This window comes from Lagopus leucura, unplaced genomic scaffold, assembly GCF_019238085.1.
Source record: "Lagopus leucura isolate 7727_CA_CO unplaced genomic scaffold, USGS_WTPT01 Super-Scaffold_100159, whole genome shotgun sequence".
Taxonomy (NCBI): Eukaryota; Metazoa; Chordata; class Aves; order Galliformes; family Phasianidae; genus Lagopus; species Lagopus leucura.
In genome coordinates, this window is record NW_024962335.1 from 29,473,797 (window position 1) to 29,598,468 (window position 124,672).

Sequence of the window (124,672 nt, forward strand, 5' to 3'; positions counted from 1 at the left end):
GTGCAGTGTGAAGGGGCAGATATTCCTCAGTGTGACTGGAGATTATTGCATGCACATTAAGGAGCACCTGACAAAGATTTTCAGAGTCAGATAGTTTCTCAATATGACTATACATATATCAAACACACACATATATAACTCATATATATATATTCCTTTCAGAGTGATTAAGGTTTTATGTAACAAGTCAGCAATAATGATAATAGATTAAAATATGCTACTTATTTCAGGCTATTTAAAGGCAGGCTGTGACAGTTCCAGTCCTGCAAATATTCAACCAGAAGAAACCTTGCTGAGGGCTGCATGACAAGCTGTCCCGTGGCACCTTCAGTGTGCCTTTCCCCCTCTACTGAGACACAGGCCTCAGAAGAGGGATCCTCTTGGGCACTGTTTTCCAAACTGGCCCAGCATCTCTTCCTGGTGGAAGCAGCAGTGGCTGAGTGCAACCAAGCTGGAGGAGGTTTCTCTCATACCCTGGCATTCCCTGCTCTCTTATTTTCCCTGCAGGCATAACTTAAATGCTCTCTGGAAGTTCCTACAGGTGGAGTCTTCTTGAAGCCAGGACTCCTCGTCTGAACATCGATGCAGAAATAACCACGTACTCTCAATCTCTGTGGCCAATGTGGGCAGATTTGTTGTTGGTTGCTAAAGGCAACTGATGCTGATTGATGGTTTCCATGAACTTTCCACCAGCAGGGTGGAGCCTGGGCTGTCCTGTTTCCAGGACAGGCAGTGAGAGAAAAACAGACACTGGAACACCACAGAGGTACCTGCCCTGTTCCTTCAAACTTGTACACATGAGTGGCTTGGAGCCACAGCAGCATAAGGTATAATACTGTAAGGCAAATACTGTATATGGGAGTTTGTAGCTGATGCTGGCACCCCATTTAAAAAATAGAAAGAGAACAAAATTTGTAAATCTCTAATGCAGGAATATGAAATCCCTGCTCTTTTCACTTTCTCACACTGCAGTCGTTAGGGTAAGACAAATCTCGTTTTAAATACTTATCGGAGGAAAAGCAAAGTATGAAAGAGATTTGCACAGAACTCCTTATCAGTGCTGGGTGTGTGTCTGTCTATCAGCCCTTCTGTGACTATCGGTGCAGTTTTCTCTGCCCAGTTCATGCATTTCAGATGGTATGAAAGGATTTCACTGTGTACTTGAAATATTTTTCTCCAGATTTATTTTACCAGCATTTTTCTTTAACGTGCTTATTTGTCTCCGTTAAGGTCTGCTTTACATTACATAGTCTGTTTGTATTCTGTGCAGATGAAAAGCACATGGGTTTCCACTCATCCTTCATTGTAATGCTACTTTTTGAAGAAAAGCATCTTTGTGTGTTCTTAAAAAAATGTTATTTTTACGGTTTTCAAAAACCTGTTGATGATTCATTGGAAAACAGTGAAAAACATCATTTTCCCAGCTTTGCTTATACCCATTCAATCTCAGATCCTTCTGCCAAGGAGGTGCAAACCGGTTCTTGTAGGTGGGACTGGCAGCTCCATTGTTAAGCACATTTACCAAACATTAGCTATTTTAGCCATAATTTCCACTCTGAATATCTACCTAAACTTGAATTGTATAACAAACTCTTTGTCAGAATTTTCTATTATCTCTAAGGTCAGAGCCAGGCCAATGTCCTGCCTTGCCAAAATATTCTGGTAATGTTTCTCAGAGAGGCTTTTATGTCCCTTCTCTTTGAAAAGGAACACAGAATTTACTTTTGTGAGAGCCTGCCCAGTTTGACCACATAGAAGGCTTTGAAAACATACAAGTGGCACCATCTGACAAGACCTGTGGCCATATCTCTGAACGGCTATTAGCTTCCTGGCTAACAGAACGAGGACAACAACTTGCCTTGATCCCCTCCCAGCCATGCTGTCTCAGTCCCCTCCAAGTGTCAATTTTAACACTCACCAGGCCCCTCCATGATTTCCTCAATTCAGCCCACTAATCCCACAGAAAGTGGCTGGATTAGTTTTCTGCCAGTGACCAGTGTTGGGTTCAAAGGATACAGGAATGAAGGAAAGGGGGATAGTGGAGGCAGGCCATTGGGAAGTGGAGGCAGGGACAGCTCGTGCTGCCTGGCAGTGAGCTTCACTGCTCATCTGCACTTGTAACTCTTGGCCTCAGTAAAGTTTCACAGCTTGATTTGCTGAAGATTTTGAAAAGCTCCCCTGCACCACACACCTGGCATCCTGGAGTCAAGCTGGACTTTGGTGTCAGTTGCAGTTCTGGCCCTTCTCGCCTGCGGATTAGGGCACCAAGGCAAAGAGCAGGTCCTTCTTCCATCATGCACTCTCGGAATTTCCCCTCCTCCTATATAGACACCATGAAGAGGGAAACTACCAGAACCGTATAGTGGTGTGAGAAGCAAGATGGGAGCAAGACAAGGAGATTATACTGTGGAACAGCACCTGAAGCAGAGAACAGAGACCTGAGGCTTACAGAAGTTGGACTGGGTAGCTGGGCGTGACAGGGATTCAGAGTATGGGAGCTGTAGCTGTCTGTCAAATTAGAGAAACCTAATTGCTAAACGTAGCTGGGGCCCCTAGGAATGAAGCTTGGGTTACAAAACCATCCAGGATGGTGGGTGAATAGGTAGGTAGCACTTTGCTAAGTAACATCCTGAGAAAGAAGAGGAAGAGCAGCAAATACCATGCTTCAAAGAGACAAGCAGAAGACCGTGTCCACTAAAGCATGGAGACTGCAAATCAGGAACCTCATACTCCACCATTTTCTTGCTGTCATCAAATGCCTGCAAAACCCACAACCAGAGTGTGTGTCATGCCTCCCCAGTGCAAGCTCTAAGTCATTCTTGGAACTCCACTTGCCCAAATGTCAGAAATGCTTGAGCAGAAGAGTGTCCCTATCTTGCTACTGGTCACTCCGGACAGCCACGTGTTAACAGGGTTCAGCGAGAAAGGGCAAACAGTAATACAGTATAAAAATATGCACTTGAAATTCAGAAGGCTTCAGTTCTCTATGATCCTGTTTCATGTTCTTCATACGTATCACAATATTCACTACAACAGTTTTTTTGTTGTTGTTCTTGTAACCCTTAGTATACAGAGTATAGATGTGCAATAAGGGCTGGTTTGGTCAGGTTTCTATAATGGCCTCATATATACAGAATGGCCACATATAGGTACAGAAAATGGTCTTATAATAATCTAATTGTGTATGTTCAGTCACACTGCTACACCACACTGCCCAAATGTTTAAAAGGAAATTTGGCTCCCAAACTGCTTTGTTACCTAAAGTTCTCAAGATTTCCCTTAACTTACCAAACATGGCAGGGTGTTTAAACTAAGCCTTGGGACTACCCACTGAAACAAATGCACAGGTGAAACAAGTGCTCATGTGACCTTTTCCAGCAATTCTGCTTATACTGCCTCATTGCAGATATGAATACTTCATCATTGTTGCAGATAGGATAAATCCAGTCATTGCAAAAGCTGACCAAATTGGTGCAAATCTAAGGGGAGTTATGATCTGAGGACGCTACATCAACTTCATGTAGGCTAACAAGTAGTTTTCAGGATGCAGAGACTTCTGATTATTCCTCATTTTAAGCTAGGTTTAATCTGAGATTCAGTATTTAAAGCCTATGTTTTGTAATATTCATAGCCTCAGATATTCAGCCTTGGAGTAATCTGTTTTTCCAGATTACAATAGGATGAATACAATTAACAATGGGATTGTCCTTCTGTCCTCCAAACCTGATAAGGATTATTGCAGCCACTTTAATGTTTAGTTAAGACTTTATTTAGAGGAAACAAACCACAACAAACAGAGCAATCCAAACTTTTAGAAGAACAGCCAAGTCAGGCTCTTCAGTTCAGGCATTACCAATCTTTAGTGAGTTTGGGCTGAGGGACAAAGCTGTCCCAGTGCACAGAACTTCCAGTTCTTTGGAGTATTCTCTCCAGGCTGTGTGTAGTTCAAACTAAACACCTAAATCATGTCTTCTGAGCCCCAAAGTGCATTCCTGTTTCAGAGAAGGCCTGGTTGCTTTCTCAGGTCCCTGAAATCACATTATCGTCTGGATATTCCTTGTTACTACAGTCTGTAGGGATGGCGACAGTAGCCCTGTTGTGGTCATGCTATTTGTGCTGCAGAGATAGATCTTGCGATTTTCAGATCCAGTTGTGGGAGATATTGCAATTCAAAGATTTTTTTTTTGTTTTTCTATTTCTTTGCATCAGTTGGATCATCACCCTTTTGTATTCTGCTGCTCTTTACGGTCCTACAAACATTAGTTCTCCTGGGCACCCATTTCCACCTTTCACCATTCCCATGCCAGACCTCCTTGGCCTCAGCAAAGCCTACACCTTGCCTTCAGCCTTTACCCTAGACCACATCCCTTCATCATATTTGTCCCCAAATCCTTCTTTCCCCTATCTCTGAGCAACCTGTTGACTGCTCAGTGTGCCATCAAAGTCTTTTGTGTGTGTGTGTGTTGTTTTTTATTAGCTAATACATCATGCTGTAGCTATAATATGCAGAGTAGCGTTTCACTGCATAATTTAAAGGCTGGATGCATTTGTCTTTTCTCCAGAAAGCTCCTCTGAAGGGTTCACTCGTGAGTCCAGAAGTTTATTATGAAGACGAACAATATACCAAGGTAAAATTTTTATAGTTTTTACAATGCAAATTGCTTATGGCCATTTTTCATTCTGGTACCAAGAGAAATACAACCCTTACAATTGTGTATGATTGTCTTTTTCTGGCTCTCTGTTGGTATCCTCAGCTTGTCATTCTTGCAGGTTTCTACAGAGAGTAAAGATAAGTTAAAATTTGCTAGAACTCTGTATGTCCCAGAAACAAACACAGATCTGCATCTAAAATTTGCATGTATCGCTACCTAGTTTTATTTGGTCCTGGACAGACTGCTTCCCAGGTGGTTCTAAGGTATGCAGCAGAAATCAGGGTAGGGGAGAATCAAACATATTTCAATATGGGGCTCAGGGAAGACCTTATCACTCTCAGCATCTACCTGAAACGTGGTTGCAGCAAGATGGGAGTAGGATGATAGGATGAGAGGTAATTGATTTAAGTTACGCCAGGGGAGGTTCAAGTTGGATATTAGGAAAAGATTACTCTCAGAAAGAGAAGTCGAGCTCGGGGAAGTGGTGGAGTCACTGTCTCAGGAGGTCTTCAAGAAATGTGTAGATGTGGCACTGAGAGACCAAGTTTAGTGGGCACGGTGGTGATACACCGATGGTTGGAGTAAATGATCCTAGAGGTCTTTCCCAACCTTAATTTTATAACTTTATGATTCTCTATATTCTTTTCTAATATTGAGTTTACGATGCATAGAGGACCAACGTACAATGCGTAGTATCAGCAGAAAGTCGGGAATGCTCTATTGCCAGTATAAAACATTCAAAAAAATTGTAATTTTGAGCTTAATAATAATGAAATTGGCTTTCAAATAACTAACTAAACATTTGAAGTTGTCTTCAGCTTTTTCTGAATACAAGGATTAGACACTGCCTGTTGTGTAGTGTTTGACCACTAGCACAAAGGACTGTAGAAAACAATAAATATTATACGTTGCACCAAAGTTACAGTTTTTAACCTGCAATCTGTGTGTTCAGTGTATATTTAAAGGGTCTGCAGAGGGTAACTAAGAAAAGCAAACCTATTTCCTGTAGCATTAAATCACTGTGCAGGAACTGTCACTTCCATTGGAGAATGTTTTAAAGTGCTGCAAATTGTAAAAGGTTGAAAAATATGTTTCGGGAGATTCTGAGTTGAACTTTCAACTACTTAAGCAATGTGAGGGCCCCAGTTCTACTGAGGTTAACTGGGATTTGTTCTAAATCCCATGGGTGCTTTGGAAAGTTCAAACCAGAATTTCTGGATGAGTGGTTTCAACTGCATATAATGTGCAGAGCTTGTTGGGTTTTGTTTGTTTAATTTTTTTTTCTTTTTTTCCAGTGGAGGTGTAAATCCCTGCATGTAGAAATTAAGCCTATGCATAGCAAGCTAGCATTTTTTTATTACCTTCTGCAGACCCCTTACTAATATTCCATGAGTCTTGGCATTTTCAATTATAGATGCTTCCTGAGCTTTTAGTGGCTTGCTCCTGTTCCTCAGCTAATATTTCTGAGAAGGGATTTTAGTGATCATTTTGGCTTGGGAGTAGTTAGTTAAACTGTCAAGTAAATGATGAATGGAATCTGCACCCATGTGTTACCACAAAGATGCCTTGCAGACATTTCCTCAGATTTTAAGGCATCTGGTGAGAACTTTCTTACGTCATGAAGTATAATAGAAGAATAGTAATGATTAGCAGTTGTATCACAGTATACTTTTCCAAGACCTTTTTGCTTGGATGTTTATAAACCTCTGCTGAAAGAAATACAATAACTCACAGATGGGAAAACTAGAGAAGAGGTGAAGTTGAAGTTGCTTGCTTTCGCCACAAATCCTTCTTCAAACCAGAGCCCAATTCAGATTCTGTGCTCAGATCAAAACTTCATAATGAAGACATTTTTTATAAACAAGGAAAAAAGAGATTTTAGCTCCAAAACTCTCATGATTTCTTGGCAGTAATACGAAAATCCATGCAGTTATTTTGAAATTATTTTACAAGTCAAAAACTATGAGAATTAATTTTTCTCATCTGTCTTTCTCAGGTTAAAAGTCACCGAATATCAGGAGATGAGCATGTGAAAAAATTAGGCTTGTAATTAAAGAACAAGCAAACAAAAATACTGTATTGTGCAAAATGAAAGCAAGCAGTTCCCAACTATAAATGATTTCTTGATGTTTCTCTTCAGCTCCTATGCCTAAGGCCAAATCAATCCTTTCAAGGAATCATCTACAGGAAGGATAATGTTGCTCAAGCTCTGAATCAAGGTCAGTCCCTGGGACACTACTTGCTAGCTGCCCAAATCCTGCCTTGCTCCGAGGCTGTGTTGCAAAGATTGTTACTCATGGTGTGGATTGATGGAACCTAGAGTCTCTTTTGCAGAAAAAAATTACATTTCCTACTTCATGTCATTCTGCATGCAGAGAAGGCTCCCCGTACATTCAGGAGAAGCAGATAACATCAGAGCTTCCCAAACCTCCACAGGGGATTAAGAAAAGAGAAGGTTTTGGGAAGAGGTTTGTGTTGGTGGTGCCTATTAGAAGCTAAATATCTGGAATGATTTGTGCTCTTGAAATGGTGGGTATAAAGTTGAACACTTAGTGCTGAACTTTGCAGGTGTTATTTTAATATTCTTAGGACTGGCTTAGAGCTGCAGTAACTAACTTATTTCAACATAAAGCAAGTTTTCTTCATATACCCTTTCCCTCTCACCTAGTTTGGCATTCACATGAGAGAAGTCACTGTACAGATTACCTGTCCGGAAGGGAAACCACAGCCTGGGTGGCACAGCTGTCAGGAGCAAGCCCCAGCCAGCTTCCAGACCGTGTCACACTGCTGCCTGCTATCAGCAGACATTGCTCTTTCCTCCTCACTCATAGCCATAGATTTTCTGTCATCGTTGTCTTTTTCCAGGCTCTTCACACCTTGCGCAGCAACCTCTGCAGTTCAGCATTGATTTGATCAGGGATTTATTCTTCTTCCTTCTTTCTACTTAAAAGGTCTGAGAACTGTGGGATAACTGCAGTGCTTTTACCTCCAACCCTTACAGCAATGGGGCTGAGGCAATCTTTCCTTCCTGGTGTTCCCACCTAGAGTCTCCTGGCTGAAGCAGTGGACCTGCAGGGACGACCCCAGGCAGCCATGTAAGCTAGAGCATCCTTCCTCCAGCCTGCCTCTAGCACCATGCTGCTTTGCTGACGTGGCTGCTTGCCAGCGTGTTGGTCCTCCAAGGCTCATTACACTGAAGCAGCTCACTCCCCAGCCAAGTTATTAGGGTCAGTGGCTAGTCTCCTTGCTGGTGCAGTTTGTGTAGCCTTCAGGTTTGACTGCTGAAAGTTCTGCTTGTGTTTTTCCTGTGCTGCTATCACACAGACTGGGGACACTGCAACTCTCCCTCCATCACTTGAATGAATTACTGTGATCTGGGCAAGATAGTCATTTCAACTGCAAAGATCTACTGAGAGATAACTTAGGAAAGGGTTATTTGCATTACAGGCCTTCCTCAGATCTCTGCTCTGCTAGTTGCTTGTTGGGGCATCCGCATTGGCTTTTTGCACATTGTGAAAGCTCTTCTGTGTAAGAGATTTCTATCTGCATGTGGCTGCGCAGTATCTTGTACACGCTTAGTGAAGTTAGCAGGCACCTCTGTGATGTGCTGCAATGCCAGCCGGTAAATAAGGTTTGATTTGTCCTGTTTTTCTGAGTAGTCTTCAGTGCTGCGTCTTCCCATGCTGCCTTCCCAAATGATTATTGCCACTGCACTGCACTCCTTGCCTTTGTGCATAGGCAGCTCTGATAATGCAGCTGTCTTACTGTATGTTACCAGCTTGACTCATCACAGCAAGACCTCCAAAGCCTCCCTGGAACTTCTGGCAGATATTATCTCTTCCAAGTATAATACATTACCTGTTAATAAATCAGTATGTGCCCAACCTTAATGACCCAGGAAAATGTAATGTTTAAAATTGATGGTATCCTTTTAAAAGAATTTAACCCGAGATATGTCTTATGCAAACTGTAGAGTGTGTAACAGTAATATCTTCCTTGAAATGACTGAATGATCTGCCTCCAGCTTATAGGAGATTTACTTTTTTAAAGATGCAGTATATAGAACAAGAGTTCCAACCTTCCCTTTTCATCGCCTCATACACCAGAAAGGGCACTCGGGTTCACGTATTCTCTCTGGGCTATTTTGCTGCTACATAGTTTAAAAAATGCAATTTTGGAGTTATGCACTCTACATTCGCATAGTTATTCTTACTGCTACACAAACAGTGCTCCCCATTTAAGGGCCATAAAACTGCCCTCGGTCATAGCGTGGGACTCACATGAGTCCCGCTTCTGGCAGAGTTTGGCCTTAGTGTGTTACGGGTTGCAGAAAAACTTGTAACAGATTCCATTACATATATCAATGTAAATTTGTCAACCAGTAACAGGTATAATGGCGTTCGAGGAACATACTGTTCATTTGTTAGGAGGTCTGTTTGGTTTACTGGAATCTATGAAAGAGTTTAATTTTTCATACCCTTCATTAAAAAGGACCACAGGGAGGAGAAATCATGAGTAAGCAGAGCCATAAATATATTACAGATGTGTAGAGGTTTCTTTGGGGACTGTAGTCAGAAATCATTTGCCCAGAGCTGTCTGACACTCATACAAGTTTCCTGTGTCGTATTCATTACACAGGGGGATTTCCCCAAGTTACTTGAAGGCAGGGTTGCAAAGGGTGCATGCACGAGGCAGATATGGAGGGTGGCAGATACACCAGCAGACTTTGCCATTATCAGAGGAAAAGATATGTTTTCTCAGAAAGGTTTTGAAAACTAATGCTGGTCTGTGAGATTTCTATGTCTATGTGATTTAGGAAGGGTGGAAAAAATTTACTCTGCAGAAAGTACAGGATTTTTCTTACACTCTAGGTGTTTCCAGTTTTCATGATACTCAGTAAAGAACATCTCCTTGACACCCCAGATGCCCAGTATTTACCCATCATATAACAAAACATACCACCGTGTACTCTGAAACTTCAGTCAATCCATAAAGAAATAGCAGAGAAGGTGAAATTTGCCCCTTTGTTTCACAAAGGCTGAATGTTGTAAGCTTGCACCATCTTAGCCCTCGGATAAAGATGACCATCAAGTCTCACTTGTCCACACGGGATTCATAGAACTATGAATCAACTGTCAACTACTTCCAGCCTCTTGGCTCATCTCCCACACACTTCCGCCATAGCTCCTGGCCTCCCTCCTGTTTTGGGACTCCCCAGGCCATGCCAGGCAAAGTTGTTCATTCCAGAGTGTGTGTGCCCTGGACGAGCTGCCCACAGTTGCTCAAGGGGCCACGACACAGAGGGAAGCCTGGGGTGCCTACCAAGGCCTCACAGGGCTGCCAGTGTTGCACTAAAGCTCCTCTGTCCCACAGGCTGCTCCCAGAGCATGATTGATAGCAGCACACTTTCACCCACTTGAAAAGCAAACACTGATCGTGAGAAAACAAATTAAAAAGGAATACTTGCTCAAATATGCAATCTGGCCTCTTTGTCAGAGAGGAACACATTACTGCACCATGAATCAAGGCTCTTCTGAGAGCTCTTTACTACACTCTTTTTCAAGGAAGAGATGCAAAGTGAGTCCCAAGAACACCAGGACTTTCCAGCACAAACTGTCTGTGCTAAGAAATAGATAGATAGATAGATAGATAGATAGATAGATAGATAGATAGATAAATAAATAAATAATCCAGTGAAAATAAGAATGAAAAGAAGGTAAAAAGCCAACTAACCAACCAACCAACCAAACAAACAAACAAAATACAACCCAAACCACTGCAGATGTTTCGTTGCGGCATTTCTGAAATAAAGCATTGATTTTTCAAAGCAATGCTTTCTAATTTCTTTCGAGGTGATTACTTCTTTGAAGTTTGCAACCACTGAACACTGGAAGAGAGAAAACTACCCATAATTTGTTCCTGAAGTATTCAGATCTTTGTTGTTTTCAGGATGAATCTCTTTGGCACTGCTTGTGAAAGGCGAAATATTCACACAGCGCTAAGCGTAACTAGGTGTATGACTTTGCCACTTTTTCCCAAAAACTCTGGTGTGAAACAGGCTTGGGAATATTGTTTTAGGAAGATTGCCTTTGGATGGGGAAAAAAAAAAAAAAGCCTTCAGAAAACAAAAATAGTTTCACAGCAGGATATAACAGGCAAATATCTGACAAGATCATCTTTGTAACCCTCTCGCTACTAAGAAACAAAACTGTCTAAACAAATTTCCTCATAGTCAAATTGTCCAGCTTTATGTGTTGGAAGTAACAAGGCCCAATTATTCTTGTTTCCTTTTACAGCCTACAAGAACTATTCCTTCTTGCCCAAAGTGCTTCCAGCCTGTGGAAGGGAAGCTGACGGAGGAGATGTTCTTCAAGGCCAGGTTGGATGAGGCAGCCTGGTCTGTTGTTAAATGTGGAAGTTGGTGGCCCTGCCTGTGGCTGGGGGCTTTGATGTTCATGATCCTTGAGGTCCCTTCCAACCCAGGCCATTCTGTGATTCTGTGTGGGGGTGAAATGTTAGCAAATGTCTATTGGTGAGTCTAAAAATTTGGACATAACTTTGGTCAGGAGTGCTTTTCAGAGAACTCTGAAAATTCCAAGATTCTGGAGGCTTCAGATGAAAGATGAACAGTCCTTTCTCATCAAAGCTCAGAAAAGGATCCCCTTTTCTAAGAGCCCCTTTCGAATCTTAGGAGATTTGTACAGCATCTGAGAGAGGTACTTGGATGAACTTCATCATCTAAGTGCAAAGGACTTTGCTACTTTGTGAGCAGTGTTTGAACAGCACAGATAAACAAAATGATTATCTTAAAACAGATTGACTCTTCGTTTCTTTTTTTCTTTGGCTAAAAGGGCAGCTAATTAGTTGGGAAACCCTTTTCTGCTATACCTAAAAGTAAGTCAGTCTTATTTAAGACCTTCTGTTTTTCCACCTTCCTTAGAATTATGGTCATTATAACTCTGCCATCTGTAACTACAGTTGTAGGAAACAAATTTAAAGCCACTAAGCACAAAAGATCATTCCATCTTTATATTTAAGCATGACACTAACTAACAGACATGAAAAAGCAAACAAACAGCAGAAGTCAGGAACAGGTCATAAAAACAGAATTTAGAGTTTACTTACAATTGCTTGAAAGAATAAAAATTGGCCAAAATCAATTTATTGTGTGTTTACTGCTTTCCTGCTTGGCACACAGTTCACCTTTATTTACTCACCAGATACTTGAAAGCAGCTTTGAGCTGTGATTTTATGGGAAAGGAGAATACATGCAGTATTGATTCAGTCAATTTCAGAGGGCTGTGCTTCATTACTTACATCTCCTGTGTTTATATTTCAGTAGAAAATTTCAGTGCACAAATGACATGATGTTTTTGTGACAGAAATTTCTACTTAGACTTTCTACCATGTCACATAACACATTCCTTTTACAGATGAGTTATTTAGGAAAACAGCATTAATTCAGCTAAACTATTTTCCCCTTTTTTGACCACCTATACTTAGTACCAATTTTCTTCCTTCCACTTAGCATTTCAGCTCTTTTTCTGCTTTTACGTGCCTTTCATTCTCTCTTGAACTAAACTGATGGGCTGTCTGACATAAAAGATATAATAAAGAAAGTACATCAATAATCAAGGAAATTCAGTTAATTAACAAACTTCCAGACTAATGTAAGTACTTAAAAATACAAACAGAGCCATTCCCTCTGAAGCTATTATTTCTTTCTATGCCTCTGCTTCCTTCAATAAGAAATTAAAATCCATCATGTTCAGGACATTGGAATATTCATCATTCTGTCCACTGGAGAGTTGTGCTTAAAGCTGTATGGAACAGTAGAAAAAAAATAAAAGAGCAGAAGCAGTGCTCATTTTTTCCTCAGTGCGGAATATTAGAGATTGGATCCTCATCCAGTCTCTAGTTAGATATTAGGAAGAAGATTTTTCTCACAGAGATTGGTGACGCAGTGGAACAGGTTTCCCAAGGAGGCTGTGGATGCCCCATCCCTGGAGGCATTCAAGGCCAGGCTGGATGTGGCTCTGGGCAGCCTGGTCTGGTGGTTGGCGAACCTCCACATAGCAGGGGGGTTGAAACTAGATGATCTTTGAGGTCCTTTTCAACCCAGGCCATTCTATGATTCCATGACTGATCCTGATATATACCTTCTGAGAATATTGCCTTGGACCCAAAATTAGAATTACCCTTCTCCAGGGATTGTAATTATATGCATTAACATTATTATCAGAGTTTTTGTAGCTACATTTTCATACAGAAGCATGACATTTTCTCTTGGGGGAAAAAAAAATATCAATCTGAGATATTTTAAGTGTTATTGCCAGAAGAGGGCACGTGCCCTCATGCTACATCACCAGCAGACTGTCTCAGGACAGAGACCCCTCCTGCCAAGACTCTGCTCTTCTTTACTCCAGGAAGTTCCCCAAAAGGTCTGCACAGACTGTAAAGATGGAGCCCTACTTTTTTCTGATACTGCAGACAGCAGGCTGGTGTTTTAGATAACTACCCCATAACAGAACATAAGTAGCAGCAATCCCCTTCTGAGTTGGTCTGTGCAGCTCCCAAGTCCTTCACAGTCAAGAAATGATGCGGCTTCATGGAGCCACAATAGAGGAACAGCTTAGGCCACATTGGGTTTCCTATTCAGAAACAAGAGTTCAGTTTCAAATAACTGCACTGAAACGCTTCCCTAATATAGAAGGTGGTACATTTTGTTCAGCTTATTTCCCAGAAAGGTGAAATGGCTTGCACTGATCAGCCCAGAGCTGACCTCACAACACTGTCATTATCAGCTATTCTGTAATGGTTTGGGTAGGTAGGTCTCGGCTGTGCTTCAGACACATAGGCAAGAACAGCACAGTCATACCTTACCTTTCAGCTAGCCTGGGTGAGGTTTTCTTTCTTGTATCAGGATGCCATAAGATGGATCTTTCTCATGCTCTCATGTGACTGAGTGTTGGCTGTGCAGAAAGTACCTTGAGGAAAGCAGCATCCACCTGCTTCCTGAGAGGCACCTTTTGCAGAGCACAGCTGTGTTGGACATTGGACTTAGGTTGTTTCTAGCACTGTAGCTTTGGTTGTAGTGTTCCTCTGGTTACTGAGCAGCTCAGACCTGCACAGTAGTGAAAACATGTTATTTCAAAGCCTCGATCTTGGCTTCCCAACTCTACTGCTGATGATTGGAATGGTTTTTAAACAGTGTCCAATGATGCTTTCAAACACTTGTTCCTTGAAAAACACAGACCTGTGCTCTTTTTCCATCCATTCATAAAACTATTAGGAACCTCAGAGCAGTATAAAGGCCTGATTTCATTTAAAGTCTTTGAGACCATTAGGCCTGCTCAAGCCAAAGTTGCTATAACTGATTCAGGCTTCCTTATCCCTGACAGCCCATTTGATAGCTTTCAGCAGAGTTGAAGGAACAAGGTGGCAGCTGGATCAGGACCCAGTCAGCCTCTAAAAGAGAGGCTCCCACAGGGAAACCTGCCATTGAAGCCTCTTGGGGACAGTGCAGGGAAGCACTGAGACCTGGCACAACCTCTCCTGTGCTGAGACTTCACAGGCAACCGAGTGTATAATCAGATCCATTGCTGTTCCCACAGTATGGTAGATATGAGGATAACAAGGAGTTATGAGGATAACAAGGAGTTACAGTACTTCACTACAAATCTGTGTGATTTATGTGTTGGAAAAGACAAGGTATGAACCCACAGTGTTCATACTTTCCCACCTTGGAAACAAAACAATTATTAAATGGGAGATAGATGTTACACCTGTATCATAGAATCATAGAATGGCCTGGGTTGAAAAGGCCCTCAAAGATCACCTAGTTTCAACCCCCCTGCCATGGTTATGGTCGCCAGTGACTACACCAGGCTGCTCAGAGCCACATGCAGCCTGGGATGTGGACCCAGTAAACTAGGTACTTTCAGTAAATGCAAGAAACCAAGATAGAAGCCCTTTGAAGTTCAACTTAGACAATCCTAACTCAGTGAGAATGTGCATAGGTCTGTAAATGCATATATGCTAGTGGATGGAGCATCACACAGGCACTCAACTCTTTTGAAGAATTTGGACTTGAAACGACACTGTAGAAAAAGGAGAGGAGAAAAGATGAGATAAGCAGCATGAAAGCAACCTTCATCCCAATAACAACAATTTATAATGCACATCTCTGACATTTTCTCACAAACCTGGCTTTTTTTTACTCTTTGCCTTTTTTTTTTTTTTTTTTTCTTTTTTTTTAATGCATGAAGTAGGAAAAAAATGAAACCTCTCAAAAACTAAGTGTTCAGTGAGAGGCAGCTACAGGTAAAGCTGGGAAAGGGCTTTTCACAGCTCTGATTCCCAGATACTTGTAAGGCATCAAGCTGCCCCATTATCCGAAAGGAATCATCCAATTTGTTTCTCTGAGGGGAAGGTTGGCAGGCTCAGGTCCAAAGGATTGGGAAATGGTTCTTTGTTGAAAGCAGGTATCTTGCCCTTTCATGTTTCCCAACTGATGGACCAGTAAGGAATGGGACTGAGAAAAGCCTTTAGAGAACAGCAGAGAAACTGTTTTCAACAAAAGTACTGACCTACTGAAATCCTGTTAAACACAGATTTTGCAAAGCAAACCTTTTTTTTTTTTCAGTGACAGGTTTTTAGAAGGACTTAGAACACCTATAGCATAATTCTGAATATCTGTTGCAGGTTGATGTTTCAGTGCTTAATTCCAAGCTTTTCAAAAAATCTACGAGAACTAAGAAATATATATTTTTTTCCATGCAAACTTCATATGGAAACCTCAGCAACATTTTTTATTTTTTTTTTAACCCCCTCTCCATTTTGATGTGTGTTTGAAAGCCCTCTGGGCATCTATTTGCATTTTCCAGAAACTTTGGAAATCTGGCCCCCAGCTTACTTATGAAAACAGGTCTTAAGCTCTGGAATTACTGCAGCGTTTTTGAAATTCTACACTCATTGTATTTTAAAACATATTAGACTCAATTCTGATGCTTGGGGGGACAGGTAATTCCCACCATCCCACCATTTTTAATGGAGATGAAGCACTATGTAGTAGGAAAAAATTGAGTTTTTAGAAGTTATGGACGAGGGCAAAATATGAAAGGGATGATAGAAATCTTTGGATAACAAAATAGTAGGTATGCCCTTTGGTGTACTTTTGTAAGTCATACATATGAATGAGAAACTGACATATAAACTGAAAGTGATTAAACATATTGCTCATGAAAACAGTATATTGCACTGGAAATGATGCTCATAATAAATCATGTGCAACAGTACCATGATAGGCCCTTCAAATATTGCTGGTTTATGAGCTTCGTGGAGGGACACCCTGATGTCTTAAAGCTTTGTATCACAACTTGAGAAAGGGGCTTCTGCTAAGGCAAAAGATATATTGCTGAAAAAGAGGGAAAAAGAAAAAAAAAAAAACCAACAAATGAAAGCATGGAAATACCGTTGGAATCACAAAGATTGCACAATGTTTCTGCATTCTATGAAAGAATATTCTTGTCTGAATCTTCCTGATAGAGAACGGCATAGACTTTCAGGCATCTGGCAAATGAACTCCTATGTTAAATATCAGACCTTCTGGAACTGTGTATTTACAAATTAAAATCTTTTGCTTGCCATTCACTTCTTCTTGAAAACAACAATTGTTTTTCTTGTCTTTTATTTTTTTCCTTTCAAGTGAGAGGTTTTTTCCTATCCTGAACCAGATCTTCAACAGAAAAGTAGTTTTAGGTAGCTTGATCTTCAGATGTTTCCTCAGCCCTTTAGTTGTGTCACTGCCACCATTTAGCTTCTCTAGGGAGGACTGATGGGAGTTCCTACAGGGATGTTTATTTGTTTAGCTGATAGCTGTCCGTACTTTATCACAGCTACAGTAATCCATTTTCAGCCTTCTACAGTGCTTGAGATTTATACTGACGCCTTCTTTCCAGGTGTTGGAAAAAAAGATAGTCAAAGTACTTGCATAAAACTTAATAGTCAAAGTGTTTCTTTGTGATTTGAATTGAAACTAAGCATCTAAAGGCTAATATAGATTACTTTCCCTCTGAATCACATGACACTTAGATTTCTTACTTACATTTTGGTTTTGGAAGTGTCAAGGTTCAGGCCTTTCTTGTGTTTATTTGTAACCATGACAACTACAAACTTTCTTTTTTTTTCCCTAAAGAAAGCTGAGATTCTTGTGTAGCCATCTACCAAAGACAGAACTTTAAGGAAAATGCTTTAAAATTTATGGTTTGCTGCTGACCATGCCAGATTGATTTAAGCAGGCCAGGGGAAAAAACCTGATTCCCAGGTATTCATCCAGCTCTTATAATCTTACGGCTAATGCACAGGGGTGGGGTTTGCTGTTTCCAATGTTTCACTCGCTCATATATGCACACCATAGATTTCAGCACTGTCCTCCAACTGGATTGAATGGAGCTTCATAAGCTTTCTCTGAAGGAGTAAAATGATTTTATATAAATCAAGGAAAAACAGAGAAAAAAAGTCATTCACTGATTAATGACTTGTAGAACGAGAACTACCTCTCGTGTGTGTTAACCAGAATAATGAATATTACAGAAACATGGAAGGGCCTGAGTTGAAAAGGACCGTAATGATCGTCTAGTTTCAATCCCCCTGCTATGTGCAGGGTTGCCAACCAGGCTGCCCAGAGCCACATCCAGCCTGGCCTTGAATGCCTCCAGGGGCAGGGCATATCTTGCCCAATAGGCCTTTAACTACTGAGGGTGAAGAAAGTGGTGTGATTCTCTTGCACCTCTCTGGAGGAGACACCAATGGCAAACACAGTGTGACGGCAGAGAAATTAGAAGGAATTGCACAAAGGTTTTACTTGGTTTTTCCAGGGTAGAAGAAGCAGGAGGCATATGTGCTTATGATGAAGGCAGAACGTTTTCATTGCTGATAAGATACACCAAAACATAACTTACACTGTCTATTCCAGGATAGACAGTAGGCTCCAAACCCTCATCTTTAACGTCTTTCTGTATGAATCTTTCCCGTTCAAGCATGCTTCTCCTCTTTCAGTGCCCATCTTTAAAAAGTTCCTTCTATATTTTTGCATAGGATATAATTGGTTGTCAAATACTCCTCAAGTACTCCATATTCTTTCACTGGATATCAACTTTTTAAGTCTATCCCCAAATATATTTATACTTGCTTAGATGAACCATTACTTGGGAGAGATACTAGATAGTTCATAGAAAGTTGCTGCTGCTACTGACAGCAAAAACAAGAATGTAAGATTGTTCTACACATTTACTCAAGGGTAGTTCTCCAATTCATGTCATATGTGGCCAGGTCAGGTGAGAGAAATTTAGTCTGGATTTTCTCTTTTCATTTGAACTAATTTGGATTTATTATATAGAATTGAGTCTTGAAGCTTGCAAGTCTGTCAGAGCATCCAAAATCTACCATATAAAATAAAAATTGAATACATTTTGCATCTTGGAATATCAGACCTTTGGATTTCAAGCTTTTTCATTTATATCTAACACAGTATGTCACTGATACTCTACAGACAGCCAATAACAGGATCCAGAAAACCTGGAGAAGAAACCAGGAAATACTGCTCTCCAGGCTCCAAGAAATAAGTACTAACTGAAGAGAATAACAGAAGAAACAAGAAAGAGTTTGAAGAATGCACTTAACCTAAATTCTAATTTGATGACTGTTTGCTTCCCCTGAATTTCAGACAGCAGATTTATCTTAAAAAAAAAAAAAAAAAAAAAAAAAAAAGCCTCTTGAAATGTTCATTTTAAAGTAAAGCAAAAGCAAATAGGTTGCAGGATATAAATTAACCCCACTCCCCCAAATTAGCTTGTTTTTCTGCTTGTTGAGTATCATTTCAGATTTATTTGCTATGGAACCAATTCAACAAAATACTTAAGTGCATGGATAGCTTTGATCATGCAAGCAGTCCCGTTGAGAGCATTCATATCCTTAAATATATGGACACAGTTAAATAGTTTGCTGAATCCAGACCTACTTTATTTCTTCTCAAGAAAGGATTTGTAGAGACGGAGTTGTTTTATTCTGACCACGAGGAGCTTACTGCAATTGCACGGTACTGAAGGCTGTGCTGATTGCTTGGAGCTGCTCACATAGAGCTGTTTCTGTTCTGAGCGAGCTTGATTTATATTCAGGATTAAATTTAAAGAGCCCAATGAGAAACTGGATTTCTCAAGGTGAAATGACAGTGGAAAGGGCAGTGCTAACAGAAGATCAGATCAAGAAGAGGAAGAAATTAAGGAACCTCAGGAACATTCTCTTCCTGGTTTTGGTCAAAAAGACATAATTCTTGGAAAGCTTACATAACCAAAAAGCATGTGGGCCTATTTTCTCCCTTTTGTCATCATTAAGAACACGTGTGCAAGACTCTGTGTGCATACCTGTGTAGTACAAGGAGTTTGGTGTGTGACACTCAATGCCAGCATTGACAGCACCTTTTACTACTTGCCCAGGATTCTTTAATTACTCTTAGATAAACAGGTAGTAGGATCTTTATGAGGAAACTGTCTCCAAATACACCAAGCAGTGATCTAGATCATAAAAAGAAATATCTCTGGCTAGGTCTGTGGCATTTGCACAAAAATGTAAGGACGTGCCTGAGTTTTTTACTGATTTAAGAGCCTGCACCTTTCTCAGCAACGTACAAAGGAAGGAGTGAATCAAGGTGAATAAAACACAGCTTACTGAGGAATATAGATAATGTAATTAAGTTAGGAAGTGATTGGGGTAGCATTGGGTCCCAGGAAGAGACATCCCACAACAGCACAAAGTCTTATCCTCAGATGGTTTAATTTAGCACCCCTCTACCATACCTTCCTCACACAATTTCTAGGGAAACAGGCACTTGTTCTTTCAGTATGGCTCAGAGAGCAACTAGGCTGCTATGTTATGTAGTGGAGGAATTTATACAATCCAGCCTTGTTTTATGGCTGGATTTGAGGCCGACTCCCGCTCCCTCTGTTGTCCCCGTCCCTCTGTCCCCCCCCTTTTTTTTCCTTCTTAATGGCCATTGTCATCTTCACTGTTGGAGCTGGCCTTGATCAAATGCCACATGATTACACAGTCCCAACGATACAACCAATTTTCTCTATTTTTACAACATCTCACCTTTCCAAGGAGTTCAATTTTTAATGTGAAGAATCACTCATGACATTGTATTTGATGCCCTTTCTGGACATACTGGTTTAAACAACCTGTGCAAAAAGTGTCCTGAAAATTTCATGTACACTATTTTGAAGAAGCAGAAATGTGTTATCTTTAGTGCCTTTAAAACCTAAATTACACGAGGGAAGGAGGGGAATGAAGACATTAGAGTATTTGAAATATCAGCGCTCTTTCTAGCTACAAAAACTGACACAACCAGCAAGTGAAACACCCAGCCAATACCAAGCATAAACATTTTTAATACCTTTTTATATATGCTCTGAACGTCTTCACCAAGAGCCTCTTAATTACTGCCATGAATTTCTCCTCTATAGCAGGGTGATTTTCTCCCCTAAATTCAAACTTTCTGACAGGAAATTAGATAGCAAGTGCATGAAAACTGTTTGATAGGCTGCGAAGCTAATCAGAAAGCTCCCTTTCAATATCAAATTGGGTGTTTGATGTTCTGGGAACACCTGGAGTGGTAAACAATACAATCCCAATGACTTATCAAGTACTTGTTTTCAGTAAACCATTAACTTGTTGAAAAAGGCTTTTTTCCTTCCAACCATAATCGGTTTCTTAGATCGCTATCCTTCCTTCCTAGGAGCTCCTGAGGAGGTTGGATTTTGAGAAAGGATCTTACAGGAGTTTTACAGCTTCTATTGTGTTTACTGGCTTAAAGAAAAAAAGGAAGTGGCAGTACTATGAGTGCAGCACTTCTCAGGAGCTTTACAAGAATATTTGGCTGAACATTTGCAACAAGCAGTCTGTCTGGAAAATGCAGCCCTTTTTTGTGCTAGTAAATTATCTGGCGACAATCTTTATTAATACCCTTGAAAGAAGAAATGCTTAGTGCAAACTAATCTCATCTTGCAGACTGCAGGAAAACTGGTCACCCAGTCCATTGCTGGAGGTATCCCTTTTCCTGTTTCATATGGTTGACGTATTCGCAGTGCTGCCCTCTTCTTTTGGGGGACAGCAACGGGGCTCCGGCATGGAGCTGTGTCAGGGGAGGGGCAGCTGGGGGTTAGGGACAGGATCTGCACCACACGGCGATGGACACGAACAGATGATGAACGAGCTGCCTAGGGCAGTGGGCACGGCCCCAAGTGCTGGAGTTCGAGGAGTTTTTGGACACTGCTTTCAGCCATAGGGTTTGATGTTTGTGTGATCCTGTGTCGAGCCAGCAGTTGGACTCAGGGGCCTTTGTGGATCCCTTCAAACTTGGGATATTCTACGATTCAAGGTGTATACACAGCTGACCATGCAGACCACCAGCTCCTGGACTGATTCACCTTATCTCTGCTATTTCTTCTTACTCATACCTCATTACATGTGCCTTTGGCTGTCTACAAAAACTAGCGGCCAGCTCCTCCTGTCTAAGCTAGCACAAGGCTCAGAGGCACATCAGGCATAGAAGTTACATCCTTCTGTGCCCCGAAAACTTTCTCAGCAGGAACTTTTCGTCTTGCCAGGTGTGCTTACAACAAATATGCTCAGTAGTAGGGTGTGTAGTTAGTAGTAGTAGTTAGGATGTGATCATAACCCAAGATCCAGATCCACTGGTGGACAACCATCATTAGATAGTGGTAACCAAAACAGTAGAAAGAGTTCTGAGAGACTCCATCACAAACCATCAACATGATGTGCCACAGGGGTGGGAGGGCAAAGGCCTGGCCCTGGGAAAAGCTGGGCAGCACTGCTGTGGGAGAGGCAGAAAACACCCGTGAATCATTTTGTTTCTTTTCATCTTAGGAACAGTCATCTTCCTATCCCAAGCTGTACAAACACACAACTGATTAAAAGTTCTTGCTCAAAACTTGGTGCCAAAAATAGCCTCTCGCATAAGATTCTTCGCTGCTCTGTGTTGTTATTTTATTTTTTATTTTTTATTTTTTTCCGGGGAATTTCCATCATCAAAAGCCCAGGGCAGAAACAATAGCAAGCATTGCCTGCCGGCTTCCAGTTAAAAATAAGCAACAAAGGCATTCCTGCTTCTTCCAGAAACAATAGGAAAATCTCGACGATTAAAGAAAAATAAGAGAAAGAGAGAGAGAGAGATTGGAGGGAGAGATCCGCGGCTCAGCCGGGGGCTCAGCTCGGCCAACCCCCCGAGCCGGAGCGCGCCGGGCGCCGGTGCCGTGCGTGCCGGGCCGCGCCGTTCGGCGGGGCTGCAGCGCCTCTCTTCCTGACAGGCTGCGGCTGCCTGCCCGCCCCCGGGCCGGGAGCGTCGGCGGCGGGGGGCAGCGGGCGGCAGCGGGCGGCTGCGGCTTTAAGAGCTCCCACAATGCCGTGCTGGCGTCCCAGTTCCGTTACATGTCTCTCCCGGTGAAGGGGAGCTAGGCAGAGGCAGGAAGGAGGCGGGGGCGGTCACCGCTCGGCGTGGGGGACAGCCGCGCGCCCACCTACCCGCTCGGCGGGCCCGGGGGAGGAGCGGCGCCGCCGTCGGCGCCCGGAGGGCAGAGCCGAGCCGAGCCCCCGGGCGCTGTGCTCCGGGCCGGCCGCGCCGCCCCCCGCGGGGCACAGGCGCGAGGCGGAGCCGGCGGCAGCCGGAGCCGTTGGCGCTGCCCGCAGCCGCCGCGGGACGGCCGCCGGAGCGGTAAGTCGAGTCCCGCCGCTCCTCGGGCTCCGCGTGCCGGGGTTCGGCGGGTCCTCAGCCCGCCGCCCTCTCCGCCCCTCTGCCGCCAACTTTCTCGCTGTCGTTGCCTGCTGCTCCCCGCTCCCCTCGCTTTTTCTCCGCTTTGGCTGTTCTCAGTCTGCCGTGCCTTCCCGTCACGCTCCCTCTGTGCCTTGGTTCTTTCCTTCGCTCCTCGTCCGTTCCCTGCCTGGCGCTGGGGCTTTGCTTTCCTTCGAGCGCCGCGTTGAGAAGTGCGGGCTGTTTTCTGCGTCCTTGGGAAGAGACTTGAGCACCGGCTTCTCCTCGCACCCTTCCCGCTGCGGGAGCTCTCATCCTTCCCCGTGCTGTCCCCAGCAAGAGGGTCTCGCTTTCCTGTCTGAATTTCTGCGACGTGGACCGTTTGGTTTCGGTCTCTTTCTCCCTTCCTCTCCAGGCAGTGACGACTCGTTCCGTGATTAATCGCTCATTCCCGTCCCGACCTCTCCCGCTTTCTTTCGCTCCCCACAGCGAGCAAAACTAAAAGAAAAGCTGCGGGAGCGCTTGAGGTTCTGTTTTATCTGTGGTGGGCGAGAGACGCTGAGAAAAGCTGGGGCAGGAGCAGTGCAGCAGGACGAGCAGGAGGCAGAACTTTGCAGGGCAGAAGATGGATCCCACGCTGTGGTTTGCACAGCCCTGAAGCGTGGCTGTGATGATCCAGGACCTGGCTGGGCTGGGGTGGCCTGTCCCTGCTCAACGATTGACTGCGTCCTTATGCCAGCAGCACAACACTGCTGGTGGGCTTTGTTGGTACGGGAGATGAGAGCAGAAGGAGCGCGATGGGTTCCAGTGTCCTCTCTGGAATTGCACCTGTCGCCCATCGTGTCCTGAAACTGTGGATGTGTTAGAACTTGGCAGATTAACACCTTAGCTGGGACTGTACAGAGCAGTGTTGGTGCTGTAGTGCGCCTTGGGAAGGCTGTGCCTGCTGAGACACCTGCTTGCAGGGGTTTGGTGCTTACAAGTAATGGGGTGGGTGGTGGTGTGGTTGTGTTGGGTGCTGTGGAAGTGAAGCCTGGCTGGTAGGTTCAGTAGAGAATGTGCAATTTAGGAAGATAAGGTCAGTTCCTTTGGTCTGAATGGAGAACTGTGGCTCACGGCTGTGCTGTTACTTCTTGATAGATTCTGCTCCTTAAGACTGCAGATTTACCTGGTTCAAGATGAAGCCCTGTTTGTCTCTCTCTTCTAAAGAAGGGAGAAGCTACGATTTCTTACTGAACTTTGTTTAATTACAGCTAATAATAAAACAGGCCGGGGATTGAAGCATTTATTTTTATGTTAGTGATTCCTTGTGTATCCAGTGACTCTTTGGCTTAGGGGAGCGGAAATGACTGCTTGTCACTGTGGTGTTCAGCTGTGTGCCCTGTACAACAACAGTGAGGCTCAGATTCATTTCTTACACTCGTGTAACTTCTGTCTTTCCCACCACCATAAACCTAACGGAACCTGACCACAGTTATGTGATTTTCTTCTTGATCTTTCCTAGGGGTGAAAAACTTTGTAATCAGGGGGAATAGATGAGGGTAAATTAACCAAGTATGGTTAGTGAGAATCTTGAAAAGTTGTGAGGAGAGCCAAGGACCACGGGTCCTGTTCCTGCCTCTGCCATGGAATGGCAGTGTGACCTTTATTGAAGCGGTTGTCTTAGCTGTGCCTTATAGGGCATGGAGACTTTCAGAATAGCTGAAGTACTCTTTCACATAATTTTTATGGATAATTCTGTGCAAATGCATTGCTCTGTTTGGTTGTGATTTGGAATGCTTGTCAGGTGGTGGTTATTCTTGTGCTAATATTTGTTCTTAGGAAGCTGTAAAGCGAAACTTCTGATAATAGGTATTTATTTTGAATGACAGTGCACCAGATTTTGTATTGCTGTCGCAGTTTTGAGACTGAAGTTCTTTTTACCCCCTTTATACTTTGAGAATATTGCGTGCTTCTTCTGTGATACCTTGTTGGGGTGTGAATTTGCTCATTACTTCTCGGAAGAGAAACCCCATGAGATTTAATTGCAGGCTGGAGAATGGGCCGGGACCCCCCTCAGTGGGATGCATGCACTCTTGGCTGTTTCTTGAGCTCTAATTAAGAGATTGGCTTAGTACGTGGGCTTTTTGTTTGCTTTCTAATTCTAGGTCTTTGCCGAGATTCTTAAGTCTTTAAGATCTCTATCTTGAAATTAAATGTAAATGCTGTGTGGTTTTCTGGGGCTTTCTTGAAATGTTGGATCTTACAGCTCTCAAGCCAGGACCTTACAGCATAGCATGATACACTGTGATCTCAGTGCTTGCCTTCCTGTGCCGTTTGAGGTTTGCAGCCTTTGTAAACAACAGGCTCGATCCTGCTGGAAGTGGTTCTCTGCTGTGAATGAGAGGCTTTTCTGTAGGAACTTGCTGTTTTGCAGCAGTGGGTACAAGTTGCTGTCTTCTTGCCTGTGTCTATGTGAACTCCTTGCTGTTGCCGTCTAGGCAGGCAGTCTGTCTTCATGTTCAGTTCTGCAATTATCTGATTTCCTTTCATCCTTCATAACCCCCTTCTAAGTGTGTACTGATCTCTCAGCTCCAACAAGCATAGTTTTGCTGGCCAATTACAGCATACTGACATTGTTTTCTGTGTTTACAATATTTTCTCTTTTTTTCATTGTTGAGATGTTTCTATGGCACCTTTATCTGTACTGATACAACATGGGGAGGGGGGAGAATTGCCTGTGTGTGCCAAGCTGAGCAATACTCCTACTTGCCCCAACTTCTTACTTATCAAGTTGAGATTGGAGCCATTACGCTGCCTCGGGAAGGAGGATGGTTTTGAGCTGTACCTTACAGTTCCTTGTCACAGGGATTGCGGGCTAGGCCCCTCTTGCTGTTACTTTTGCTCAGTCTCAATAAGCATCAAGTTATCTTTGTGATAATGTAAATATGGAGATGGGAGAATATATCTGAGAGGAGATGAGGAGATTTGTGCTGTAAGTCTTCGGAATGGGGAGGCTCTTAAGAAACCTGCTTCATTTACCTTTTTACTTGGAGTTACTACTTAAAGGGGGGAGGAATCTGTTTTCTTTCCTACTGTGCTTGGAGAAAGGGCTTACAGACAACAAAGAACATTGTAATGCTTTCCAATAGTCCAGGATTATTGAACAAAAGTGTCTTGCTGTGCAATATTGCTGCTGTGCTCAGTGTTGTATGATAACACATGTTTCTCAGCTGTTGTTGATTCCTCAGTGGTGCAGACTTCAAAAGAATGTGCTGAAAGAGAGCCGTGGCCAAGAGAGAAAAGAAGTTTTGTTCCAGTGACCTGTACCATCCATCCACTTAAATACTTTGTGGAGCTATTCCAGAGCGTTCAGGAATCCAGTGAAGGCCAGCGAGTGATTACAGCTGGAAATGGAATCTGCTACAAAGAGATCACCCAGCGAGCATTTAAATGCCACCTTCCCCTCTAACCCCCTGCCATCCTGGCTGGCAGGAGCGGATAAGGCTCATCGTTTAGGGTATCTTTCAGCATGACATTGTCTAACTCCTAATGCTGTTGGGATTTATTTATTTTTACTCTCTATGCTATCTTTAGCACAAGAATAGTAATGAGGACAGAAGGTCATCTCTGCGGTTTCCTTCTGAGTGTAACAAACTAAGTCTGTAATCTAAACGAGTAAATACAGGTTATTAGCAAGTTCTTTATTGTTGAAATACATGGGATATTTAACAGAATATGCAGGTGTTTGCAGAGTTAGCATAATTCATTGCTGAATTACTGGTGAAGTCACCTGTCTTAATATTGAAGTTAATTATATTGTACTGTGTCAGGTTGAGTTTGGGAAGCATTCCATAGTTCAACCTATGATAGCAGGTCATAATAATAAAAGTCAAATTGCGTACACAGGCGTGTGTATTATGATGCAGTAGTATGCTGCTAATGCCAAGTATTATAATTGATTTTCCTTAAATTCTTATGTTGGAGTCCACTGTGCAAGATGGATGTCAGTGCACAGATCTAACAGATCTTAAAATCATGCCATGTGTTTTCAGTGGTCTCAGATACTGGGAGTCAGGGAAATCTTACCAGAGGGGCTATTGGGGGCACGATGTAGTGGAGAGTTGTTAGAGTTAAGGTAGTATGGTTTGGTTGCTGTTGGACTTGATGATCCTTAAGGTCTTTTCTAACATCAACTGTTCTATGATCGTGAACTTCTGAATATCCTTGTCATTTTTCTTTGTGGGGCTAGCATGCATTTGAGGAGTGGGGCTATTACCTCATCAACAGTACTATACATTTCAGTTAAGAGTATTTTCCTTCATAATGGGTGGAAAGTGGTCATACAGATGCACTGAGAGGACACTTATGTTTTGAAAAAAAAAAAAAAAAAAAAAAAGAGGTACTTTAGTAGTTGGTTTTTCATCAGCAAGCAAACGGCGTAACTCTAAAGGTGAGCTCAAATGTCCTCTGCTATAGTGTTGCTCATTTGGACTGTGATGTAATACTTCTGTTTTTGAGAGGGGTAGTTCTTCCTCCCCCAGTGTTAGCAGCCATGATTTTTTGGTGCTTTGAGATGTCAGGTTTTAATGCCTTACTACCTCTTTGAGAGGAAAGGGCAGGGAAGTTTTAGACATGTGTAATGTAACTGACTTCCATCCAGCTTTTGCCCTTGCTCTAGGGCTGAGGCTGCAGTTTGAATTCATTTATTGCCTTTGAAGGCTGTACTAGGTGTAACCTTGTGTCTCATTCCCCTTACTGCAACAGTACCTGATGTATTTCAAGCGTGCACTTCACTGCATCTCTGGGTTTTAAAAGGGCGAGGCAGTGTTGGTGCTTGCTTCATTGCAAGTTTCTTTTTAGTCGTGGGATCTGTCACTTCCTCTTGTTTCAACTGAATGGAAAGCTTTTTGCTGGAAGACTTTTGGACTCCTGAAGTGTTTGACAACATTTTCAAGCTGTTGTTCAATGGAGGCTTGGAGCCTTTGGAGCAACCTTTTGAAACTTTTTGTTTTATCATTGGTCAGCAGTTCTGTGAGTGTGGGTAAGGAAAGGCTGTAACTCTGCTCTGCTGGGCAGCCAGATGTTATGTATCTTATGCCAAAGTGGGGAGACAGTGTGTCTTTGGCAGTTGGAGGGTCTGTCTGTTGTTCTTGTCACTAGCCTGTTTGGGAATTTTCAACAAATGGCACCAGCTTTCCCTTCTCCCCCTCATTCCTGCTGTGCCTACACTGATTGGGACCACCTCCTAAATAAACTGAGACTGGGAGGAAAGTGTTCTTTGTTGCTTTCTGAAAAGTAGATATTTCATTCAGTTTGTATTTCCTGTTTACATTAAAGCTATAGAAATGCCGCATGTAGTTTGGCAGTTAGTGAATGTATAGCTGTTCTCCAGTAGGTGAATACTGACTGACTAACACTGAGTGTGGTGCTGTGTTTGGGGAATCACAGAATGGCCAAGGTTGAAGAAGGGACCTCAAGGACCATGAATCTCCAACCCCCTGCCACATGCAGGGCCGCCAACCTCCCCATTTAATACCAGACCAGGCTGCCCAGTGCCCCATGCAACCTGGCCTTGAACGCCTCCAGGGATGGGGCATCCACAACCTCTCTGGGCAGCCTGTTCCAGCACCTCATCCCTCTCTGTATAGAAGGGGTGGAGGTAGAAATAAGGAAAGCAATTATCAATGAAAATAGAGGGCAGAATACTTGTAGTACCTCACATCTGTTTTATATTAAATTCACCTGGTCCGTAGATCAGTGCATCTTGAAGACTTGTGAGATCCTTAGAGATGCTTGTCCTGCTTATCCTGCTTCTCTCTGATATGTGAAAGAAAGGAAAATAATGAACTCGGATGTCCGTGCATGTTAAAGTCTTTATGGAGAATAAAATAGGAATATGCCAGAGCTCCTAATATATAAACGATGATACTGGGAACCGATGTACCAATTGCTTAAATGTGCCTTTGGAATGGAATGGCTAGCAATACTAATTAGCCTTTCTGCCTAGAATAACTGGCATGGAAAGGAAAACATATGGCAGTAGTGGAATGCCCTTGTCTTTGCCCATCAGAAAGTGAGTGTGTGTCTCTTTTAAACACATCCTCACTCATCAAAATTTTTCCCTCTCTATGGTGTGTGTGCTTGCATTGGGTTTCATCCAAGGCTCCATGTCAGTCAAAGCCTTTGCATTGGTTTCATTGGGAGTGAGGACAGAAACCTTTAATGAATAGCTGCGTGTTTATGCTACGTATTTCAAGTAGTGGAATTGGCGCAGATGAGCAGCAGGAATAATGAGCATCACTGAATACAACACAGTGCTTTCATGCCTTTAATGGGACTGGAATTGGTAACCTGATACTCCAAACTGGTAACAAAGGCTATTTTTCATACATGGCAACATTGATTCCGATGGAGCAGGGAAATAGCTTAGTAAAATCTTTCATCAGAACTTGTTCCAATGAGTGAGATCTGTCAGAAAATGACTGATCAAATTCTATTTTTTTTGTAAATTCTATAAAGAATTTACAAAATAATCTGAATAGGAGAGTAATGTTTTCGTATTTCTAATGTTGTTGCGTTGCAGCTCCTGTATTTATGTACCAGTTTCACTCATAGGCTATAAATGTAGCTTTTGTTTCAAAATGAGGTACAACATAAATTAAAAGAAACATATTTGGGCTTTGCTTCTTCCAAGTTTGGAGGACTTCAGAAGGCAACAAAATGAACTGATATGTGGAAGGTTTATCTGTGGTATGTGACCTTTCCTTGTTTCCTGGGAACAGACCAGAAAACAACCGACCTAATATAAAAGCCAGCAGCAGTCCTTGGGATTAAACTATGCTATATGAGATTCTTGGAGAATTTCCTTTAGAGGCCACTTAAATACAAGTAGGAAGGACATCTTCAAGGGTCATCTGGTGCAAGAAAACTCAGTCTATCCTTGTAACTCAAGAATGAAAATAGTCAGAGGCCTAGGGGAAAAACCAGTGGGGAAAAAAAACTGGCCACCTTACCTCTGACATATTTTTTTGAAGTAGTAAAGCTTGCTGTCTCTGCAGGCAAGGCTGGAAGATAAGAGTACCTTGAAGAGGTGGAATGTGCTGTAGAAGGAAGGCTTGACTGTGTCTGCTGTCAGTAACTGAAGCTCTGTGCAGGAGGGGTCATGTTCTGTATCAGAAGCTAAGGCAAGAAACTCATTCTTCCTAGATAAGATCACAGCGCTCTCAGCTAAGAACCATGCTTTATAAGGTATTCAAGTGGTGTTTTTGCTTTACTTAAGCTTTCAGCAAGACAAGCTTTTCTAGGTGTTTGGTTTCACAGGGCTTGCCAGCCTTCTGTTCTAGTGTACTGCAGAACAAATGGTCAGCAATAGTATATTGCAGTGGTATGTGGGGGCCTGGCATGAGATCCTAACCTGTGCAGGTGCTCAGTGAGAAATGAGCTCTTTGCTTCCATTGGGGTGGGAATGTGAGGGTGCTGAGCATTGATGTGTTCTATCCTCATGGCACAAGTCTCACAACTGCAGATGGAGGCATACCTCTAAGTCCTTCACTGCCAAACAGTTTAAGGCTTGGTGGGGGATGCTTGCTTTGCCATTCCCTTTCCCTAGAGCTGTGTTTGAGTTACACTAAGCACCTGTCCTCTTGTGATGCTGACATCCTGTCAGTATGCATTCTCCCTGTCCCTCAGGAGGTAGTGCTTGTTGCAGGCAGTGTTCTGCCTTATCCTTATAGAAAAGTCAAGCTAGGAATCTTCCAGAATTCCTCCCTTCCCTCTCCTTGTCTTTCAGTGACCTCTAGCCGTGTTGCTATCTTCCCTGACAAGATGCTTAGTTTCATCTCTGCTGCTTTTCCCTTTCACTCTTCACCTTTGATTACTTTTCCTGCAGTGAGCTGCTTAGAAACATTAACCATGACAGTTGTATACAGTAGTCAAATATAGCAGAGTTCCTTGAGGTTTTGTTTTTTTTTTTTTAGCTTGAAACTTATACTAAAATGCTTATGGCAGGTAGATGTCTTCTGTGTATGTGACTTGTCACAGCAAAAATACTTGTCCTCAGTGAAATGGGTAAGTTTCTGCAGCGATTCAATTTCTCTATCATAATTTTCCTGTATTATTTTTTATAAGAGCCCTCGTTGTCTCTCCCTGAGCAAAAAAAAAAACCCACCTCTATAGTAACAGTGTGTAAACTTTAAAATTTGTTTTGTGTAGAAATTAAGGGCTTAAACTGTTGTTTGTTTTTTTTAATGAATTAGAAGATAAAAATGTACTATAAATAGAAGGAAATATAAGAAAGCTTTCTTATGCTTACAGCTTCCTAATTGCTTGAGAAATTCTGTCACTTCTAAATATTTTTTTTTTGAAAGACCCAAGTTGTCTGAAAACGTTTACTTTTATTCTGTGGGTAGCAGAGAAGGTGACTGAGTTACCTTAAATATTTGCACAAAGGCTATATTTTTCCTATTTCTGTATTGCCTGCTACTCTCATCATTCTAGATACTACTTCAAAAACTTAAATTATTAGATTTATATGAGGGCTGTTCAAAAAGTAATGCCTCCTAGTTTATTACATTGGCCCACATCATCAAACGCAGATGGTGGTGATATGGCAATAGAGGCTGAACCTTTCCAACAGTGTCCCCTTACTGTTGTTGCTGTGTGACAGATGGCAGCAGAGGGCAGCCTGACAAAGTGGTGCCGGACATGGGGGTGTGTATGAAGCAAAGATTCATTGAATTCTTTGACAATGACAGGAGTCATTGAATTCTTCCATTTGGGGGGGAAAAAAATGGTGTCCATTGACATTCACGAACTCTTGGTGGATGCTTATGGAGACCAGCAGAAGACTGTAAGCGCAGTGAGGTGGTGGGTGGTGTGTTTTGGCACTGGTAACAGTGATATGAAAGGCAAGCTGTGTTCAAGACAGCCATGGAGATTTTTATGAGTGCGGCATGCAGCTCTTATTGATCTGTGGTGAAAATGCTTGGCTGATAGTGGTCATTATGTTGAAAAAAGGTGTTTCGTAATAAAATTTCCTCTACCAAATTGTGCTGTTATATCTGTTGTAGTTTCTGTGGAAGCAGTTAGGAGGCATTACTTTTGGAGTAACCTGTGTGTGTGCTTTCTGACCATGATTTATTTTAGTAGTCCGGAATGATCTCAAAGCAGACTGTATTTCTTTGGAAACCAACTTCAAATTAAACTCCATAATTTTTATCTTATAGATGAGGATAGTATTCAAGGTGTGTGCTGTTTTTTAAGTCAGGTGTACTTAAGCGTGGTAAGCAGAAGACAGTTCTGTTATAATGGAGTATGAAATTAAACTATGGAAGGCTGAACTGCATCAGCTGAAATGTCCTCCCTATATTCCAGAGAAGGTTTTGCACTTCTCTGATGTGGAGAGAGAAAAAAAAAAAAGTGAGTAATAGCTTTCCAGCTTGCCCTCAGATGCAGTATTTCTCATTATTCCCCAGTTCTTGAGAATGGTAGTTATTGCTCAACGTGGGCCACTTCTGTGAATAGGCTGTATTTTTCCAGCTATGGACTATGATACCTTGCTGAGGCCCAAGCCGAAAAAAACTTCTGTTTCAGGTCTGGTGCTTACAAGGAAACGTTGGCTTCCGAGCACCACAACTATAAAATGAAGCCAACATAAATTAAAATGGAGATCTAATTTAAAAACAAACACAAAAAAACCCCACTTTTTAGAAGCAAGGGATGACATTATTTGGATGTCTTGTGTGTGATGTTGCCATATTCAGCAGTATCACCAAGCCTTCTCTTACCTGCTGGAATAAGGGGTGTAGGCAGATTAGAATATCTGTGGTTAGGTTTCAATATCAAGGAGAGGTGATTCATTGATAAAGCAATCCTTAGTAGAGAACTGCAGGACAAGCCACCTTTGGATGTCTATCCACTACTTCTGAGTGGCTTTTTTTTCATGAAAATGTGGAAGAAGGTTGGTATAGCTACTAGATGACTAACTAGACCTTAGGCAAGTGGCTGATGTGTATGTCCCTTCCTGAGACAAGGGGAGCAGTAGACAATCCCTGCGAGATTTCACTGTAATGAAGTTTTGCTCTGCTAACAAGTGCTTAATTTGTAGGTCAACGCAACGGCACATCTGTCAGTATTCTGAAGTGCGTAACTTTAGGATGCTCTAAAGTTGTAAAGGTGTGGATGTGATGTTATAATGATTGAATGAGATGTTGTCAATGAGTTGAGCCTTGGTAGTGTAGTAATAGTGCCTATGTTACTATGTTTTGGGCCCCTCACTAAAAGAAAGACATTGAGGCCCTGGAATGTATCCAGAGAATGGCAGCGAAACTGGTAAGGGATCTGGAGCACGAATCTTATGAGGAGCGGCTGAGGGAGCTGGGATTGTTGAGTCTGGAGAAGGGGAGGCTCAGGGGAGACCTCATTGCACTCCACAACCTCCTGAAGGGAGGTTATGATGAGGAGGGGTTTGGCCTCTTCTCCCAGGCAACAAACAGGACCTGAGGAAATGGCCACAAGCTGTACCAGAGGAGATTTAATTTACACATAAGGGAGAACTCTTTTTTTCTTTTTTTTTTTTTCTCCTCAGAGAGTGGTGAGGCACTGGAATGGCTGCCCAGGGAGGCAGTGGAGTCACTGTCCCTGGCAGAGGCGCCTGGATGAGGAGCTACGAGATATGGGTTAGTGCTTGTGGTGGCAATGGTAATGGGAGGACGGTTGGACTGGATGATCTTGCAGGTCGTTTGTGATTCTGTGATTGCTGGATGATGCCAGGAGGTGCTTCTGTCAAAGACATTAAGCTAATGTGACTTACCTAGCACCTTGGCTGGGATTGCTGTGTGCACAGAGTTGAACTATAGCTTCTCTGCAGGTGAGAATCTCAAAGAGAAAGTAAAAGTTTAATGTTTTGACAATATATTTTACAACAGCACTTTGTGAATGGCCTTTTAAGGAACAGATGTTAAAGGTTTGTCTAGAGGTGGACACAGCTATGTCAGAACTGCTAACTAGAAGAGCATATTTACATTACAAGCTTGTTAATTGATTTCAGGTATTAGTGAATTGTTAGCTTTCCATGTCAATTCTAGCAGTTGCACTGTGTATTATAAAGCAGTCTTGGCACTTGTATGCTGCAGAGCAAATAATGTTTTGAGATATGTAAAGGTAGATGGCGAAGCTTTTCATAAGCTTCCACAAAATGAGTTGCTAGGAAGACTTTTGAGGAAGAAAAAACTCACCCATGGGAAGTGAACGAAACATTTTTCTCTGCCTAAACTGGATTTGTTTACTGATGTGTTCTTAGTACTAGTTGATGGGAGCATGAGGATGTCTTTGCAGTCTCCTGTGCTGCAGGAAGCCCTCAGGAAAGAAGCCTATCTTTCTGTGCTGACTTTCCATTTCTGACTGTCCATGCTGCTGTTGAGCTGTGTGGTACCAGCTTGCCTGCCTCCATGCCATCTCTTTTCTGGCTTGGCCTGAAGAGCAGGCTGGAAAAAGGACCTGCGATCTTGTCATGGCTTAACGTTCAAAGATGGGTTGATATTCAAAGATGAGGCTATTTCCTCATTCTTTTTTTTTTTTTTTTTTTAATTTGCTAGGTTTTGCTTAATGAGCATTGAAAATCCCGGAAATCTCAGGTTCATCTGTTTACTTTGTTTCCTAAATCTAGGACGTGTGTGTGTGTGTGTGTGTGTGTGTGTGTGTGTAGATATGAAATCATCTGCACTAAACAGATGCACTTAAAGCATAGTCTATTTAGGCACGTAAAATATGTTACTTTGTCAGCTTATTCTGTATATTATTTAAACAAACAAACAAACAAAACCGGGAATGGAAGTGTTGGTCTTCATGTGAGATACTCTTTGTTGTCAGCTTTTATTGACTTGGTGCATTTGCAGCATCAGAAATGCAGGTGTTAGAGAATGAGTTGAAAAGTGACTTGGTGTGGGTGTTCAAGCCATTATCCACAAGTAAATATTATGGCACAAATAACTTCTTGTGTAAGTTTGCTTTTGTGTTTGTTTGGTTTTCTTGGTGGTAACAGATTAGAATGCTCTCTCAAGCTGGGGAAAGCAATTTGTGACAATTCACACTTGGGGGGGAAAAAAGTGTAAACTTATTTGCATGTAATTCAGGTGAAATTCAAGTCAAATTTTTTTTCTACTTGCTGGCCCTGGCTGTAAGAAACCAGTAGCTTTATCAAGCTGAATCAGAACAATAGTTGTCATCTCGGCCTAGTTTTCAACTCTGCTTGTATAGGTTTACAAGTGACTCATTTTTAAGTGAATGTAACCTGATTAAAAATGCACAAAGCATTAATAATGGGGCATTTATTGTGCTTTAAGAAAATCCTTTAAAGGTTTTGAAAACTAAAGTAATTCAATGAATCTGAACTTCACTAGAAGTAGTGTAAATAAAAGTATTTCACGAAGAGAAAGATCAGGACTTGTCACTGGCTTAGCGCTAGGCTGAGTGAGCAATCTCTGGAAGACACAATTCTAAGGAACGCCATGTGGGTTTCTTTCTAGAGAAGCATCTTAATCTCTTGAGTCAGTTTTCAAGACCAAGCTGGTGAAAGCTATCTGTTCTGAATGGAGTGTTGGCATTGCTTGCAGAGTCTGAAGTAGAGCACGCAGTGTGTTCTTTCAACTTGACATATTCTGTCGCTAATTTTCTTTTTTTTAATAGGTAATTGTACTGTATACTACTACACATCCTTGCTCCTAAGTGGCCTTTAGTAACACTTTTTTCCCCTTCTTAGCATTTCTTCTGGTTTAATGAAGAGTAAATCATAGACATTCTTCATGTCTCTTCCTGGCCAGTGCAGAATGATTATTTACAAAGCTGGAGTGGGGCAAATTGATGAGACCTTTCTCTAAGTCTTAGGTGAATTCCTAGCTTTCCAGAAGCTGAGTTTTCTTAAAGAATCAAATGTTTCTGTGTGTCAATATAGCTTCAATGTTTAAAAAAAAAACAAAAAAAAAAAAAAAAAAACAAAAAAAAACACCCACTCTAGACTGCCCTTCAAATGAGTTTAGCAGAGGTGGTACAATATAGTAAAGCCCCATATGATTTATTTTAGTTTAAAAAAGGGCGATAAACTTAGTGAACATGAGGTCATAATTCAAGATGCATTAATTTTGAAGGGAAAGTACCTCATCCTGAACAAAAGATTTAGCAAAATTTGGCTTGTATATTTATATGATGAGAGGCATAACAAGGAATTGAATATAGATTTTTTTTTTTTTTTTTTTTTTTTCCTGTAAGAAGGGAACAAGGTCAGTCACAAATGCTGTGTGTGCCCATGTGTGCGTGCAAGGGGATGACAACACATACGTAGTAACACACCCAAATCATTCTAGTGTCTTTTTAGGGGGAGAATTTTCCTTTGATTCCGGTATTGATGCACAAATCTTACACAGCTCGTATAATACATGTAGAATAGGTGGATTGGTGTACCTTTCAGATGGGAAACTTCCTTTCAATTATCATTTTCTAGTAAATACAGTTCTAGGGAGGCAGGTATGGCGGTGAGTTAATTATTCACAATTTCATTACATTGGCTTACAGATTAAGTAAATGTGCAAGTTAAGAGTAGTAGATGGAATAGAGGGAAAAATAGCAGGAGTAAGGATGCAAAGGAACTTCACAAAGTGTTCTTGTACTTAAAAATTCTCAGCAGTTATAACATCAATCCTTAGTCCTGCAAATATGAGCATAACAGCTCATGTTTAATTATGTGCAGGCACCTGAATTTTAAAATCCTGTGTTTCTTAATCAAATAAGTGAATGAAAAATTAACTTATTAGAACCTATACTGAATATGGGAAACTTGAAGTGAACTTTTAGATTGTAGTGTATTCTGGCATCTACTGCTGATTGGTCACGTGCATTGGTGTTTCTCAATCCCAGTGATAACTTTTCTGTCACAAACTGGAATGAGATGGTGACTTGAAGTCACTGTGGAGTGTCAGATGGTCTCTTGAGGAATTTACCCAATTCATGCAGTGAGAAAGAATAAGAAGGTAAGACTTATTTAAGTGATAGCTTCTTGGTTTATTCACTGACCAACCTAAAGTGGCTAACAGTTGAAATCTGAGCATGGAACTCCTCAGTATGTACGCATTATGCTCATGCCAAAGTTAGGGATCAGTGCCAGCTGAGGTGTGCTGCAGTACAACTGTGTCACTACCAAGTTATTTTTTTCCCTAATACAGTAATCAGTGCTGTGGAAGCAGATGTGCAGCAGCATAGGTTATTGTGTACAGGAATGAGAGAACACATGAATTGTTCTATATCAGTGTATTGCCAAACTTGATTGAGATTTTCCTGTTGAAAATAAATGGGCAAAGAAGAATTAGTTGCAGTATGCCCAGGGACCGGACCATAAGGTCATGTTCCAGTACTTTCATTTGGGATTGAAGTAAGTACGCTGGTAGTACTTCAGTGCTACCAGCTTTAGAATAATACTCAGGCTCATCACCGAAGCTGTCGTACAAGGAGTTATGTAGGCTCTTGTAAGAAGATCTTTGGAGGTCAGGGTTAAATGTCTGGGACTGGTAAGCCCTTTTTAGTGGTCGTACTGTGGAAGGAGGTCAGACTAGTTCCTGGGGAGCCTACTGTAGTGACATCAGTTGCAAAACATAATGTTTTTATATTGGACACACTGTGCATGAAATATACTATTGGAGTAGCAGGTTTTAAGGGGAAAAGAATATTTAAGTATCTGGGAACTGTCAAATGTTCCTATAGCCTGCCCACTCTGGCAGTCTCTTAGCCACTCCTGTTGGTAGTCTGAAAGAAATAGCTTTTTGATGGAGCGTGCTTCTCTTAAAGGGGTCACTGTATTCAAGTGTTTGTTAAAGTTCACTAGTAAAGCAACACCTATAAATCCTGTTTGCTGCCTTTTGATGTAACTTGACACAACAGAGCGTTTGTGTTCTTCTGTATTTGAAGGGATACACTGGAGAAGAGGGCTTCCAGGCTATCACAGCAACTGTGCGCTGGAAGTATCTATCATTGTGTTTGAAGTGTTTTCTGTGCTTTTTCACTTAAGAGTTTGTCACTTCCTTTACAGTAACAATAAGCACGTGCCAGTGGAACAGCATGTGTTATTTTCTTTTATAATCTTCTTAGAAGGGGCTAGATTAAGATCTCTGAGTTACAGCTGCTGTAAATGGAACTCTGTTGTCATAAATCCTTTTCAAGTTCTTTCCTTTTAGGGTTAATTGATTAACATGTATACTGTGTTGGCTTGAGTCTCTTGCCAGTTGGATAAAATGAAACCATGCTATAGATACAAAGATCAACAATGTAAAATCCTCGTTGGTAAGGTTGCCTATTGCATTGGAATCTGTTTGCTTGTTCTTGGTGTATGTAGAAGTGTTTTATCCCTCAAGACCTGGAGATTGACATCCTACTTTACTAGGTCTGTGTGTCTCTGGATGTTGCAGAACAGATGGTTAATTCAAAAAACAAGAGTATTAAAGCTGAGTAGCTAAATCTGATCTCCTAAAAAATGAGGTGGCCAAAAAAAGCTGCTGTATTTGATGTAGTTGCTGAATTGGTCTTTTTTCCTTGTACAAAGACAAATCTAAGTTTAATGCCTCAGAGTAAAGAGGTTGGTGGTGGTTACAAGAATTTCTAGCTTTTTGATTCTCTCAGAACCTGCAACTTGAAACAATCAGTTGCCTACATATTGTAGGGCTGTGAGAAGAAAAAGGCTTGTTTCAAATCCATTGCTTTTCTTAATTTGTCACTGTGGTCCTGAATTAAAAAAAAAATAAATAAAAAAAATAAGAAGCATAAATTGCAGGAGTAGGGTGAGGCTGGCAGCTGATTTTTCTGCCATGATTTGCTTTTTTCTTCATTTAGGTAGTCAATGAAATGAGAAGGAAAAAAAAGGAACTGTTAGAAGAAATAGTTATGTTTACAGGCAAATTCTTTTCATACAAAATAGGTCTTGTTGTCAACAAATAGGATAAGTAATCTGAGACGAGCATTAAGCCAAAGAAGCCTTTAGATCATCTAATCCAACCTGCATACCACAAATGCAAGTTATCTCTGGGCAGAGCCAAACAGTAAATAAATCCACATACATCTGTACTGATATGAAAGGGATTAAAGCATTTATTTTCTGCATCTGTTGGGATTATTTGTTGGGAGCACCGTTTCACACTAACCTACTTGCCTACTTTCAAATGAAACACTGAGGTGAGCAGACCAATGCTGCTTATCTCAACCCTGGGGGGTTTGAATATTTACAATTCTTCCATGAGCTGCTAGGAGGTATGCTTACTTAGCAATGCTTAGGAACCTCTGAACTTGCAATCCACTTCTTCTATGGTGGATTGAGTATAAAATCTTCAAAGTTTTGAATGTTAATTTTTTGAGATTATTTTTTTCAGTTGTGTGATGTTATAAGATGAACTGTCATTTCTGTCTAAATATAATACTATAAATTCCTATGAGTGACATGAAGATAGCTTGATTATTGTATAAAAGCTGAGCAAAGCAGTAGAACTGTTTGTGTGAGCTTCTGGCTTGGTAAATGCCTTTAAAGTAAAGATTTGACGAGTTGAAATTTTTTACTTTTGCTAACTCTTTTCATGTTTAATCCTGTATATTTAAGGTGTTAGGCAAACAAGTGGAAACTGAGTTCTTCAGTCTGTTTGGTTTACTCTGCAAGTTTTGCTGGTGAGTTGAGCTTGCTGGGTGAGAATACAGGATACATAGAAGGCCATCTGAGAGGAATCTACTATTTTCTAAATGCTATTTTTTTGGCTTTTCTTAGAGTTAGTTATTGGCTCTTTTTTTAATTCTGCACCTCCTCATTGGCCTCAAACTCCTTTCTTGTTCAGGAATCAATGTCTCTGAAGCTATTATCCATACCCTCAAACTTGTGGATGTGATCTTAAAGGGAGGTGTCATTTGAAATAGCTACCTACTTGTCTGCTGATCCCTATGATTTTGACATGGGGTTAGATGTTCACACCGCAGGTTCTCATTCACAGCCTGAAATAGCCCCTTCAAACCTGGTAAAAGAACAAAAATCCGAACTAGAGCAACCTTGGGGAAGTCTGGAGAAGGCAATATGTTAGGGAATAAATTGGCAGAGGCACCAGAGTGTCTGAGAGCAGATGGAGTGTTGTCATCAGTTGCAAAATCAGTGTCAATATTGCACACATGCAAAAATGGCTCTTCATATGCTCTTGCCAAACACAGGGAACAGGAGCTATAAGTATCATTGGTAAATTGCATTAGCTGCCACTGAGCGTCTTGCAACTGTAATGAACAAGTTGGAATTATCCCTTGCAGTGCTGGGCAGTGGTTGTTGCAGAAGTACTTAATTAGTGGTGATAAAATAACCCCTTTTTAGTTCTTATTTAATGACAAGGGATCCTTACACTTTAAAAATAAATAAATAAAACAACCAATGTCCCACTTGTGTTGCTGTGCTCTTCTGTTCTCTGTTGGGGCATTTTAACAATAAAAATGAATTTTTCAGTGATTCTCTTGTGGTTATATTGTTTCATATTTTAGTGTGGTTCAGAGTTGGACTGTAAAGCTGTTGTTTTGTACTTATTAATACCATGTAACTATTGACCTGTCTATCCTTCAAAATGGAGTTCTGAAATATTGTCATGTGTATATAGTGTATCTGGATAGCTGCAATGAAGTTGACCGCTGGGGTGAATGGCTTGTAAGGGGACAACCCAGAAATGAGAAGTAGTGATCATAAGGCAGGATGCCTTAGTTCATGACTATGGTGTATGGCAGATGTTCTCCCACTGAATTAATTAGAAAGACAAATGTTGAAGCAGAGCCTGTAAGATGGAGAGTGGTTTGGTTTTAAGTTCTGAAATCTGTTTGTACTGATCCGAGCTCCATTTCCATGGAAACAGGAAGTCTAGCGCTCTCATTTGTCAACTTCAGCTGCCTCCTGGCTTTGGGGAGAGTAAATTGTTCCCTTATGCTAACCCTTTCCAAATCAAGAGTTGTGCTAGCGTATTAACAATACTTTTTTATGGGGACAGATAATGATGAGAGTTCTTTCACGCGTTTCATTTCTAGAAGATGTTTAACATGAACTGCTTATAGGTCAGATATCTGAGTGTTCAGAATTTGTGCCAGATTACCTAACTTTGGATTTATGATGTACACAGCGTTAATGTAATATATAGGATCATATTTTCTTTCCTGTTATTGGAGGATAGGATGAGTGGTCTTTGTTGTGGTGTGGTTTTTACAGGTTGTGAAGCAAATCCAGCATTTTGCATATCTATAAGGATCAAATCTTACCTCTGCTTCTCTTCCCTTTGGTTCTTCTGTCTGCAGTAACACAGGTTTCTTCCCATGCTTTGCACCAGTCCTGAGTATATTGGCTCCAGCAGTAGCTAATCCCTGAAGACATCAGGAATCTGCAGCCTAAGTGAGCCTGGGAATTAACTGCAGCAACACTGTGGTCTGCATTGCCTCTGTACAGTAGAGATCTGAGTTTGGGTTATGCTTTTGCCAGCAACGTGGCACTTCCAGGCCTGAACTGCGTGGGGTTCGTATCAGCAGAATGACTGTGTCAGCCCCAGAGGAAAGCAGGTGAAGGCCTGACTTTCTGGAAGAAACCTTGAAGAAACTGATGGCTCTCCAGGTTTTGATGTGGAGTGGAGGTTATTGAGAAGATCATGGAGAACATAGAGTATGTATTGCTATTCTGTGTTGAAGACAAGAGTTGATAGGAGAAGCTTGCAGTTCCTTGACTGAGTGTTCTCTGTTTTGAGGAGGTAGCTCTTCTCATCTGGAAGGTTTTACTGATTAAATGACTTTTTTTTTCCCCCACAATGATTTACATGTACTTGATCAGTGTTCCACTTGGAGCTGCTTTTGACAGCAATAAAACTGCTGGAATTACTCTTCAAATACTATTCTAAGTATTGTGTATTTCTGTAATTTTTACCACTCACTTTATTGCACAAGAGCTCAACACGATAGAAGTATATTGAGTGCATGTAGAAGCAGCATTATACTGGATACTTATAGCCAGAAGTCTGTTGGCTTATTCTTTCTCTTGTAGAACAGCAGTGTTAAAACAAACCCACAAACATGAGACACAAGCAAAATAATCCCTGCTTCTGTTAACTCTTTGGCTGTTTAGATCATGTGGGCAGTTAATTCAGGCTTAAATATTCAGCCACCAGTTTTCAAGATAGGTGACCTTCTGTGCAGGTGATGTCTTCATTGAGCACAGCTGCAAGGCAGGCTGTGCTGGATAGGTGTGACTAAAAGCAAGGTTTTGGAAAGAGCTCCTCTCAGATTGTTGTGCAGTAATGTGGAGGCTTGAAAGAAGATTGTTTTGGCTTGACTGAAGAAACTGTTTTCATTGGTAAATAGCCCGACTGTAAACATATATATATTTTGTTGTCCTCTTTAGCATGATGCCATCTTCATCTCAAAAAAAAAAAAAAAAAAAAAAAAGCAAAAACCCACACAAAGTGGTTCTGAAACACCTGACATCTTAACTTAGCAGAGGTGTTTGAGTATTTAAGACTAAGTTGTTTGCAGCCTATAGCATAGATCAGCTTTGTACACTTCAAGATTTTTCTCATCTGACAGTATGTATCAGTTCATTACTTCTTCTTCTCAATAAGCATGAGGTCGATGAACTGAATCTTACCAGCAGTGAAAACAGAATCAGTTGATCTGGAGATAATTCTCTTGTGACCTGAAATCTCCTGGAAAGGTGTCTCCCTGCCTTGATCCCTCTTTGATTCTAGTTTTCAGGGTGTTTATTTAGGTGCAGTATAGTGGGCTTAAAGGGAGCTGTCTTGGGAATGTGGAATTTCAAATCTGTGAGGATCTTGTCTGTTGTTGCAGCAGGTAGGGTTATAGGAGGGTCCAGAATTGTTCTGGAATATTGAGATCTCTCTCTGCACTGGCTGAAATTCAGTTGGAATTCGCCAGGGTAGAACTAAGGGCTGAAAAGGAGCTGGTAGCAGAACTGCTGCACGTTTATCTTAAAAGTGAGATAAAGGGTTGGGGAAGAAAAAGCCAAAAGTAACTGTAAATGAAAAATTCTGTCACTAATGTAGCCAGGAAATCTTGTTTGTAATAAGAAGAAACATATCAGTGTCTTCAGTAACTTTCAGACAGGAGACAAAATAATTTAGTGATGATTTTTCTTCTGTTCTGGCAGTCAGTATGTCTAAAAGCTAATGACAAACTTTTTAAGGAGGGACACATACAAGGTACATTTTCTTTTGACAAATATGCTCCCTAATAACTTGCAATTAAATGCCAAAACAGTAGATAATCCATTAATCCTTAAAATGCTGTAGAATACAGTTCCTGCTCTTGCTGTGAGTAAATTCAAGTGAATCTTGAAGTGTAAAGACTTAAGAAAGCTTAAACATAACTTCTCTTCAGGCCTAGCAGCTATTTAATGGGACAAGTCAGAATGTGTGTGCTATGTCAGACAATTGCTCAGCTACAAATGGTTGTTCAGCTGCTTATTTTATCCCTGTGGCATTTAGTTCTTCTGCATTTACTTGAATATTCTCACTTCCAGACTGAAGAACAAAGAAATGAATTCAGTAACAATGGAAGAGTGCAATTGCATAGAAGCTGTCTGTGATGCAGATGTATTGAAACTGATCTTGTGATCCTTCTCTCACAAGTAGGAATAATCTTACCGGTCCATTTTCAGTGGGAGGAATGTAAACGATGATCACTCAGTGTGAGTGGAGCAGGTAGTGTGAATGTGAGATTGTTAGTTGTTTTCAGTGTTTGTAAACAGCAGGTGTGTTTGGAAAAGATGCAGGTGAACAACTTCTGAAATACAGAAATGCTGAACCTCATCTTTTTTCCACACCTGTGTATTATGTCTTAGGCACAGTAATAAGGTTTCTGATGCTGTTAGTCACTTCTTGGTGCCTGCAAATAGCTGTCTTTTCCACTGAGAATCTAAGAGCTAGGATTCTCATCCACGTCATTCTTGGATGTAATTTGCTTACCAATAGTCACATTACTTGCATTATGCTACTTATTTTTAGAAGGCCTAAGAAGTTCTATTCTAATTGCATTACTGTGAAGAGTGGTCTGATGCATTATCCAGTATGTACTCAGTCCTGGTCAAATGGCTTTTAACTGCATTAGAAGATAACCTAATTGGTACTTGGAATATATGTATTTTCCCCAGATTTAGTATTTGTCAAGAACTACAAGTGCAGAAACAAATAGCAGCTGAATGCAAAGGAAAGCACTCAAGCTGCTCTGGGCCTTTCCTATTTGGCCATCTTATCTTTAACATAGATGTGACGTTGACGAGAACTGATGCTGCTTTGTATAGAGACCTCATATGCTATGCTATCAGTGAAAGTGGATGAAATTAAAAAGCTCTTTCATGTCTTGTTTCTCTTGGATGCATGAAAATGTTAGTAATAGCAGGCATGCAGTTCTGTTTGCTTTCAGAAGACTGTTTCTAACTCCTTCTGAAGACATAAGGTTCCCTTCCTTGATGAAGATGATAACACTAATTTATCCATGCCTTGGTTTTAAAAAAAAAAAAAAAAAAAAAAAAACTTTCTGTTTTGGTGACTTAATTCTAAGTCTTATGTTTTAGATGTAAGCAAATGATAAAACCATAAAGTGGAAATACCTTTTGGCCATTTTTTCTATTTATATGTGTAAGTTGCCAATTCTGAAGGCCTTAGAACCAGTAATTGTGGTTGGTTTACAGGAGCCATAACCTGATGGGTTTCCCACCCCTCCCTTGCAAAGTATTACTTCTGTTTGTGGCAGATATGTTTTAGGTAACATGTATGTAGTTCATGTGGCTGGCTAAGGTTATCAACCTGTACAATCCAAGTTATGTTTGAGATTTTCTCTTTTGTATCTGTATTGCAGCTGGCCTTGTGGGATGATCTATATTCACTTTCATATGTTGCAGTAGAACAAGGACCAGCAGGCATTGATTCTGTACTTCCAAGGGAAAACTCATCTTATGTGTATCTAATGTACGCAGTCAACTGTGTAGATTACTTCTTTCTGCTGCAAATGGAAGTAAAGGATTTCATCTCTCCTCACATCCTAAAACAAAAATAAGACTTTAAACCTGAATAAATGACAATGACTTGGCTTTGTAATAAAATGTAAAGTTGCCTTTAAATTTTCATTTCACCATGCTGTGCTCCTAATTTGTAGTTTATCCAATAAGTCATTTTGGCTACAGGGTACCAGTTGGTGCACCTTTAATATTTTTGAGATGGCCAGTATTTTACAAATATGTTGGGGTGACAAACTGTACATCTACCTACAGCACAGCTTTTTGAATGCTGCTTGGGTTTAATAATTAGTTTCCTAAAAGGAATGGAGTATCTATGGGGAGGGATATATATGCATGTCAAAGACAGCTCTTTTGATGAATCTCTGTGTATTGCTGTTCTGTGAAAGTAACTCTGAGTTAAGAATGAAATGCTCTGCAGTTCTGGTGCTCACGAGGGTCTGTGTCAAGACATTTGAAGGCACTAGAACTAAAACATATTGATGACAAACACTTAAGTTGTATTCTCCAAATTGGTCCATATTCACCTCTCCAGTTATAGCAGCCCTTCCCTGTATTTTCCAATTTCTAGGACTTCCTCTAGAACATTGCTGGGTTCTCAGATTATTTTCCAGTGATGCTTTGTAGATATGTATTATTGCTGCGTTTTTAAATGAGATTAAATGCTCATCTCTACTTGTGAGGAACTTTTAGAACTGTGTTCATTCTAATTTTGGGTTTGTTGTTATATAAAATATGCTCATGAGATTTCCCTTTTGAATATACTGTTTTATTTTGATGAATTAACTCAATTCTAGATGATGATATGAAAGCGAGTATTTGCAAGTGGGAGTGATAGTGCGGCTATGCCTCATCTTTGAGGTTTTCCTGTGAGGCTGCTGTCTACGCTTTGTATTTAATCTATGCAAACTTGCTGCTGTGATGAAGAGCTCTTGTATTGTAGCATCTATATTCTACTAAATGTTGCAGAGTGCTTGTGCATACGTACAAATTGGATGTATAGTTCAGTTATGCAGTAACATCCAATGGATGACGTACTCTTACAGTCAAGCAATTGCAGACATACTTTATTGTGTTAAAGTCAAGTAATGTAAACCAATTTCAGTAAATGTTAGACGAGAATCAAATTTGAAAGAGTAAACTTCTGGCTGGATTGTTATGAGCTGACTAGTGGTGCAGTAATGAAAAAATTGTTGATACATTGAAGGCAAACTGCCAGGAGAATGCTGATTCTGATTTCAGTGCATTTAAATTAATATATTAGCAGTTATGTAGCATTAACAATTATGAAGGCTGCAGTTTTGATTGCTTGGGAGACTTCACTCGAAAAATGTATTTGTGAGGTTTTTATTCCCAGAATCAAGCAGTAAGAATATATGTGTTGGTTTTGTATGTTCACTAATGTATGTACACACACACACACACCCTATAATGGATTAATAGTATGAAGAGTTATTCTGGGAGTGATTGAACCAGTGTTTTTGTCTTTCATCCCAAAAATGTTGTGTCATTAAATAATTGCTTGAGTAATCCTTAAATTTACAAAATGTAATGATCACACTTGCATAGGGAATTAAGTTCAATGCAGGGTATGTGCTTTCCTATGCTTTTTCCAGGTTAATCTCAGGTGGATTTCTTGCAAGAAGAATGGATAATAAGATTTATAAATAAATTAAAAAAAACTACTGAAGGATCATCTGATTAAAACACAAGTGAGAAAAATTAGAGTGAATAATAAGAGTGTGATGTTAGATGTTTCTTTCTGAGTTGCACATGTGTAGATAACTCTTGTGGCTCCTTGTCTTTGTTAGTTTAGCTGCCTCCTTTAAAGAAGTGAGCTACTTAAACTTTGCTCCTCTGAAAATGTTTCCATTTAAACCAAGATATTTCATGGTGCCATTGGCTGGGCTGGTTGCACACAGCCCCTTTTGCCTTCTAATGCATAAGGCATGGCAAGTGTGAGCATGCATCCAGCGCTTAGGGAGATCAGGCTCTTGATGCCTTTTTGCTGAAGACCTACATTTCAGAAGCAGCTCTTCTTTCTACTGGGAAAACTCTTCCAAATTTGTAATGATTTGCTGTTTCAGTTACCTTTCCTGCTCTAGCCAGGACTGCATGTCACAGGCAGTGCCTGATGGCACTCAGCTCTTGCACCTGCCTGCTGAGCACCAGTCTGAAGAGAAGCTGGCTTCCATCATCTGCACTTTGCACCAGCATCAGCTGTGTGAGGAGATACCTCAGCTGTTAAAGTGCAGTTTTGCAAAAGCTGAATCTCAGCTATTAAACTTCCTCATCAAAATGCTGCTAAGAGACTGCACTTTAAGCAGTGAATGCAGTAGCATTTAATTTCTGTGGCATGTGTTAAAGGCCACTGGCTTTCAAACTTTGATTGTTGTTCCCCCTCTCCACCCCATTTTAATTCTGAATATTTCTCATGAAAACTTCTCTTACTGAATGCTTTGAATCCATTTTCTATGGATTTTCTAAGTACTTGCTTTCCTTTGACTGTTACACAAATACAGAATTGCATGAGAACTGCTTACATGTGCCTGTCTTGTAGTAATGCCTGCCTCACAGATCTAGACTAATACTAAGAACTATTACATAGTGATCCTGAAATAATTTGGCAAAGGAAGCTAGTACTAACCTAGACTGTTAGATTTTTGGAAGCAAAATGGCCTTTATGTCAAACGATACATTGGCAAGTTAGAAGTGCCTTTGCCTAATGGTATTGCCCATGCTTCCTTTAGCACGGGGCATTTGCTTAGGAATTATGATTACTGAGTAGCTGTTGCTGCCCTTGGAGCTGATCAATGGGACGTGGCTCCAAATCAGCAATAGTTTCACTTGAACTCTGATGCTAGAAATAGGAAGTTTTAACACAGGCTGTTGGTGCCATTGCAGAAACCCACCTTTCATTTTACATTGTAGAATTATTTAGCTTAATTTAAAACTAAGTCAAATGTTTATTTGTCACATAATAGTTAATGATATAACTGTAGTTCTGTTTTTTCACGGAACATGTATTTCAAAAGGAAGTGGTATCAATTTTCACTCAATGTTCTTCCTGCATGTAGCATCTCATGTAACATCTCCTTAAGGACCTTGTATGTGAACTGTTGCAACTTACAAGGGTGTTATTGAGGTTCCTTGTGGGAGTTTCTTGCTTGATTTGGAAGAGAATGCTATAAAAGGGATAATTAGTGCTTTGTGCTGGTCTCATTTTTGAGGGTGGAATTCTCTTATGTCACAGTGGGAATTGGTGGGAGACAAAGGAAGAAGGAACTGGACAAGCTGATGTCCAGTGTCTGAGTAAATGTAAAAACCTTCTTTCTTTTCATCACAGCCACTGGAGATCCTTAATCTTAAATCATGGAGAATGTGAAAGTACAGCAAAACATTATGATTAATTAATTAGTGTAAATGATGATGAAAATAAGTGTGGATGTGAAATAAAAGCAATTTCTAGTTAGACTGTTATGTCAGTAATGCGGGGCAACTATAGGTCATCTTGGAAATGCTGTCAGTACTGCTTCTTCTATCTTCTACAGCAATAGAAAGTGCTTTCACCTTGGAGAAAGGGAATCTGAATGATGTACGAAAGCCTGCTTGGAGTAAGGGGAACAGGAGTACAGGAGAATGCAACAGCAATAGTGAAAAGTGTTCAACCAGAGATGTTACCTTCTTGGAATACAGGAGTGAAGTAGCTGTCTTAACTGCATTCTCCACAGCATTTCAAGAGGCTCAGAAGACTGAGAGGACTGTGACGCTGAGTTACAGTACTTTAACAAGCTAAGGTGCATCTGCTCAGCTGTGGTAACTTATCGCAGCCTCTTAAATGTTCTCCATTCATGTTAAAATGCTTTAGTAGAAATGTCTTCACTCGAGTTTTAAGCTAGTGGGCCAAGACTAGCAACTCCAAAGTTCAATAATGCTCTGCCTTCTTAAACTTGGTGTTTGTCTTGATGCATAGTGAGTTAAAACACCTGAAGTTGTAGATGTCTGAAGTCTTTGAATGTGAGCTTGTAACTCCTAATCTGCCTTTTTAGTGGAAGATGTTCAAAGAAATCTTGTCTAGTGTTTAAGGAGTTCAAATTGCACTTCCATTGTAAAACTGCTTGTGGCTAAGCTGCTGAACTCCTGCCACAGTATCTGTATGCACCTGGGAGCCTCACACTGACTACTGACTGAGGCAGGATGCTAAGATAGTTGAATATATGATCATATGTAAGCAGTTGGTGTTTAAAGTAGAGCTCCTTCCTTATTTTGTATTGGAAACTTTAGGCTGGGGGAGAGTTGAAATGACTAAAATACCATTGCTATTATCTGTTGCAAATTAACTTTGCCAAGAATTACTGTTTGTGACCTCAGTTAAATTCTTGTAAGACCAGCATCTTGTGAGCAGCGGTGACTGTGCACACATTATCAGAGCCTTCTTTTTGAAAGAGTAGAGAAAAATTAAGTGCAGTGAGATAGGGGTGAGATGGATCAGACCATTCACACTACCAATGAAAGCTAAAAATGCTTGTAAGCGTATTGAAGGAAGATACTTTGTATGAAGTAGTAAAACTGGATGAAGCCATCAGATGGGAAGTAGTTGCTCTTCATTGTTGTAATCTGCTGCTTTAAGTCAGCTTGCAGTGGTGTTTGCCTAGAGGTGTAATAGGATGGTTGGTTTGTAAAGCAGCATGGGGATTAGAATTTTGCTTTTTTTCCAGTTCAGAGATCTCCAAAGACCAGCAGAGATGAGCCTAAGTATTGAACAGTAATTTGTTTTGGGGATGAAGCATAGGAAGGAAGCTGTATACTAATAGTGGTCTATTTCAAAAGTATCAAAGGCTGATGGAAGGATTACAGTCCAGTGTGTAAACTGGCAATCATGAGGGAGCAACCTTCTCATGGGAGAGCTCAGGTATGGGGCACCCTTCGTTCAGGTTGTTTCATCTGTTCCATCTTAAGGTCCTTTCATAAATGATACAAAGCATAAAGGGGAGAAGTACACTTTTCTTTCCAGTGGCAGTGGCAATTTGCAGTGGCAGCACTGTACAGCAGACCCGTGGTGAAAAGTTTGGTCACTATGGAACTCTACTGAATAGTGTGGTTTTTTGTGTCGTGACATTGTGATTTACTCATGGGTACTACTGAAGTGTAGCAGCAAGACAGTATTTTTAAGTGGTTGGGATCATACTCTTTCTAGTAGCAAGCTGTGTCTCTTACCCTCTAGGATAATTTTCGAAGATCAAAACATCTTCCTATTCAGTCTCTTGTTGTCTACCTTTGGTATTTACCATTTTGCAAACATCATTGTTTGGGAATGTTGAAAATCTGCGCTCTTACCATTGACTTTTGAACTTTTTGCATGTACTTGAGATGCATTTGTCTTCAGGGAAGAATCCATGGCAAGACCTTAGTAAATTGTTCCTTGTTTTTGAACATGGAAATTGCAAGTCAGGACTGATGAGAGTTAGTGTAATCTGCATGGGATCTGAGTCAGTGTTAACTTGAAAAATCCACAAACGCTGGAATAACTTCATTTTTCTTTCCGTGGATTCCTCCTAGCTGTATGCTAGCTCAGGAGGAATTAGGTTTTTAATACCTTAATAATAATAATGATAATAATAAAACTTTGCAGTTTTGAAACCAAATAACTTCTAGATTTGGAGTGGAGGGGAGAAAATTGAAGTGTATATATCTAGTTGAAAAAGACAGCCTTGCTTTTGCTGAGTCACTCATTACTTCGCCGTTTGTTTTATCAAACAGACTGACTTCCAGAGCTTTGCAGACTTAGCTTCAGGTTTGCGGTGGTGGAGCACAAAGCTGTGTTTGGAGCTGATTTTGTTTTCCACGTCCCTTAGGGGTCTTCCCACTTCCCTCTGGTGAATGGGCAGCAGCATCTACTGGGGCCTAACGTGTTCTATGAAGCACAGCATTGCAGTGAAGGAAAAAACTGTTTGCTGGTACTCAAGTGCATTAACATTGAGGCATGTTTTTACTCTGTGCTTGCCTCATAAGCCTTGCAGCTGATTAATGATTGAAGTATGTGTGTGTACCTCCATGTGGTATGGTGCTGTGGTATGGTGAAGAATTCTGAGAACAGTGAAGACATGATAGGCTTTATTACTGTTTTTATCTGTTATTTCAGCTTGTTCTGCTAATTGCAGCAGGATCTAAATCCTGCTTTTGAATTTTGAAGGAAAGCTTTCACTTTCTCTTGGCTTATGTTGGGCACTTAATTTTAAGTAATGATTGTCCCCTACAGTAAGTATATAAATCGTTGTTCCACAAAGGGAAGGCATCTGAATCTAGGTGGTGACTTCTATTTTGGCCTGACTGGAGGTGATGCAAGGATTGCGTATGTCAACTAGAACCTTCCTGTATACCCCTCTCTGCCTCTCCCTAGAAGAGTGTTCCTTGGCTTGAAATGCTGATAAAGACAAGGCCTTGGAGTTCTGGAGAAGGCTCTTTCTCCTTCTGGTGTTCTAATTTCTGAACAGACAGACTAGTCTAAGCATTTTTATCTTTATTTTAATTTGGGTATGCAACACGCTTTGTGACAAACCTGTTACCTTCTAGATTGCAAGATACCAAAGCAAATAAGCACAAAAAGGTAAGCTTGATCAGTCATTGTAAGGGTAGCTTCTCTCCATCTTCTGTTCCATACCTTGCAATTATCATCTATCGGTTTTACGTTTTTCAGAGAGTTAAAATACTGAATGGTAGGAATTGTATTTAAGAAAACCTGTTTTTATCACTTTTTTTTTTGTTTTTTTTTATGGCTGGAATTATTTGCATTTAACAACCATGGTGATTTGAGATGTGAAGAGATTGACTAGATCCCTGTTCTTGATCTTCTGCAGGAGCTAGAATTCTGCAGTTTTGATGATGGTACAGGGTGCTGCTGTCACTTGTAAACCAACTGCCTGGTTTGGTTTTATTGTTCAGTGATGTTATACTTATCAGGAAATGCACAGCAACTTGTAATCTAGTTGCTTGTGTCCTTTTAAATGTAGAATTATGTTGCCATTGACACAAATTAAGTTCCGTAGTTGTTAAAGCAAAAACTTGTATGCTATCAAATAAATTTCCAAGTCTTCAGTGGTGTAATCCACTGATTGCCCATTTCTTAAAAGTGGTCTTAGTTCTGCTCGTTGATAATTAACTATTTATTTTATTAACTATTAACTAGTCAGTGTCTACCAGGAGATCATTATTACTTCTGAAACTGTGGGAGTCCAATTGCTTTCTACACAGTTTCTCTTAAGTAAATCTCTTTGCTGAGACAAGCTATGGCTTTGCTTACTGCTGTTTGAGGTGGAGGTAATGGCTTGTGATACAGAGATAAACTTTTCTACATCTCCCACATCTGTCTTACACATACACCTATGCAAGGTCCAAACATCCATGAAATTCATTCCACTGGAAAGATTACTTCCAGACGATTGATTAAACTTGCTGGGGAGTGTAGCAAAACCTGCGAAAGTCAACTTTGCATTTCTTCCATCACCTCATTGCTAATTGCAAGGTAAGGGAAAGTCATTATAGTCAATGGCTTCCACTGACTGCATAATGAAGTAAGCAATTAATGCTACAAAGACTCAAATGGAAAATCTGATATTAACTACTTCTACTATATATTGTTTATTTGATCAGTGACAACAATTTCACTAACATTTCTTCAAGTACTTGAAGGTGAGGGAGAGTGGAGGTTGGCTGAAGGTCTGGTGGAGGGTGCTCCTTATCAACAAGGACAAGTGCTTACAAACAAAACTACAAATCTGCAAGATTTCAGGCCCAATGTTCCTTTCTGCAGCTGCCATCTGTGACTGTTTTTATAACCATGAAATGCCTAACAGCTGTATATTTCAGTACTTTCACCTTTTATTATTCAGTGTGTGCTTTCATTTATACATATTTGAAATTCATTTAATAGAAGCTGGCTATTTGCAAGCACAAATTTTCTCGAACTGTTTCCTTCTACTTCCTTTTTCTCATCATCATGAAACCTAAATTAGTGAGATTTTTTTTTTTCAGTACCTGAAATAAAGGCCTCTGACATACTGGTGAAAGCGTGCAAAGTCTCTTTGGCCCTTCAGCACTGTAACTTTGCCTTATCTGCAGAAGAGCCAACAAGAGGCAGGCTTTCTGGTGTTGTATATGAGTGGAAATTTTGTCTCAGTGTGCAGTCCTTTCTTTGTAGATGTGTTGATGTGTGTGGGGAGGAATTCACTGATCCTTTATGCCATTTCAGTGCCAGTGAGCCATATGAAACAGCTTGCACTGTAGTTTCATTGGTGCATGTGTTATGCTGCACTGTTAATATGTAATGTTTTGGTTCTTTTAAGTCTGGATTTGATTTCTGACTCAGCTTGCTGTAAATTGAGGGCAGCCATGTCAGATGAGAGATGGAAAAGGTAGGGAGAATGGTACAATTTTTGGCTGCAGAGCTGACTTCTACTTCAAAGTGTTAACAGAACTATGTGCATTTGAATCACATGTGAAGATTGAAATGCACTGCATGCAAGATGGGTATCACAGAATAAACTGCTCCGGGCCTTTAGAAAACAAGGAGTTTCTGTATCTGCTGGCAGTTTTGCTGCTACTTACACAATCTTCTGTGTTTCACTTTTTCCTAAGTAATTATAAAAAGATTGGAATCTGGGGATTATTGGGAGTAAGATAGAACTGCATTTGAAGTCAACTTAAAGTAACCCCTTTAGCCCTCTGGGGAATCACGTTTTTGCATGACAACTTTTCCAACTAACCTTTTGATACAAGTATGTAGGGACATATAATATTCCTGCCAGTGTTGGAGACAGAAATTATGTGAGAGTAGATTTTTGAGTTGATTTTGGTTAATTCCTAAACCAAACTGATTTAAGTTTACAAATTATTTGTAGTGACGTGTACTATCTTCCATCTTTTTCTGTTCCTGATGTGGATTTTGGGAACTACTTGACTTCACCGTTCCTATAAAAATAAGACAAGTACAAAATAATGCTGTGGAAGCAGAAAAGAATGACCTTGATCTGCAAAGATGACAGCAATCCTTCTCACTCACTTTAAAATAAAATGGGCTCTCTAGAATTGACTATTGATTGCTGTGGTGTGCAAATAGAAACTGGTCTCTCACTGTGTGTGGGAAGTTGTCTCATTTCTTCGAGAGTTATAATATTCACTTTTTGAGAATGCAAAGAACCATTGGATACTGCCTCTACATTATGATCAATGTATATTGAAGTACTGCATTAATACTTTGTTCAGTTCTAATGGCCAGCATGTGTGTTCAGTGGCAAAGGAAGTGGATTTTTTATTCTTCAATTACTGTAGCATGCATGTTCCTAATTACATTAATGCATGTGAAATGGGTATCTTAATCAATTTTTTCCCCCAGTTGCTTTCAACCAGATTTATCCTTAAGAAAAGTTAAAGTGAATTATACACTCTGCTACCATCTTTACATAACCCAAACACTTTAATAATTGGATGCCTTGTCTAGTTATACTTTTTCAGAGATTTGCATGGTTAAGAACAGAATATCCTGAGTTGTACATGACCCACAAGAGTCACCAAGTCCAACTTCTGACTCCACAAGGGACCCTCTCCCCCCAAATTCAAACCCTGTCTGAGAGTGTTGCCAAACGCTGTTTGAACTTGAGCAGCTTGTGGCTGTGACCACTGCCCTGAGGAGCCTGTTTCAGTGCCTGACCACCCTCTGGTGAATAACATTTCCTAATATCCATGTGACATCTTAGCAACATGCATATTTTAACTTGTATTGCTTGTCTAAAATGCGTCACCTATAGGACCAATAGTAAGTGATCTAACTTGACATGCTTCCTGGTGACCTGCAGTCTGAATAGGTCACTGGATGTGAAAACACAAACACAATCTCAATTCTGTTAAACATCCTGACTGTATTACCTTGGCATCTTTCTTTCTTTAATTATACTTTCTCATTGTTGCTTTTCTGAGAATCGGTGCAAAATTTAGCTGTATGTAGGCTTGGCAAGTATTTGTGATGCTGTTCAAAGCATTAATTGTAGAGGGTAAAATCACACAGTTACTTTCAAAGGGAAAAACAAGAGCTGAGTAGAAGGGGGCAATCACCTCCCTATCCCTGCTGGCCATCCCTTTTTTAGTGCAGCCCAGAACGTAGTTGGCCTTCCAGGCTGCAAGCACACACTGCTGGTGCATGTCCAGCTTCTTGTCAACCAGGACCCCCAAGTTTTTCTCTGCCGGGCTGCTCTCAAGGAGACCTTCCCTCAGTTTGTGTAGATACCTGAGAGTGCTCCAACCCAAGTGTAAGCGCCCTGTGCTTGGCCTTATTGAACCTCATTTGGTTTTCATGGACCCACTTGGAAAAAATGTAAACAACAAAGTAAATTTTTCCTGCAGGAAACGATTAAAAGCATGCCTCCTATCTGTAAGTGTAATGTTGCAATGCATGCTGTCTTAAGAAATATGCTGGCATGTAAAAGAATTGCTAATTTCTGTGCTATTATGCTAGTATTTTTCCAATTTGCACAGGAGGGAGGATTATAGGGTCATGTAGTGGAGCCATGCAGCAATCTCAGATTTATTTTTATACAGGTCATTATATGGTTATTGATGGATAATTTTGATTAATTGTGATGAGAAGATAATTGGGACCATATGACCCAGATGTGGTAAAGACCTCCTTAGCTTGCAGCACCCAACCTTCCTTGCTGTTCTGTCCAGAACTTACCATTCACCACAGCCTCAAGGCATGAACAGATTTGTTTGTACTTTGGATATGGTGGGGCATCTTCTTAGATCGTGACCTTCAGGTTAATAATTTGTAGGTTCCATATGATGTCTGCAGCATTTCAGACTCACCATTACCTTGACAGAGATATAAGTTAACTTCATGGTTCTCGCATTACCCCATAGAACTGACCAAAATGTTCTGACTTTGGTAAAAGTACAGATGTTTACTTGCTGGTAATGATTCAGTTTTGAGATTTCTGTTTCCATATGCTTTTCCTTTATGGCTAATTGCTACTCAATTTCAACAAAGACAGTAATGGCTTTCATTTTAAAGATTTCCTGCTTGTAGTCAAGGATATTGCTTTCCTGTATTTAAATGTAAGACTTTCGAAAAGTCAGCTTGGTTTCTTTTTTTAAATGCTATTTCTCAGTAAGGTCTTTTGCATCATTGTAAACTGCTTCTTGTTTCTCCTAAATTTACTTTCAGCAGGGGATTCTTTTGTTTTTTCACCAGTTGGGATACAGAGTCTGTAATTCAGTAAACTAAAGAACTACTGTTAGGGAATGGAGGTGAAAAAAGCATTGATGGGAACAGATACTCAAAACAGCCATTCTGGAGTTTCATATTCTCTGAAGAGGTGGCCAACACTTTTGTTTTGACAAATTACAGAACTGCAGGGTTTGGAGTGGGCCTCTGGTGCTCATCTAGTCTAACCCCCTCCTTAGTAAGACAGGTCCCCTACAGCAGGTTACACAGGAAAGCATCCAGGTGAGTTTTAAACATCTTCAGAGGAGACTCCACAGCCTCTATGGACAGCCTGTTGGCCCTTGTTCTGTCAGCGGGCACCGCTAGAAAGAGCCTGACCTCGTCCACTTGACTCCTGTCCACTAGATATTTATAAGCACTGAGAGGATTCCTCCTCAGTCTTCTCTTCTCTAGGCTGAATGGTCACAGGTCTCACCCATTCCTCTTAAGGGAAGTCAGGCCCCTCATCATCTCTGCTGGACTCTCTCTAGAAGTTCCCTGTTTTCTTTAACTGGAGAGCCCATGTTCTAAGTGTAGACTCACTGGAACAGAGTAGAGGAGGAGGATCACCTGCCTTGACCTGCTCGCCATGCACTTTTTAATGTATCATGGAATTATATTGGCCTTCCTAGCCACAAGGGCATGCTTCAGGCTTGTGGTCAACCTGTTGCCCACCAGGACACGCAGGTCCTTCTCCACAGAGCTCTTTTCCGTTAGGTCAGCCCTTAACTTGTACCAGTGTGTGCAGTTGTACCTTCCTGAACTGCTGAACTTTTAGGTTCCTTTCTGTCCACTCTCCAGCCTATTCAGATCTTGCTAAATGGCAGCACAGCCTTTTGTTATGTCAGTCATTCCTACCAGCTTTGTATTATCAGGAAATTTGCTCAGGGTGATCTCTATCCCTTCATTCAGATCACTAATGAAGATGTTGAACAAGTCCAGAGCCAGTACCAATCTTTGGGGAATACTGCTAGCTACTGGCCTCCAATTATACCGCACTACTGATCATAATCCTCTGAGCCCTGCTTGTTCTCAGTCCACCTCACACTGTGCACTTGTCTATCCCACACTTTCTAAGCTTACCTATGAGTATGTTATGGGATACAGTGTCAAAAGCCTTGCTGAAGTCAAGGTAGATGATATCCACTGCTCTTCCCTCGTCTACCCAGCTTGCTATGACATCATACAAAGCTACTTGGTTGGACAAGCATGATTTCCCATTGATGAATGCATCCTGATGACCTTCTTTTCCGCTTGCTGAACAATGACATCCATAATAAGTTATTCCATCACCTTCCTAGGGACAGAAGTGAGGCTAGCTGGCCTGTAGTTTCCTGGATCCTCCTTCTTGTAACTTTCAACTTTTTTCCAGTCCTCAGGCACCTCTCCTGTTCTCCATGTCCTCTTACTTCCTCCTAGAGGCTAGGCAGTCACTTCTGCCACCTCCCTCATCCTTGTGGGTACATCCCATTGGGGCCCATGGATTTGTGTGCATAGAATTTGCCTAAATCATCTCTGAGCAGGTTGTCCTTGACCAAGAGGAAATCTTCCTTTCCCTAGACTCTCTCTAATTCTGGGATTCTTAGGAGGCAATCTTAGAAGTAAAGACTGAAGCAAAGGAGGCATTCATTAACTCTACCTTTTCAGTGTCCTCCATTACCTGGGCACCCACCCCATTCAGCATTCCCTAATCTTTCTTTTGCTATTGATGCACCTAAAGAAGCCTTTCTTGTTGTCTTTGACCTCCCTCACCAGATTGAACTGCAAGTATGCCTTAGCCTTCTTTGTTGTGTCCCTGTATGACCTGGCAATGTTCCTATATTTCTCGCATGTATCTAGACTTCTTTTCCACATTCTGTGGACTTTCTTCTTCTATGAGCTCCTTGCTCATGTACGCAGTCATATACTCAGTTAGATGGCGTCTTTGGTTCTCTTTTTTTTCATCATCACTAGGAAATCTTTTGTTCTTGCTGGGTAGGCTCCAGGGTGTAATGCTAATAGTTGCTTGGTATAACCAGGGATAGCAGAGTCCACATGTGTCTCAATGACATCTGCATGCTGAGCTCATCAAGATCTGCACCAGCAGCAGTGACCCACTGAAGAACTCAACCCACCACCTCACTGTGCTGACATGCACTGTTTGGTCTCTATACATTCAACAAGCATTAATGAGTGTTGATGAGTACCATTTTTTCTGCGTGGAGGAATTAAATTCATTCAACTCCATATGATTGTTTCATCTGCACTTCCATGTTGGATGCCATTTTGTCAGACTGCCCCTCTGCTGCCATCTGTCATGTGGCAACAAAATGTGATGGGATATTGTTGGGAAGGTTCAGCCTCTACTGCCATTGCAGCAACATCTGCCTCTGATGCTGTGGGCCAACATCACAAAGTAGGAGGCATTAACTTGAGAGCAGCCCTTGTACTTGCTCAACGGTGTTTACATATATATACACATATACATACACGTATACGCGTGTGTGTGTATATAAAACAGAATTTCATTCTGTAGCAGCTTCAGGTTTGCATACTTCTCATCCCTAAACCAAAGCAGAGTCTGAAGTTTCTTCAGTTTGGTGAAGCAATGATCGTGCTTAGTTTTCTTTGTTTATGTTGTTTTTCAACTCTTTTCCCCTATTTCGCCTGAGAGGGAGACCTTCCCACCTGCAAAAAAGAGAGTTTTCTCTCTTAAAAAAGCTAGAAGTCTTAATGTTTTTATGCTTTCTCCCTACCACTGAGTTCCTTGTATGTGCAGTGTGTGTTTTTGTCTTGATCTGTTTATCATCTATGTGATTTTACCAATCTGGAGATGTTTTATGTATCCTGTTGATCGTGTTGGTTCACCTTGATAAATAAGCTGACCTCTTGCAAAGTCCTATGTTGTATATCTCTCATTGGAAGATGTTCCTGTGGGCTGCTTCTGGCATTTGTGGGCGTGCATCTACTTAGCGCATAGTAGGAATAAAATATGACTTTTAATGCTACCTACTTCTGCTGACTGAAAAAATATATATTGTTTTTTCACCCTAAATGCTAGAGAACCTGGTCAGTGGTTCGTGTTGGATTCCTTCTCTTATATTTAATGAGACTGGATGCTCAACTGACGTGCATCTTTTTTTTCCTGCATCTTTTTACTTCTTTTAAGAAGTCAGGATCTGTTGCAAGTAAGTGCTTGATTTAAGGCTCCAAACTACAAGTCTGTAGTGTGAGCACAAGAATACTTTTAATATTTTCCCTACGACTTCAATAGGCCCTCTTTTTCTTCCTGACTAAAATACATAAAACTTCTCTGCTAAGATGTCTGGATTGATGAAGGGAATAAAAAAAATCTTTTTCTCCAACAGTGGCTTGATTAATGGATTTATTGTTTGCAGAGATTTTGTCAGGAAGCCATATGGCTTGAGGAAAACAAGGAGGAAGTGGCTGATGTTGAGAATCTGATTTAATAGGGGTCCCTAAGGACACAATGTGGCTCTTATCCTTACTCCTTTGCACTCAGTTTGTAAAGTGGTCTAAGAAGAGCTTTAATGCTTCAACAGAGCCAAAGATAATAGGTCTCTGTTTGAGCGGAATATCAGACCCTGCTGCCGGATCTGCATCACAGTGGCTCAACTCTCAGGGCAAAAACCCGCTGCTCTTATCCTTTTGTTTAAGATATTCTCGAGTAGTTTGCGAGGAACGGCAATCGAAATGCTTGCTTCTGGTATCTTGGCAGTTGATCAGTTGGCATTGGTGAGGACAACTTCATCATCTCAAAGCTGGATTCTCTGTTTGGGGTGAGGTGTTATTCCTTTTCTTTCCACTCCTTTCTCTCCTTTTTAATCTTCCCTTCTACAGCAGAATTCAAGCAAGTGTGTCTGTGTCCTGCAGTCAGGTTTCTTATAATCTAATGTGTATATGGAGTTCAGTAACTGAAGCTTAGATACTTCTGATTCAACCTGATGTGATGGTTCGGGTGAATGTTCAGCCTTATCTGTGACAGTTTGATTCTAGTTAGAAGTACTTGGTGAAAAAACCTGAGTGGAAAATTCAAAGCAATGTTCTGGAGTGGAAGTGCTAGCAACTATGCTAAGGACGTTAACCAAGCTCTTCCTTGTGTGAAAGTAGAGTTTCTCTGCTGAGAGGCATAAATTCACCAAAAAGCTTATGATTATGATCATAAAACTTAGGATCACTTCAGAACTGAAGTGAAAAGTTCATGTGAAGCATTAGCAATTATTTGTGGGTCTGCAGAATCTGGAAAGCATGAGCATCACTTGACAAAAACATATTGCAGCTATGCAGAATTCAATGAATATTGCTTTGTGAATGAAAGATAAGTATTCAGGCTGTGGTTGTGAAAACGGCTATACGTGTGCCTTAAATCTCTGGAGGTCCTGAACATCCTATTTAGAAATTTTGAGCCACGGAGGAAGCAGTAATTACTTCTGGAAGGCTTCAGTGCATGACACTTGTAGTCTATTATTACAATATACCAGGCTTTCCTTTGTAGATCTTTAAGAGTTTTTTTGCTGATTGTTTTCTGGCCACTTACGACATGCTTATGCTGGAGTTGCTGGTTATTGAATCTATGGCAAATACTAGGGGAAAAGCAGTTTGCATTGCAAAGATGCAAGGAAAACTTCTTTACTTTAGAGCTAATACACACTGCTTTCAGACTGAATTTTCTAATTAGCATTCAATGTAACAGATATGTTCAATTGAAGTATTATTCAGAAACTATTCCATAGAGATTTAAAAGCGACTACTTTTCACATGTTCTCCCTGGCTATGGCATAGTATTAGGCAGTGTTTGTAGGCCTGGTACCATCATGCTGTTAAGCATAATTGTAGTAAGCAGCCCTTGCAAGCTGATTAATATTAGTCTTAGTCAGCTGTTCAGGATTTGTTACCTTTTGCCTACTTTGTTTGATTCCTTATGTTTGCATATGTTAACTGAGATTTACCACTACAAGGGAGTCAGTGTATGCAGTTCATACAGTCTCTATGCACATGGGGGTTTTTGTATCTGGAAGACTTCCAGTTTGAAGATTATTTTCTTTAAGAAGAAAATTAGGAAAGAAGATTATTTCACAATCTCTTACATTTACAATACAGCAGTGGCAGATGCTCATGACTACCTAGTGTAGTGTTCAGTATTTCATAACATTCTGGAAAGCTGATGAAATGCTGTTTACTACATTTGGTTATTTATAGCAGTTATTTCACCTGGTTTAAAAAAAAAAAAAAGTAGCAAATTAAATACAATACTCTGTGTTCCTTTTAAACTATTGGAAAAAAAGAAATTCTAGTTTTATGTAGCTGTTACGCTATGTTTTTCTTAATCTGTACGCCCATGCTGGGAAGCATTTGTTTCAAAAGCATTAAAGGGAAGAAGGGGGAATTATAGCTTCCCTCTTGAGATAGTTTTACTAATTTACAACTTTTTTTTACTTTTTTTCAGCAAGTGACCTTGTCAGCAGAGTTGGCCCTTATGCCTGGAGCAGCAGATTGCATTAAGCCCTCTGCATAACCAGACATCTCCATCTGTCTTCACTTGCAGGTAAGAAGTTATGACGAATTTCAAGTAAGAGTTTTCCTTCTCCTTCCTGAAAATGTTTGTACGTAAAGCACACCAAGAACCTTACAGGTTAAAGAGTTTCCTAAGTGTGTGTGGATATACTGACATCACTTTCTTCCTCAAGTTAGACATCTGAGGAAGCTCCCAGCTCCCCTGTTCTGTGCAACATTTGCTTTCTCGAGATGGTTGTGTTCTGGAGCATGCCTATCATGGTCCTGCCAAGTTTACCATTCATATGATGATGTGATTCCCATATGTGTCTTCTCTCCAGCTGTGAATGGAGAAGACCTGATGCCAGCCTGCCTCTGAGGAGAGTGCCCTGATTGAGAGGAGATTCTTGTCACTGGCTCCCTAATTGTCAGATCTTCTTGGACAGCTGTCTGTCAGCAACAGCTCCTTGGTGGCCTGTTGTTAGGCAGTCGGCTCTGGCTGCATGTAGGTTTTGGGACAGCAGGCTGCTGCTGCCTCTTTGTGCAGGTGATGTGTGTGTGTGTGTGTGTTTAAAACATAATGCTGGATGTAAGCAGATATCCTCAATTTGGCAATTGAGATGTTGCCAGAAATACAGAAGAGATGACAAGAAAAGAAGGCAGTACCAGATAATGATTTTTATGACAGTGTGATTAATTCTTGACAGAGTAGAAACATCAGAACTTTGAATTAAACATTGTACAAATATATACTGTCAGATTATGCACTGGCAATTGTAATTCAGGATGGTTTGAGTCCTCTGTTCTATGCTGTAAATTAAGATGGTGAAGCAAATATGGGAGATTCACTGCTGCGTGTTCTGCATTCTGTGAATGGAACATAGTTAAATTTGTCTATGCATTTGTTGTGAGTGCTACTGAGTAAATTTCTTTCAGTGGAGCAAGTCCCTGCCTAGCCGCCAGGTAAGGAGTATCACTCCTTTATCTGTCACTTTGCAATGAGACAAGCAAGCTATACTCTTTAAGTTACATTATTGTACCACAACAGGATATAAGGGCATGCAAAAATTTCATGATGATGATTCTTGCCCACTGTCACATGGGGATAGTTACTTGTGTACCTTACTTCTTTGGAGTAAACCAGTAGTTTTGCCTCATAAGCATCACTATCATAATTCACTGTTACTTCAGTTTGCTGTCTGCTTCAGGGTGTAAGACAAAGGAACAGCTGCTAGCATGCAATTTATTAAAGCACTTTTCTCCTGAAATCATGGAGTCAAATAGATTTTTGTTCTTAAAAAAAAAAATCACTTTTATTCAGTGTCAGTCAAAACATAAATCAAAGGTTAGAAGAAAAGCTTTCTACCCCCATCTGTAGTTCACTCGTTCTGGATGGTCCCTGTGGTTTGGTTCCCTCATCAGAATGTAAAAGAAGTGGAAGTCGTTTCAGGAAGGATGATAAGGATGATGAGAGATGTGTGTTCTTCCAAATGAATTAGTTTCTCACTTTGTGTTTATTTGTGCATGTCACATAAGACAGCTCAATTTCTTGTCATTAATAAGCATCAGCGCCACGTTTTCTTAGTGTTTAAGCATTCAGACTTCATTTGTGCCGTGTAAATCTGAGTAACTTCTGAGTGATTTGTGGCTTTCCTTGTGCTGGAGTACAAAGAGCAGATGTCTTTGACCTTCCCGAGTTAAGAGGTGCTTCTACTGTCTGGACTCACAAATTCTGGATGAAGAACCTTTCCCAGATCTATCTTCCTGCCACATAAATCAGGGTGGAATTTTGTTTCCATCTGAAAGTCCTGGTTCATGAATCAGAAAATATCTTGTTCATTGATCTCTTTTAGTATTCTTTTTTTTCTCTGCTCTAATCTGTGCAGCTAATATCCGCTGAAAAGAGCGAAGAGGTGGAACAAGTTTCTAGATACTGTCTAAAAGGAGCTCTGATGCAGAGTGGTTTTTCTCTGACTTTCGGGGAAGCTCTCATTCAGAGCAAAATAATTTCAAATGAAATGTGTTGCATCTCTCATTTTCACTGCTTCTCTTGGGTGTTTCAATTTACTGCACATACACCTTTCATCCTGTCTTTGGATTGAGTCTGTACAGGAAAAAAAAAATGATGACAGTGTTATCACTGGGATCCTTCAATTTTGCTGCATTCTTTGGATTACAAAAAATGCTTTTCATCTCTTCAGCCTCTGTACCCCCTCCTCCCCACTCCAGAGCTGAACACCACACAATGCACCTCTTGTTCCCTTGCTAACTGTTGCAGCTTTATAATGACCTTGTACTTCTGACTGGTGAGATACCATTGCTGAAGTTGAAGATATTATGGTGTGTGCATCTGTTTCCTTCCTTTTTGTGACTCATTCGCATTTTTGTCATGTGTAATTTCTTGCTGTTTCACTTAGTGGTGGTTTTTTCCTCCTTCTTACTGTTCAGTGTAAATTTGTCATTATATAAAACTCAGATCTTGTATCCAGATTTAAATGAATTCACAATTGTAGCATCTGTAGTAAAAACGTCACAAATGCATTCCAAGTTGAATGCTATTCTATTTCTGTTTCTGTAGACTGTTTCTAAGGAAATGCACTGATTTTATGTTTAAAAACATATATATTTCAACTTTTTCAGAATTAGGATTCTGCATTTTCTTGCTAACTCTGGGCAAACTGGAAGTAGAGTGTAAATGAGGAGAATATGCCTGGAGATAATGGCAGAACTACTGATGATAAATGATGGGGAGGGTGCTGTGTGAAAATGCTATGTACTTACAGAGACAGTAAAACCTCTCTTTGTGCTTCAAAAGTGTTTGATTCTTTCTTTATCATTTGGGACAAAGATTGCTGAGCCCAAGCCCTTATTGTTGCAGGCAAACTATTTCATATTTCTGTTCATGAGTTAAATGAGCTTTGGTTAGGTTTGCGTCCTCTCACTGCTCCGCTTGCTGGCGAGGCTTTTTCTGTAGAAAGGAGAAAACCAATGGGATTATGGATTTAATTTTAAAGTTTGTAAAATCTCTTTGAGATCACAGTTTGACTCTTTTTAATTGACATATCGGTCTCTATAGAATTCTGCAGTATTCTGATCTTCAGAGTAGCAAGACATAGAGCTCATGTGATGAGCATTGCATAAGTGGTCATTACACATTGGAAGGAAAAAAATTTGTGCATATTACTTTACTGGAGCTAACAACAACTGAACATTTGTGTTTGCATAGCAATTACTAAAAATGTTTTACCAGCCAGCAAATGCAAACGTAATATTGATTTCTGCACTAATTGCAATGCATGTTAGTCATTTCTCTGGCAAGAAGGCAGTTCTGCTTTTGGAGGTCTGTTATGATCTTCTTTCTCCTTTTCCATTAAGTTTCAGCAATTCTGCACATTACTTCCTACAAAAGATAGCTTCAGAATGTTTAGAATGGGAATTTTAAGCTTTCTGGAAATGAAGTTTACCTTTAATTTTACTTGTGTAGGACATGGGTTTTAATAATTAATATATTGAGGAAATAAAAATAACCATTGAATGGAGTCAAAATCTATCCCATTAGTCAAAGCTGCAAAAATGGCACTAATATCTTCAAGTGAATCAGATATTTCATCACTAAATAGGAAGAGAAACATGAGTGCCTTTTGCACTTCACTCTTAAGTCTAGCTTTGTACTTTAAAAATTAATTTAATATTTCATTTGATTAACCTTTGCTAAGTCTGAGAAGACATTTGATGTTGTAAAGCTTCTTCAGGAAGGTGTAGAACCGCACCTCTTGCTACAGAGCTGAACAAATCCGACACCTGGAATCTGTAATACCAGTATTACGCTTTGCACAAAGAATTCTACAACGTGGCTTTGTTCCTGCACATGCACAGAAAAAAGCCCATGTGCTTTCAAACAAAACGTTAAGATTCCAGAATTAATCTGAAAGCAAATATTCTGTGATGATACGCAGCTCTGTGGTGGGGAGGAATTATTTTTTCAGAGTGGTCTTGTCCAATTGGATAGCAAAGTTTGTTTGTTTGTTTTTTCCAGAACAGAAAAAAATAGTGGTTTTTTTTTTTTTTTGACAACTTTTGTGAACGAAACAAATTTCTCAGCTTTTTGTTTCGTCCTCAGGCTTTCCCATCAATCTGAGTTATTAGTAAGGATGCCTTAAAGCAGTGTGGGTAAGATGTGTGCGCTTGCACACTTTCAGTAGCTCATAAAGTGAAACTGCATAGTTTTAGCACAGTTATTTGGTGTGATGTCAGAATGTATTTTGAGAGGCTTGTAATTTTGATTCAGTTCTGTCCCAGTTTGGAGATAGACAGGATTTTAAAGATGTTTGTTTAAAGATGTTTGCAGTCAGATACTTGATCTCAAGAGGCATTATATGTATGTTTTTATTTTCCTACGAATCTGCTGGTGTGTTCCAAGCTACGCACATGTTGAAACCTCCTTAGCTTGGGGCCTAGTTTGTTAGTGGAAAATTAGATAGATTATTCAGTAAACATTGGGAAGCAGTGTGTCAGGAAAGGAGAAAATAATCCATAGAGTGGCTTGAAGAAATTCATCTTTCCAGTGCTCCTACTGTGCACGGAAATGCAGACTGGTTCTGCATTAGCAGACGGGCAGGAAACATCCTGTGATGCACTGAAAATCCCCAGTGTTGATGTGGGCTGTTGCTGATTGCCTTGTTTGTGTAAACACAGGAAAAGACAAACAGAGCTTCTAAAATTAAATTGAAAGTTAGTGGGAGTCATAGAATCATTTGAGTTGGAAGGGGGCGTTTAGAGGTTGTCTAATCCAGCTCCCCTGCAATGAACACGGACACCTACAGCTAGATCAGGTTGCTCAAAGCCCCGTGCAACTTGAGCGTAGATGTACAAGGTTGTTTTTTAAATAAAATAAAGCATTAATAGTTCTTAAATATGTTCTAAAACTGCCAGCTGCCTTCCTCGACAAAACTACGAAGATGTGCTGTAGGCTCAGCTGTGCCTGTGTCTTGTTACGCTTGGGCCGGTGTTTCTGACGCAGAATTCTCCAGCTCTAAGCTCAATCTGAGTGCTGCAGTGCTCCCATAACAGCTCTGTTTGGCTTTCATGACATTCATTTCACTGTTTAACAAAACTTGCATGTCTCCCAGTACTGCATCTCACACTCTGCACTTGCTGACTTTTGGCCTACTTGGACCGATTCCTCTATTAAAGCGAGAGCAGGGCTGTGCTTGTTCGGCAGCTTAAATGATAAACTCCATGGGCAGTGATTTATGCCAAACTGGATTTTAATTGAATTAGGATTTCCTATGTTTAATTAAGCTTTACATTGTGCTTTAGTGCTTTCCTTTGTGTTTAGCTTTCTCTTGCTGCAACGAGCAAATACCTGTGCATAATCAGTTACTGCAGCCTGTTAACCGATCTTTGTGTTCTCTCAGGAGTCATGCAGGGGATTTGGAGTCTGTAGTCTTTGGAGTGCCAACACTAGCTAAATATTGAGACTGTAGTCTGACTAATGCAGTGGATTTACTGTTGTCTGTGCTCAGGTCTGAGGCCAGTTTAAAGATCTCTGCATGAGATTCAGGTGAACTTCCTTGCTGAGGCTGCAGCCTCTTCCCACACCAGGTGAGCTGGCAGTAGTGCCACGGCACATAAACCAGGCTAAGGAAGTTCTGCGTAGATCTCATCAGCTCTGCATTAACAGAAATTCCTTTGTGTTGTGCTGTTTCAGAAGGTTTTGGGTAAATCCATTTGTCTTTCAGGGAGTGTGGAAATAATGCTGTTCTGTGGTGGGCTCCACCCTTTGAGACAGTGAGCACTTTCTACCACTGTGTGTGGGCCAAGGCAACATCCTTGGCACTTTGGTCTGACAGAGACAACTTCAAGGCTAAAACTAACCATAGATTAGATAACTACCTTTAGGCTTCAAGGCAAAAGTCCTGTTTTATAAAGAGCAGCTTGACATCTGCAAGCCATTTAAAAGAGGAAAAGAAAAGAAAAGCTGGTCTGTGAACACCACTATTCTATTGTCCTGCATTTCCTCGCATCCTGCAACATCAGAAGCGTCAGCAGAGGCAAGAAATCTTAAGGCTTTTCTGTTGGCCCTACAGGACTAATTGTTTATCTGTCCTGACTGCTCTTTGGATGCAGAAATCAGAACTTAATAACTATTCCTGGTGATAATTCATATCAACATTTGGTCCTGCTTGATCCAGGACTTAAAAGTTGTTTCAGGTAAAAAAAAATAAATAAATAAAACAAAAACCCAACAGTTCAACTATAGCATGGCTTTGTTTCTTTGCTTCAAACTGTCATTGGATGTGTTTGTATTAATTTGGCCCTACATATTGACCAGCAAGTAAAAATCAGAGCAATTTAGGATGGAGAAACTTCTGGAACTGGTCTGCATGATCCAGTGCTTCTCAAAAGTGTATCCTAAAACAAAGTTGATGCACTGTTTTGCTTTGGAGTTTGGTTGCTTCAGAACTTGCCATCCCTGAAGTATACTGAAATGCTGAATGTATAAAATATTACCAGTGAATTGGTTTTTCAGTTTTAATGTGTTGATGCATCTGTCTTTAGGTTTCCTTTCTTCCCTTGGGTTAGTGCTTTTGGGAATGGTAAATGGATGAATTTTTTATTTGTTTTTAGCTTTTTTGTAAAAGCTTTTTTTTTTTTTTTTTTTTTCCTCTTGTTCTCAGTAGCTCATGCAGGGATATACATCTGGTCCCATTTTAGTCACTGTTGGTCTTAATAGAGTGTTTTAAGAAGTGTCTTCTGCTGTACTTCACCTAGTGATTCTGTACTAGAGACCCCAGTGCACACTTTTCTCCCTGTGCTTTGGCATACGTCTGTTGTTAGCTTCCTGACTCGTAGTCTTTGATGCCAAGATAGTGTATGAATTTTTGAAAGGATTTTTAAAATTCAAACCATGTAAACAGTATTAATTACTGAAGATTATTTCATACCATGACAGTGCCTTTAATTATCAGGCTTATAGAATTAAACTCTGTTTAGTTTCCCCTTCCGACTCAGATGCACTGTTTCCTTGGCGTCATAACACCTCAAAAGAAGGAAGGAGCCCTGCCTTCATCTTGCATAGTTACTTACCTTAAGTAAAAGATGGAGCTTGAGGCTATTTGAACAATGGAAAGGGAAGTGTAGAACTTGCACTGAGCTATTCTTCATCATCCTTTGGTCCAGTATTCAAATCTAGAGTCTGTAAGATACTCGAAGGGTCTTTGATAAGGACTTTGAGCTGTGACAGTGTTCAGACTAGCTCTCCCACCCCACAGAAGAGCCTAAGTGCAGGAGAGGCTCGTGGCCACATCCATCCCTGTGTGTGTTGCACTGATAATCAGTGCTTATCCCTGAATAACTACCTTCTTCTGCTGCTGCACTGATAAGGGAGCTCTGGTGCATCACATCCTATGAAATCTGTTTCAAGAGGCCAGAAATAACATAGCAGTGTCCAGTGTGCCTGTAAGAAAGTCTTGCTCCTGGTCTGTCTTACCAGAAGATATAGCCCTACTGAGCTGTTTCTTGTTTTGTCACTCATTGCTGTTTGAAATACTGCTCTATGAAGCTTTCCTGTCACTTCTGGCAGTAGAAGCACTATCAGCTGCTGCAGTTGAGTTACAAGCCTGAAACTGTGCTGCTCAGATACATATGTGTTCTGATGCTGTTATTCTAAGTAATATTTTTGAAACTGTTCATGTAGCAATGTATTTATGTTCTGTTTCAGAGTCCCTGCGTGCTTTTGTACTTATAACATGATGTTTGAGGGATGATGGCATGTGGAAGAAAGTGGGAGAACTCCAGGAAGGCTGGTATCTGATCTTTTTTCCTGCAGGTTTTCTTAGCGTGTATATCCTAGATGTATGTTTTGACAGAGTGCAGCAGTTACTGTGCAGCTGACAGTAGATTACAGTATTGTTTGTTTAGGATTCAGAAGCATAGTATTAGATTGCTTCTTGTCAGCAAAGCACAGGATATGCCACATGGTGTTTGCACATGGAAACAGCATGACCCCAGGCCTAGCTGTGGAATTCAGATAAAGTGATACTGTTCTCTAGCTTTTTTCTTTTGCTGGTAAGAGGGACGAGATTGCAGTTCAGCTTTATGCCATAGTTGAATGTGCATTAACCTTGTGGAAATGCATATTTCAGTAATAGCTTGGAAGTATTGTAGTCTCGGGATATACATTTTCTTGCTTTAATATTGCTTTAATACTACGTATTACTAACATTGAAAGCCCGCTAGTTTTGTTAGTTTGGCCTAAATGTTTCAACTTTTACCGTGTTTAGGATCCCAGTGAGCTTTTATAAGCAAGGACTGTGAATAATTGAACAAGCAGGGCTTTGGCTTCAAAGTTGTTTTTAATTAAAGGCTTTCTCTTCCATGGACTACTCCCACATCGAGGGCTGGAAACTCATATCTTTCCATGCACAGATTTTTTTCTTCCCCTGGGAGGACATAAGGGGCAACAGACTCGACCACCTACAAAGGATGCGGATATTTCGGTGAAAGGAACTGCTTCCTTTCCAAGCAGAGCTTGGCTGGGGAAATAGGAGCTCAAAATGTTGATTGTACTTTTCTTCTTGTAATCCATGTGCAGCAAAATGTCATTTTACAGAAAAATCACAGTATTACTAATATTGATAGTGTTCACTGTGTACGCACATGTTTTAAGTGCTGGAGATTTCAGGCAGTGATAGCAACTGTGCCAGGACAAAGTTTAGGCTGATCAGTCTGTTGAGGAGCAAACTGCAATTGAATTTAAGCTATGGTACGAAAGCACGGAAGGTGATTTACCGTGATCTTTGGATCAGGGAATCTGTTATTCCATTGCCAATATCAGTATGCAGACTGTAGACTGCAGAATTGAAGGTGTCTTCTAGGGATTCAGGGACAGTCTGGGATCTGCCTTGCAATCCTTCCACTCCCTGTCCCCGCCCTTCAGAGACATGCAACTGCATCTCTGCGGAGCACAACTGGTTCTGAAAGGCAATGCCTTTTCAAGGGGCTGATTGTGGGGTGCCTTTATGGGTACTTACAGAAGAACATTCTACTGTAAACTGATAAAGATTTGATCAGTCAAGTTTTTCTGGGTTTGAGTGGATATAGGTAATGTTGAGAAGTGGGACTGTGAAGTGCTGAGAACTGCCCTTGTGAGTTTTGTTACTTTGTCATACTTTTTTTTTCCCCACCAGATAACCATTGTAGAGCCATAGAACGACTTGGGTTGGAAGAGACCTCAAAGATCATCTAGTTCCAACAATCTCATGCCACAGACAGGGTTAGATCTAGCCATCTGCTAATCAAACACTAGACCAGGCTGCCCAGGGCCCAATACAACCGAGCCTTAAACACCTCCATGGATGGGGCATCCACAACCTTTCTAGAAAAGCTGTTTCAGCATCTCACCACCCTCGCAGTGAAGAATTTCCCCTTGAGATCTAATCTAAATCTCTTCTCCTTTATTTAAAACCGTTCCCCCATGTCCTATCAATTATAATTGTTGTAGCCTTCCTAATACATTCCCCATAAAGCATACAGTAGTCTTTACACTGAAGTTAAGCATAATGACCACATTAATTTTCTCTATGAAGTTGCAGGATATATTTTCAGACATTGTATTACTCTATTCTACTATTGTGTTTACCTCTGTCTATGCCAGTGGCTGCATTGTTTATACAATAAAAGAAGAAAGGGAGAAGATGCAGGAAAAGGGAGACTCTGGTTGGTTCTGGAACCTTTTTCTCTGTATTGTGACAAAGGCTAAAATGCAGTCACTTAGTGAGAGGTATGGTGAGACTGGAAGTTGTTCCTATAATCGAGATGAGAAAATGCAGGAATAGGGCTCTTTAGATGACTAAAATGCAGGGAGGTTCTTAGAAAACTTGATGTTTACTTGTCTAAAATAATTTTAAAAAGATTGGTTTGCTGTTGGAATGAAAACACATTGTGGAAACCTTAAGCAAAATGAAAACAGAAAGATGGAGAACTTAGCAGATGTGATAAAAATTTCATGTCAGTGGAGTACATCAATCTTGGGCAGGGCTGTGGCCTCAGCACTTCCTGCAGATCAAAGCCTCTTGAACACAGAAAGCACGCAAGCATGTGCCACATTAAGAATGTAAATTAGTTCCTGTTGAATAGGACTTTATTGTCACCTTTTCAGTAATGCATACGTCCCAGGGACTTGCACTGCTATTTAAGCCAATGTGCATTATATACACATCATGCAAAACTAGGTTGTGCTCATCTCTATTTTGCGTGTTAAAAGCAAGAAGGCTTTCTGTACAACTGTGATAAAGATGTCTAAACCACAGAATGGTGAATCCCCAAATCGCTAAATTCGTACATCTTTAGAGGAATGGATTTCTTCTTGATAAAGATGCTCAGAAACAACATTGATAATTTGGACATCGACATTTAATGTGATTTTTTAACTTGCATAATTGGAAAAAAAAAAAAAAAAACACTTCTCATTTCGTTCTCTTTTTACTGATATATATATTTAATTTGAATGCTGTGTTTTGGGTGTTTGATCTCATTAATGCTGTATATTTTGGATAATTCTAGGTTTCTAGGTCTTTATTTGCTTATTATCTTATCAGTTAGCAGAAACATTGAGTCCTGTCCAACATCTAGAATGCTTGCTGAGTGATTGTGCTTAATAAGCTATTTTGGCCTCTTAATGTCACCTGGTACTGTACACTTTCGTAGCTACAGATCAATAAATATTAGAAATGCCAGCAACTGCCAGACTCTTTTTAGTAAGATCTGCTAGAAACTTCTAAATCCTTAACCCTCTGTAACTCCAGCAGCAAAGAGCTCTCCGGAATATACAGCCTGTCCTCTGTATTTCTATGGAAAAGAGTGGGTACAAATTGAGGTTTGGTAAGAAAGAGCAGTGGAAACAGAAAATAGCTTAATTGGATCTTCTGTTTGCTTGTTTGTTGAAAAAAAGAAAAAAAGAAAAAAAAAAAAAGCAAACTGGACTTTGTACTTTATAAACTGGGCTTATGGAGCCCAGAAAGTTTATAAGAACTTTGGTTTTGGTTACAGCATTGCAGAACTGCTGAGGTGCACTTTTGTTCAATTTGGACTGCTGTTTGTTGAATTCTGGATGTTCTTTAGTCCCAAGGCCTGGCATCCCAGGCGTCTTGTAATTAAACTCAGAACATATGGTGAAGATCCACCATAACAGGAGAAATGATAGTGAAATTCCTTCTAGTGGTACAACTGTATTCCTGAAAGGCTCTTAAAGCAGATCACTGTTTGCCTTGGCTTCCCAAAAAGGTTACAGCTTGCCCAAGGTGTATGTAGGCACACCAGGGATCCATGGAGATGTGTAGAACAGCATGAGTTAGGTAGGGGTGAAAAAATAGTAGGGTCACAGCATGACACCTGCTGATCCTTTATGTTTTGGCAGGTATGGTGGAGAAGCAGGGTGAGGGAAAACATGAAGGAGGATGATGAGATTTAGCCAGTCATTTGGTTTTCTTTTATGTGAGTGCTTAAAACATCTCTTGCAAATGAAGCATACTTTGCTTCATAGTTCACTTGGAAAAATGCATGAGAAACAAGGAGGGCGGAGCTAAGTTTGGCAGGGTTTCCTGAATGAAAATATGTAGATCACAGTACTAGAGAAAGAGGAGAGCTACTTCACACTCCCTGCTTCTGCCAAGTTTGCTGGCTTCAGAAACCGTCTGGACAAACAAGTGAATGGACAGAGTGAGTTTTCTGAGGATGCAGTGAGGAGGAGTATGCAGTCAGTAGAACACAAGGAGAAAATCTGCAGCTGTATGGCCTGAAAAGCAAGGCTGTATCTTAGAAAGAAGGCACAAAATATAGATACTGTTTGAAAATATGACAGTGAAATGCGAGTGAAGAGTGATGCTGATTTACAGATTGTTGTCAAAGAGAAAGAAGGTAAGAAAAGGAACATGAAAATACCCCTTTCCTGCTATATTGAATTTGATCTTTCAACCATTTTCCTTTGATATTACAGGCTGTAACTTTTGCTTAGTTGCTGTGAATTTTTTCACATAAAATCTTGTTTTTCCTGAACAGCTATTTCTTGGGTCATCCTATGGAAGGCATATATGATTTTTGCTAGACTGCTTCTCAAAGAGAAGCCTATGTTGTGTTGTTACTCATCTCTATGCTTTCTGTCCCTTCCCAGTAAGCTTTGGGCCTCTTAAGTTGGTTTTAGCCAAACTTAAAGGGAATTGGTTGTTTGGAAGGTATGAAGCTCGTAACAGTTTTGCTAAAATTATCAATTGAGTAGAGAAGAGAGATGTAAGTGTATTCGTGTCCTCAGGTAAAATTGCAGTTCTCTAGCTATTTTGTGACAGCATCACCAGTCGGCCAAAGCAAAGGAAACATGGCTTGGAACTGGCTGTAGCAGCAACACAGCACCGAAGGCAGAACTCAGGGAACTCAGTCAATGCAGCTGAAGTATTTGAGCCCATAAACTATAGCTGTATGCTACAATTACCTCAGATTTTGGGTAATTTGATTTATTAAACAAACTCACAATTATCTGGAGGGGGAGATGTGTAAGCGATAAGCTGAGTCCTATAAATAGAGAACAGAAGAAGTGAATAAGTTTCTGTGTTTGGGGAAACACGGAAGTAAACATAGCCAAGCATAAATATTAGAAAGAAGCTCCCCCTCTTTCTCTTAATTGCCCTAACTATTTAAAGACTCTTAGTAGAAATGTGTTCTGTCTCCATCTTGCTGGTTGGGTTCAGGGCTGCTAGGAGAATGGTGTAAAAATGTTTTTAGGTAACGGTTAATGATAATGTAATATCTCTCAATAAAGCCTTGAGATTACCATATTTTTTAAACCTTTTATATTGATTAAGTTGAAAAGGCCTCACTTATTTTTCTTTTAGGAATTTCATTTAATTACAGCAAGATTTCTTTACAGTAGTCATGTTGTACCATGGCTTTTAAGCCATATTTTTAATTGATTTGTAAAACTTAAGCTAATTCACATTTAAATAGATACTTCAATTGCAGAGTGTATTTTTCCCCTTTGTTCTTCAGTGCAAGCACTGAAGTGGAGAAATAGCAGGTAGTCTTCCCAAAGATGAGGCTGAGGACAGCGTTAAGTTTTGATGAATTTTGAAATGTGGGAAGTGTAGTAATGTTTTTGTTTTATGCTGATATTTATGAAATTTGCCCTCAATTCACACTTGGAGTCTGAGCAGCGCCTCATTTTGCCAGCTGCGACTCAGGGTAGCTGTAGTCAAATGACAAACCACAGCAAGCATTGCATGTGTGCTAGTCTGAAATGTAACAAACAGATTTAGCCTTACGAAAACAAGGGTTAAGCCAGTTCTTGCCAAAATGGAGCACGTTACCTCATTGCCTTCAGTTGTAAATATCGGCAGTTGCACACAAGTATCTCCAAGCAAGCCCTCAGCTGGCTTGCAGACAAATGGTAAAGGAACAGAGGGAAGTGTGGATGGGTGGGACCGTGTCTTCCTTGAAACCAACTGGAGAGCATGACCTATTTTCTGTTCTTTGAAGCTGGAGCACCCAGAGGTATAAGCCAACTTTAAAGTGTTCTGTATGTGTTGTAGCTTTCATTTAAATATCTGTGCTGCAATGAAATGGCTTATTTTGTTTTCTTTCACTCCCACACAGTAATTAGACCACAGAAGAGTTGGATAAACGTGACTTCCACTTAATATTGCTGCTATTAATAACGTTGCGGTTGCCATTTTGTCAAATGTGCTGTATAATTGATGCTAATGAAGAACAACACAGAGCTTTGGAAAACAGTGTGGTAAATGCATACCTGTTGAAGCTGAGACCATGAATCACAAGATACTTACTTAATGCATGTGACTTTTCTGAGCTGTTTGTCACAGTGTATATGCACTACGGTCTCCTTTACTAACACACCCAGAAGAGGATATCTTCTACCACAAAATGAAATGCATCCCAGCTGCTAGCTGTCCTAACTTCTGCAGTGATGCTGCTGAAAGCCACCCTGCCTAGAACTTGTGGTGAGAACTGAGGCTTCTCAGGACATGTCCGTTCAGACCTTCATCGTCCAGTAGGTCTGTGATATTTCATGCTATAATTTTGATGGTAGCTGCAATATCAAGTGAGGAAAACAAGTGCTTCTTGCAAGACCACTTGCAGATGATAGTCTAATACCAAAACAGATTCAACGTTGTGATTTAGTGATTAATCCTGTTTGAACGTGATTGAGTTGTATCAAAATAAATCCTATCAATTTCCAGAGCTGAAAAGCAAGCACCACATCAGATACTGTTCTGATTTGCTGGTCCGTGGATTAACTACAATGCTTTTAACTCAGGTTCTAGACTTTGCTTTGAAATTGTAACCAAAATCTGGCCTGTGGGTTCTTATGCCTCATATCTATGTGGAACATAGATTCTTTTTGTCTCTAATCTTAGGGAAAGGAAAGCATTACTTTCAGTGTTGTTCCTGTGGAATTAATTCAAGTGTGAATGTGTGAAACTTGCTGTTAAAAATTCAGTGTTTTGTTCTTACTGGTAACCAAATTAAAAAACCTTTAATAACCTATTTGTTTAATTAGTTCACCTGCTGGTTTGTATATTTCATTTTGTGGTGCTCTGGATATGTCCAGAAATGCAATTATTTTGAACACCTTGTTGCTCCAAAATAATAGGTAAAGATAGATGGTACGATGTTTTTGAAAGCATTATTGCTCCACTCCTCAAAATATATTGGTGACAGGGGGTTAGAAGTTGGTTTTCTGTGAAGGTGCATGATTTACAGATGCAATCTGTGCTCATGAAGCTTTCAGGCTACCTCATCTCCTGTAGCACAGCTTTCAGACTGGTGGATCTTGCTTCCTGCTGCAGTTAAATCATTGCTAAATGATATCTCAGGCTTCTTCAGTTCATTACTTGTAGTCTTGAGGCAGTTTAATGAAGGTAGCTGAGGATATTGGAGAAAGAACACTGAAAGCCTTTTAATGAATTTGAGAATGATCTTGCTATAGTGGTGTGGCCTTTAGTCATTAAAGATCAGCAGGGAGTAAAGAGTTGGGTTCAGGCTCCATTCTCTTTCATTGACTGGAGGGAGAAACAAGGATGAGAGGAGCTGTGCTGAGGCTTTTGAATCAGTGAGACAGTTGTTTGTGTGTAGCTGAAAAGGAAACAGATTACATGTGGAACACGCAATCTGGGATTCCCTGGTACAAGGGAAGAAGACATCCTAAAAATGAATGTTTCTCGAAGTTGATTGAAACTGGAAAGTGAATTAAAATTTCTCATTTGAAGGAATTATTTCATTTCAACTAAATAATTCAGTTGATAATTTTGTCACTGACAAATCTAAACTTTAAAAGAGATGGCAAAATATGTGAGCAAGTTCTTTACTTGCTCTTATCACTGTCCACTTCTATTCCCTCACCTTTATTTTTATTAGAACTGCTTAATTCTTTCTGGCTGGTTCTCAATAATACAAAGAGAAGAGGCTCTTCCAGTTCTGTTTTGTTTGTGCATGTGCTGTGAGGGAGACATGAGGGTTGGTCTGTAATTAAGGAAAATACCAACTTGTAACTTCCTCTGCTTCAGAACACTTTCTTTTCCATGCTGTTTCGTTGCACTGTTAGCTGCAGTGCACAAGGAGAAACTGCAAAGGAATCAACAGCTCCTGGACCAGACTTTTGAGGGTTCTTGGATGCTGGTCAAGTAGTAAGTGTCTGGGAAACTGAGTTTTTGGAGTTCTAGGTTATCTGGAGGCAAGACTTCCAGTGGATTGTTGCTTGAAACAATCTCTTGTGGTTCAGAATTCGTATGAACTTGCATCCTAGTGCTGTCTGATCTGTCACACTGTGTGCAGTGACTTGGATAACACTCGTGGCATCTCGGGGTTGGTCTGCTCTGCACAGTCATGTGTTAGACCATCTTTCTGCCAGTCTCATGTGAGGCAAATTCCTTGCTGCTTACACATACTCTTCAACTTGTACTCAGTGCTGTCATCTTCATGGTTGTGGGTTTGGTTTGGTTTGTTTGTTCTAAGCAGTGCTTATTACCTCTCTTCTGTAGCGCTTCTTTCTTCTGTAGCGCTTTTCTGGCGTGTCCAAAGAATAGAACTCCACAAGAGGGAATAGGTCTGTCCCACTGAAAGAATTGTATGCTGCTTCTCTACAAACATCTTCTTTTTCAAGAAAGTTGTGCACTCATTTCAAAACCACCACAGTGTGTTTCTTTCTAATGAAACGTGTCCATGTGGCTTTTTGGTTTGAACTTGTCATGGGGGGGGGTTCCCGATTATTGGTGGGAAGCAGTGAGTTTTTTGTTCATCAGTCCCAGGGAAGAAGCTTTTCATTAAGTGCTAGCTAGCTTGTTTCCTGTATCCAGCTCTATTTGCAGTCATATTCAGCTGGAAGATGTTACTTTATTGTTCCATACCAGAATTTGTATGGAAGGATAGGTCTGTCATTTGTCTCCCTGTCACACCAGGGTAAGGCCATGCTCTTCTACATGTTTAGAAACATTTTAGGGGGTATCTGAACTGACTGACTTGTATTTGAGTGATTTTTTTTTTTTTCCTCTCAGTTGACCCTTGCTTGCACTAACTGTTGTTAGGAATAGCATCCAACTAACAAGCAGTCCACCTGATCAAAGCCCCAGGTGGGATTGTCATAAGGAAAGGCAAGAAGCACAACTTGGCTATAATGCATAGAATGAGAAGCAAAGGCAAAAGCAGCAAGCTCTGAACAATTTTGATGATAGATAATTTTGAATGAAAGTATATTGAATAGCATGCTGATTGTTTGCTGGGGGTATCGGAAAGTTACTGGAGTGCTTTGGTCAAAATTCTGCAGTTCATTCCAGTTGAAGCAGAATTTTAGCCTTGATTTGATTAGCATACTACTTTCAGTTGTGAACCTTGTAAAAATCAGAAATGGGGTGAAATAAACATTTTTATCCTAGTTCTGAGGGTTTTTCATGACTTGATGCTTATGACAAGGGCATCGGCTTGGACAATGTGTTTTTAAGAAGAAAAGCACATTGCAGTTGGAGAGTTCTGTCTGTCTTCAGTTGAAGGAGCAGCCTTTCTGTTATTTGTGAGCCAGCTGTGAAGGCACAGCCAGGATGTATGTGTGACATATGTATATACATATATATATATATTTATGGTGAAGTTTGTTTTCTTTCAAAAATTGGACAAATGTCTGAAAGAGCAAGATCTGAGCCAAGTAGGACAGGGGAAGAATGTAGGGAACTTAGCTAAACACACAGCAAACTACATAGTTGAGGGGCTGCGGGCAAGGTGACAGAACAAAAAGCGTGGGGGAGAGGGCTGGGGGCTGCAGCTGGGGGCTGTCCAGTTTCAGATGCTTGGTTCCAACCAGAAATACCTGTCACTGGGAAGCTGGTGACTAGAAAACAGAGGGAGAGGTGAAAGCTGTGCTCAGGAGACAGGCTTTGGCTTTGTGCCTCTCCTCAGTAAATTAGCTTTCCATTCCTATTCCCTGTCACTTCTAAAATAAGGTATTATGTGTAAGATGAACTCGTTTTGAACTTAGGGGATTGTGAAACCTCAAGTGAGTTTCTTTTCCCCACCCTTTCCTTTAGCTTTAATGAGAAGTTTGTGTGCTATTGGAGGTGAGGATTATTTTGCTTTCTCTATTGCAGAAAGGTGACGTACGTTTTGGACATCAGCTTCGGGTTGAACAGTCTCTTTGGGGCTGTCAGAAGAGACCTCAGCAGAAAAGCAAAGAAGCTATTAATGGACACGAGTTAACTGTCCGCAAATAAAGAACAAGAGATGGACGAAGGGAAAACAAACACTAATAGAAAGGATTTATGGAGTTATGATTGGGAAGCAGAGAGAGGTGTACAGCCAAAGCTTTAGTTTTTTGGACTTGCATAAACTTGCTGCACAGTCCTAGTAACCAGAATAACCCTAGCTTGTTGCTGTACGACCAATGGGCTTTGTTCAGAAACTTGAAGGAGACAGAGTGATTCCAGCACGCGAATCATACGTTTCTAAAGTCTGCATGTTTTCAGTTTTAGTGGCTGAGAGATCTGGGAGAGGTTCCCACTAGTGCCAGTGGGGCATGCAGCCCTTCAATCCTACACACCCATCATCTTTCCTACAGAAGCTGACACGGCAGGCAGCTTTTGGTGTTTCACCACTGTCATTTAGTCCATTTAAACGGTTTGCCCTTTAAGGAAAATAATGGGAATGTTTCCCCTAAGCTTGGACTGTTTCAGTGATGCTTTGTTCAGACCGCTTGCTGCTTTGGTGAATGCTGTTTTCAAAATGGGAAGTGTCAGCAAATATTTCATTATTAAATGATGACTCTCCTCAGTTTTTTTTAAAGGTGGATGTTAGGAAAACAGATGGCTAAGACCGATCTGCACTGAATGCCAGGCTGTGCTCTGTGTGCTGACTGGGGGGGAATGCACTTGCTGGCTTGCTAAATTGAGATAATACTCTGCATGGTGATGGTCAGAAAAACAATTAGAGCTGTCAGATTCTTTGCTGACGTGTGCGTTGTCACATGGAGAGATGGCTTGTTTGGTGCCAGTAAATCTGAACTGGTCAACTCTCAGCAAGATACGAAGTTAATTAATAAAGTTCCTTACAGTTGGGCTTTGGAATGTGAGGGCTGTTTATTTGTGAATAGAGCTTAACCAAGAATAAACAACAAAGGTCCTTAGTGGGGCCTCCTGGGTGTTTTCTCAGTCACTGCTGTATTGCGGGCAGATTAAAAGACTTTCTCCCACATGTTTATTGGAGCATTTAGTTGGCTTTACCTGCCTGAAGATTTCCTGTGTTTCTGTGGACTCTGGTAGCACTTGTGTGGATCGTAGTTTTCTTTGAAGTATGCCACTCTGTATGGGAAAATGTTTATTTAAACTCTTGACCTGTTTGGTTTTTTTTTCAGGCGCTTACTGAGATCTCAAAATAAGGAATTTCTGTATACACTGCCATTCTTAAAAGTTATCACGTTTTCATTGATGAATTACACGAGCATATTTGAAATCTGGCCTGAACACTTGGAATTACATTTCTTTTGTTTTCTGAATGAGTGATTCTGGACAGGAATTTTGATGTGCTGCAGGACCTACTTTGCAGCACAGTTTAGTGCTTCTGCACTAAAACTTGTCATGCTTTGAGGTGTGTGGCTGCTGAATGTCACAGCTTGTCACAGGACCATCAGGAGGGCTTCTGGACAATGCATGATATGGCTGGCAGCTGAGTGCAGGAGGTGGCTGTAGAAGGGAAATAAGCTTTCTTTTGTAGCTTGGGGGGCTGTACCAGTGTGTCTTTTTCATGCAGAAAGAGATGTCAACTTCATCAGGAGAAAACAGTTCTGATTAGACTGTAAAATGACCTGGGTTAAATGTTTGCCTCCAGGTGTGACCCTGTTAAATCCCTCAGCATCGTCAGATTCCATTTTCATTGTGTAACCCTAGCATGCTCATTTTTATTAATGGCCTGCAAACAATTTTCCAATTTCTTGTGTTCTGTTTCTATGTAGTCCATTTCTCTGGTACCTAACTCTCCAAAAATATTATCTTTAGTCATTTCATTTTATCCATATGGGATAACCTGATTGCACGAGCATCCTTTGCTGTATTGTTGCTTATTTTTACTCAACCTACTTAAATAACCCAGCTATATCTTTAGTTTTCTTTAAAAAAAAAAAAAAAAAAAAAAGTCACTGGTTAATTTTTTTCATTTGGGAGGGTTTTGGTTTTTTTAGCAGACCATTGTACTTGAAAGTTTTGCAACTCAGTGGTTCTAGCTGGAAACTGACTTCTGAGCCATGATCCAGAGGATTTGCTAATGCAGAGGAAAAGCAGAAAGAAAACCTAGGATAACATTTGAGCCACAGGTCTATCTAACAGCACAAGGTTGGCAGGGGTGGAAGCACTTTGGCAACATTTTTCCTACTGTACTTCCTTGCTCTGGAGAAAGAAGCAATCCTTTTCTGCATGCTTTCCTTCCTGGATTTTCTTGTATAGGTGCTGCATGCTGGTGCCAGGAACCTTCAGCTACTTTTGTATGGAGACCAAGGGTGGACTCTCAAGGACAGATGTAATTAAAAATGTTTCCCCCATGTTTTGCTTTGCCACCACCTGCTAGGAATTGCACCCTGACACTGAAAACATCTCTAACTGATCCTGTGAGGCATCCAGGCAATATAGAAAGGATGGGGCACTGCTCACTGAAAACTACGATGGGTTTACTGTGGAGTTGTTCATTTGATACTCTTTCCCTTGGTGCTCTTTTTGTGATAATTTAAAATATTAGGAAACAAACTGTAATTAAACTTCTGATAAGCCTAAAAGAACTTCATGGGTAGAGATTGCCAAAGCATGAGAAGCTGGTTCTCTGTTACTAGGTTAAAGAGATGAGATTAGAGACTATGTTCCTCTCCTACCCAATAGATGCTAACCTGAATTTATTCACTTAATAAACTAGTATTGCCTCCTTATAAGCATCAGTTTTTTTCTCTTCTAGCTCCTGAGAAAAGACCGCTGCATTATCAGTGCTGTAGCTGCAAGCATGACTTGACTGAGTTGCATTCATGGCTCTTGGATGATCTGGTGAACCATGGAGCTCAAAGTATGGGTGGATGGAGTGCAGAGAATTGTCTGTGGAGTCACCGAAGTCACAACATGTCAGGAAGTTGTAATAGCCCTTGCCCAGGCTATTGGTAAGTACCTCTGTCAGCTGGATGCCTCGGGCTTGAGTGAAGCTTTTTTATGAAGCTGAACTGAGAGCTGGTGGGGGTGCACTGAGTCCCAGAAGAGCATGAAATTGTGCAGTGGGATAACCTCCTAGTGTCTTAGAAGGCAGTGTAAACTTGCATCATTTTATTTTTAATATGTAACCCATTGGAGAGGTTAGAAAAAAGAAAAGGAACACCTTGAAAACTGTGCACTTCCTTACGGCACAAATTTGTTCTGTGAATTATTACATACTGCTGTTTGTCATTGTAAATATAGCCTGGGCTAAGGAAAGTGCTGAACTGTCAGTGTTTTGAATACCAAGGATATAAAAAGCAGTGGAGAACAATTAGTTGGCTTTCACAAGCTAGTGATGTTAATTGAAGTTACACACTTTGTAAGGGATTTATAGCCATATTGGGCATAGCATAGATGAGTAAAATAGGTCCTTCAATAGGTCCATTCTCTTTGTCCCACACTCCGTGTGACTCCCTCTTAATGAAAGGGTAAGGTGAAGTTTGTTCAGTGTTAGCTATTTACTGAATAGTTTATACAAAAACAACAATGAAACAATCATCTTTCATGCTCCACTGTGAGAAAGAATAGTTTTGTTAGTTTTGTTTTCAGTCTTCTCAGATATTTCTTGGCGGCCAAAGGCATGTTGAGTAAGCCTCAGCCCCATCCCTTCCGTGTTTCCTGTGCAGTTCTGATCATTTCATATATTTTTATCTGATATAAGGCTCACGCTTGTGTATTTTTTATCTTGTGGGGATTGAACGCAGTGCTAGCATATACTCTGAATGTAGCAAATGTCTTTAAAAGTTTTTACTTAAAAATGTGCCAAAAGGTGCTATGTCTCCAAAATCATATATCCAGTGTAAGCTTTAAGAGTGTTTTAACAGTTTGTATTAGTTGCAGACTTTCATTTAATGCCAATAGGTTTATGAATTGCTTCTTTCCATGTCTTATTTTCTGCCTTTTTTTTATGACAGTTACGCTACTGTGATTATTTTGTACTGATGATTAAAAAGCATTATTTATTTTTATAAAAGAAAACAGTACTTGTGGCAGACTTTTCTGTTTTCTGTCTTTTCTTGTTTTCGGTACCTCTTCCATCCCATTTCCTTTTCCTCCTCCCTCAAAATGAAAAATGTCAGGCTTCCAATTCTAGACGGTTCTCTCATGCTTCCCAATGTCATTTCTTTGTTTTTCTTCTCCATCTTAAGTTATTGGCCTGAATTCTGAAAAGGCTCCATTAGTCTTGGAAAGTTCTGCAGTTTTTGTCAATTCAGCAGACTTTCTTTTCTGTAACATGTCACTTGGGGCATGCAACTCTGTTTCTGTGTGGAGATAAAATTCAGTTTCAACCAGTGCCAAATTAAGATAATCCAAGGTCATACAACTTGGAAACTCTTTTATGAGGCAAATATCCTCTCTAGAAAACACCTAGAGTGACTGTGCTCCAGCTTCTCAGTAGGGCTGCTTGGACGCTAAACACCGATATAAGCTACATCTCTGTGAGTTTGGCAGGTAGGGTTTTCCCAACCCTCCTGTCAGGTCATTCATCAGAAAAGCAACCATATGTCTGCTCCTTTGACTTGGCTTTGTGTACCAGTTTACCAGGAATAATTGTCACTCAGATTTGGATGGGAAGCTATTAAAATGTATCCTGTTAGCTCCCACCTGACATCTGATGGTGGAAAGTAGCCAGCCTCAGTTGGCTTCCTCCTTGGTTGGCTCTGATTTTATTTTCCACTTTGCAGTCTGGCTCCTTCGTCAGTCGCATAGTTTAGTAGGACTCAGTATTATTTTGTCTGTTGGTCTGTCTGCAAAGTTTTTCAGATGCTCCTTTTGCTTTCTCACAATATTTTCCTAAGTTCTTGATTAAAAAATACAAGCACCCACCCCTCCAGCAGTACGGCCTTCTCCCTTGAGCCTGGAATGTGAACTGTAATAGATATATTATTTGTGTTGAAGTGCAGATTGGGAATATCTGCAAATTAGCTTATTTTACAGCCATATCCACTGAATAAAGAACAAAACAATGGTACTTGTCAGTGCTCTTTGAAAACACCTGCTTCTCATGGACAAGCTAAATCTGCCTCCATTCCAGAAATAAGAAAAACAAAGCTTTACGGTAAATTTTAAAAAGTGGGAAATGGAAAAAATATATATCATAGAATGATTACTGTTTGAAAGACACCTCTGGAGATCATCTGGTCCCACTGCCCAAAGCAGGGTCATCCAGAGCAGGTTGCCCAGGATCCTGTACAGCTGGGTTTTGAGTATGGCCAAGGATGGCAAATAGTGACTCCACAACCTCTCTGGGCAACCTATGACAGCCCTCATAGTAAGAGAGTTTTTGTTTGTTTGATTGCTTTTTTTTTTTCCTGTTTTGTTTTTTTGTTGGTGGTGGTTTTGTTTGTTTTGTTGATGTTTTGTTTGCTTTTCTTTTTTTGTGGAGGGGGTGTGGAGGGTGACAAAGACAGGATGTTCTAGCTGAACGAATATAGCAAGTCATGCTGAGCTGTGCCCCCTTGTACGAGATTCTGTCCCATAGCCAAAGCGTAGCCTAATCCTTTGGCAGCAAATAGGAGTTCTGTCACTTACCTTGCCTATCTAATGTTCCTTGACCTATTCTTTACAAACTGGTATTGTCACTATTACTTTCTCAGTGGAAGTGCTGTATGTCTCTTCTTTGAGGTTGATGCATATAAATCGTGTTGCTGCTTCTTGCATTATGATCTCCTTCCCTGTTTGCCCTTTTCTTTATCACTGAAGAACAGCAAATGATTCTACTCCAAATTTCTGTACAAATTAGTTTTTCAATTTCCATTTTGCTTGAAGCTAAAGGTTAAATCTCATCTTAATTAAAAAAAAATATCAGAGAGAGTTGTCTCTTTTTTTTAATCTCAGCAAAACTGATTTAAAAAAAAAAAGCATGTGTACATATTTTGTATATATTTTAATGAGGGAAAGAGTAACAGCAATCAGATATAACTTTGGATACTGCAGTGGATCGTGTGTCTCAAACGTAGGTAGTAAAAATGCCTCGGCTGAAGGGAGGAGCTCCGGAATCTTGTTCAATTAAAACATGGGACTATAAAGTTTCGAGTTTCCAGAGAATGAAATCACCTCCCACTGCTATCTCAAAGAGCACTTGATATTACCCTTTAAGTTAAATCGCTTTCAAATTATGAAGTGAGATGAAAATTTGACCTTATAAAACAAAAGAAAATGTCATTTCCCCATGAGAAACAAAGCCCCCTCCAAAATATAGAATATATATACCACAATGCACAAAATGGAGAGCCACGAGTTTTGTTGAAAAAGTAATTTTGCCAGGAGAAATGAGCTAAGTATTTTCTTGTCGTATCCATCACTGACTACTGTAAAAATGTGCATTTGATAGCAAACTCTGCCTGTTTTTCCTGTGCATTCTGTGAAGTTGTGAGCTAGTTGTGTTGGCTGGTGATGTAAACATAGTTTAACAGCAGCAGCTTTTGCTAGTTGCCTTCCATTCAGATCTTAGTAATAAAAAATCTCCCAGAGGAGCTAGATGATGAATAGTGCAGTCACAAATACACTTGCTCTTTTTCTTCAGGAGTAGTGGTCTTCCAGTCCCAGTCCATGATGCTTTTTTACTGTGTTTCTTACGCTTTCCTTCTCCTTGGGAGACTGGAGTATGTTTTCTGTAGCCCAAATGATGTTTAGTCCCTAGAAAGAATGGAAGAGTGAAGCTTGAATTTCTAACTAAAGTGCAGTTTTGTTTTCTGTCCTCATAATTTTCTGTGGAAAATGATTTTTAAAAATAGTAGAGTTGCTTTAAGGAGCTCTGTGGGTTTTGGTTTTCAGACTATCACACGGTATCAGGAGAATAAGAGCAGTGCTTCACTGAGCAAGAAGTACAGCTGTCTCTCCTCAAAACTAAACAAATGCAGCTGTCAACTTTTGGGGTTTTGGTGCAGTTGGGTATTTTCCCTCTAAGATAAATGGCGTGAGTTCTTGAAAATAGAGTGAAGATTAGTTCATGCTGTTTGAAGTGTGTGTTACGGCATTGCAGCGCTCAGCCAGAGTTGTGTCTGGAAAAGTCGCTGCAGTGCTGTCTGTTTTCACATTCATCCCTTCTTCCACATAATTTCTGCTATGGCAGGTGCCAGCGCTGGCTGTCAGACACTTGGAGGGAAAAGAATCTGAGGTTGAACTGAATTGCAGCAGTGAGTCTGAGGAGGATTTGAAAAAGGGTACAATATTTATTGCGTACAAATTAAAGTTTTCAAACATCAGACTAATCATGAGAATAAACCTGGGTTATTTTTGAGCCCAACATTTAATTCTCCACTGTTTCAATAGGAGAGTAATAGGAAACACAAAATAGCTGCGCTCAGCAGGGATCTCATGGTTCACTCATAGGAACCTTGGGGTTTTCTAGTTAAAATAGCAATGCCCAAAGGCAGGGTGGCTCAGTAGGATGTTGTCCACCTCTGCTGATGGGGTCTGTGGCTGGCTGAGACCTGGACTACTTTATGTGACTTGCTGTGTCTTGCTGCCGGGCTGCCTCCCCAGCTTGGCCCATTGCTTTACCTATTTAGGCAATGAGTCTAATGTGGGGGTATTTCTGCAGATTGCTTGGATGAAAGACAACTGAAAGGATGCGTTGCAAGTGCTTTGTTTTCTCAGATTGCAATCAAAGCTGGTGTATCTCTTTGAAGAAGAAGGTTATAGTAAAAAAAAAAACATAAAAAAAAAAACATGGCTTCAGGCCTGATAAGGACATGTAAACACATTGCCAGCACAGCTGGCCTGAGTGAACCAGACTGCCCTTGCAGTCATTAGATTTGAGCCTATCTCTTCCTGTGGCTATGTTTTTTCTGGCACTGGACTACTGCTTTGATTTTCATTGGCTTCTAAGGTATGGATACCTACCAATGCAAAATATGGTATGAGTTAAGAAATGTGAGTAACACAAACTCTGTAAGCTCTGTTTTAATCATACTTGGGTATTTATGAGTTCTGAGGTAGCGAGAATAATTTTTAAAAAAATTGCTATGGATGTTAAGTGTCACGTAATAAATGAAGTGTCAGTTTCATATTTCAGAGATACTGAGCTGAAATCATATTGGGTTTACTAAAATTGACAGCAATTACTTTTCCATCAATGCTGCTAAAAATTCAGGAGCTTTTGCCCCTTTGGTAAGGCAGAGCATTTCCTCCTAAGTATTTCACATGTTAAGAGCACCTCAAGATTCTACCTATGAACAGTTATTCTTTCTTTACCTTACCTTGTTTAGGAAGGCAGCATTCTGCCTGGGGCAGGGGCTGCCTGTGGATGGGAGCCCCAGGAAGCTGGCAGCCAGGAGTGTGTCTGGCAGAGCTTCTCCTGGCATTGTGATGCCTGGCTGGGAGCAGCTGCAGGGCCTTTGAGAGCAGAGCCTTTCCAGCCCATGCCCTAGAAAGGACGGCTTCCCCCATCTGTATAGCTGCTCAGCTTACCACCTTTCTTGTCACCAACAAAGAGACTCATCTGGCTTTGTGCTCTAAGTCTTGACCATGAAATCCCAAATAAAAAATGAAAATAATTTTGTGCTTGGGGTATACTCCTATGGCCCAGCTGAAAAACTGTCTCACAGCTCTCTTTGTGCATGGTGTTCAGTGCTACCTGCATGCAAACACCAGTGGGATGTGAGCCAGCAGTGTGCCCAAGTGGCCAAGAAGACCACTGGCATCCTGGCCAGTATCAGAACTGGTGCAGCCAGCAAGAGCAGGGAGGTGATTGTGTTCAATTTTTGTCCCCTCGCTTCAATAAAGACATTGAGGCCCTGGAGTGTGTCCAGAGAAGGGCAACAAAGCTGGTGAGGGATCTGGAGGGAACTGGGAACTGGTGAAGTGTGTGGAGAGGAGGAGGCTCAGCAGAGATCTTTACAGCTCCCTGAAAGGAGGTTGTGACAAGGTTGAGGTCATTCTCTTCTCCTTGGTAACAGTAATAGGATGAGAGATAATGGCGTTAAGTTTTGCCAGCAGACTCTAGGTTGGACATTAGGAACAATTTTTTCTCAGAAAGAGCATTGAGGCATTAGAGCACACTGCCCATGGATGTGGTGAAGTCACCATCTCTGAAGGTGTTCAAGAAATGTGTAGATGTGCACTGAGGGACATGGCTTAGTGAGCGTAGTGGTTATGGATTGATGGTTGGACTTTGTGATCTTAGTGGTATTTCCCAACCCCAACGGTTCTGTGATTGTATTAAACAGTATAGTGCCTGTCCCTGAAATGCTTTGTGTGCAGAGCATCATGCACTATGGGACAAAGAAAGGGGATGAATCATTTCCATCCTGAAAAGCAGTTTTGATGGCCACTCAAGTTAGAGTCCTGCCAGAAGTGGTGCATGAGAAATGTTGGTACTGCTACTTCCCTTTTAATTTCACTTTTATGTTTGGCAGCAGAAAGATCACTCGTGTGCTCTTTGAGCTGCAAAATACCAATGTCTAGAGATGCCTTATGTCTAGAGATGCCTTAAGTGAATAATAGTTATGTGTCTTACTATATGGAGTGTAATTAAAATGTCTACCCCTTGAGAGTCTAAAGAAAAAAAAATTGCTCAGTTACATTTTTCCTGTATTTCAGTACTTTAATCACAGTTCATTTTAATAGAATCTATGTTTAAATTACCAAATTAGCTCAATCCCAAAGTAAGACTACTTCTGTTGGGCACATGATAAGCAATCAGATCCTCAGTGTTTGACTGCAAAGGAGCAGCAGCTGACCCAGGATCCTGGCTGCTGAGGTTTCTTGGATGGCTCACTGGGCAAGTGACGCCCAGTAGCGTTGGGAAGAGCTGCATTCAAACCATTGTGCATAGGGTCACTGCAGGCTGTCAGAGTTCTGAAGTCCACGCTTCCTCTTTTGATCTCTTTCTCCCTTTTGAAATAAAAGGTTGTTTTGAAGACATTTCCATATTAACGTGTGGTAAGAGTGTGTGATTGAGTCGCTTTAGATGTAAACCTAACCTGCTGACTGTGATACTAACCCTGTGTGCAGATGCAGGGTGCTGAATGTATGTATAGACATATGAAAGTTAAAGCTTGCAAGCCACAGTTTGGCATAGCGGATATGAATTCTTGATGATTTTTTGAAATGTTATGCTATATAGTTCTTGTCAGGCTCAGCAGAACAGCTCAGGACATTCATGTGAAGGAGCTGGCCAATTGAAAGGGCTAACAAATGGAGGAAAGCACAGAATACAGCACTGAGCTGACTGGATTGTTTTCCAATAACAAGGCACATACTGCTTTGGCTGCTCCTTGAATTGACTGTTTCACTGCCTATCTAACTGTACCTGAAGACATTTCATGAACTGCGTGAAATAAAATGCATTAAATATACAGCTTGGAAAAACACCATATGGTTGAATGGATTTCACAGATTTCTCATATAAAACAAATTCATTCTTTGAATAACATCTGTGTGAGTGAAGTACCGAGTTCTGCAAGGTGCTGGATTAATGCAAGTTAGTTCAGAAGGCTTTTGGACAGCAAATGAGAAGCAGCAGCTCATGGGCATTGAGCCGTTGTTTGCCAGCCATCGGAACAGCCTGCTCTCTCCTTGTTAATGGTAGCACATCACAAACAGCAGTCAGGTGCTGTGTGATGTCTCTGTTCTTGAAAGTTCTGTCATTAGTTTTGAATCAGCTCGCTCACCCTTTAATTTGTGAATGAATCCCATCTAATACAAGCTAACAACACAGTTGTGGGTGTGCAGGTATTGTTGAGCTGTGTCATAAATATCCTGGATGCAGTAATCTTAGGTAATGGTCTTAGCCGAGGACAGTTTTGTTTTAGACTGGTGCTGCACTCCAGGTGTGACTGCTGAACTGTGTAAGTATTAATTCTACAAAATACTTTCCTTTATGTGGCTCTTGAGCACCAAGTTCATTATTTAGGACCGCATGTTGATTTGGAACCTTAATCTAACTTGGAAAGTTCTTGGCAAGCGTTTTCCTTAATTCCTTATTTCATTTTAGGTTGAGATTGTTAGCTTTATTCCCTTCCCCCTTTTCTTTTTTCCCTCCTGTTCTGTTTCTTTTAAGTAATGCATTTAATAGCACAGTGAATAGGGCTTGCATGCTGATCACTCAATGAGTGGTACTCCTGTTTACAATTTTAAGACTTCTTTGAACCTGGCTGCTTCTGACACAGCAGCGTTGGTAGCATTACCATCATTACAAGATGAAAGCTGGAAGCTTTTAAGCTTAACAAAATAGAGTGGTAAAATACAGCCTTTGTCCTGGGTTCCATAGCACGCTTTTACTTTGTTTTTCTTCTCCTGGATTTTATTGTTAGCATGCTGAGGCGAGCAGCACTGGTTTATCCTTCTTCTAACGACACTGATGCCTACTGCAGACTATAGATCATCATGGATCAATGAACAGTGCTGTGGGTCCGCAAAAACCTCTGAGTTTGTATCCTGGCACAGTGAACTTGTTTTTGAAGTACTCTATTGCAGTCAACTTGTCAGCGTATTCCTGAGCATTTCTCAGGTGCTTTACTATGCTGAGAAGTCAGTTTTTCCCAGTACTCACCTGGGATCGTGTATTTACAAGGTGTTGTAGGGTTGGATGCAGTTCCTACGCTGCTTGCTGTGTTTTGCTGACTTGTGCACTCTTGGAGCCCTCACTGGCCTCCTGCACACCCAGCGGCCAAAGCAGCCCGTCTCCCCCACCTCACAGCTGCACAAATGACTGTCACGTTAAGGTCCTATTTGCTGGTGTAAATTACCCCTTAAATAGCGATCTGTCATGGAAGCGGACGTATGTATAGCATTAAAATCGATAGCGATGTTTTTAAGGTTAATGGAACTGCTGAGAAATCTATTGGGATAACGCACGCTTTCATATCAGTTGACTTTGTTTGCATCTTGGCGCGACTGGTGCGGTGGCTGCGGGTGAATTCCCTCTGACGCAGGGCCCCTTTCCCGCACCGAGCGCCGTGCCGCCGGCTTGGGCTTCCCGCGGCGGGGCCGGGCTCGGCCTTATCCGGCGGCGCCCCCTGGCGCTCGGTGACGGCTGTGCTTTGTCCCGCAGGGCGCACCGGGCGCTACACGTTGATCGAGAAGTGGCGGGACACCGAGCGGCACCTGGCGCCGCACGAGAACCCCATCGTGTCGCTCAACAAGTGGGGGCAGTACGCCAGCGACGTGCAGCTCATCCTGCGCCGCACCGGGCCCTCCCTCAGCGAGCGGCCCACCTCGGACAGCGTGGCTCGTATCCCCGAGAGGACGTTGTATCGGCAGAGCCTGCCGCCCCTGGCCAAGCTGCGGCCCCAGAACGACAAGGCCATGAAGAGGAGGGAGCCCAAGAGGAAGTCCCTGACCTTCACCGGCGGGGCGAAAGGGCTGATGGATATCTTTGGGAAAAGTAAGGAGTCCGAGTTCAAGCAGAAGGTGCTCAACAACTGCAAAACGACGGCGGACGAGCTGAAGAAACTGATTCACCTCCAGACGGAGAAGCTGCAGTGCATTGAGAAGCAGCTGGAGTCCAACGAGGCCGAGATCCGGTACTGGGAGCAGAAGTACAATGCCAGCCTGGAGGAGGAGATCCTCAAGCTGGAGCAGAAGATCAAGAGAAATGAAGTGGAGATCGAAGAGGAGGAGTTCTGGGAGAACGAGCTGCAGATTGAGCAGGAGAACGAGAAGCAGCTGAAGGAGCAGCTGCAGGAGATGAGGCAGCGCATCCTGGAGTGCGAGGGCAAGCTGAAGGACTACATGTCCCAGATCCACAACATGGAGAGCGGCCTCGAGGCAGAGAAGTTGCAGCGGGAGGTGCAGGAATCCCAAGTCAACGAGGAAGAGGTCAAAGAAAAGATTGAGAAGGTGAAGGGTGAAATCGATATTCAGGGCCAGCAGAGTCTGAGGTTGGAAAATGGCATCAAAGCTGTAGAAAGATCTCTGGGCCAAGCTACCAAGCGGTTACAGGTAAGAGCAACCTCTTTATCCATTGTTAAAGAACAGTCAAAGATGTAATTGTAATGAAGTTTTGATGTGACCGAAAAAGCATAAGAAACTTGCAGTGGTGAACTTGAACAAAAGGAAGAAAATGTTCCTCTCGCTTTCACATTGCTCTTCAGGCTTCTCTTGAAGAGCAGATAATTAGAATTGCACCTATTGCATGCAACCTCTAGTTATTCATGTGCAGGCTTTTTTTTCTTTCCCATCAGTTACAGCTTTAGTTTGCCACCACTCGCTGGCTGCCTGCTGATTTCTGAGATACCATTCAGAGCATATCTTTGCCATGCAGCAGAGCGTGACAGAGAAGCACCAGTGCTAATATCAGTTGGGCTCGCTGAAGGCAGCGTGGCCGTACCCATGGCAGTACATCTGGCCCTTTGCCCTGCTCTGCTGTGGGTCTGGGCTTTTAATGCTCAAAAATATCTTCCGCACAAATAATAGAACATGCAGGGCTAGCAGAGAAAGGTTGTACTGCAGATGCTAAACAGGACCATAGTGCTCTCGGCCAAATTCTCTTCCAAACATTTGTCTTCAACACCTGTTGGTCTGGGGTTAGATATGTTAAGGATTTAGGTCCTGGGTCATGGCAGCTGAGTGTCTCATATAGTTACATTTCAGGGGAATTGGCACCATCATGCCTTTTCTGAGGTTTTGATTCTTGCTGGTCTTTCTGCCTCCAAAGATAATGAATTTAAAAACAACAGTCTAAAAGCAGCAGCTGGGTAAATGGATGTAGAGTTAAGATAGCTGCTGTCTTTCAGGGCCATTTTTTAAAGAACAGCATCCCCCTTCTCCTGTCTGACTTGCTGGTAGTCAGGATTTCATTTTCTCTCCACTTCAAGCAGCTGCTGCATGTGACACAAGAGAATCCAGTCTCTGCTTCCTTGCAAAAGTTAACGATGTCGCCTGCAACTGAATAGAGCGTGAAAGAATAAATATAAATGGAGATCCAGCTGCTAGCAGAGAGGTGAAGGAGAAATTGTGACTTTGGGGATCAGGTTTACTCCTGGACTTTCAACTGTACTGTGCAGGGTAGGACTAGGCACTGCCCATCTGTTAGATGTCCTCAGTAGCTCCTACTGAGGCTGTGATTAAGTTCAAGCTCTTGCCTCATTTTTTTGCATAGATGAGGGTAAGTTTCTGCAAGTTCAGGTCTTTCAAGCTTGTTCTAAAGTTGAAGGTGCAGTGGTCTGGAAGATCAGCTTAAAAAAAATAGCTCCCAAAATGATGTAGTACAGTTGAGAACAGAGGAATAATTTCTCATATGCTGTAAGTTAAATATTAACACTGATAGAGCTGGTTGATTTGAAACTAGAAAAGTTGAGATGGGTTTTTAGATTGTTCACTATGGAAGGAAAGAAAATGTTGGTTCACTAAGTTGAAAGTGATAAGAAAAGAGGGGTGGGACTTGTGGGTGGGTTTTCAGAAATCTTTAGTGATTTGTGCCATCTCTTCTCTACCATTCAGTTTCTGTAGCCACTGCAGTAGACATCGTTTTCTAAAATTGGAGGCTGTATTTATTTAAAGATCACATGCAGAACTCTGCTTTACTTGTTTCTAGATATTGAATGAAAAACCAAAACCAAGCAATCAAACAGTAAAATGACAAACAAACAGCAAAACCCACCACCCTTCTTCAAGTAAAAGGCCTCACTAAGGTTTCACGAGTCAACATTGAATCAAGATCTTATCCCAGTCAGATTTGCAGTGATAATTAACCTTTTTTTTACCTAATTTTCTCAAAGAGTTGATAAATGTCAAGAACAAATTATTTATGAAGATCTGCTACCTTGCAAATTGCAGTGATTTTATGTATTTATTTATTTATTTTAAGAACAGAATTATCTTTGGTTGCAGCTGTGTTACAATCTCATGAAACATGGCAGTGCAGAATTAATTAAAGACAGTTGTGAAGTGTAACGGGCCTAAAAAAGAAATTGGAGATTTTTTTTTCTGAGGAATTGTCTGAACATGTAGAGGTGGCCTAATCCCATTTGTCAGCCTTCCAAAAGCTCTTAGCAAACAAGTGGAAGCAAGCTTGGCACAGAGAGCGAGCTAGGGCCAGCCACACAGCCTGCATTGGCTGAACAGGTTCAACAAAAACACGTCAGTGACAAAGCCATTGGCACTTAAGGTCCTAATTTAAACATTGGATCACTTTTGGCAGTTTTCTTATTACCTGCTGAATTCAGTCTCACCTGTGACCGTCATACAAGTTTGAAGTGAGTAAGGGCTGTGCTAGCTGGGACTGTTCATACAAAAGATCCACGGAACTTTTCTTTCCCTGCTCTTGTGAGTTCACATCTACCTCTGCTTGTGCAAGATAATTTAGGAGAGGAAGGTTGATTCACCCTCCCACGTCTCACCAAAATGAGAACTAAGGGGCGCTTACGAAATGGAACTGCCCATGGACATGATGCCTGGGTAGCTCGCCCATTGCTAGTGGGGCCAAGTAGGCAATGCCCCTCCTGTTTGTTGAGGAGTACCGCTTGCAGACAGCCAAGAAGGTGGAAAAATTATATTCTAAGAAAAATGATATTCTAAGGCTGTCATTCTGTCATCTGTTGGAGCTGTAGGTACTGCATACCATGTCAGAATCGCAGAGAGTGGAGAAGGAGCCTAATGGTCATCTTTTGTATTTGTGAAGGGCTGGGTGAATTAGCCTACATTAGACCTCAGCGTACAAAACATTTGCAGAATGGGACAATTCTGTCCGTAAGAATTTAGTCTCTAGGTAGAAAATGGAAAGAATGGGAAGAGAAAGAAAATACTCTTGTAGGAACAGAACTAAATGAGCTGTCCCAGTTATGCTGGACACTTCTGGCAGAGGTAGGAGAACTGCTCATTCAAAAATCAGTGGAAGTAGACCACCAGTAACTCCTAATAAGTAATAGTGAGTGATGACTTGCCTTCTAAGTTACAAGAGTAAAATACTTTCAACTCTTTCATTTGCATTTGATTTTAAAAATAAGATATTTCCTCATTGAAAGGAGGAGCAACATTTTGCCCAGTTGCAAATAAAGTCCTTACATGATCCTTTATGATTGCTTCTGCTCAGCAGATGTTTTCTTTTTCCTTGCAGGACAGGGAACAAGAACTAGAGCAACTGACAAAGGAGCTGCGACAGGTCAACCTCCAACAGTTTATCCAGCAAACAGGAACAAAGGTCACAGTGCTGCCAGCAGACCCTGTTGAGGTGGAGGCCCCACCTGTGGAGCTCGAGAGAGGTGCAGCACCCACAATGGTTTGGGCAGGAGGGAGAAGGGAATAGCAGTATGTGTACCTGCTGCATTAACACCAGCATTTGCACGTCAAGTGAACGCTGTGCTAGCAAAGAAGCTAGCAAAATACTGAGAGTATGGTGTCAAATATTTCTCTTAATCCCAACGGGTTAGCAAGCTATAAATAATACAGAGTATTAGTGGCTTCTCTCTCCCTGTGGCACAAGCAGAAACTTCATTGCTGTGCTTCAGCCTCTGCTGTGTTACATTTTATTCTGTGATCTGCTTGCAGGGACCCCTTTGTTGCAGGATTTTTTTCAGCCATAAACTTTCAAACCAAAAGGCATAAGATAGGGAGGTGGGGGGAGAAGACAGGGTGATGAGGCCTTAAACATCAGTATTTGAAGAGTATGAAGTTTTTCATTTAAGTGGGCAGAAAGCTTTGAGTTATATATAGGTACAGGATCTTTCTGTACATTACTGCATGAATGCACTGCATGCATCTGTGTGTTCCTTGTGGGAGAGCAATTATACTGAGTAGCTTTCTGTTTTGAGATGAGGAGGGAGCGTGCACCTCAGCTCTCATCGTTCCAATTCAGGCACTTGAATTATTTGTTGTATGTAGTGCTGTTTTTAATTCTAAGCTGCACTAACTCTGCCAGAAAGCAGGAAGAAGGGAGGTGTTGTGTGACGTTACCTTTGATGATGACCTTTCTAACCACCTTCTTTCTTGTGCAGAGCCGACATTTCAGTCGGGGTCATTGAAGCGCCCTGGGTCGTCGAGGCAGCTCCCCAGTAACCTTCGGATCCTGCAGAATCCCCTGTCGTCTGGTTTTAACCCGGAGGGCATTTATGTATGACACTATATGCCTCTAGGAGAGGACCTAGCAAGGTACCCTGGACAAGATACACTTTTCTTTTGTTCTGCCAATGATCAATGGAAGAAGCTTTTTTGGTTTTTGTTTTTTTGTTAAACCACCCTTTTTTTTTTTTGTCTTCTTCCTCCAACACACTACTTGGAGCCATACCTTGTGCACTGAAGAGGCAGAGGAACTGTCTCGATTCATAAGTGGCAATGGTGAAGTTGCTGTCACACACCTAGAGCGCAAAACCAAATGGAGGTCTTTGCCACTTCAGAAGCATTTGGGAAAGTATTATTCCATGTATAGGCATAAATAAAAGACTGAGGGTGAAGGAAACCATGTATGCAACTGATTTGAGGTTTAATTTATTCCTTTTAATCAATGGACGTGTGAATGTTGGCCTTTTATATTTTTTATTTTTTAACTTGTGAATAATCATGTATGGTTGTACATCAGTCTGACAAGGTGACTTTAATTTGCATGTACAGACATCCAGCATTTGAGCAAGTGCAACAGCTTGCAATGCGGAGAGTTGTGTGCTGAACCTCTAAAATGGTTTCTCACCACTGGCTTTGTTCCTTTCTGTTGTGGGTCATACGTCACGTTCCATCCGTTGCTACCTTTTTAAGATTTGAAAAGCGAGTTTGTGGGATTTACTTGCTGTTGAATCTGCCTTGAGAAAAGCACCTAGTGTTCAAAAGACTGAAGGAATTAAAACCTTAGCTTGGTAAGAATATTTCCAGCATACAATTGAGGATGCACTAGTTAGATGATATTTTATTATATAGAATGTATATTTGAAATATTTTGCCACATTGTATATGCCTTTTGAGAAAAGAACAATGTAAGAAGTTGTCTTCATATATCTTACCAAAAGAGAGTAAGAGGCTTTCACTGTGTGTGATTTTGTACTTTATTTCTGCCAATAGCCATTACAGTGTTCTTGTTTTGCAGTAAATCATGTTGTTGGAGGAGAAAAAAAAAACAAAACAACACAAATGAGCATCCACTCCCAGCCTTCCAGAGTTCACCCAGGTTTTGTAGAGGGAAGAAACCTGGCACAGTCCCGTGAGGTTGATAGCAGAGCTTCTGCTGACTTGAGTGGAGCTAGGCCAATTTCATTCCAGGTCCCCCGTGTAAAATGGTAGACTTTAGCCCCTTAGAAAACATACTGCTGCTCAGTCATTTACAGAACATGAAGTATACAAACAGAAAATCAAAAGATCTAGTAGATGGTTTGTTTTTTTGTTTTTTTTTTTACTATTTTTTTACAAAAAACCAAACCAGCAAAGAGATAACATTTTATCTTAATGTTACTCTAATGCAGTCAAAGCGAGCTCTAGACAAAATGGCTTTTGTTCAGAAAGATACTACCAAGTAGCATGTTGGGTGTGGGTCTTGAAATTGGATTGACAGCGTGCACAAGTTTGCTGAGTAAGTTATTGGCATCAGTGGGATAGCTGATATACATTAGGAGGCTACAGCCTCATGGATGAGATGGAGAATGGATGGACCTTACCTAGTTGCGTTTGGATTTCCTGTTCTAACAGCAGCTCAAACTATCATCCACACATTTGGAATGATGGCCACCATGACGTGAGAGGGTGTCACAGTGCTGTCACTGTAATATTTAATAGTTAGGTCCCCAGAGCACAGAAACAAAGAGGAATCCCAGAGTTCAGTCAGTGGCAAAATGACAAAACTCCCAATACCTTTGGTAGGGTCAGGATTTTACCACTGGTAGGAAACTCCAAGCTTTTTAGCCACAGAAAAATTTTAACTCCTAGTATCTTCTTGTGTTGATTTACTGATGTGCAGATAAATGTTAATTTCAATTTTCTTTTTTTTTTTTTCTTCTTTTTTTCTAAGAAAAGGAGCTTCTTAGTCATACTGACAAACAGTGGCTTTATCAGATATAGTAGAAGATGAAGGACTCTTGAGTGTTCAATACATTTTTTATTTTCCACTTATTAATGGCATCATATATTCTAAAAATGCTGCTGTACTTAGACTAACAGCAACAGATAAGGCTGTGAATATATAAAAAGGACCTTTCCGAATGGACTCTGAATTTTTACTGTTTAAATTATCAGGTCTTCTTTTTCCCTTGTGAGTAAACTGGAAAATGAGAAGTTCCTATCCAAGGAACTTTCGCAGTGCTCACAATTTTACTGTTAGTTTATCACAATTCTGTGCTCATGTTTACTGCGCCCATAACTTTGTATTAAAAAGAGAATGTGTATATAGATATATATATATATTAAAAAAAATGTAAAATATACATAGTTTCAGGACAATATCTGTCCAAGGTACTTAAGCATATATGCCTTACATTCTGGGTTCAATTTACAGAAAAAAAAAGTGATACTCTCCAGTGAATAATTTGCATCTTCAGCACCTCCTCTTGACACTAGAGAACCGAGGCACTCAGCACCTTGCAAACTCTGGCCCAAATTATGCTGCACGGGGACGGGGGGAAACGCAAGGAAAAGCCTGATGCAATCTTAGCCTTGTACTGAGGTAAGGTAGATGAGCATACATACCCACTTAATGTTGTTGTCAGACTTTAAGTGACTGGTCCATCTCCCACAGATACAAGTTTGAGCTGAACTGAGCTCTTGGGGCATAAAAAAAAAAGCAACTGCCCTCTTTCTCTGTGAGGTTATTCCTGAGGTTAGAGGGAGGAGGAAAAGGATTGAAAGGAAGAGGAAGAGCAGCTTTGGAGGGCTTGAGTTATGGTTTCCTAATAGAACCAAGGAAGGATTTTCCCATTTAAGTTAAATAAAACAGTGGCATCTGCTGATTGCAGCAGCTGTTTGACTGAGATGCCAGCCTAGAGCTGACTCAGAAACAGCCACTGCATTACCAAGGGGATCCACCTTATCGGGGCTTTAGTGTATGTCAGGGTGGTGTAGAGAACATTTACATCTTCAGCCACTGCTGTGGCAAAGGAGAGGCTTTTGTGTCTGAGCCTGCCATTTGTGAGACGGCAACAAATCTGCAGCTCCCTCCCTCCGCACTCCTGTTGCTTATTGAATTTCAGCCAGGTTAAAGTTTCGTAGCATTTTCACCCTCTCTGTAAATAAAGCAAGAAGAAATGGCATGCCATCACGTTAAATGTGAATTGAACAATGTATTACAGTTAAAATTTCCTCACGTTACGGCGCTAAGAGTTTTGCTTGCGATCAATTACAGAACCTCACTCTTTTTTTAGAAATGTAGAAAAAAGTCATTTTCAGAAGTGCTTCAAACCTCCTCATGGGGCATTAGCAGGAAAGAAGCTACGTGTACTAATCAAGTGCCAGATTATGTACTGGCCAGCATAAGTATCTTTGTTTGCATTAAATAGTTAAATACGCAAGCACTGTTTTCCAGTGCACAGGGAATTTATATGGAGAACTCCTGAAGTTTATTTACTTACGCTGATGGAAATTAGCTGTTACCTCTCCAATCCATGAGGATGCAGTTTATTTTTGGTGGTGATGCTATGTTGTTGGGGGAATGGGGAGTGACTGACTGACAAGCCAGTAGGGTAATGCTAAGGTAAACGTTCTGAATGCCCAAGCAACGGAGAAATGCAAATCCCACTTTGAAAAGTGAGCTAGGAACCTGCCTCCCATTATCCTTCGGTGGGACTTAGGTTCCCAAGTGCCTGAATTGCTTCTGAAAATGCTATGTTAGCTTTGTGATTACTTGTTTTTATTAACCCTAGCAAGCTGGAAGGAAGTTCTGTAGCAAGAGAACTACCACTAGCATTAGCAATATGCAAACATGCTTTCATTGTGAGGTAAGAGGGAAAAGATCTTTTAGTGAAGTAAGTCTCCTCTTGGGGCAATAATTGCCTTCTTTTTAGCTTGAAGAGTATATTTTAGTGAACTGGGATCATATGAGTATGAACAAAAAACAGATCTTGTAATTTTTAGCGAGTTATCTTGAAGCATATAAATTCCTGATGTGCATTAACTTGAGTGAATTGGGCCTTAATGATCCATGTAAATACCAAAACTGTATTCAGATATTTTCTCCAGACGAGAGTCTTTAATGGTCTGTACTGTATCAAAATTGATAAGTGTCAAAGTGTTACTTTATATTACACTTCTTTTTTTTTTTTTTTTAAATAGAACATTGAAACATGCATGTTTATTTGCTACAGTATTTTAATGTTTTGGATGAAGGCCATCAGTTGTATGGAGATGACAAAACAATCACTCTATTTATTCAGTATTGCTGCTTAAAGTTTTCAAAATAAAGCTTTCAATGCCAATATAGTGACTGATTGAAAGCTGTTCTAGCTCTCTTCAGCTGTTTTGGTTTTTTTTTTCTTGGGTTTTTTTTTTTCTTTTTCTTTTTTTTTCCTGCTTATAGAAAACTAAAGAAATGAAACTTGGTATATAAGGTATATAAGCTGTTCTACCTGCAAGGAATTATTGCAATAATATTGTGGGATGGCTGGGAGTATGTGTGCAGTATATACATAAATACATGCATGCAGTGAATGCCTTGAGTAAATGGACTGCTGAAGAATGTTCAAATCCTTTGCAGTGTTGCAAGCAACTTCCAGGTGCGACCAAATACTGTTTTAACTCTTCACACCAATGTGCAATGCTTAGGAAAGACAGAACGAGTAGAGGTGGTCTTAAAGGATAAATTCAGAGTCCTTTGAACCAAATAGGGTTTAACCACAGGTGTGTTTCTGAATTGGGCCTAAAAGCATGTTCTGATAGAAAAGGCTTTTCTGTTACGGCAAGAATGCTTCATTTCAAGCATATTTGGTACCTCTGAAAATGCACGCAGTTCCAAGGTGAATCAAGTATGTCCACTATATTTAGTAAAAAGGGTATCAAAATGCAGAGGACATGCATGCTCGTGAATACAGCCACCTGGTGAAACTGCTCACTGGGGGGTCAGACTGGAAGATCTGAGTTGCTGAAGCTTTAACACTGAGAAGCAATGCCAATTAACTGTGAAAACACAAATGAGCATTTTCTTACTGCTCTGCTTCAATACAAGATAAAAATCTGTACTATATGTAACTATATTTTGTCATTTAAAAAGCTTCTATTTTTGATTATTCTCATGAATGGTTGACAAAAGATATTGAATATGCTCCCATATAATAAATGCCCCTCTGAAACTTTGGGTCTTTACAGTTCGTGGTTTGCTGGAATTGCACTGTACCTCTTGTATACACTATACCTCTTCATCTACAGCTGAACTCTGTCCATTAAAGAACAAGATGTTCTGTGTGGCTGCAGCTCAAATGCTTTCAGAAATGGCCTTCTGTTGAGCATGATTGTGGCTGCTCCCAAATGATAATTTACCTGAGGCAGGGGGCACATGGCTCGTCACTGTGGGACCTCTACCAGAAAGCGTGCACGTACAAATACAGCCAAGAAACTGAAGAGGTGATGGAGCTTGTGTTTACCTGGAGAACTGCCAATGAGATTCATATTCACCCCCAAATAATGGAAAGGATCAGTAACTCAGAGGAAATACAACTTTTAAAGCAGAGAGGCAGGAGTTGTTAGATGACGATCAGAAAGGGGAATTGAATATACAGAATCATCAAAGAAAGATGCACAAGGTGCATATGCTTCAGTAAGAGAAAATCAAGCTTTGAACAGAGAGCTAGAGGTTTAATTCCTGTGCTGAAGACAGCAGGGCACATGAACATCACTTGAGTTCATTATTGTTGACCAGGGGAACTTGCCACAGCCAGGGAACAGTGGTTTAAGTTATCCAAAGTCCTTAGTCTAATGTCCCAACAAATCTATTTTCCTAAACCAACTGAAGCTCAGTCTCATTAGATGTGAAGATAAATGAGCTAACAGTAGTAGTGCTGTTGACAGACAGATGAGTTCATGAGCTTCACTAAAGCCCTAGCTAGACGCATTCATATTAGCAGGACTGTGTAAGTTTGTAAAGGAACTCTGCTCCTGAAAGATGCCATTTTCTGCTTCTGTGCGAGTCACCTAGCTGATCTTTGTGGTAACTAAGGCTTCCAAGTGTGCTCCAGTAGAGCCAGTGGCACAGCTAATGGTTCTGATCTTTTGCTTCACCTTTAAAGAACAAAGTGGTGCTGTGGCACTAACTAGCTCAGTGTAGCTGGACCACTACTGAGTTGCAAAACCAAAGCAGATCAAGGGTCTGTTTTGTTTAGAAGCTATTCTGAGTTCTTCTGCCTGTCACACCCTTGTCAGCTAGGTGATATTTCTTTGTAGTCCCAATTTTTAATGATTGTTTCAACTAAGTTCTCTAGTATCTGAAGTAGGACACAGTAGGTGGCTGTCCATTATTGTCTTTCTTGAAAATGATATATTTGCTAGCTTTGGTAATGTAGCTAATGTCAATGAGTGAACACTGTCTAGGTCAGCCACTGTTTCATCATTAATTTTCTCCAGAAATATTGGATGGAGACAATCTCAGCTGGTCTGGTTTGTTCTGTTTTTCCAGATGGGTATGCTGTGTACTTTGTCCCCTTCTTTGCAGCGAGTTCCCTGTTCTTGTGCTGTCATGTCACCAAACTATGGCTTTGAGTTGCTAAGCATAAGCTACTGTTTGGTGGGCAACTTCATAGAATCATAGAATGGCCTGAGTTGAAAAGGACCACAATGATCATCTAGTTTCAACCCCCCTGCTATGTACAGGGTTGCCTTGAATGTCTCCAGGGATGGGGCATCCACAACCTCCTTGGGCAACCTGTTCCAGTATGTCACCAAATCCGTGTAAAGAATTTCATCCTAATATCCAACCTAAACCTCCCCTGTCTCAGTTTAAAGACAATCCCCCTTGTCCTATCACTATCCACCCTTGTAAACAGCCATTCCCCCTCCTCTTTGTATGCGCCCTTCAAGAAGTCCACAATGAGCTTTCCCCAGAGCCTTCTCTTCTCCAAGCTAACCGCACCCAATTCCCTCAACCTTTCTTCACAGGGGAGGTGCTCCAGCCCTCTGATCATCTTAGTGGCCCTCCTCTGGACTCATTCCAAGAGCTCTGTGTCTTTCTTGTACTGGGGGCTCTGGGCCTGGATGCAGTAGTCTAGATATTACAGGGAGCATCTTTGTCATGTGCTAATGCAAGAAGAAACTTGATGCAAAAGGTGATCAACTTACATGAGCATCCTCCCCACTAGACTCATTGGCTAAGCCGTTGATAGTGTCCACATGCCACTTCCGGTGTGTCATTGTGCCCCTGAGCAGGAAACTTCCTTGCTGTCCCATAGGCAGACCTGCTGTTTCTCTCCCATGCATGTGATTTGCTCTGCAGCAACTCCTGGTAGAATAACCATCCTTTTTTGATTGTTTTATTTTCTAGAGATGCTTTTCAGATCTGAATCCCTGACTATGGAAGGGCTGCAGGGGTCTCTACAGGCTCTCATGGAGTCAGGGAGTATCATTAGAGTAATCCTTTTTATTCAGTCATCCGGTGTAACAGCTACACAGCTGGGGGATTCTCAACTGAAAGAGCTGCCAGCTGGATGTCAGTCTCTGGTATTTGCTTTGGTCCACATGAGTTCATTATGTATTGCTTTGACTTCAGTTTCTGCTCCTTTGAGTCGCAGGTGTATTGAGGAAAAGGAGGGTTACAAAAAGAAACACACGTGAAGTCCAGTCAAGGGGACAGATTCCAGTGCAGTACCACATTAGCGAATGGCATTTGGTCTGCAACAGATATAGGCTATTTCCGACACCTCTCTCATAATTTAATTACTTCATTAACTACAGATACATTGGCTTGTTCCCCAGTAGCATGCTTTCGTTTATACTGTTCCTCCAAAATACAGAATTGATGCTATTGTTTCAGCTATGTTTTCCCTTTCTGTGCATATTTTTTGCACATACTATTTTGTGTTTGCTGTTTCAGCTATGCTCTTTGCCTTGTTCTACCTCCTTGCAGCAGGAAAAAAAAGGCAGTAAACAATTGGGAGATCTCCTGAGAAAATGTAATATAAAAGAACTAATACTTAATCTTGAACCCAGGTGGAAGGAATAAAAGTTTTTATAGAATCATAGAATCCTTAGAGTTGAGTAGAGACCTCTGAAGGCCATCTACTCCAACTTCCCTGCAATGAACAGGGACACCACAGTTAGATCAGGCTGCCCAGGGCCTTAGCCAGCCTTGCCTTGAAAGTCTCCAGGGACGGGGCATCAACAGCAGAAATTTCTGTTATTTCTTTTTAATGAATACAGGTTTGAAAAAGATCTTCAGAGGAGCTCATGCTGGGCTTATGAGAGGTCCACTTGAAAACCAACACAAATAACAACAACAAAAACAAAACACACACACAAACAAAAACCACAGAACACACACACAAAAAAAATCCTGTATCCATTGAATTGGATGAGGCCAATACGTAGCTGCCTAGCTATTTTTAAAGGGAAGACTGCTGGTATAATAATAATTTTTTAAAAGGGAGGGTGAAGGGAGAAGAGAGGAGGGATGGAAGATGTGCACCAACGAGAACGTCTGTAACTTGATAATTTGCCCTTCAGCCTCTTTGATGACCTGTGTGATAGAGGGTGAAGAGAACCATCCAGCTTTAGAGGCAGTGATGCAGTACCACTGGGTACCATCAGCAGCTGTTAAAATAAAATGCAGGCCAGCCATTAAATGGGGAATAACTGGAATTTCTTAATAACATATAACTATACATGTCACAGCCTGCAATAATATATCCCTTGCACTAGATTCACCAAACTGCTTTTGATCAAATGTTATGTGTGAGAAAAGATTATTTGATTTTCCCAGTCAGAATTAACCTGAGGAGAACTTTGATCAGCGAGGTAGAACTGCCTTTCTGGGAAGCTGATGAAAAACCCAAGAGCACCAGCCACCTTTTAACTACACCACCACTGCTGTAACGTTGTCTTAAATGTTACCTTGACCTAAAAAATCTGCATCGTGGTTGCCACGACTATGACCTGGATCCTCCACTGTACGTAGCTTGTCTCATGATCAAAATGAGTGTGGATGAGACAGACACAGCTAAATAAGAAAGGTAAGGCTGTCTGTCCATTAGCTGAGTGTTGGTGTGTAAGGTTTCACTAGATGCCAGGCACTGGGTAATCTTGCCCCTTTGATTCAATCAAATCACTGCAATTACAACAAGGTCTACACGAGAGGGCAGCAGTACATGCCAACATGCCTGGAGCAACAGACGCACAGCTAGTTGGAAAGCAGATTGTCCAGGCATACAGCACATGAGAGAGAATCACTAAAATACACAACATCCCATCTTTATATGTGTTATTTCAGAAAGGATGCAGTGATGCTTACAAAGAGCTGTGTCCGTGTAGCAGTGAGTGTGGTTGAGGCACAACTGATGCAGTTCCCGCAGTCTGTAAGGAGCGCTCAGGCTTGGTAGCTTTCTAAAACCTCTACTGCTGTGAGTTGAAACATTCCCCTGGGCCTGGTGTATTTCCCCAGGACTGAGAAGTTCTTGTTTTATTTTACAGCTCTGCCACAGATTTTCTGTGTGTGACCCTGGGCGAGCTAATATAATTCCTCTGGATTGGAGTCCTCCAGCTGCAAGCTTGAGATAATGCTGTTTCATCCCCTTTGACTTTGTCTATATATACTGCAAGCCCTGTGGGGAATCGTGCCTCATTTCCTATTTGTTTGGCAAATAGTACTTAGCCCATTGTGGTCCTGATCTTGGCTGTGCCATCTAGATACTATTGCAATAAAATATATCTCTTCACGGTACCAAGAGGATGACAAAAAACCACTCTGAGTTACCTTTAGTGTAAGTGAGAGCAGCATGCAGGCCTGACAGGGGAGGATGGAGGTTTCTGAAGGTGAATTCTTGTTTAGCTTTAAACTGCTTTTTCTCTAAAGGGATAAAAAGGAAAGGTAAGTAAAGGAATAAAAACCCTCTTATTTCAATTTTAGTTCAACCACTTCTTTCAAAGTGATGCTATTGCAAGAGGCAGCCTAAGTCCTTTCCCAAGTGCTATGTGGAGCGTGTTGTAGCTGATCAGTACAAACAACTGACTGAGCAGGCTGAATGTGCTCAGTGTGCTAAGCGTTCCAATATTTCCACAGGTCTGCTGATGTCCTAACAACATGTGAGCACCTAGTAATCTGCTGTGAAAGGTTGCCATTTCATGGTTGTCCGTAGAAACCCTTTGGTATTATAGAGGCTGAAAAGAGAAAGTGCACGAGAGTTAAGCCACAGAAGAAGGCTGCCTTTCTGCAGCTGTTTTCTGACTCTGGAGACTCGTACAGAAGGAGCACCCCGCAGTTAGGCTGAGCGCAAAGACTTTAACGCTGCTGTTCAGTTCTGAGATCAAATATCATTTTAAGGCATTTCCATTTACATAACAATTAGTGCAACCACAGGCATTTGACAAAGCAGTGAGTAATCAGCTGATGGAATCTTATCTCAAGTCCTGCTCAATCAAGTTCTTACTGCTACCTTTGTCCACAGTTACCCGGGGAACTGTTCAGCTGAAAGCACCTGCTTCTGGGTGCTTCTGGCACCTGCTTTGGTAAGAAAAATGGACTTAGACCATCCCAGGCATGCAATAAGACAGGACTACTTACTTTGGGTATTGTGAACAAATGCAAAATTAGGACCAGTAGCCTGAGAAGTGTGAGTACCTGGTAAAACTGCTTGTTTGACATTGTTGGAACACAACACACACATATCTGCTTTTAGACAGGGCTACTGTTGCTTTTGTTAAACTGGAAAACCAAGGCCCAGGGAGGTGAAGCACCTCCGCAGAATGCTCATCATCTCTATGTACTTACTTCTGAATGTGAATCCTTTACTAAAATGTCCACTCTGATCTCACAGAAAATGCAGTTTTCCAACAACAGTTCACTCAGGATGGAGGGCCATCTGGCTTAGCATCCGGTCCCTAGCTCCTGAGCAAGAGGTAAATGAGCAGAGGCAGCTAGTTCAGTAGTAAGCAGTACTGTGGTCTGGAGTTACCAAAATATCCTACACAGAGGAAGCTGCTTCTAACCCTTCAATCAAAGGATTAATCTTGTCCTGATAGCAAAGGATTTATCTGCTTTTCAAATTAACCAATGGAAGCACTTCAAAAGAAGTGACAATATCTCCATTTGCAAGTGTTGGGCCAGTTCAATCAATAAAGCCACAATGATTTTACCTATGAGATCTAATTAGTTTGTTTTAAACTTGGAGCTTTATCCTGCAAAATGAACGTTTTCATCCTCCATTGATTTTAGCACACTAGTTTCAGAAATGCAGGAGGAGTTTGGTTCTTTACAGGATTAAGCCAATTTAAGTTCATTGGCAGGGACTGCAAAGTGGGAAAGCTGGAATTAACAACAGTAACAAGCTATTATATGATGAACTGTCAGGCTTGTTTTCTTGTAGTGCAGATTATCAAGACTTCAGTTACCTTCACCAGTTTCTCAGCTTCAAGAAGTAAAAATACTCTTAAAGCCTGACCTAAGAATAAAGGTAATCCTCCTGGCATTGCTCTGTCTCATTCTGGCTATAGAAACACATACGTTCTCTGATGCACACAGAGAGGTGTGTGGCATTTCATGGCATTTGTGTCTGATCAAAGCCAGAAGGTGAAAATGTAACTGAAGGATATTAACAAAAGGAACTCAATCTGAACTATGCAATTTTGGGATGGCTGCATCTGCAGATAAAATTTGAGTCTATTACGATTTCTTCTGAAGTAACTGTACTTAGCTAACTGATACTTATGCCAGCAAATACAAGTTGCCTATTTTCCTAGGAAAACAACAACAACAACAACAAAAGTGAACTTTGATTATATCCAGATTTAGTTCCACTGGCAGAAGCGATAACCAAGCATGGCATGTTTTGATTTGAAGACACGTCAGAATCTACAGTGGTTTGAAACCATGCATCAAAAAAGTGGGCAACTCACAGTTACACAGTTACACTTCTGCTGTAATTCATTACTGCATGGCTGAATTGCAGTTTCACCTACCTGTCTGGCTCAGCCAGAAGCTCATCTCACAGCTCAGAAGTGCCTTCAAAAAAGCATTCTCTCGATGGCTCTGTCACGTTGTGTGGACTTACAGGCAACATCTGTCAAAATGGAAGAGTTCCCCTCCTTACAGGCTTGCACAGATTCAAATGATGTGACTGTACCCACCAGGGAAAAGGCTAGAGTACCCTAAACTACAAGCATGCTGTTTCTGACCAGGCAGCTTTTTTTTCCTGGAAAAGATACCGACGATCTGAGAAACAAAAATAAAGATCACGCAGTGCCTTGTCACTGAGTTTGACAGACAACTCAATTGCCCTCTGCCCCTTTGAATGTATGGCCCTACTAAACCCAAGGAAACCCATGATATTACAGTGTACCTTTACAACCTATAGCAAACAGCACTCAGTGATTGCAGGAAACAGCTGGATTCTTGGAAATGCCTTCTAGGCCTGGCAAGACACCAATGGCAGCACACATCCCAGAGATGGCTCCTGGGGCACGGCATACAGATTACTCTCGAAGGTCATTTGAAATAACTGTACTTACCCTGTAATTTACAGCACAGGAACTTGCCCCCGTGACCAGCTGTTAGGCATTTTGTAAAGCTGCTTCATGTTTTGCAGGCAGATGGGTAGATCTTCACTTACGCATTTCTCTGTTCTGTAGAACAAGCTGCAGTCCCAGGTTTACGCAGGTGTTCCTCTTTATGGATGGACTAGGAGTGCCCCCACCAACGCTGCCTGATGACAGCATCCTTTTAAACCACGGTAACTCCTGCTCTCTCAGATACAAGGAGATTCTGAAGGCTGCTTTAAGTGTGACTCCTGCCCACACATGTTCCCACACTCTTCATTTACCTTGGTGGCACTTCTAAGGAGCAGTTCTTGCCTATTCTACATGTATTTTCTACCTTTTTAATACCCTCATAGTAGCAGGGCTTTTCCTACTCATCCTGTTGGCACATACCCCCTACCTCCTTCATGGACTCCACTCTGGAAACTGAATTCCTGAGCACCGTACATTGAGCTGTCAGACCCAGCAAGGTGTGCATGCATCAAAACCAGAGCACCTGTAAGATGCTGTCGTACTGGGGGAAAAATTAAAAAATAAAATAAAATAAAAAATTAACGCTCTGTCCCCTTAATCACAGCAACTTCTCTCTAGAACAACAGAGGGCACCACTCCTCACTCAAAAAGCTGCAGCTGGAAGAGGAGCAGCCTCGCACTGAGGTGAAAGTTTGCTGAGTAGAACATTTCTCGCTGTCGGTGGTTGGGATCGCGTGCTCTCCCCCAAGGAGGCTCAGCCCTGCGTCTCCTGCTGCTGCGGGAGGGCTCTGGCTCAGAGCTGCGCTCGGAGATGCGCGCCCTGTCTCTCTTGCGGGTCTCGTTGCAGACTGTAAAGGGTCACTAAGCAGTCACTTACTGCGCAATGCCTTGAGATTAGGGTCTTACTATGAGGCAAGAGGGCTGCAGAATGCAGCTGCAGCCCTGGCTCCTGTATATACTCATTTTTATTTGTTTGTTTACAGTGAGCTTGTAACGTAAAATGCGTCAGTACATGTAACATAAAATGCAAAACAGGGCTGGAATCCGGGTTCCTTCTCTCAGATGACCACGTTATCTCCTCACTCTTCCAGCCACAGCTTCCCCTGCCACCACAGTCAGCTCTGAAGCAAAGGAGCAAACCTACTTCGGCTGTTGAGAAAGCACAGATTTGCTCTTTTCCCTCAGCGCAAAGTCCCGGGGCCGAGCCCCGAGCAACGCTCAGGCCGAGCGGTCAGCGCTAACGCGTCCCACGAACGCCGCCTCCTGAGGGAACGCGCCCCCCGTTGCCATGGCACCGCCGCGGCCCCGCCCCCTCGGCGCACCTCCCCCCACCTCCCTGCGGCGGCGCAGCACGTGCCGGGCAGCGTGCGCGGCGGTCAGGTGGGAGCGCGCGTGATGGCGGTCAGTGCCTCGCGCTGTGGCCAGCCGCCGGGCTGAGGCGGATCCCGCGCCCTGGCGGGGCATGGACGCGGTGTTTCCTCACGAGCCGTCGGCCTTGCCGCTGGAAGCCGCGATCCAAGCCTGCAGCCGTTTTGGGCAGGGAGCGTGGACCGGGATCACTGCCCTGGGACGGCAGCCCCGCAGCCAGCACGAAAGGCTGCAGCCCAATCTTTACCTCAGAGCCGTGCCAAGGGCTGTGCAGATGATCGGCTGCTGCTGTGTAGAGATGCTTTGCAAGCAGCGCTATGTGTAAGCAAGGCTCTGTGCTGCCTGCTGCCAGCAGTGGGGCTGAAGCCTTGGGAACTATGTTGGTGAATGCAGGGAGCGTGGAGTCCGCTTCAGCATCCATCAGCCCGGGCTCCTTAGCGCAGCTGGGGCTCTTAACGCACTCGGGGAGCCCTATTCTGCTGAGTAAGAGGGTGCCACATTTACATAGCCATTTTCCTGATGCTGTTCTTCAGAAATGGCTCAGTTGTGAGACTGCTGTGACCGCAAGCCTTTCTGTTTTGGTATCTGGTTCTCCGGCTTTGGTCTGGATAGAGATGTATCACACAGACCTGGCTCACCTCAGCACTGAGCGGGGCACAGCTTGGAGGCACTTCCTCACCTCAGCACTGAGCGGGATGAGCGGGGGCACAGCTTGGAGGCGCTTCCCTGGGCTGCAGTCGCACAGACAGCAACGCCTGGCAGATGCCTGTACCTGGGGATCTTCTGGTACCAGAGGATGGAGGAACCGAGCTCACAGAGCTCTCAGACAACATTTGTGCCAGTTAGTGTTGTGTCCTTGCTGGTAATTGAGCATAAACTGCGATAAACTCAGTGGGGAAGGGAATGTGGATGTGTTTCTATTGAGGAACAAATCCTCATTTTCTTATTTGACCCCAGAAGATTTTGGCTGAGGTAGAAGACTGGTGAAAATCAGTGCATGTGCTTGTAGCCTGCACCAGGATCAACAGGGACAGGGAAACTGAGCTTTGAAAATACATAATAGGAAAGAAAACAACAACAGAAAGTCTCTACGGATGCTGGAAAAAGCTGTCCCCTGGCCCTTACAGAGCTGCCTGAAACCATGGTCCCAGCTTCCTGGAAAGCACGAGGCCATGGCCTGCTGCCCGTGCCATGCATGACCTGCCTCCTCCAGGCGCTGCTAGGCAGGAGGAGGCATGCTGGTGCCCCAGGAGCAGGCAGGCATCCATGTGTTCAGGGAGGCAGAGAGGACTATGCTGCTTGACCTGGGCCTGGGTGATGGAGGCAGTGGCAAGGTTTGTGTTCAAGGGAGGTGTGCAACCTGGAGACCTGTGACTACATAAGGGACTCAGAGACAAGTGGCAGCAGCAGCTCGCTCTGGCCTGGGTTTCTCTGCAACTTGCACAGCTGCTGCTAGCGGCAGGTGAGCCACTGGTTTCTCTGAGCTGTTCTGCACCATAGCCAGCAACAGTGAAGAGAGTCAGGCTTTCTTGAGTGAAGCTAGCTCTAAAAATTACAAGTGTTATTTTACAGAGAGGAAATTAGGCATTTCTGCTTCTTGTTTTCTTTAAGGTCATGTTTTAAGTACATTTCTGCAGCTAACAGGCAGGAAACTTCTCAAGTGAAGGCAAAGATCACATGACTTCAGGAGCTGATGTTCGAAGAGGAAAGGAAACACATTGTGGGACCCACAGACTATAAATTTGCCTGTGCTGAAACACTGCAGTGCATGCAGTCCCCAGGCTTGCTGAGTATTGAACGTAGTCAGTCTGCCCCAACTAGCAGTAAAAATTAAACCAAGCCAAGAAACAAAAAAGCCCCACAACTTAGACTTAGGACCTACTTCAAAACCAATTACGCTCAAGAAACAGACTCACGCTGACTTAATTGGTAGGTCAGGCCTTTCTTAAACAGAGTGAATAATCAGTTTGAGTTCTGTAACTGTAATCTTTCCAAACATAAAACTTTCATTGCCTCAAGTGGGAGTTATATGATATTACCTTCTGCTGCCTTAACAATCTTTATTTGGCACACTGTGGTGGAACCTTCCATGCTGTCATAATGTACTGGGTAAGTAAGACCTGTTTTCAAATTTTATTGCTTAAGAAAATACATTTACCCCTCTATGTTGTGTCTCCTGGTTTGTGAGAAATACAGTATCTATCCTAGGGTATGCCATATATACAGCACCCAGTCCTGCACTCCTAGCACCCAGGAAGCACAGGTAAGAGTTGCACCATGTATTATAGAGTTACAGAAAGTAGATAGGAATAACCAGCACTGATATTTGCATGCAAGTGAATATATATTTAAGCCTGCTGGGCTGTTGTCTGTTGCTTGTATGTATCTATTTAACTTTGAGAAAATGTAACACAGAGTTTGGCTTAGGCTCCAAAAGGATCTGAAGAAGCCTGGAATTGAATGAAAACCTGAAGAGCTGACTCTTTGGATCCCTTCTGGCATTTGCCTCTTGCCTCCAGCAGCAGTGGGTTATCAGCCCCAATTACAAGCCTCTTTTAAATCTGTTTGTGAGGCATTGCTATTATCTGAACATTATTGTCATGTTTTGCCTTTATGTTTTATGTAATAAATTAATAGACTCCATTAATGCTGTAACTCGGCATGAAATCATTTGGCACGGTTGATTCAAAGCCTAATAAAAATAAGCCATCCTGCTATTGTACACAGTAAACACTGAAATTGGTTAAACACCATAAGGATCTTAGTTTATAGCCCAATGAAATCTAAGCTGATCCGTATTCCCAAGAGCTGGAAATGTGACGAAGACACAGAGCCTGGTCCTCACTCGGGTTTCACACCTCCCAAGTTGTGTAGGAGGGGTAGTGATGGGCTTTTTTCAGAAGTGTTCATGGTTCTGCCATTCTGGCCTTGTCATAAATTGGCAGGAAGGACTTCATGTACAGTAAGGCCAATTCCCTCTCTGGTGAGAGGCTACACGAGCACGGTCAGTCCAATGTAGCTGTTTAGGTATGCAGGTCAAAGTAAAATAGCTGGTGAGCTGCAGAGCAGAAGGGCTGCACCCAGCTCCCTTTCATCCTCATGACAGCCCCATGCACAGAACAACGGCATCCATGGCCAGCAGCAGTTTTTTACATTGCCTTCGATACACTTTGCTTTCAGCAAACTCATGTCGACAGGCACAGGGCTGTGAAGTAGCAGCCCTGAGACTGAATGGGAAAAATCACTAATTGGGATCTTTCTATGGTATCTTTTTCTAGTCGAAATTAACGTTACTATAAAGTGCAAAGAGACACACACCTACTTCTTAACAATTGTGTTTGAACAGTTTCAGAGAACAACTTATTTTTCATCCAATGTATACGTCCTCTTGTATCCCAAAGGACCACTGGCGTCAGCACGAGTCCCGGACTTTGCTGTGATGTCTGAGCTCCAACTTCATTCTGTCGGTGCCGAGGTACAGGGCACTGGTGCTGAGGAACCAGAAGAGGGAGCAAGAAGCACTCTTTTTCTCTCTTACATAAATGCAGGCTACTGTTGGAGGGCTTCCTTAATTTTATTTCCCTGGAACAGGAAGAATTTTTGAAGAAAAGCTGGTGAGCGGCTCAGATATTAAACCTGCGGAGGTCTTTAGGGTGGTGTATTCCCATGCTGTGCATTGTCTGCCTGCTCCCACTACTCTGCTCCCACTGCCCCAGAGATTCGGCTTCTCTAGCTGATTCCCAGCTGGGGCGTCCATCATTGCTCTGGAGTTCAGGTACTCACAGAACTGACCGTCACGTCGATCATCACGTTTGCTCATGGTGAACAAAGACAGCATAAACACAAAGCAGCAGCAACGCAAAGGATTCATTTTAAAAGACAGAAGTAGTATTTTGCAGGAAGAAGAAGGAAAAGGTCAGCATCAGGAAGAAGCACATCTGTTCCACGTGCGCTTTACGCACTGCTTTGTGGAACACGCACCTCTTACACCGGAATTGGCCAATGTTTCTTAAAGGAAACCGAGCGCATTGAAACCCAGCTTCAAAACGTAACGAGGCGTGCAGCGATCGCCGTCAGCTGCAGCATCACACCTTGGGATGCTCCGTGCACCTATTGTTATTACCTATTATCCTAAGGTTCTTAATTAGTAGACAACCCCATTTTGCGTATTAAAGTTTTTATTCCTTAGTAAGAATTTTTTTTTTTAATCACAAAATAGTGTGGAAATATTTAGATAATAGAATTCACGGAGTGCTGGAAAATACGGAATATAAAGATCGGTCTCTAATATATCACATACTAATCTGTTCTAAACCAGCTGGTTTCTTGCAGACAGGATTTATTTTCTTTTAATAATTTAAGACAGCGTAAGCTTGTATCAAGCGTAAGCATCGTAACAAAAGTGCAACTTTTTCAGCAAATCCTCCCAAAAGATATTTAACTCAAAATATCATTAACACGTATTTTCTCCCTACAAAAATAGCATGTCAGACATCATTAATTGGATGTATTAACAACTATGTACATACAGCCACTCGGTAGGCCGCTAAGGTCTGGAACGTTGTTTAAACACAGCGTTTGAGGCGAACAGCAGCAACAGCAGCAGCAATGCACCGAAGCGCCGGGCCGAGCCGGGTACGCGCTCGCGCCGAGTCAGACTGTTGTGTCTCACCTCTTACATAACATTCAAGTGAGATTTCTCACAGTGCTACCTTGGCAACAAACTAAAAATATCCAGGCAAGGTCTCGGTTTAAGCCTTATTATAAAAGCTTTATCTGTGTGATTATCTGGCGTCTGGTTTGGCTCCAGAAAGGGAAATCGCGGTGCTCGGGAGTGGGATGAGGGGAGAGCCCGGCCGGGAAAGTTGCCCCAAAGGTCTCGGCGTCCGATTGCAAAGCGGGAGGGGGGGGTTTCCTCCGGTTTGTGTCAGTCAGAATTTATGCTCAAACGAGCTCGGGCTGACGAGCCGCTCTCCGCTTTCTTAGGGAAGGGAGGGAGAGAGAGAGGGGTTTTCTTTCCGTAGTTCAGTGCAGAAACATTCATCTTATACAGCACGGTTCGGGGGGAAATCTCTGGGGAACATACTGAATTAAATAAAGACGGGTAAGCACAGACGCACCCGCCGCAGCTGTATACCTCAGCCGAAAACAGAACAGCCGAACGCGGGGTTACATAACGGCACTGCCCTCCTTCCCCGCACGCCCGAAGCCGGCGGCGCCCCGGGGTGCCCAAGGCACTGCGGCCGCCCATAAAGTGCTGGCACAGGTGCGGGGCTCCGCCGCCCCTCGGCCCCAGCCTGAGCCCGCGCGGCGCGGTGCGAGCATCTCGGCGGGACCCAGGGACACTACAAACCCATCACAATAAGGTGCGACATTTAAGTTACCTTAGAGAGAGAGAGAAAAAAAAAAAAAGTATCCTTACTATTTCTCTTCCTTTTCTTCTTCTTTTTCTTTTTTTTTTTTCCTTAACATATGTATGCACTTATAAAGCCAAACATTAAAAAAATACTGAGTAGCAAATTTCGTCCGGGACGGTCCTCTGTGGGGCAGCGGCGCGGGGGGCTCCGCGGACCCCTCCGGCACCTCCTCCCGCCCGCCCTCCGCGCTCACGGCCCCTCGGTGCCGGGCTCTTCGGCGGTCGCGGGCTCCGCTTCCTCGCCGGGCTCGGCGGCGGGCACCGCGGCGGCGGCGGCGGCGGCGAAGGGGGGCGGCAGGTGGGGCGCCGGGGACAGCCCGGCCGCCTTTTCGGCGGGGCCGAGCACGGACGACAGGCAGGGGAAGGAGGCGGCGGCCGCAGCGGCTGCGGCGGCGGCGGCGGCCGCCTGCGCCGGGATGCCGGGGTAGAGCAGCGGGATGGGGGCGGCGGGGTAGAGGTACTTCTCCAGGCCGCCCTTATCCAGGAAGGGCTGCACGTAGGCGGCGGCGGCCGAGGGGGAGATGAAGTAGAAGGGCAGGCAAAAGGGGGCCGCCGGCTGTCCGAAGGGCGCCGCGCCGCCGCCCGCGCCCAGCGCCATCAGCGAGCTCAGCAGCGCGGCGTCGGCGCCGCGGGCAGCGCCGGGCAGGGCGGCGCCGGGCGGGGGGCTGCCGCCCCGCTCCAGCCTCGGCCGCTTGGGCGCGGGCGGCGCCTCGTCCCCCGCCGGCTCCTGCTTGACGGGCAGCGCGGGGAGCGGCCCGACCGGCCCTGCGCCGCGCTCCGGCCGCGCCTCGGCCTCTCCGCCGTAGCCGCTGTCCGTGTCCGTGTCGGTCTCGGCGCCCGGCTCGGCGGCGTGAGTCCGCTGGATGACGGGCACGCAGTGCGCCTGGCCCTCCGGCTTGCGGGCCGGCGCGCGGAGGGGGGCGGGCGGGGAGGAAGAGGAGGAGGGTCCCTTGGCGAGCGGGCCCGGCGGCGGCGAGAGGAGCCGCGGGCCGGGCAGGAACTGCGAGGAGACGGCGTGCAGGTGGCCGAGGAGCTGGGCGCAGCGCTGCTCGCGGGGGGTCCAGCTCTCGGAGCGGGACAGGAACTGCAGCACCTCCTTAGCGCACGTCTGAAAGCCCGAGTGGAAAGCGTCCAGGTCGGCCTGCACCGGAGACTTGACGGAGCGCTCCCCTGCGGGAAAGCCCCCCGGGGGGGGGACAGCGTTCGCCCGCCGCCGCCGCGCGCTGCCCCGCTCTGCCCGCGCCCGCCCCCGGGCCCGCGTACCGCTCTGCAGCGCGACGATCTTCTGGTGCTGCTGCTCCGTCAGCGCCGTCAGCGCCTTCAGGTGCTTCAGCGTCAGCTCCAGCACCACCGCCTTCTCCAGGTGCCCCAGCGTCTGCAAGGCAGGCGGCGGGCGCTCGGCCTCCTCCCGGCTGCACCACCGGGAGCCGAGGCCCCCCCGGGCTTACCGTGAGCTTGAGGTGCTCGGGCAGCAGGTCCTTCAGCTGCGCGATGCACTCGTTGATCCTGTCCCGCCGCTTCTTCTCGATCAGCCGGTGCGGCAGTTTGTACGTCTCCTGGCACGGAGGCGCCCGGCGTCACGCACAGCCCCGGGCCCCGCACACCCCGCACCGCAGCGCGCCGCGCCGCGCCGGGGAAGTTCGGAGCGCGGTGCCGGAGCGCCGCAGCCCGCCCTTACCTTGCTCTCGTCCCTCTTCACGCCGCGCTTGGGCTTGCACATGTAGAGCGCCGGGTACTCCAGCCTGCGGAGAAGCGGAGCTGCAGCCCGGCCCGGAGCGCGGCCCGGCGCCCCCAGAACGGGCAGCGGAGCGGCGGAGCCGCCTCCCGCAGCGCTCTGCAGCGCTCCGCTCGGGAGAGCGGCGCGGGGCGCGGCGGGGACGCTTACCCTATGAAATCGCGGTGCTCCAGCAGCTGCCGCTCGGGCAGGCGGGAGATGCCCTCGTCCATGGCAGGCGGCGGGCGGCGTTCCCTCGCTGCGCTGGCCGGGATCCGCGGGATGCTGCGAGCGGGCTTCGGGGATCCGCGGGCGGAGCTGCGCACATGCAGCCTCCGGCCCCCTTTCCCGTGCAGTGGCGAAAGCGTGCGGCTGCTCGGCCCCCCCGCCCCCGCCGCTCCCCCTGCCCGCCTCGCTCCCGCGCACCCGCCCGCAGCACCGCCGCGCCTTGCACCCGCCGCGCCGCGCAGAGCTGCCCGCGGGGCACGCGCGCCGCCGGCCCGCCCCGCACCCGGCTCACGTGCGGAGCGCGCCGGGAGGGAGGGGGCGGGGAGGGGGGCGGGGCTTGCGGGGAGCCCTCGGCGGGCGGCGGGGCGGGGGGGTCCCCGGGCAGCCCTGCCACAGAGCGGCGTTCCCGTGCGGCTGCCGGCGTTGCCGCCGCTGTTGGATTTTAGCAGTGTGGGTTTTTTTTCGCTTTTATTCGCTTTTATTCGCTTAATGTTTTCTTTTTTTTCCCTTCTTCTTCCCTATTTCTTTTTAAATTTTTCTCTATTTTTATTTTTAAATTGACTTCGATCTCTGCGTCCTTTAATCTCCACTCTTATTTCCACTCTATAGGGCCGACCCCCGTCCCCGTAAGGCACAGCTGCTCCTCTCTGGAGAGGTGGGTAGGGAGGAAACCTCCGCCTCCCCCTGCCGGACGCTGCACGTCCCCGCACGGCCCCCCCTCCCTCTCCACCCCCCCGCTCACTGCCGCCGCAGGTGCCGCCGCGTGTGGTTGCGCCCCGCACGCAGCCCCGCACGTGCACGCAGCGCCGGCTCCGGGCGTCCGCCCCCCGCGGCTGCACCGCAGCTCTCTTCTCCTCCCCGCTCGGAGCGGCACAGGGCCGGCAACGTGCTCCTCTCTGGCCGGCCTGGGCTCTGCCCCGCAGCAGCCCCCAGGGAGACGGGAGACGGGACCCGCTCCGAAGGGAGCTGGGCGGGCAGCGGCTGACTGCAGGAGACAGCGCTGCCGTGCGCGGGGTGTGAGCGGCCGGGGAGGTTCGAGAGTCTCCCGCTGCCGGGCAGGGTGCGGATGGCACTGCGGGCACCTTCAGCCCCGTTAACCCGGTGACATTTTCACACTGTCAGCGCGACGGAACGGGGGGTGGCTAAAAATAAACTGGGGCTGCGTGCGCCGTGTTCCCATAGGTTATATTTGGGAATGCCCGAGGGAGAGGTTCGCGAGCTCCCGCTGGGCTGCTTGGAAAAGCAGTGCCAGCGAGGAACGGCAGCGGATGCGTGGGCTGCAGGGCTGCTTCCTTGGAAGGGAACGGAGGGGACTGGCGGCGCCCGGGCATCGCAGGCAGCGTTCAGCCGTGCCGTGTGGGATCGCTTGCCCCGAGGCAAGCACCCGTTTGGGCACTCGAGGTGGAGCTGCAGGAGAAGGTCTTCTCCTCCTGTCTGGAAAGCATCAAGAAAACCTCAGGTGAGCTCAAGATGGAGCTCAGCCCCGAGTGAAAGTCCGTGGAAAACTTTCAGGGAGCGCTGACTCAAGGGGAGCTGGAACTCTGAAAGAAAAGATAGCTGCCTCCAGCTGAGCCCTCCTGTGGGCGAAGGAACGGCTCTGCATGCTCTCTGCAACTCATGTGTGGGAGTGGGAAGGAGGAGGACGATTCTGGAGCACCTCCTCTGGTACAGCACCTGGAGCATCTCTGGAGCATCTTCGCCAGCTTCATCCCCTCTGGGACAACCTGCAAATCTTCAAATTGCAGAAACAATGTTCAGAGCGAGACGTTGCTTCCAAGGGGACAAATCCTACGTGTGGGATTTCTCTGAAACCCAGCAGGAACGGAAATCGAAAATGATCAAAAGATGCAAAACATGATCTGAGACAGCTGGAGGATTTGCACAAGGAGTTCGAGCAACATCTGGAAACTCATAAGAGAGGTTTATAAGAGGTCACCTGCAGGCAAGGATAAAAGGCTTCAGTGTCCAGGGAGTGCGGAATCCTCCTGGAAGGTTCCCATTTTAAAATGGCAAGACGGATCAAAGAGGTGATCAGTAGCATGACCATTGCGGACAAAAATGCTTTTCAGAAAATAAGAAGCACAAGAAAAGCTTTGGCCAACTTCTGAGCTAGGTCAAACCACAGCAAAGAGTTAAGACACTGAAAAATCACTCAGAAAAGGAAATCAAAGGCTTGTTGGTCACCACAGGAAAAAACAGCCTCCTGCTGGAAACAAGAGTTGGCCAGAACACCACCTAACACCGAGCGTTCACCACCATTTGCAGTCTGCGAAGAAGGAATCAGTCTGCCTGTCCCTGCTGGGTCTGTGAGAATGCCATCTTTTGGAGAATAATTTGGGGGGTTTGTTCAGTGCAGTCCATAACCACAGCGTGAGGGAAGGCCTCTGAGGTGCGGTGCCTAGGGGCCAGCTTGATTGCTCCAGCTCTTATGGAATTGCATGCTCGCCTTCAGGGAAGAAAAAGAAGAAAGAGATTGAATTGTCTAGACTGGGTGTGTGACACGGAATCAGACATGAAATTAGAGGGCTAATCAACCAAGTGCTACAAAATGGGGAGAAAAGAGGTTCTAGCTGAACCAGGAGAGGATCTGCATCACTTTGCTTGAGTAACAAGGTAGTAATGAAGACTGCCACTGTACGTTGGATGTCGACTTACTCATAGATTTTCTATTACGGGATAAGCAGACTGAGACCACAGGGTAAAAAAATGACATGAGAACATATAAAACCTGAGGTGAGTTGGAAGGTCTGGCTGCCCTGAAGCCTGGTAGGAGAAGCCTGGGGAGCAGGACATGCATGTAATGAAAGCTCTCCAGCTCAGCGGCTTGTGGTGCAGAAGCTTCCTGAGCCAGAAGTGAAATCTGTGTATAACGGGAAGCCAAAGACTCTGTGAGAGGCAGCAGCACTTGACAAGGTGCTTATTCTGGTTGCAGCAGAGCATGGGGCCAGTGAGATGGTCAGTCCTGCCAGCTCAGCCCTGTGGCTCGCACAATCAATTCAGTGCCGCACACATACCTGATGTTTGTAAAATAAGGGAGAGAGCAACCATGCAAACACACAGCTGAATTATGAGGCAGACGTAAACCTGATGTGGGAAAGTGGCAGAGAGTGAAGGCACGATGTGCAGCAGTGGATGAAGGCCTCCAACCGGCTGCAGAAATGGTGCTGAGTCCAGCCTAGGAGAGCGGAAATCTGGATCCATTATTGGACGAAACTTAAAAAAAAAGGGAGAAGCTGATCACAGAGGCACTCCAAGGCCATGTGGAAAGGATGATATTAGCAGAAATGTCCCAAACCCCACCAAACTAGGCAGAGTAGAGTGACAATTGGGCTGACGGTGGTTGAGCCGGGTAGCCCGAGGTTGGTGGTGGTGACAGGAGAGCATGGGTGTATCCAGACCTGATCTGTCTGGTCAGTTTGGTAAACAGGCACTGGAGCAAAAAGTCAGGTGTGAGGGTGGGCGGGCTGCTGCTGCCTACCCACTTCAGGGATACATCATAATGTGTGGTGGGGGGGTGCCCCACTGCGCCGTAAGCACCAGGAACTGGGCCTTGCACCATCAATTTGGAAATTCTCCTTAGAGTTGTGTCTTGACTGGGCAGGTAGCTGGTCTGTGAAAAGCTGTCCCGCTTCCTGGAACAGAACAATTAAAGGTGGTCACAGCCCAGGGCTGCTTCCAGCCCGACTGTGAGAGATCTGAAGCCATGAGACCCCCGTGGGTCAGATCCTGTGCATGTGAAATATAAATGATCCCATCTGCCTGCTGGGTGCTTTGCAGGAGCAGCAACAAGGAACAAGTGAAACAGCCAACCCTGAATTCACTGTGGAGAAGCTGTCTGTGAATGATGAGCTCTTGGATGCTGCTGCTGGGTTCAGTTTGGGCATTCCCAAAGCAGCAGAAAGCTGTGTATTGGCAGGCAGAAGCGGAGCTGGAGGTCAGGGAAAATTGCTTCCTCAGCACAGCCTGATCAGCTGGTGATTCAGTGATGTTGGGGGCTTACATAAAGCGCCAGCTTGGCTGCTCTGATGAAGGGATGGCACAGCATGCCATCAGGAGGCCTTGAGTGGCCTCAGACTTTCGGGAGGCCTGCTGCGCTTGGGCTAATTATGGGTGCACACTGAGACCTTTGAACGAGAAGTGGTAAGTGCAGTTACACATGGCTGGAGATAAGCTCAAGGCTGGCAGCCTGTAGCTGGTCCCAAAGGAAAGGGAGCTGTTCCAAAAGACCGCCAGTTACCTCTGTTGCACAGCTGGTGATGGGGAATTTCCACTGAAACAAACAAAAGCCCTGAGACTTTGTGGAGCTGGCCCACTCCCCTGCCACTCACGGAGGTGTGGGTTGGTAGGACTCTGCTCACGTTATGGAAGGTTTGTTTGTAGATTTGTTAGCATTGCAAAATGCTTGCACAGGTAAGGTGACAGAGGGAGAGCATTTCAGTGGCCAGCACAATGAGTTTTAGCTGTTTCAACCGGTGCGCTTCTTGGTTCAGTTTGCATGTAAGTTGTATTAGTGGTTGCACTGGAGGAACATTATAGTGAGGGCAGACTATGCATCCCAAGTACAACATGTTCAGGCATTAAGAAAAATGGCAGCTTTGCAGCCACACACTGGACACGTCTAGGCATCTAGTGGTGATGCTTACAGACAGGAGCTCTGGGGCTAAATGCAAGCCGTGTCATGGGTGGGAAATGGAAGAGGTGATTCTTCAAGAGGAAGGATGCAGAGTAGGAGATGCTTGTTTCTTCTCTTACAGCCAGACAGTGCTGGAAGATGCTTCCCAGAAAGCATCTCAGTAGCTGGAAAGTGAGCTGGGAAACCCAATTGCCCTCAAACAAGGTACACCTCTGGAGTACAACAACGTCTATCTTCCAAGCACAAAGGGAAATGCACTCTCTAATCCTGGTGAGTCAGTTTGGGTCAGTTTCTGCCTAGAAATGACAGCGCATGCAAACAACCTGTGGAGAACCTTGTTAAGTGATGCCCGGAGTGGGAAAATAATATTTTTTATTATTTCAAAATTGACTGACATTCTGGACTGTACTGGGAGTCCATACATTTCCAAAAAAATCAAAACCTTAGCTAAGCTAAGGGAAAGATCCTATCGATAAGGTCAAGGAAGGCTGTAGAAAATACATGCAGGAGATTAGTGCCCCATTGCAAATAACGGTCCCACAGAAACACGGAGAGACACCATGAAATAATTGTCTGACAGTCATTTCATTAATGGTCTGCATTGCCTGATGTTTTTGTGTTTCTGATGAAGCAGCTTCTGGAAGCTACAGACTATTTCACAAAATGCCCCAAAGCTCGTCTACTAGGGCACCAGTGCCAGATGTCCAAGTGAAAGACATCTTCTCCCTCCAAGTCCTAGGAGGTATGGGAGGATTGCACAAGGCTCAAGGGAGAAACACTGAATCCAGAACAATGCAGCAGATCTGTGAGGCGGCTGAGATCCCTGAAACGTCTCCATGTGACTGCAGCCTGAAGGGTTGGGGTTGGTGGGATGTTTTTTTGCAGACTTAGTCAATAGGGCTTCTCCACTGAAGTGCATCAAGTGGTAAGACCCAGCGTATCCCAGTCCTTTCAAAATCCTTGGGAGCAGCAAAGCCCATTCTCATATTTTGGTGAAAACCAGAGTATTTACTGTGCCTGTCTTTTAGGATGAGGATTTTCATCCGGGCTTTACCAGCCAGCCCCATGTAAGTTGTCTCTTGCTTCCCATCCTACAAAATGAGCTTGCATTTTTACTACTTGCCCTTTTATGTGGATTAATATGATATTTCATGTTTGTTGTTGTTTTGTTTTAAGCATCTTTGTTCAGTATAGCCCAAACCGATGCATTTCTATGCCAGAGAACCTCCGGGTTTTGACCACCCTGTAACACTGGCATCATCAGTAGGTGCCAGAACACATCATGTTTCACATCTCCATGCCTGTAGAGTTCAGGCAAACTGAGAAGTGGAGGCTTTCCCAGCAGAGAGAGGGAATACTAGCCTAGATTATTTGTTACCATTAATTACCCAACTTGTGCCTCTGTCTGGCAGCTGAAACACAGGCAATGCGGAAGATAGTGGCCCTTTCCAGCCTGGTCCTTTGTGCCACATGGTGCCCTAGGGATCTGCAATCAGTGCTTTGATTATTAGGGTAAAATTGGTCATAAAGGGGAAATAGAATGAAATAAAATGAAAGCGCAGCTATCAGTTTCACTTGAGTTCTGCGTGATCCATTTTAATTTAAATGGAAAATGACACATAACTTATCTACAATGGTTTAAAGCCCCAGTCAGAATGCTGTTGCCAACACCAGACAGTGACAAGTTTTAGCAGCACTATGATGGACATAAAGCTCTTTAGTATGCACAGAAAACCAAATATCAGACGCTCTGCTGAGAAAAACAGCTGTGCCTAGCCAAAAAAGCGTGGAGCCAGGGGCAAGAGGAGCTGCCTAGCGCAACCTCTCACTGTGTGGCTTGGCTCCTTTTTATCTGTTTCTGAGCATTTCAAATGGCAGGAGTAGAAAACACCCATCACAAGGGGTGCTATGATGCAAAGTTGTGCATGTGAAGCATTTCGACATCCCCACAAGCCTGCTGCTACAGGGTGACCTTAGGCCAGGGTGAGCTCCTGGTGTCCCTCATTACGGGGATTGAGGAGCTCGGCTGGAGCAAGGGACACATGGCAGCTCCCAAAAGCAAAATCCCTCAAGCCAGCAGCCCATCGCACAGTGTTTCTGTGGTCATGATGTGTTACATGTGGAAAAAAATCCCCTCTTGGAGAAGGTGAGGAAGGAGCAAGCAACACTTTTGCCTAGCGTACTGGAGATGGAGAAGCCCCAGCACATGCAGCTGGTGTCACAGGTGTCCCCGTGCCCTGGGACAGCTGGGGTGGCCATACCTGTGAGCTCCCAGCAGGGCAGGGGGGTGGGCTGGGTATGGGTGTCAGAGCCAGGTAGGTTGCATCGCCCCACCGCAGGCAGCTCTGGCCAGTGCCTCTTTCCTCGGGAGGAGGAAGCTCGCACGCAGGGCAGGAAGCAGCGATGGAACAGCCAGCTCAGGAAGGGGACAGGGCCAGGAGTTTGTTTTTAACCTGCTTCTTGTTTATTTAAGCTGGGAGGAAGGCGAATAAAAGCAGCCACTGAAAGGGGATGGTGGTGTCGCAAGCGGTCGGAGGCAGAAAATGCCTTTCCAATGTTTTTCACCAGAGCCAAGGTGTTAAAAACTGGTATCCTGAGCCTCACATCAAGCTAGCAGCAGGGGCTCAATGGCACTGCTTTGAAGGCTGGAGGAGGGCAGTGAAGCTGCCTGGTCCACTGCTGTAGGGATTTTTGTCCTGCTTATTTTGGGTAGGATAGGTAAAAGCAACTTGTTCCCCTTTGCACAGAGACATCAGGTTTGCACTTGGGGATGAGGAAGCCCTTGCT

General features: G+C 42.6%; 2 protein-coding genes across 3 annotated transcripts; one reads left to right on the forward strand and one right to left on the reverse strand.

Annotated features, from left to right (window-relative positions):
• Positions 1-22,385: 22,385 nt before the first annotated feature.
• Positions 22,386-100,302, forward strand: RASSF8 (Ras association domain family member 8). 2 transcript variants are annotated; one of them, XM_042889805.1, is made up of 6 exons: positions 22,386-22,440; positions 61,210-61,308; positions 81,744-81,939; positions 91,032-91,921; positions 95,037-95,181; positions 95,914-100,302. In XM_042889805.1, the coding sequence occupies exons 3-6, from the start codon at positions 81,837-81,839 to the stop codon at positions 96,033-96,035; spliced, it is 1,260 nt and encodes a 419-aa protein (XP_042745739.1). In that variant the 5' UTR covers positions 22,386-22,440; positions 61,210-61,308; positions 81,744-81,836; the 3' UTR covers positions 96,036-100,302. The 2 variants fall into 2 exon arrangements, with proteins under 2 accessions (XP_042745739.1, XP_042745740.1); XM_042889806.1 differs by lacking the exon at positions 22,386-22,440 and adding an exon at positions 59,435-59,542.
• Positions 100,303-114,220: 13,918 nt separating this feature from the next.
• Positions 114,221-117,395, reverse strand: BHLHE41 (basic helix-loop-helix family member e41). Its single transcript, XM_042889922.1, has 6 exons — positions 117,196-117,395; positions 116,989-117,052; positions 116,759-116,866; positions 116,574-116,685; positions 115,317-116,480; positions 114,221-114,875 (listed from the first exon to the last, which is right to left on the reverse strand). Exons 1-5 carry the CDS (start codon positions 117,255-117,257, stop codon positions 115,501-115,503), a joined length of 1,326 nt encoding a protein of 441 aa, XP_042745856.1. The 5' UTR covers positions 117,258-117,395; the 3' UTR covers positions 114,221-114,875; positions 115,317-115,500.
• Between the last annotated feature and the right edge of the window lie 7,277 nt (positions 117,396-124,672).

Excerpts from the sequence above, each read along its gene's own strand:
- RASSF8 (XM_042889805.1), top strand. The coding sequence starts at position 81,837 with ATGGAGCTCAAAGTATGGGTGGATGGAGTGCAGAGAATTGTCTGTGGA. Across the intron at positions 81,940-91,031 it reads AGCCCTTGCCCAGGCTATTG|GGCGCACCGGGCGCTACACG; the intron begins GTAAGTACCTCT and ends TTTGTCCCGCAG. Across the intron at positions 91,922-95,036 it reads AAGCTACCAAGCGGTTACAG|GACAGGGAACAAGAACTAGA; the intron begins GTAAGAGCAACC and ends TTTTCCTTGCAG.
- BHLHE41 (XM_042889922.1), bottom strand. The coding sequence starts at position 117,257 with ATGGACGAGGGCATCTCCCGCCTGCCCGAGCGGCAGCTGCTGGAGCAC. Across the intron at positions 116,686-116,758 it reads CCGAGCACCTCAAGCTCACG|ACGCTGGGGCACCTGGAGAA; the intron begins GTAAGCCCGGGG and ends CCTGCCTTGCAG. Across the intron at positions 116,481-116,573 it reads GATCGTCGCGCTGCAGAGCG|GGGAGCGCTCCGTCAAGTCT; the intron begins GTACGCGGGCCC and ends GCTTTCCCGCAG.